This window comes from Arvicanthis niloticus, chromosome 22 (genome assembly GCF_011762505.2).
Source record: "Arvicanthis niloticus isolate mArvNil1 chromosome 22, mArvNil1.pat.X, whole genome shotgun sequence".
Classification (NCBI taxonomy): domain Eukaryota; kingdom Metazoa; phylum Chordata; class Mammalia; order Rodentia; family Muridae; genus Arvicanthis; species Arvicanthis niloticus.
In genome coordinates this window covers 22,332,165-22,476,343 of record NC_133429.1, presented here as the reverse complement: position 1 = coordinate 22,476,343, position 144,179 = coordinate 22,332,165, and the positions used below count along the sequence as shown (strand labels likewise).

Below are 144,179 nucleotides of genomic sequence, written 5' to 3'. Positions count from 1 at the left end.
CACCCAGTGCAATCTGCTGCTGGGTTCTAATAAATGAATGTAAAAAAAAAAAAAATAAGATACAAGAGTGAGTCATTCCTGTGTTATTTAATACCAGCCAACCCTTTCTCAGGAATAGTCAAAATACAAATAAAAGTTCTTCAAAAGTAACCCTACGGCAAGAGCTGAGCCATTCCAGTGTGTGGGGTAAGCATTAGTGCTTTCGTAAATGTTTCGACTTGCTAAACAGTATGTATTTCCAAGTTAGAACCTTGCAGGGCCTGTTAGGCAATCTTCGAGAAAAAGTGAACACCCTAGAAAATATGAGATCTGCAAAATTCTTTCTGCCACAAAGAGCTTCATGAACATGCCTCAGCATCCATAGTGGATAATGATTTTTGTCAAGGTCTCCACAGGGTTAGAGAGGTGAATGTACTTGAACCCAGGCAAATGTTACTACTCTTAGGTAGGAAGTTTGTTCAAGATGCAAGGTGCACAAAATATTTACACAGGAGGAGCAGGAACCTGGCACACTGATGGGCCCCAGGGAGCTTGCAGGATTAAACTTGATCTTAAATGGTTAAGTAGGGCAGCAAGGTTGAGGACAATGAACGGGTCTTTGGAAGAGTAGAATAGTTTACTACAAGCCTATATTGGCTGGTGGGAAATGAAGGCATTGGGGGTCTCATGGCAGTGTGATATTTTAAACATGCTGGAATGCTTTCTAAAGGAAGCCATCAAAAACTAGGCAAAGGAGCAATTTCCTTTGCATATTAAAGGAACATTACCAGATACATCACCTGCTGCTCGAATAGCCTTCCCACCCCCTCTCCTTGGCAGGCAGGTTCTGTAGTGGCTGCGTTATCAAGGGTCTTCCCCCTTTGATTTAGCCAGTGGTGTCAACTCTAGGAGATGAAAAACATTTTTCTTGGTGCCTTCTTAGGGTCACTTTGGGATGCTGCAGCCCACATAAGAATTTCAAAGCTTCTCTCTGGCTTTGTGCTTTGGTCACTTGTCTTGCTCCTTTTTCTGGTGGGGCACAGGGTGGTCATAGCTTAAGCTTTTCCCACATTCTGGCTCGTGTCTGTATGAAGTCCTTTATAAATCCTTCCTCCTTTGTTAAGCCTTCCTCAAGTTATACTGGAGTGGGCAGTCTATCAGGCCTGGTCCAGAGAAGCACTGGGCGTCACGCTACTTCCGTCATGGAAGCAGCACCTTTGGGATCCCACACTCCAGGGGAAAGGACACAGAAGAATGGTTGGATACCTGGTCTAAATTAGGCTGCTCAGATACTCATTTTTGAGATTCTGCCTTCAAGAACTTTCCATGCCATTGTGGAAAAGAGGGCAGAAGGAATGTAAGACCTGGTAGACAGGTTGGCATGTTGCAGAATGTGTCTTCCAGAACATGTGCATATGGCATGCCTGGATTCACAGCAGCAGGGATCACCTGCTCAGGGTTAACCCGTTAATGTCCAGTAGTAGGAAGAGGAATGACTCATAAAGTTTTGCCTTCCCTGAGCATCTGAAAGCAATTAATGGTTGCCAATGGAGGGAGAAACATTTTCTTCATCTGTGTCTCTCCTGCTCCTATGAACAACTCTAGTGAAACTCATTGGGACACACACATGCATACATGCACACCCGTATGCACACACATGCACACACCCCTCTCACACACATGCACACCACTCCTACACACATGCACACCCCTACAACACATGCACACACATGCACACACATGCACAACTCACACACACACATGCACATGTATGCACAAACGCACACACTCATATACACACATAGCATACACACAAGCACACATGAGTGCATATGCACAGGCACACAGAAGAAAGTGGAAAGGAGACGGACTAGTTGGGAAGAATGCGAGGGAGGTGAATATGTTCAAAATACATTATGTCCATGTACGAAACGGTATCACGAAACTCATTACTTTATATAATTAATACATGATAATACAAATATTTAAAAAGAAAGTCGCAATGGCCTGGTGTGGTGGCTCATACTTATAATCCCTGCACTCAGGAGGATGAAGGAGGAGGATTATCAAGAGTCCCAGGTCAAACTGATGAGACTCTGTCTCAAACAATAAAACAACAGAAACCAAGGAAGGAGAAAAAGAAAGAAATCCTCTACATGGTTCAGAGAGGGAAACTCAGGAACTGGATTCATGTTTCCCCTCTAAGTGGGCTGGAGCAGTAAAGGAAGTTAATCTTGAGAAATACCCTCTTGAAGTTGTCTAAACGTAGGATGTTTTTCATCCTTTGATCCAGCTCCCCCTGACCATCCAACAAATTCTTAGATTCAGTGGCCAGTCAGTTACTGTTTTCTCACAATGAATAATATATATTGTGATGGTTTGTATACGCTTGCACAGGGAGTGGCACTATTAGAAGGTGTGGACCTGTTGCAGTAGGTTTGGCCTTGCTGGAGTAGGTGTGTCACTGTGGGTGTGAGCTTTAAGACCCTTATCCTAACTGCCTAGAAGCCAGTATTCTGCTAGCAGCCTTCAGATGAAGATGTGGAACTCTCAGCTCCTCCTGCACCATGCCTGCCTGGATGCTGCCATGTTCCTTGATAATGGACTGAACCTCTGACCCTGTGAGTCAGCCTCTGTGAAATGTTGTCCTTATAAGAGTTTAACTTGTTCATGGTATCTGTTCACAGCAGTTGAACCCTAACTGAGATGTGTATCTACACCCCCACAGAGTTTTTCTGTTCTTCTAACCATGTTTGAGTCATTCTGTTACTTGTAGCTGGAGTTTTAGTGAGTACGAGACCTCATTCACACAAACCTCAGTGACCACCCTTGAAGTACTCGCTGTGGTCCAGACTTTCTGTGATTTACCCTGCCCAATCCTCTTAAGCTATTCTAAGACATTTTCCTATGACTCATATCGTTTTTGGCATAAACTCCCTTCCAATAAATCTTTTCAAGTGCTTCTCATTTTTTTTCTGGGTGCCCTCAAATGGGTGTTCATAGTCTCTGATAAACTAGTGTCAGGCTCAACCTGTTCTTTTTAGATTGCTGATGACTTTACCTGTAAATGGCACTGCAAAGCGCGCGCGCGCGCACACACACACACACACACACACACACACACACACACACACACACAAAGATACAAATCTGCATTCCAATAGCTACTGCCTGGAAACACTTCAAAGTGTTTTGGTTCTTGGGGGTGCTCAAACACCCCTGATGTTCACAAAGAGATAGGGAGTGTGTTTTAGTTCTTGTCCTGTTCCACAGAGCTATTTAGGAATTATCCAGGTGGCTAACGTTTATACAATGCCTCCCGGTGAGATTGATGACTTAATAGCCAGAGTGTCTCAACTGTGCTCCATGGTACGTTAATGCGCCACTAATGTTACAGGGGCACCTTGGCTCCTGGGACAATCTGGTAGATATTGGATGCGTGGAATCCTGTCATCTGTTTACAAACCATCTTATTTTTGTTAGTTCTAGTGTGGCCTATGCATGCCATCATTTTTTATAAAAACAATATCATGGGAGGGACTTCAGTGATCTAGCCATACACACAATTCTCCGTCTAGTGCCAAAAGAACACAAATCACAGTCGACACTGTGTAACATTGCTCACACAATTGTCCTTTTGCTGGTTCCTATTCTTTTTTCTTTCGTGAAAAACAAAACCTGAATGCAAATGAATGGAGTGTGTGTGTGTGTGTGTGTGTGTGTGTGTGTGTGTGTAATAAAAAATATGTTTTCTGGGTGTTGTTTGTTAGCTTCCCCAAGTACCCTCATATACACATACCCTGCGACCCTGCTAAAAGGAAACCCTTTTAAAATGCACAGACATAGATTAAATGCTCAGAAAGTTTATGATGGATGAATGGTGGACACCGTCTCCTTGTGTCTGGCTTATTCAAAATTCTAATTTCAGTTGTCTTCAAGCATTAGGAAACGAGTGTAAGAGTATAGTGTGACTCAAAAGATTAAGATTTTGTATTGATAAATTTTGATGTAAATCTTTGGTGTTGGACATTTTAAAATTAATATTTCACTTATTTGGATCCTAAATGTTGCCACCCTTCCTGGTCGCCTCTCCCAGGGCACTGGACTTCTGAGAAGAGTATAAATGGCATTCTCTTTATTACCAGTTTGTAAAGAATAGGGAATTCTGCATAGCTGTGTGCACCTCACAGATGTACCAAGCAAAAAGTAACTTTTTGGCTCACACAAACAAGACAAAAGCAAGCAAGAAAGCAAACAAACAAACAAACATACCATCTCAGCCTGTTTGATATTATTATTTTATCCTGAAAAGGGTTTCTTATTTTTCTCATGAAACAAAATCACAAGAATTCTTCACTCTGTACAATCTTTATTTTATTGAATTGGTAAAGCTGATGGAGAACTTATTTGAAGAAAAAAAATGAAGTTGTAGTTATTTATTATTTATTCATTATTGAGACAGGGTCTCACTGTGTAGTCCTCGGTGGAATATTCACGAGGGAGCTTGACCTTGACAATTACTCACTAACACTCCCTTCTTGGGTGATTCTATGGCCTGCCAAGTTGGTAATTAAAATTCACTGTCCCATAACTCTCTCCAGAAGGAGTATAAGTCTGCTTACAGGAGATCATTCAGGACGAGGTGGGGGCAAGATGCAACAGGATGGAAGGATAAAGTTGGAAGGTGGTTTGTACAGCGCATGAATCTCAGGTCACTTGCTTAGCAGTGAGCTGCAGGCCAAGGAAGGGAATTCATGCAGGTCTCTAAATGATGCCTCTATATAGTTGACACTGTGCAAAAGATAGGTAAACTTCCCACCATCCGATAAGTAGCAGCTCCTGGTACTCAGTCATAAAGATAGTTTGTGAAGGGTGAGGAATTTCATGAGTTATGGAGGTTATGTGCTATGCTACAACGTAGACATGCTTAACATGCCAGAGTTGTCTTTGAACTAGTCTTCCCTCAGGCTATACACATAAGACAGTAAAACTAGACCCTGATTGCCATATAATAGATGCTTAATATTTCTCCAATTCAAGCCTATCTGGTACAAGCCAACATTAGTGTGAAGCTACAGCTCGAATAGAATTGAATTCTCTTCTACTATGTCCTTGTGGAAATGCACAAAAAAGTGCCTGTCATCTACCCAGATTTTCTGAGTGCTTGGCTGTTACAGTGAAGATGGAAAGGAACAAGGTGTAACTCACCTGAGAATTCTGGGGATCTTATCTCTGAACCACCCCAACAGAAGCAGAGAACAGTTTCTTACCATCGATACTATCTAGTAATCCCGAGCACTGACTAGCCTCACTTAGGAGGTTCACACTCAGAGCCTGGGGTTATTTCAAAGGTATTTTCATTTGAGCATGGTGGCTGATGCTGGCCATCAAGTAGCCATCAGCAGGATTTAAGGCTGAAATACTTTGGCAGTTTTTCTTGTGTACATCACACTGTCTAAACACAGCATCCTGTTCTGAGAGCAAGGGCTTCAAGGGTTGACACTGGACGAGACGGTGTATGTGCGTGTTTATGGTGTGTGTGTACGTGTGCATGGTGTGTGAGAGGAATGTGGGGTATGAATGTGTGTGTGTGGTGTGTGTATGTATATGATGTGGTGTGTGTGTATGGTGTGCAGTGTGTGTGCATGTGTGTATGATGTGAATGTGTGTGTGATGTGTATGTGTGTGGTATGGTATGTGTGTATAGTGTGTGTGTGTGTGGTGTTGGTGTTGTGGGGGTGTGAATATGTGTGTGTGTGTGAGTGTGGTGTGGTGTATGTTTATGGTATGTGGTGTGTGTGGTGTGTGTGTGTGTGTGTGTGTGTGAAGTGTGGTATGTGTATGCGTGTATGTGTGTGTACTGAGTGTGTGGTGTGTGTACTGTGTGTGTGGTATGTGTGCATGTATATATGTGTGTGTGTAAGAAGGGGGGGGGAGGAGAGATGGCCCAAGTAGAGCCCAAATAACTCTTTTACTTTTAAGTACAACTGCATTTATTCTGGTGTAGTTTTTCAGTGCCTGTTTCTACATCTTACCCATCTTTCCTCCACCTCACCTTCTCCATGTGGCACTGGTTCCTATACTCCAGGCTCCACCAGTGACTTCCTGCTCTTTTCTATTCCATGCATCTCTTAGATCATCTCACCTGGGATGCATAGCATTACGGCGGCATTGCTGGTCATGGGAACTGTGATCTGCTGGTTACATTACAACGGTGCTGTCATGTTTCTCCTCAGTACAATCGCTGTATTTTCCCCTCTCCATGCTTTGTGTCCTGGAAACAAGTTGCTAAGTCTAAGCAAGATTGAAAGGGGAAGGGAGGGAGGGCTTTTCTCCTTCCTGCAGGAGGTACATCTGCATAACTTGTTTGAAATTCTCCTACATGGCAGATTTGTCTTTTCTCCCATTTATTTATATCACTATGGATTCATGTATATTTATCTTATCATTGAAGTGATAATCCAACACTGTGTGATTTATTTTATAGTTCAAAAATTCCCAGTTTTGAGCACTAAAGGTTCCTTTCGTTTGGAACTAAACTGTGCTCCTTTTACATAATCTCATATTTCAATTTTTTCATCATTTCCTTATATTCTGACACTTCAGGATGCTCTAACTTCTCTTGATTTTTCCCTATACTGCCTCCAAAGTCAGTCATTTTTACAAGGCCTTTTAAAAGTTTTATTTTTACTACATCATCATCATCATCTGTTGTGTTTGTGTGTGTCTCACATGCGTGCACGTGTGCAGATCTCAGCATGCATCCAGAGGTCAGAGGGCAACCGTTGGAAATCAGTTCTCTCCTTCCACCATGTGTTCTGGGGATTCAACTCACATTGTAAATATTGTTCAGTTCTTTCACCCACTGAGCCATCTCAAGCCCCTCACCTCTCTTTTCTTCTTTAAATTGAGCAATGGCACTATAACACCTAGCTCTAGATGGTACAAAAACTGTCCTGGTTAAGAGTTACAGAGGTCCACCAAGGTCAAAGGGGAAGCCATTCTGGGTCTTAATGGCATAGTGTAAAGATGGTATATTAGCTGCTTCTTCTTCCCCTTCTCCCCCTTCTTCTCCTTCCTCTTCTTCCTCCTCTTTGTCCTCCTCCTCCTCCTCCTCCTCCTCCTCCTCCTCCTCCTCCTCCTCCTCCTCCTCCTCCTCTTCCTCCTCCTCCTCTTCTTCTTCTTCTTCTTCTTCTTCTTCTTCTTCTTCTTCTTCTTCTTCTTCTTCTTCTTCTTCTTTTCCCTTTTTTTGTTTTTTTATACCATAAGGTCTTTCTATGCCTGCCTCAATTATGAATAAAGACACAGATAACAGATAGTTATATTTATTATGAAAGCTAAGGCCTTTGCTTACTATTATAAGCTCTTACAATCTAATTAACCCATTTATCTTATCCTACTCTAAGTCATGCCATGTGGCTTGTTAGGTATCTCTCCTTCAGTCCCAGTGGCCTGCTTCTTCCTCTGCATCTGGCTAGAAATTTCTCTCATACCTCACTCTTTCCCCCAAGTTCTTAACTCTGCCAGAAGTCCCTCGTATTCTCTCCTCCTATGCTATAGGCCCTCAGCTTTTTATTACATCCATCAGGAGGTGAGAGAGGGAATATTTACAAAATATGGCGTAGTCATATGAGTAGCAATACCAAAGTGCCATCTTCATACGATGGCAATCTTTACCCAGTGCCCAAAAGGATCACACCTATAGTAGCTTCAATGAAGTGTCCTGACAAAGGCAACTTACGGGAGAAAAGGTTTGGCCTATAGTTCTAGTGAGGTAAATCTACCATGTTGTGGAAGGTGTGGTGGCAGCAGGCAGAGTGAGCACAGTGGCAGGTTTAGGAGGCTGGCTGGTTACATTGCCTCCACACCCCAGACGCAGAGCATGGGGAGGAAGTGAGGTTAGGATAAAAAGCCTTAAGGCCCAGAAAGCCTACTTCCTCCAGGATGGTTCCACCTCTTCAAGGATCCAACCTTCTCAAAACAGTACCAACAGATGGGGACCAAGTATTCTAATACATGAGCCTATGGGCCTGTTTCAACTTCAAGCCATGATAGAAGACATTCTTTAAAAGATATTATTATTATTATCAATATTTGGGAAATAAAACTACTATTGGCACCAAGATAAGAATAAGACTCAGGTGGTGAGGATCATCTGTGTGACTGTTGGTGTAAAGTGTGTTCTAGGCATAGTAACAATTAGTGCACAACATGTATGTGATACCACGTGCAATGTTCTCAGGGACTAGCAAAGGGGCCAGTGTAGCCAATGGAAGGAATGGCACAGAGAGATGGGGAAGGAGAGGTAAAGGATGCAGGTAGCTTATACAAGGCCTAGAAGACACTGAGGATTTAAATGACAGGATACAGCCCGGGCTGCTCTGCAGGGCTCTTCTTTGTGCCCTAGAGCCCGCTCTGCCACCACCAATGCCTCCACACTGTATCCACTGTGCATGGCTACCAGCCTTGCCTGTAAGGTTCCCGTTGCTGTCTCTGGAGCAAGGCAGGCTGCTGCATTTGAGTGGCAGGGTCAAAGGGAGCCGTGTGTCTTAGCCAGTGGCACGGAGGGTGCCCCTGCCTGCCACCAACAAAGGCAATAAGCTCAGAGTCTGATGTATCCGCTCTGTAGCAACCTCTCAGAGCCATGTCCGCATTGATGCAAAGCTGTATGACTCGGGTCATGGCTACCCAGGAGAGTTATAAGGGCTTTCTAGTCGAGATGTGCTTCCTGGTGATTCCAAAAAGGTATGAGATTACCATCTTTTGGCCTCTAATACGAAGGCTGAACAAGGACATGCATGAGGCCTCTGGCCATAACCTCTACCTTAAGCTCCTCAGTGAACTCAGAGCTACAGATTTGATAAGACTAGCTGGCCTGTGAGCCCCAAGGATCTGGTCTCAGTGTTTGGATTACAGGCATGCAGCACCAGGCCTGGGATCTTTTAGGTGGATGCTAGGGAAGCCAAACTAAGATCTTTTTGCTTATGTAGCAAGTGCACTAGCTATTGAGCCATCTTCTCCATCCTCTCCACTTAACTGCTGCTGTCAAGAGAATCTATGTTAAATCAAATGCTCGGTCCTCAGATTACTGAATTCATTGACACTATGTCTCAAAAACTAAGGTGGAAAGTGTAGGGGTGATAGGTAGAAAATGGCACCCACTCCGGCTTGTTCCCGGGCAGCCACCATGTTTTCACTGCTCCGAGGCTCTGACCAGGGCTCCGGGTAGCTAGATTCACAGGTCCTAGCACCATGCAGCACCAGTGTGGGGGATGGCTCTGCCAATCTACCACACTGCATCTGAAAAGCTTGGCTGAACCTCAGACAATATCTGCCATCCTTGGAGTATCCAGTAGAAATGAGACTCTTAGAGCTTAATGATTCTCTAAAGAATTTATATATTTAGAAATGCTCAATCAACAAGATTCCCACACAATTAGAGTTGTTACCAATATCTAACCTTTTGATAGAAGTTGCTACCCAGGACAGCTTTCGACCCATCTGTGGTTCTCCATAGCTGATAGCCTCCTTCTTCTCCTCCCCTTCCTCTCTTTCTCCCCTCCCCTTCCTCTCTTTCTCTCCCAGCTCCACCTCCTCTTCTACTGCCTAATCACCGAGCTCCACTGCGAATACAAAGTAGCAGAATAAGTATCCTGCTACAGAAAAGTGATTGAAGAAGACTCTCACTGTTGACCTCTGTCCTCCTTAGATGTGCACACACAGCTGCATGTGTACCCATCCCTGACATGTACACACACACACACACACACACACACACACACACACACGCACATACACACAAAACTAAAAGATAGACGAAAAGCATGCAGTTAAGTGGAATCAAAACAGCAAAAGGCCCAGTAGGGGAGAATGCTGAGGGTACACCAAAAAAAGATGGCGGGGACCATGGAAAGTTTGTGACTCTATAGGATTGAGTGTCCTGTGCATGGATTAATTGTATGGACAAGAATCACCCTGTGAGCTTTAGGAACACACCTGTTCAATTACTAGTCCCAGTACCCTGGAGCTGGGAAATGGCCTAGAAAAAAGTCAAGATACATTTGCAGTGAAGAGAAAGATAAATATACTTCTTCTACCAATACTATTCACAATAATTAGACAAGGTTGTAACCAAAATACTTTGCAAATGCAAGAATAAGACTTATTGATTTGGGCTGTGGATATAGCTTGGTGATGGAGTGTGTGTCTGGCATGCACTGGAAGAAGAAGAGGAAGAAGAGGAAGAAGAAGAGGAGGAAGAGGAAGAAAAGGAGGAAGAGAAGGAGGAGGAAGAGGAAGAGGAGGAAGAGGAGGAGGTAGAGGAGGAGGAAGAGGATGAGGATGAGGATGAAGATGAGGATGAGGATGAGGAGAAGGAGCGGGGAAAGTTGGAACCTAAAACCCTTAGTGGTCAGGTATAAAAACTTTGAATCGGCCTAGGTGAAATGGCTCAGTGGGTAAAGGGGCAGGCTGCCAAGTCTGATGACCTGGGTTTGATCCTAAGACCTTTGTGGTGACACAACAGAACTGACTCCCCCAACTTGTCTTCTGACCTATATATGTACACTGTAGAAGGCATGTACTCTGCCCCCCATCCCCAAACACAAATAAAACAAAACTAGTCTTTATTACAAATTATGCATTTTCTACAAATCTATTCTCCAGCAGGGTAATTAAAATCGGAAGCTTTGGAGTCAGACTGGAATTTAAATCCTGTGTCTTTAACCCTGTGGCGCTTATTAGCTATTTGACCCTATGGAAATTAACTAGTCTCCATTCTGTGAGACAGAAATGCAGGTTTCAGGGGGTCAGAACAGTGTCAGGTCTAAACCTGCCTCTTCTTATGGCTTCTGTCTTCTGTATTAAAAGCTCCCTTTAGAATGGAATTCTGCAGCTGTGTAGAAAAACTGAAAAATAAGATTTATACTTTTATCAAATTTCAATTAACCTAAAAAACAAACAATCAAACAATTTGATACTTGGATTTGTTACCAGTAACCAGATTTCAACATATTTAGAACAAGGTTTGTTTTGTATCTATTGTTTCAACTGTTAATTTTATGAGATCTAAATAACCAAATACATATTTCCAATGAAAATTTCATATCTGAATCGAGATATGATTGAAGTGTAAAGTAAACACCATATTTTGAACACTTAGTTTGTAAATAAATGTACTTAAAATATCTCACTGACAAAATTTCTTGAGGTTTCTTTTCTGGGCATGCGGGTGAGACAGTACCTTGTAGCTCAGGTTGGTCCTCAACACACTGTATAGTTGAAGATAACCTTCGATTCCTGATCCTCCTATACCCACTTCCTGAGAGCTGAAATTACAGGTGTGCCATTGTATCCAAGCTTGGATTGCATATGAAATAGTTTCAATATTCTGGGTTAAGATAGTCCCTTGAATTCAAATCAGTCCCTTGTTTTTAGATTCAGAAATGAGACTACTCACGGGGTTGAAGACCTATAGTCTCATAGCCAATCCTGGCTATTTACTTTGAGAGAAAAGATCAGAGAGGATGGTTTTCAGCTGACATTCATTCTAAAGCCAAGAAAAAAAAGCCAGGTTCAAAACTAAGTGTTTTAGTTAGGAGAGATGACAGAGGTTCTGGTTAGTCAACAAAATGATGGACTGGGTATTAGGACTATCTTGTACCTCACTGGTACAATTAGGAATAACTATGCTCTAATTGTATTTTCAAGAGAAAAGTTTTATTTTAACAGGAAGGGTGAAGCTAGGTGATGAGAGAGAGAAAGGGGGGGGGGCATGGAGGCAGATGTTCACGTGTCTCCACCAGTCAAAGATAGTTGATATATCTAGGTTGGGTATTGGGTTACACTTCTGATTGAGCATTACCAGAACTTATAAAGCCTTTGATTAACATTTAAAAAAAAATTGTATAAAAGCAAAAAGGAGAAGGGGGCATGGGACGGGGTTTTCTAGGGAGGGGAAATGGGGAAAGGAGATGGCATCTGAAATGTAAATAAAATATAAAATAAAAGAAAAAGAAATGAGACTACTCGAACACTTAAGTTGTGTGTTTGGCTTGTATCATGAGTAGCTTGGGCACAATCATCTCTGGCCTGGCTCTCATACTAGCTGCCTTCCTGCCTACATTCAGGGGTCCCTGGCTGGAAAGAGGAAGAGATAGTGGGAAGGGGCAAACTGTCTTCCTCCCCAGCAGGAAGCTGTGGCGAAGACAGCACTCGCAGTGAGTTCTTCATCTCACGAGTGGTTTGTCTTCTGCAGAGGGTTGTTTCTACTACACTCCAGGCAGGCTGTGCTTTTTGGAAAGGTTCAACACAGGCTCATGTCAGCAGCCCAGACACAGCGTTCAAAGACAGCTTTCCCAAAGAGATGCTGGGTCTTCAAGAGTTAGGGGTCACGGCAAAGGGTCTACTGAACCCAGCCTCTTCAGCGGCACGCCGAGGGGCTGATTAAAACACCACCAGCTCCTTGCATGTGGACGGCATCGCTTCCAGCTCCACTCAGCAGTTCAAAAGGATGTCAAAGGTGTCACAAAGAATAGTTAAGAAGACATCTGTAAATGTGACACAAACCAAGAAGTTAGCAAAAAACGAAGACGCAGAAACACAGTTGCCTTCCCAACCTCACACACTGCATTATCGTAACTGTGTTCTGTGACTCCGGTTTAAAAGAAAAAAAAAATTAAAAAGAAGTCAGTTAAATATTTACATGCAGAATCAGCCCTGGCAGCAAATTCAAAGATGACTATTAAGCCGGAAGCAGTTGCTTCTGTATCGGGGACTTTGAGACTCTGGGCCTCAATTAACCTTTCTAAATAGGAACTGACAGCCTTGGATGGAAAATATGGGCAGACTAAAATGTTTTTGAAGAATGTTTGACTACAAAGTAAACAGCCCGAATAAAAAAAAAATATTAAATCGGATGCTGCCTCCACATTCCATAAAGCTGAACACACAGCAAAACGTAGTTGAAAGAGATCGCAGACCAAGTTGTGTGCTTAGCCAAGCTACGTGGAATTAGTTGTGTTAGAATAAGACAGAAAATTCTTTTTCTAGTTATTTTAGGTCCTGACATGATGTTGCTTAGCTGACATTAAAGGCATAACTTCAGAGATACTTATCTGCAAGCCTTCTTGTCATTTCTGGAGTCAAAGCAATGCCTGAGAAGATATTTACAACATGTAAGTAGTCTCTTTGAAGGAGATTGCTCTCTTGGTGGTCAAACTTCTTTTCTTTTCTTTCTTTTTTTTTGTGAAAAATGGTACAGTACATATTCTTCAGAATCAGTATTTCATTAGGATGGAAGCAGAAGGAAAGCGACCTTAGGGAAATTTGTAGCAACCTTCAGACTTGTAAGAAGGAAACTCGGACTGCTAAGAAGCAACACATACAAATGCTAAATGCCAGAAGCTCACACTTAGGAGCTGCCTGCATGTCATTGTTAGGTTCCAAGGGTTTTATCATCCAGCCCGGTATTCTCATCTGAATGCAGGGTTGTGTCTGTAGAGCCCGGTGCTGTGTCTCTGAGAATCTAGTTCATCGACAAGGCCTTCCGTGTCTTGGTTATAGTTTAAGCATGTGTTGTTCAGTAAGTTCTAAGAAGTGGTGAGTAAGCCCAGCACTGTCGTCCACCATGAGGAGAATGTCCCCACTTCCTGATCCTTTGCCATCAGCCATTTCCTGTCTGGACTCCCAACTCTTGAGCCTTGTTTCTCTCTGTGTCTCTCTCTCTGTCTCTCTCTCTGTCTGTCTCTCTCTGTATCTCTGTCTCTGTCTATCTCTCTGTCTGTCTGTCTCTCTCTCTCTGTCTTTCTGTCTCTATTTCTCTGTCTCTCTCTGTCTGTCTCTGCCTCTCTGTCTTTCTTTCTCTGTCTCTTTGTCTTTCTCTGTCTCTCTCTCTGTTGCTGTCTGTCTCTCTCTCAGTCTCTATGTCTCTGTCTGTCTGTCTGTCTCTGTCTTTCTGTCTCTGTCTCTCTCTCTGGTCAGGGTATTTCTCTGCTGAGTTCTCTCTAACCCCAACTCTTCCTGCTCATTGGACTTCATCCTGCTAATGTTCTCTCTCTGGCTTGGGACACTCATGGCACAACAGGAGTTGTGCCTGGTCCCCCTTCTGCCTAGTAGAGTTCCTGCAAAGGATGGAGGCACTGTGCACATTTCCTAAACAGAGTTAAAGGTCCCACGTTGAGGGGTCAGTGTAAGAAGGCTTGTTGCTCTCGTGCTGCGGATTCAGGGGGGCTTTTGCATGCCTGCTCAGTTGTGTCTCCCAATTTGCACATTACGACTGTTAAACTTTAAGCCCCTTGCTTCGGCCTGCTTCTGCCACCTGCTTCCTCTCCTCTCTGAGGGAGAAATGTTTCCCTGCTTATGTTCCTCTCCTTAGAAGAACCCCACAGAAGAGTGATGTGGACCACAGGTGGGTGATGTCGTCGCTTCCTTTGACAGCCCTCCAAGGACTGAAGCAGCCTTTTCAGACTGACTGCTGAAGTTTGTACCACACAACAGTTGTTCATTCTTTCTCACGGATCGTTTGCTCTCTTTCCCTCAGATGGCCCGATGAAGAACGTTGATGAGCCACACCTTTAAGCCTTCACAGAAATGGATTTTTTTTTTCTTGTCCTTCTTTACAGTTTGGGCTACAGTGGACCATTCCTAACTCTGTCACACTTGCTATAATTTACAGGGTCTAAAGCCTCAAATGTGTACAGTGCCAAAGATTTGGCTAGATGCGAGGGGTCCTACTTGCACAGAGCAAACAGTGGCTTCTAAACGTAGACACTAGAATTTAACCTGGAAAGAGCAGGTAAGAGGTTTCCCTTCGTTATGTACATCTCCACTTTAATAAAGAGCATGAATCAGAAAAAAACAAAACAAAACAAAACTGGAAGCTCCTTACTTTCTAAGGAGCATTTGGGAATAAATAGAATATAAAAATCTCCCAAACTGTGTATGGTCTTTTTTTTTTTTTAATTTTTTTTTTTAGTTTTGACTTATTAATTATTTGTGTAGTCAAATCCTTAAAAGCTTTAACTTGTTATTGTTTTTAATATACTCTATATTTCCTAAATTTATTGTATTTACTCTTTCCCCCTTATTTTTCCTTTGTTGTACTTCTTTTTTAAAAAAAAATTTAACTTTATTCTTTACTTACTCACTTTACATCCCACTCACTGCCCACCTCCAGGTCACTCCCTCCCACAATGCTTCCACCAAACCTCTCCCTCCCTCCCTCCCATCCCATATCCTTGGACCCTGGCACTTCTAGTCTCTGTGAGGCTAGGTGTTTCCTCTCCCACTGAGGCCAGACAAGGCATCCCAGCTAGAAGAACATATCCCATGTACAGGCATCAACTTTTGGGATAGACCCCGTTCCAGTTGTTCAGGGCCCACATGAAGACCAAGCTGCACATCTGCTACGTATGTGCGGAGAGAGGTTTAGGTCATGTTTCCAGTCTTATGATAAAATAAATGTCCCCACAGGGAACATGTGAAAAGCTGTCTCCTTAATGCAACTATTCGCATTTTTTAAGTTACATCTTCGAATATATTCAAATAGTCTCATGATAAATCTCAAAAGAGCTTTGAGTTTTAATTATTTAATAATAATATTTAATATAGGTAGTTATATTTTATAATATGATATATATTGAATATATTATTTATGTTATAATATATAATGATGTCACATATTATTATACCGAACCACTTCATGCCCCAGAGCTTTGTACTTTATACATGAGAACACTAGTTCCTGTCTTTGCTAGAGATCCAAGTGTGAGCTGCTCCTGTTACCAGCTTCCCAAACTCTCTGGGCTGAAGATACGTCATGGTATGTGAGTAATTCAGTCACTGTTATTTGTATCCATCAAGCTTTTAGAGAAGAAAAGTTGAAATTACAGGCGGAGGTGGATCTGTTATTTATAGGTCTCTCAATCCACAGAAAGTCATTAGCCACCATGTTTTTTTCTGATGTACTAACTGTCATTTATACTTGACAATTACCTCACACCTACAACTACCCCCGTACCTGCAACCACCCCACCTACAATCACCTCACACTAAAACCACCCCATACCTACAACCACCCCACCCCTATGACGACCTCCACACCTTCAACAACCCCACACTTACAACCACTGCCATGTGCATGCTGCAGGGCTGTGTGCCTTCACTAGGCAAGTGTATCTTCAGCTACTCACTGCTGAGACAAGGGAAACCAGGGACCCAAGGGCACACCTTTCAAATGAGCTCTTCATATTGGTCAGAAACATTGGAACAAAGTTAAAGCTTAATCGTAAGCTAGAGATTTCCTGGAAGCTGTAGAAAACATACTTTTGGAATGCCACAAATTACATAGTATATTCCAGTGGGAAAAGCATTAGAGTAGGGTTTCTCAACCTGTGGGCCACAACCCTTTGGGGGGGGGGAGTTATCAAAAGACTCTTTCATAAGGGCCACCTAAGACCATTGGAAAAGCCAGATATTTCCATTATGATTCATAACAGTAGCACACTTATGAAGTGGTAATGAAAATACAGTTGTGGGTCACCACAAAATAAAGAACTGTATTAACAAGTCGCACGCAGCATTAGGAAGGTTGAGAACCACTGCATTAGAGAGTTAGTTTGTTCTACAGAGAAATTAGCCCATACCAATTCTGTAAGTTAAAAATGAAGACAAACATTTTCAAGATTTTTGTTTTAGGTGAAGTCTCACTATTGAGCCCAGGCTAGCCTTGAATTTGTAATCCTCCTATCTCAGCCTCCTGGTACTAGGATTAAGTGTGTACCACTATGCCAAGCTTAAAAAGGAAAACCCTTTTAAAGGGCAATAAACATAAATAGAAACACTACTGTTCCTTCAGTACAGTACACATACGTAGCAGATGTGCAGCTTGGTCTTCATGTGGGTCCTGAATTCAATAATTACCTTTCACTTTGTTTCTAACTAGAGCCTGGGGCAAAAAGGTACACTCATTCCAAGACTAACTCTCTTACCCATAGGAGGAAAACATAGCTAACTGACCCAGTGTTCCTAATGTTCTGTCCCTATGTTCCTGATAGTTGAGGTTATAGCCTCTACATGAGTGCTGTACAGCCTTTTTTCCTCCTCCTACTACACACACACACACACAGAGGCTGCAGATACAGACCACACATATACACACACACAGAGGCTGCAAAGACACACACAAACATACACACACATACACAGAGGCTGCAGATAAACTCCCACCACCACATAGGTTGAAGACATACACACACACACACACACACACACACACACACACACACACACACACCTCCCCCTCCTGCCCCCACTCACTCACTGGGCAGCCAGAGCAAGACAATGAAGAAACCTGGGAATATAACCTAACTTTTTTTTTATCATTCAAACAAGAATGATTTGGTGGGCAGGATGGGTATCTTAGGAAACACACCGAGATGGTAGGCTTATGGACCAGAAACACTTTGGTAAACTGGGACAGATGGTACTCCACTGTGAGGAACAGGTCTTGGTACGGGATCCCAGAATGTGGGATGAGAACATGAGGCAATCGATCAGGACTGGGGGGACATGTAAAGCTGCCGTTATGAAAGGTTGGCTTGACGAGCTGGTTGATGGATTCTCGTATTAGCGCAGTGATGCTGACCTCACAGGCTGTGATGGATGTTCCAACAGCAGTTGCTTCTCAGTACAACAGAGTAGCCTGGTAAGACTCACTCACTGTGAGATCCAGAGCACAGCGTGGTAGGAACCTGTAGTGCACTCTGGGAACAAGGAAGAAACAGACCCTCAGTGCAGGATGCTGTGGGATGTTTCAGCCGTTAACTGAACGGACACGGGAGCCAAACTTTTTAGATTAAAGTGACTTAGAAATTGCTCTTCAAAGCAGAAAATCCAATTAAATTTTTTTTGGAAAGGAAAAAAGTTTTTTTTTTTTTTTAACTTGTTTCAACTAAGTATATAGTCTTTATATTTTGATCATACTTAAGTGTTTACTAACAACCATGAACTTTTAAAATGTATCTATCAAGGGATGAATGCCATTTGCTTTTAGTTATAGGAAGCAGTGTATAAGTCATTTTTAGAAGTTTAGATTGTCTCAAACTGCATCTTTCTTTCAAAATTTAAATGTGTGTGTTCACATGTTCAAACGTGTGTATGTGTGTGTGTGTGTGTGTATGCCCAAATGTATCCGAAAGGACGGAGGTATCACATTTCCTTAGAGCTGGAGTTAGGTGGTTATGGGCTGCCTGATTTAAGTCCCCTGAAGAGTGGCACATGCTCCTAACTGCTGTGCCATCTCTCCAGTCCTGACTACAGCTTAAATAAGAACTTGAATTTTAAAAGCAGTTTTGTTTTCATGTAACGAAGTAGATGTAAAGTTATTTGTATTTGAGAGATTTGCGTATCTCCACACAATAGCGCTATCAGGTTAGCATATATGTGCCGTTTACTGCAAACAGCTATGTTTTATAACCTATAACCTGTACACATTTAAAAGAGCACTAGAGATACTTTCTTTTTTTTTTTTTTTTTTTTTTTTTTTTTTTTTTTTTAAAAGCATCTTAAGTGAGAAAATGCATTTCTGGCACTAAGCATCCATCTTGGGGCTGGGGTGAGTTTACCATTTCCCTTCCTTTCTGCATCTGGGGACTACCATTCTCAGTGTTTCCGAGTTCTCAAACTTTTGCTGCATATTTGAATCAGGTGGGAATTTTTAAAAAGTTGCCAACACCCTGGCGTCACCATTGACTGTTGGAGGTGGAACAGCAACAGTATTTTAAAACTTGGGGGATAGAGGCATTATCTCGTCATATACCTGGGTCATAAAACCTGGGAAGCAGACCCAACAAATCAGGTCATCTAGTGCTATCCAGTTACAGAAGAAATGGTAAAACCTGACTAGGTTGCTGGCACACTCACTGGATCTCCACTTCCCAGACAGATGTGCAACACATATGCTACACCATCTTCAAGGAATGTTTCTGTTGTTGACTACACGCCAAGGTAGGAATGGAAGGAAGCAAGCACTGATTTCTTCTTGGTAGTTTATGACCCTGTCACGATCTGCAAATTCTTTGCAGCTCCCAACTTTTTCATTTAAACTAAATCAAGGGAGGCAGGAACAGCTCTTTGCAGGGTTTGATTGCTGTGCAACTTGCACTGCCATTGTGCTCTCTTCTTACAATCATTAAAGAGCTTGCAAGTCCCCGATTTCAAGTGAGCATCAAAGGGCAGGACCTGGACCGGGGGGCTCAGAGTGTTGGTTGTTAGAACAAGGCAGAGTTGAGGCCAGAGCCAGGTCTGTGGACTTCTGGGTAATCGCTCTTCTCACATGTGGTTGGTTGCCTTTTCCTACCTCTCACAGGCAGAGCCTCGGGAGCTCTCTTCCAGATGATTCTCCACCAATAGATGCTTCTATCATGGGTGATGCTGGGGACCCAAACCCATGGTGTTACCAAAGTGCTCTACTGCTGGGACACTTCCCAGTCCCCTAAGAGAGGGTCTTGTTATGTGTATGGGATGAGTTAAGAGTTCATGTTTCTCCTGCCTCTGACCCTCCATGAGTGCTACCACACCCTCACTTGAGATCATTTGTCTCTGGTCATTGTACTGTGTCAAAGACGTGTACTACAAAGAAGTACAAAGTAAAAAAGGGCCTTGGCAAGCATGGAGCTTGGGGGTGCTGGGAGAACACATGAACAACACATTGCCCCCAGCAGAGAAAAGGGAACAGGAACAAGCATAGAGCCTGGAGGTAAGGGCTATTCAAAGCTTCCTGGTGCCCATCTATTTAACTATTTCTCAAAAGAGGGACTGCTGGGAATCTCATGATAATGAAGAATTTTTGGTATGGCATGGATTTAGTAGGGTAGGGGCAACAAAGTCGAGAAACTACCTTATATGGCCGTGAGATATGAGGAATTTAGGGCAATAATAACTGAAAATGAGGATATTAATGAAAAAAAGACTTGAAACTAAAAGGTGAAAGAAAAAGCAGCCGAGAGAAAGCATTTCAATAAATCATTATCTACTCTTGGAGTCAATAGCTACTGACATGTAACAGAATATTTAACAGGTGGTCTTTAATCAGTGGTTGGGTTAAACAGCTTGGTAGATAGTTTTTTTTTTTTTTTTTTTTTTAATCAGGCATAGGCTTGTTTGCAGATTTTGCTTGCTTACTGCCACCCCCCCCCCACCAGCCCCCTAGAAAGCAGAAGTTTCAGCAATGTCGCAAACCATAATACGGTTTAATATAGACAGATATAAAATGTTGCTTTGGACTAAAGCCGGACATAGTGAGAATGAGCAGCAGATGTCTGTTGAAACGTGACGACCAGGGGCCCGACAGCAAAATGCTCGACAGAATAAAGCAGAATGGATCGGGGTCAGGCATACTTGGGCTTGGATTCTGGCTTTACAGGACTTGGAATACAATCAATGAGGAATGGACCTGAGAATAAGAAAAGGTTGGCTTGAGTGTCAGTCAGGAAACAAGGAGATGAGAGCACTTCTACTTCTGTCAAGACTATGAGTGTGCTGCAAAAGTCAGGAAGAGGTATGAAGTTGAAGCGAGTTCAGGTTCATCAAGGCAGCAAAGGCTCCCAGGCCTCCCGGTCAATGACAGACCAGGATGAGGGAGCCAACTCTAATACATGGTAAAGATGAAGCCAACAAAGGTTAGTAGACAAAGATGAGAGATGTCGGTCATGCCATAGATAAATAAGACCAGAGGTGCAAAGGGTTTTTCAAGAAGCCAAATAGAGGGCGGATTGGATTGGAGGTCGTTAGATCTGAGAGCTGAGAATGACCATCTTTTGTTTGCGTGATGAAAACCAGCAAATAGAACGGTTACTGTTATCCACAGGGAAACATCCACACAGGATGAAGCAAACGGGAAAGAAGTGAGATGCTTAAAAATGGTACGAGCCTGGTGCCGACTGGATGGGCAGGGCAAGTGTAAATGAACACAAGTCAGAAAAATGGGCATATGCCGATCTTTACAAGGGGGCAATAAAGAGACAGGGAAGACTAAACGGGAATAGAGCAGATCTGTTATTCTCCAACTGGCTCATTAGCTTAGTTCTCAGCAGGGTTGAAGTTCGGTGGTTGCCTACTACCTATCCCAGCGTTTGTTTGTTTTGAGACAGGATTTCACTGTGTAGCCCTAGCTGGCCTAGAACTCACAGAGATCTGCTTGTTTCGGCCTCTCAAGTGCTGGGATTAAAGGTCCACACCACCATTACCTGGCTTTATCCAAGCTTTTAGAAGACTCTCCCACTGGCCTACGCCATCCCAGCTACAATGAACACTCCTTTTTGGTCCTCTAACTTGACAAACATCAACCTACTAGAGCCCGTTTTAGAAGGTACTTCCTGATAGCATAGCAGGTGGTTCCCCGTGTCCAGTTACTCACCTGTGAGGGTGTCTGTGACCACACTATATAATATAGATTCACCTGCCCAACCCCCTGCCCTGCACCTCCCAATCTGATCCTGTCTGATTCTGCTTAGGGTTAGAAAGGCAGGAATTCCTCCTCAGAAGTACCAAGTATTTGTTGAATGAATGCCAGAGGAGCAGGAGATTTGAGCAACAAAACCCATCAAAGCCGGTCAGCAGCTCATTTAGCAGGAAGGAAGACAGGGACTAATTCCTAGGCAATGATCTAAGATGACAATGGCAGGATCTGACTCCTTAGAACTGGAGTGACTGTACTGTCTGATGGCCCTTGCCCCTTCTGCACTTCAGAAGCGGAGAAGTACTACTTCCCTCAATTCTACAGCAGACAAACAAAACATGAAAGACCCTTTGACTCGCAGTGGATTCACCTCAGAGGAGGCTTATGATGAAAAGGATCCTAACTTGAATTTTGAATGCCACATACTCCAGGTCTTGGTGGCTACTTTTTTTTTCTTCTTCCCATCTTTACCCTCCAGCTATTCATTAAGACATGCCCCAGACTAAAGACTGGTGATTTCCAAAGCCATCTTATTGAAAAAGACTTTTAGTATAGTTTATCTCAATGAAGATACTGTAATGACCATAGAAGTCAGCCAGGAGCGTTTTATTTTTACAAACCAAAGGGATGGGGTGCTCACAGACTGCAGGGCTGCAGATGGTACTAAGACTGTGGCCATCACATCAGAAAGGGGTGTGATTTAATCAAACTTGACTCACTGAAATCTAACGTGCAGTGTCTGTCACGTGGGCTAAATACTAAAGCATTAAGATTTTTCATCCAGGAGTATACTGTTGAGAAACAAAATGACTCACTAAAATAAATTCTGGAGGATTACGGAGCAGACAGGATTTCAAGTACAGCTATGAAAATTTCAAAGGGTACATCGGACAGAGCAAGAGTGCGCCGAGTGCATGTAGTACATTCTGTAGTTCCCGATTTTTCTTCTTTACGGAGACAAGAGTACTCATGGCATTACTGTGATGAATTTTCATCCCAATTGATGACTAAAAGTGCTGGCCTCTTCATGTTATCTACGAAACTTCAAAAGCACCCATCTCAGAAATTCTAATGTGATGACCACCTGTCCTATCTTCCTCTGACCTGAGGAAAGCCTGGGCTACTTACATCTTAGGCAGCGATTCCTTGCCTCTGTCTTTGAGCTGTTGTTTAGAAGGTTATCTCAGAAGCATCAATTATCAGAAAAGAGTGGCAGCACCAGGCTTATGCATTGGAGTTTTTTGATACTTGTTTGACCCAGGTCCTAGCAGTTGGGGGCTCTTCAATGCTGCCTCGAGCGTGAAGCCGTCTTCTACCATAGGTCCCAAAGCAAGAGATGTAAGCTTTCTAAGCCTCAGTTTTTTTCCGCAAGAAAAATGGAAGTTCACAGGGTTATTATTTACATAATCCATATAAAATGCTTGGCATACTGAATTAGTAATTGCAATTACTAGTTTACGGGCCAAAACCCCATTGCTAACATGGAAAAAGAAACCCTATATGACCTTTAAACTTTGATTTAAATTTAAGAGCTTCGTCCTGAGTTGAACCCAAATCCAGATGTGCACAGTGCTTTTCACAGGGCAGTGTTGCTTAAGGAAACTGTGCCAGGCACCGTATAAACACACACATTAACTTTAAACTCCTTAAGCTTCTATTCTGGAGCCACGAATGGACTGCTCAATAATGACAATTCGAACTCAGAGAAAACACAGTAAACCAGCCTGCTTGTGCTATAGTACTACATGCGACTATAAGCTTTTAACTTTTTAAATTTTCTTTTTATTTTTTTAAGAGCAAATGTGAAAAGTGGAAAAGAAATCATCCTCATGGCAAAAGTATGTAAGAATAAGGGTTTACAGGGAAAAGCTACCAATCTGTTGGTAAATAAATTATTTGGTTGAAAGTAATTTTCTTATTGACACCAAGAGAGCAGTATAGCAACGCAGATACTCGCACATGTATCAGAATAATTGAAAAGGAGGGTGCTGTGCTCTTACGGCATGGTTCTAGAGCAGCCTAGGCTAGAGACTGAATGGGCACCAGAAACTAAGGCCTCTAAAGGTAAGCGGGGAAATGCCAAGAAACAAAGGCTAAAGAAACTGCCTGTTCTTATTTAGTTCAGCTTTATAAATAGGACATTTCAATTCTGACAGTTAATATACATAAGTTCCCAACTTGACAAGATGAAAAAAAAAAAAAACCCACCCTTCCTGTTGTATGATTTAACCATTTAATAATTTATGCTATCAAAATACAGTATCCAGAATTACCTTGCTGGTTCAGCATCTTTCTGTGAATTTATGGTAATCGTTTACTCTGAAAACCACCTAAGTGTAAGTTTCATTGCTATTATCTTTCCATCACAGAGTTAAGATAATTGCTACTAAAAAGTCTGGATTATTTAATAAGGTGCTCTTAATCATGTGGAAAACAAGTTCTAAACCAAAAAAAAAAAAAAAAACCACTGCACTCCCTGAACTGCAGAAGTGACTCTGTGATTGAGGGCTGACGCTGTGGGCAGGAGTTGGGGTACCACACCCACTTCCCTTTTAGAGGGGAAACCAGGTAAGGACGTGAGAACACTGAGTCGCTATCTGCCATAACGTTCCAAGTATATTATAGAAATCTGCATTGTGTAGATTAAAAAAAAAAAAATCTCGAGTAGAAAAAAAGGAATGGCAAAATAGGATGTTTGAATCATTCCAGGTTTCAAAAAGTTCAGTCCCCATTCAGAAACAGATAAACAGTATATTTATTAAATGAGTTAAGACAAATAAACTTTACAAATAGACAAATAATAAAAGGCTCAGTGGGTAAAAGAGATGAAGAGCATTATTAAAGGAACTCAACACTATCACGGTAGTATCTCAGTTGGCTTACACGTGGAAATGAAAGGTTTCAAAGAGCAATTTCACAGAAATGAAGCCAGGTTTTGTTTTTTTTTTTTTTCTCTTATAAACAAATTTCCATTTCTTGGTTCAAAACTGATAATCTGTTATGAAAATTACCATTATCACATATTTTAAGATGACAAGAAGTAACTCATCCTCAGAGTGCAACAAGTATTTACAACCACGGAAAGGCAATGATGAGGAGAAAAGGGATTTTAAAAAATATACAAAGATTAAAAACATTTGGGATGCAAAATTAAACAAGTGTTTTTTTTTCCCCTTTCTGATTTCGGTAAGAGGATAGAAGAGAAAATGTGAATTACAGATGTTGATTTAGCTATACACAGTATATAATGGGATCCAAAAATCTTTAATAGCTTGCTTGTAATTTTTTCTACTTACATAATGCTCTGGAAATTTCTGGTAGAAATTACAGTGTCTCAAAGAGAGAAACGCACACCGAGCGTGTCTTGCTATTACTTCACGGATGTCCTAAGACCCGTTTATGGATTTAGAGGTGGGGTAGAAAGACATTGCCTTGAGTTGAAAAGAAAAAAAAAAAAAAAAGAAAAAAAAAAGAAGACTGGAAAAGCTGGACACAAACCCTCCAAAGCACATGCACGTCTAAATCTCTTGGTAATTACATTCATATTTAAGCATAACCAAAATAAAAAAAGAAAGCTGAGAACATTTCCCTTTTCTCTATTCCCTATGCCTCACAGGCTTCTTCAGTGGATAGGGTCAATTTTTAGAGTTGAAAGGGTTCTTCAAGGAGTCTAGTTCCCACCCTCCTTCAGGGTGAGTAATTTCCCCAAGATCATGCAGCACATGAATGGCAAACTCAAGACGAGGAGCCCACCCTGGGTTCCTGGTCTAAATATGCTCCTCGGCATATCATGCTACCTCTTTTTACAGTTATGAATAACTACAAATACCCGATGAGTTGAAACTGTACAGTGATCGATGTGACAGAGCCGATGTGTTTCTAAGACTTCCAGAGTGTTCCTGCAGGCAACTGATGGAGAGAGAAAGATTGCTCCCACCCACCCACCCCCCCCCCCCCAAAAAAAAAAAAATCAAGCACCATCAACTAGATGTTTCTTTGCTAGGACAGCATTCTTGGATGTAGTAGTCCTCGTAAACTTTAGGTCAGCCTGAGGATTGTTTATCTGGCGAGATCCACACCCTGAAACAATACCACTTTCTAAAAGGTCAAGACAAGAGGCAAACAAAGGAAGAAGGTAGGCAGAAAAGAAGCAGAGAGCTCGGAAATGCAACTGTCCCACAGATGGGCATTTCAGCGTATACTTGGTTATTACACAGGTCACATTTAGAAGCTTCCTCATATTTTCATATGCCATCCCTTTGATCTAATCTGTTACTGGGCCACCTAATAAAAACAAATAATATATCAGAGACAACGGTGCTCATTACTTTGTAGAAAATGGGAGACTACTTTAGATCAAACTAGGTTTTACGAAGGCTACGTTAGGTGGCAAAACTATGCTGTTTCAGCCAGACTCTGGGGTGACCACAAAAGAATTCAAACAGCCCTTCCTGGGGCTGTCACCAGCTTGAAATTTATTCTAGTTGTGGTTAGAGGAGACAGGCCGATGTGGCACACATACAGAACCAAGGAGCTGAGCTGTCTGAAGAACCATTGCCGTGTGTTTATTTAATAAAAGGGCGTTATTTATGTTTACAAACAAGTTTCAAAAACAAAAGGAAAACATGTATGCTCCTACCTATTAACCTTTCTCAAAATGCCAACAGCCCTCCTACGCTGTGTGACGGTCTCTATGGAGTTATTAGAAAAATCAATACAGTCACTCACGGTTCACCAAGACATTGCTGAACTAACGGGGGAAAAAGAAAAGGAAAAAAAAAAAAAAAGACTAAAAGGTTCTCTTGTAGTTTGATAGTTTAATTTGATTGGCCTGAAATCACAAAGGCGTTTCAAGCATCTTTCATTGTGTATTTGATGTCCTGCAATAAACAATCTACTAAATTCTGAACAAAAGGTTATTAGCAAGTTTTCAAAAAATTTAAAAATTAAACAGTTCTTTCAAAACCATTAAGTAGTAAATGTATTTAAGAAACTAATTAGGACAGATGCCATAACTTCATTAGAACACCACTGCTCATGGGTTTTTTTTTTTTTTTTTTTTGTCTTGTTTTCTTTTTTTCTTTTTTGTTTTTTAAACAAAGCATTAGTGTTATCTATTTGGCTATTAGTATTAGCAATTTATCTACATATTTAACAAGATAAATTGTAGGCAAAAATTTAGTACAGTTTCAATAGAAACAGCCCCCTCCCCTTTTTTTTCCTGAAAATACAGCAGTATTTGAAGGACTCATTTTTCTTTGCATTAGTTATAAGGAAGCTTCCCATCTATGAAGAACAAAAAAAGTATCTACAAACCTTGTAAACAGATCTGTATCATTTATAAACATAAATAATCCAAATTATTAACAGCCAACAGCAGAAATTAAAGTATTCACTCAATGATCCAGGGCTCTCTGTCTCACCCAGCGTCACTCCTCCCTCCCTCCCATCAAGTACTGAGATAAACCACCACAGCTCCGCGAGTACACGGTCAGGACAACGTTAGGTACCACTGACGACCCACAGGCCACTCGTGCCGAGTCACCGCTGTTTGTCTGTCAGTTCGTTTCTCCCACACCCCAAAAAAGCACCCTCAGTCTGGCAGAAAGCTTTGCTTTTTTTTTTTTTTTTAAAAAAATAAATCTACATTCGTACAAGTGTGTCTTCTGTTGAAGTCCAAAGACAAGAATACTATCTTGTCCGTCACAATATGTGAAAAGACTCAGTTTCGATTTGTTTCTTTACAATGCAGCTAGTGTGTTAACATTCAGCTTACAATCAGAGTGATGTTTCCAAACTATGTAGTGGGCTTCCTGGGGATGAAGAGGTAGCAGACTTGTTCATTTCTATTGTAAGGTGAATTCCGCTGTCAACAGCATTGTTATTTTTGTTAGGAGAGGGCGGAGGGCTGGAGTTGCGTTTTGTAGGAGCGTCATCTTCAGCGTCAGTGTCATCAATAAGGGGGATGTGCGGCTCTGAATCTTCTATCCTAAACTCAGGGTGTGTCATAAAGTTGTGGATTGAACTTCTCGATTCTGGTTTCTCTAACCCTTCGTATAAAGAACTACGAAATGCATTCACCACTCGGATCTGTGAACAGCACAAAACACAGAAAGATGTCAGGACACCAGGAAGTCAGACACAGTAATGGCTCACTTATGAGTTTGAATCCACAAACAGCTAGGTATGAGTGAATCGTATTTGCATGTAATGCAGTGGAACTTGCAATACACTGTAAAAAAATGAATATTTTAGTAGGACACTACAGAACAACGAAACCACATACTCTAATTGAGAGGTAGACATTCAAAGAAAACTAACAAAATTTCATTGTTACTGGCTAAGAATTTAATAGCCATTTGGTAGGATTCTTTTTTCCCTAAGAAGACAAAAACAAAAACAAAAAAACAAAATGAGAACTTAGCCATACACAAGCTTACTTGAATTATCTTTAAATCAAAAAGCACGTATTTTTCAAAACAACTCAAGCTAAACAATGTCAAGCACAAAGGGTACTATTTATCATGCTAGGAATTAGGGTGTCACCAACTATGAACAAGCCAAGCAAATATAAGCTGAGTGCCACAATGAAGTCACATCTGCCCCACTCCTTCCTTAATTAAAAATAAAGACAATCCCAAATACGTATCTATAAAATGCTACTATAAACAGCTATAAATATTTTGAGTATATGCCATTTTTCTATAAAAGTATTAGTGTTGTTGTTTTGTTTTTTGTATAAAAGATTATAACTTAATCACAATAGTTCTCTGGACAGAACAGATTCCAAACACATACCCTCTCCGACTCTTTGGAAAAAAAAAAAAATCCAAGAAAAAGACACCAAGTTGCAAAGTTTTCTCTTTAGTAACTATCTAGACTTACGCAGCCTAAGAATTTAACTTTCTTCTTGAGTGTATGCTGTATACAGTAAACTAAACTAAAGGACATGCATAAAAATGTCACTGTAGTGCCAACAGTCAGGCTCAATAAACCGCTGTCATTCAAAAAAGTTTATAAGAGGATAAAATCAATTCAGTTGAGCACTTACATTAGCTAAAATATAAATATTTTTTATAACATAGAAATGTTCACCTTTGTTTCAATAATTTTAAGAATGAAGGCACCATTTACTCATAAAGTTGAGACCTGATACCAACATTCTGGAAGAAAAAAGTAATCACTAAAACTAACAGTGGAATGATGGTTAAGACATTTATTCAAATAAACAATTGAATGTATATTTTAAAGATGTATGGTTAGGTCATGTGTCCCTTCAAATTATCATCTTTCTTCATGTTTGTCTTTCGGGACTTACCACTCCATCTGTCCGATTTGTTAGTCTAAATCACTGGTTCCCAACCTGATCATTACAAGCTCTTTTGGGGGGGTGTGGGGAGGGGATCCCATATCAGATATCATGCACATCGCACATTCACATTGTAGTTAGTTCCTAACGGTTGCAAGACTACAGTTATAAGGAATCAACACAAGTAATTTTATGATGAGGGTCACCAGGGCTGCAGGTTAGGGAGGCTGAGAACCACCGCTCTAAATTAACTTGGCCCTTTAGACCACAAATACAGCTGAGTGAGAAAGGGAGCTGACTAGAGGGTCAGGAGGTGTAGCCACATGGGAGTTCTCCATTGTAAACCAGATGTAGTGAGTCTCTAGGGATGTGGTGTAGTGTCAGCATACACAATCAACCCCAAGACCACTCAGACTCTAATGTGCATCTGACCTGACTGAGGAAAGGCAAGACTCTGATCTGGGAGAGCTCCTACACAGTCTGCATTTCTGCGTGCACTCACACACACAACCAAATGCAGCCTGCACTTATTTTTGACTTTTATGTCATTTTATAATTCTACTTTAACATGCATTTCTATTTTAATTCGACGGACCAACAGCAGTGAATACTCTGTCAAATTTGTTTGTAACATCAGAATATTATCTACGATGCACTCTCAAGCTGAACTGATTGTACAAAAGGGAATAGCCCAGGAAACCAACTGATATAAAGGGAGTAAAGATAAGGAAAGCTTATTCAGTGGCACACGGGATCAAGGCAGACAGAGTTCAAGTTAGGAAGGCAAGCAACTGACTAGCTATGCGATAGCTGCACTTCATGCTGCTAACTTACTTTCTCAACGGACAATGGAAAAGGTGCCACGCCAAATTCACTCTCTAGCATTATAAACGTAATTTTCTGGTTCTGTTACCTCAGTTTCAAATCACATGCTTCTGGGAACCATGCAGTATGTCATACGCTGGGAGGCATATACTCAAAAATCTATAGTCGTTTCATAAACGCTAAGCTGTAGTTTGCTTTATTCCCCGTATGAACTCTAAGAGTCAGCACAGAGACAAGCTCCCAGATTTCGTGTGTAATCTTTGGTGGCAACTGACCCACCTTTCCTCAACCCTCTAAGAACTGAAACAACAACAATGGCAACACTTGAGGTCTCAGTCCACTTTACAAAAAAGAAAGCTTTATGAAAAGCCTGAACAATGAGTTTAAACAGTAAGGAGAGAATGAGAAACGTTAGGTGTGTGGAGTAGGAAATGTTAATTTCATGCACTTAGGAACACACACTCACACCCCACAGTAGTAGAAGCAGTAGAAGAGGAAAACACTACATGTGTAGGGGTAGAAATATTTGTTACATCGTGATGCTGGCTGGCGATGGAGGGTTGTCGCCTTAGAGCCCCCTGAATGGAACTTCCACTCTGGAAAGCATTCACTACATCCATCTGCAAGGAATCAGAGATCGTGACAGCTTGCTCAGCAAGAGAGAGAGAACAAGAGAAAGGATGTTCCATCAACCGACATTTAAAATGTAAAGGAAAAGGCACTTTTACAGAGCAGATAAATAGGCAAGATGTAGCATTTTGAGATGAGAGGGGGAAATAAAAGCTAGGGGGAAAAAGCTGAGGGCATATGAGAGACATTATTTCATAACCAGTTAACTTCGCTCAGTTCGGCCATCAGTAGTATTTTTCAAAAGAATACATTTTGTGGGCCGGCCGGGAAGGCTGGAAAGGCAGTTAAAAGCACAGGCAGACCTCTCCCCAGGTGACCATCTTACCCCCATCAGCTCTCCTACCTCTCTACCAGACCCATACCTGTGTTTGGATTCTGTTCAGGCCTCTAAACCACAAGATCTGGCCACGCCGCAACTCCCTTTCGGCATGGTCAATCTCTTCAACATCCTCTGCTAATTCCTCCTCGGGTATCTCCTCCTTCTGTGTTCCATGACCAGCTTCTTTTAGAAACTTTAAGCGGCTGGTTGGAATGGTTGAAATAAGCTATAACACAGGGGAGAGAACTTAAGGTATTAAAAACGGCAGGAGTGTTCGTTTATTTTTACCAGAGAAGCAATGAGACCCTGGTGGTCATATTTTCCCAGAACAAAAATTATTCAGTTATACAAAAGACACATGTTTGCAAGGACAAAATATTTTCTGAATACGAATTAACTTGATCGTATTTCTCATATTTTAGACATTCGTGACAGTGAATTGCACAACCATGTGTATGTATATAAAATTTCCACTTGAACTCTTATTAATTATATTTGCTTCAAATAAAAAGTGGTCTTACTGGATGCAAAACAAGCTTGTAATCCATCAGTGCTATAAAAATTCAACAAATGAAGACATCAGAATTCAGAAGATCATTAAACTTACAATGAAACATTTTAGTTAATTATTTTTGGAAAACTTAAGCTATTTAAAATTGGATCAACAGTGACTGATAACAGTGATACCTAGTGAGGGATGCCCCCACAGACACAAAAGAGTATCAGAAACATCAACACTAGCAGCTGAGTGTTAGCAGGCAGTACATATGGAGCAGAGTTTACCAAGATGTATCCAGACACAGAACAGCCTGGAGCCCTTCTCCTGCCGCCTGAGTTCACAGAGGTAAAACAGGCTCAGATTTGTGAAGTGACTTGCTCATGAAATGACTAAGATGCCAGGCTTCCTGGGCACCAAAGGCAAGACTTTTTTTTTTTTTTTTTAAAGCATCACACAATTAAAATCAACAGACAAAATTAACAGAAGCCCACTGCTACACAGTACTCAGTTTCCTCTTCTTGACATTAGGCAGATTTTTGGATTGTAGGCTTTCGCTCTGCCTATTAGAGAACACTGCAAAATAATTAGAACAAAAAAAAAAAAAAAAAAAAAAGTGAACCAAAGTGGACCAATCACGGATCACAGAGAAAGAGACTTTTAAGATAATAAAACGACATGGAGAACCCAGAAACACTACTAAGAAAAAGATAGGGAAGACTGAGCTAAATCTAAGCCGAGTTTGGTTTGCTCTGAAGAATGGCAGAGCTCACAGTCACACACTACCCTTCACTCACGGACGTGTCAGTACTGATTCTCCAGTAGTGCTTTGATGCCAGTAACGACAGCCTGAAGGTGAACACTGTGATTGGCTTACCACCCATCTTTAAAAGAAGGGCATGCGACTGCAAGTAAGATGACTCTCAGGAACGTCACAGAGAGCTTACTTTTCTGTCTTTGTCATTGACAGACGCACTGTTAAAATTATTCCAATGCCTGAAAACCCCTTTCTGTGGCTGTGTTTTCCAGATACCATGACTTTAAAGAACTGTTTGCTAGGTAAGACTCAAAACTTCTCCTAGGCTTTTAAAAATATTAATTTGCTTACATTGTAAAATAACAGAAGTACATTTATTTTGAAAATATAAAAGTAGGTGATAAACACACAGGCGTTGACATTCCAGCCAGTCATTTATGTGCCCTGTGTAACTGCAGCAACCTGTTTTAGAATCTTAATGATGGGCAAAAGACCAGAGTACCACAACTGAGAGCCATCTTGGATAAGCTGCCTAGGAAAGGAAAACAAATCCCATGTCACTCAGAGTCCCCTTTTGTGACTCAAGTGGTAACCAGAATAGTAACAGGAACGGATGCATGTGTTCTTTTCTTTTCTTTTTTTTTTTTAAAAAACAAAACAAAACAAAACAAAAAAACCCACAAAAACAGTGAGGTTTTTACCTGGCCCCAGAGTAAGGTCCCCATTCCCAGGAATATTGACCACAGCCATTGTTCTATTGAAAGTTCTGAGCAGCTGAAAGGCTTCCCACCAAACTGCACAATTATTATCTGGAGGAACAATCAAGAGTAAATTTATTTAAATGACAACTAAAATAATGGAAAATCTCAGCCCCAAATTTTAAATATATATATATAAAAGTAAAAATCTCATGACCAAAGGAATACCTTTATGTTCTATGTATCCCATATAGCTACATTCCTTGCTATGCCTTGAATCCTTTCATGTCTTTCATGAAAGACAGGACGTACTCTGGGAAGCACCATGGTATAGAGATGTGGACAGAGAGAACACCACCTTGCTTTCTACAAGCATTCACTCTTACATTACATTTAGATGTTACGCCAACTATGCACCCTCTGCAACAAAAGAAATGCAACCTGGCAATGCTCTAAGAAATGTGGGCTAACTCTGCTAGTCCTTTCAATAGTGAGCCTGAAGTCCAATGATATCTGTACATAAAATTCACACCGTGACTCCTTCTTGACTTTTAGTGTCCTACAGTAGAGTGTACCTAGGAATAATAGGTATTAAGCAACAAAATATTCACCTTTATCTGAGTCTGACAATTCTTTCTGATATAAGTAGCTGTGAAATATTGAAATAAAAAAAAAAAGCAATTTGGTATGTGACAGTAGTTACCATTTTTTTTATACTTTACTTTAAAAGGCATTATAAATCTCACTTTGTATTTATTTGTTAATTTCTTTCTTTCTTTCTTTCTTTTTTTTTTTTTTTTTTTTGCTTTTATGTCAAGAATATTTCTGTATTTTTTTCAGACTGAGCTGTCACTGGTTTGCTAGGTTTGTCACACTTTCATCATAGGTGATGTGGTATTCATGTCTGGATTTTCATAAAGGCATGAAATTGAAATCATTCTTTTGTCTATCAAAAAATTAGGGAATAAGGAAATGTTCAGTGCTTCTAGATTTTTTTTAAAGTAATAAACTTTTTTGTTTTGGTAGAATTAAGGTGTAAAAGAAACTGAGACACTGGGGGAAAACCACTAATTGTGTGACCGGCTGATTTGGTCTCATTAAAAAGAATTCTTTATAGTTAAAAGAAATAAAGCTGATTGCTTAGGCAGCTGTAGAACTAACTTCTGAGAAAACTAGAAACAAGTTACAACAGTTTTTCAGAATATACCTTAGAGCAACATGAAACTAGGTGGGCATCACAGGTCAACATACAGAAGCTTCCCTCCCAGCTGGAGTAATGTGTGAACAACAACCTGTTTACTATGTCTCATAATAATCAAATCTAAACTATCTTCCCATTTACTCACCTGCACCACAAAGGTGCCTAAGACAATTGTGCAGAAGATGGCGTTATTGAAGATTCCTTCAAACACATTTCTTTCCCCATGTATTTTCCGGGCATTTATTTCATTGAAGAGCTGCATCAGTACAAAGGTATTGAACACAATGGTGTAGTGTTCTGACGGGGGAGCATGCAGAGGGGCATTCCTTCCGCTGTCAATGTCGAAAAACTTCTCTCCTGAAATGAGATGCCACCATTTTGTAGTTATCACTGAAATCACCCAACATATAACTTAACACAGTGCATAAGAACAAAGTCTAGACAATCTGTGAAGTGCAATGACCACACAGAAGGAGCTGCAATGGACCCTGGGATTATCTGGTGCAGCCCCTAACACTATGGAGACATGTCAGGACCACAGACTACAGTGAATCCCAAATAAAAGCCAAGTCTCTTCACTTCCCCCACGTCCATACAAGTAAGTGAAACTTAAAGATACACAGTGGAGTCAGGGACAGGCCTTATGCTTCTGAAATTCTGTCACACTAAAGCACACTGAGTGACATCCACGTGCCTCAGACACAGTTTAACTGAAAGGTGACTACAGTGAGCTCTTACCAGCAAACAAGAGTGTAAAGACCACTACGAGCTGATAGAAGGCATGGCCCAAGATATTCTTCATCATTGTGCGTGAGATGAGAGGCTTATTTCTACCATAAGGCTTCCGAAGCAGGAGGGACTCAGTGGGTGGTTCCGTAGCCAGAGCCAGGGAAGCCAGCGTGTCCATGATGAGGTTTACCCACAGCATCTGCACCGCCTTAAGTGGCGAGTCCTAGAAAAGACAGGCTTCCTAATAGACATTCACAACTCTTCAGGGAGGGCAGCAACTTTCGGAAAGCCTTTAGGATCACAAAGACTCAAGGAACAGAACAGATTACGTTTTATGTTAATTAGCCTATAATATAAAGCTTCATCTTATTTAAACACTTTAGGACTTTAAAAAGGTAGAGCATATAATTTTTGCTTTAAAATAAATATTAACAGTCACCTACTTGAGTAATACAAGCGCCCGTGAAAGCAACAATCACTGCTACTACATTAACAGTAAGCTGGAACTGAAGGAATTTTGAGATGCTGTCATAGACATTTCGTCCCCACATAACTGCTTTAACAATGCTTGTAAAGTTGTCATCTGTGAGAATAATATCAGACGCTTCTTTAGCCACATCAGTTCCAGCAATGCCCTGTTAAAAAAGTCTGTGAATTAGACTATGTGTTTAAAACATCACTTTACATATGCAAATGTGCACCATTACACTTAATAAAAAGAATTACATCTATGCTAAAAGAAGATTAATGCTGTCATTTTAAGATGCCACTGAGAAGGACATTCAGGCTTAGTTGACACCATATATAAAGAGTGAAGCATGCAAAGCAAAACACAAATACTGCTGCACATAAAGGGGGGGGTCTCTTCCAAGGTCATGCAAAAAGTATATTAAAGATACTAATGGAGAAGGACTGGCCATGAAGTTGGCAGGGGGCATGTTGGAGGGATGAGATGACGAGCTGGGGATGATCACCACACACGTATGGACTCTCAAGGTTAAAACAGGACTGAAACATGAGAAAAGCTCAGGCGTGATAAATGTGCGGGAAGGGAATGTTTGTATGAAGACCGTAAGGACTGGAAGTGGATGCTGACTGCAAACAACTCAGGAGTCCAAAGGAATCTGACGCTTAAGCCATCAGTAGGGAAGCAGAGACAGCTCTTCCCTCATTATAGATTTCCTAACTGGCTCAGGCCCTGCAGTTTCAGGGAACACGGGGAAACAAATGAGGCACTCTTGAAGACCTGAAGACCTGAGGGGGCAATGGGAGGCCTCAGGCTAGTGAGACTGTGAACAGCAGGATGGTCGGTTAAGAGACTGTGGGCTGATCAAAACAAGTTAACTGTAGCTACGCACATCATCAATAATGTTCATATACTGATGCTAAACAAGGAACACAAATCATATAATTCTGTAGAGTTTAAACCGGGCAGAAGCAGCAAGCTCCAGCAGTCACTGGTAGTATGCATTTCCTGTCCTGCATAGAACAGTGTATAATTGCGCTCCGTTGTATATTTATGGCTTAGATGCTTCTCTGTTAGGTGTCCTAAGGTTAGTAAAATTAAAACACGAGGCAATCAGAGCCTCAGAGCTCCTTCTCAAACTTATGCAGTCAGGCTATGTCACTTCCACTCCAAGGCCAGAGCTTGAAGAAGTAGAAAAGGACATGTTTGAGATGAATTTGGTAAGAGCACTGACTGTCTCTGCGTCACTGCAAAGAGACTTTGGGAATGAGTATGTGCCAAGGACGTTAAAATTAGGAAGAAAACTAACTATATAAGAAAAAACATAAATTACAGGAAATGAAAAAAAAAAGTTGTCCAGAAAAGGACAAATAACTGTAGGAGACCAGGTGACTCAGGGTGAAATGGTGCTGATGACCACAACACAGACGGAATGCTCGTCTAACCAAAATGGCGACATGACCCCACTGGAAGAATGGGAGCACAAGGAGCCTGCGCAGGCGTAAGCGTGCACATGGAGCAGATGTGCACATGGAGCCGATGCAGCTCCCTGCCTGTGCTCCTATTATCTGTGTTAAGTGTCAAGTCCTCATCTTCCTTGAGGAAAAGCCAGGTGTCAATGCTTTGCATTTGACAAAGCACAGGGATCATTATGAATTACATAGATGGGAAAAACCAACAGCGAACATGGTCAAGCTTTCTTCTGGGAGTCAAAAAATAAGGCAGGGGATTAAAACACTGGCTCATGGTAGGAAGATCTGCTAAGCCACTTTAGAAATGCTGCATGCACTGTATGGATCGGAGCTGAGAAGCCGAGATGGAGCTCTAACTCCCAACACTCAATTACAAGCCCTGGTGTTCTCTTTCAGCCTCTCGGGAATTGTCTTAGTTTCATGTTCTCAATTCTAATCACTTTTATAGGTTATGAATGCAAACCTTAATAGCTCTGTTCAAATCCTTATACATTTCAGAGATAGTTATAAAAGGTGAGTTGGTATGGGAACTTTGAGTTCCTTACTGGGACTACTTGCGCACGTGTCTCTGAACTGATCTGTGCTTTCTCAGAAATCAAGTTTTAGCAAAAACTGGTTTTGAGTCCCAGCCAACCAGACTTCTTCACATTACTTTTAAAATGAACTTCATTTTTTGTATCTAATTTAATTTTAAATCATGCAAACCCTAAAGACAAAACCCACTACCAACACAGCTTATGTACTGTATTTATTTTTGTCTGGATTGGTGAGTTTTGCTAACATGTACTTAAAACCCTCAGTATCTGTCTTATGTCCAAGTTTTGAGGAAAAGAACAATGTGTTCCATGGTATTAGCTTTGCCATCCTGGCTAAGTGTCAGGTGTCAGGGTCATAGAAGTAGCAAGAATCTGCTATGTGATGAGGAACAACAATTACTTTTTGCAGAGTCCCTAAAGAGGATGACATCGCTTGCTTAAAGCACAAGGCCCACATCAGGAACTCTTCACAAGTTTCAACATTACATGTCAATACAGCTGTCTAGAGGTAGAGTAGGGTGGGGTGGGGTAGGGTAGGGTAGGGTAGAATAAGGTGAGTTCTTGGAATCTTTATTTATTTGCTTGAGGGCAATTTCCTCTCTTAATTAAATCCTATCACCAAGAGGCATCTTCTATATCTCTAATTTAGCAATGAAATATTGGAAGGCAATCATGTAAGTACAGCCTGGCACACAGAAACATCCTCACACTCAAAGCCCTTAGTGTCATAAGGGCACACACACTGTGTTTAGGAACTCAGCGTCTCTCATAGTGTAGAATAAGAAGACAAATTTAGCACCTCTAAAACACGTTAATAATTCCACGATGACCATGAAGAGTCACATTAAGTGGAACACATAACTATTCAGAACAGACTTTTGCAGTCTACTGTGAAACTCTCCAGTCCAATGCAAAAATAAAAAGAATGGGCTATATATTAAACACAAATATTCAAATTTTCAAGGGTTTTTTTTTTTTTGGTTATGTTTTGGTTTTGGTAATTAGAATTATGGACTATTATTTTCTAAAAATAAGACCAAGAGTAAAAAAAAAAAACCCACTACATTTTAGTTGAGGATTCTGTAAAAAGCAGGCACCTCCCCCACTTAAAGCAAATCTCTTGTATGTGGAATCTAGATAGAAAAATTATGTAAGGCATCCGAGTAGAAGGGCAAACTGTGGAGGGTGGAGGCCTAGCAGAGGGGGAGGGGGTGAGAGAGGGTAGTGACTGTGTGGATATTAGCGGAGCAGGTCACATGCACATGTGAGGCTGCTATAATGAAATACAGTATCTTGTACACAAAGATATTGCTACATAAAATGATGACATTCAAGTATTCTTTAAAAGCCCTTAGGTCACCAGGTGTCTGTAAGATGCAGGTGAGCTGACTAATATTTAAATATTTCCCAGAGTACAAAGCAAATGTGCATTGCTACAGCTGTTCAAAGAAATCATCTTCTGGCCAGACTTGACAGTATCTAATAAAGGTAGCATATAAGACAATTAGATCTATAAACTCACTTAGGCTTATCCATTATCTCTTAAAACTAATTTTGAGGAACATTATTTCAAATCGATAGCAATTTTGGCAACAAACACACAAACAAGCAGACAACCCAGATAGTAAGCTACGGGTAACATTAGCGTGGGCTCCTACCATCGCGAAGCCGACGTCTGCTTTCTTCAGTGCGGGCCCGTCATTTGTACCATCACCCGTTACAGCTACAACCTGGCGTTGCTCTGAGACTGTGCTGTCAATTATACCTTAAACAGAAGGAAATAGTAGTGCTATCAGAATCCTTCAGAATGGATGAAGTGATTCCATGCAATATCCTCATTAGCCTGGTTTATAGACTCAAAGTTAAAAATATATATTTAAACAAATATAAAAATATAAACTGTTTTGCTATGGAGCAGAAATCAATTCCAGCAACTAAGGTTGCTTGGGAGTAATATCTTATGGTAATCACTGGAGATAAACGCAATTTGCCCAATATATCAGAAAGAAATATTTCTACATTTTACTAGAAAAGTGCTATTTGTGACTCAAATTTACTATTCAGAATTTGTTCTAACTTTAGGAAGCAGAACACGTTTCTGGGTTAAGAAATTGTGAGATGGTTGTACGACGTACTCACCTTTAACCAGTGTATGTTTGTCAGTGGGAGATGATCTTGCAAGTACTCGAAGCTTTGGCCAAATCTTGTCTATCCTCTCTTGTTCAATCTATAAATTTTTATCAAGGTTAAAATGTGCCAAAACGAGTCTCAATTCCAAATTAGCCAGCTTCCATATTCACCAGTGGTTCCTTACTCATGGTCCAAAGAATAACAGACACTCCTTGGAACTTGTCATATTTACAAGTTCTTGGGCGTGGCTTCAGGTCAAACAGTGAATATTCTTTAGTGGGATGCAGCAGTCTATGTTTTAACGCACTGTCTTGGTGGCTCTGATTTATATATAAGTTTGAAAATAAACTACTATGTATACTATAAGGTTAAACTGTGTACCACCCCTGCCCCTGACATATTTCTTATGAAAATGAACTTCCTTTGCATGAGAATTCTAATAGTCTCCTAAAATGTCCCTCCTCTCAGTTCTTCCAGCCCACCTTACTAGTCTCATAGTACTTACAGTATATACTCATAGTACTTATAGTATATACTCATAGTACTTATAGTATATACTCAGAGTACTTATAGTATATACTCAGAGTACTTACAGTATATACTCAGAGTACTTATAGTATATACTCAGAGTACTTATAGTATATACTCAGAGTACTTATAGTATATACTCAGAGTACTTATAGTATATACTCAGAGTACTTATAGTATATACTCAGAGTACTTATAGTATATACTCAGAGTACTTATAGTATATACTCAGAGTACTTATAGTATATACTCAGAGTACTTATAGTATATACTCAGAGTACTTATAGTATATACTCAGAGTACTTATAGTATATACTCAGAGTACTTATAGTATATACTCAGAGTATTTATAGTATATACTCAGAGTACTTATAGACACAGTATAGACCAACAGTAGCTCCTTTCAGAAAACATTCTTGCAAGACACAAGCCTTTCCAGAACCATCATTCTTGACCCCCAGGATGCAGGACTGTGTTGCTTCTGAAGAGCATTATTGAGGCATGGTCCCTAACAACAAACGTATATTCAACATGTATTGGTTGAAGAAATTACTAATATACTAGGATACATTATACTAGATATAATATACTAATATATCAATTTAAAACTTAAGGGAAAAGAAAATCTTACCTCTCCCTTTTCATTTCGTATTCTTCGGTTAAAATCTTTACCTTCTAAGCAAAGGAAATCTTCCCCTGGGTGTAAAATACCACATTTGGTAGCAATGGCCCGAGCCGTGTTGATATTATCACCAGTGACCATGCGCACAGTAATCCCAGCCCTCTGACATTTCTTTATTGCCTCTGGTACCTGGTTTACACAGGAAAAAAGAAAATCCTTAGGATGGAAACTCTTTTTTTTTTTTTCCCCCAAAGGAAAATATCTCACTGAACAAACATGACTTCCTAGACCACAACTGACACATGTATCTCAAGATGTCCAAAACTCCTTCAATCACCACCAAGAATGCCTTCTTTTTTATTACTGCTGGTCATCTTTAGCTGCCTCCTTCCATTGTACACTAACTTCTCAATTTACGGTCTCTTTTCCTCTGGCAACCATCAGGCACTTCTGAAGAAGTGTTTTCCTACCATTCTGGTACTGCCCAGAGGGAAGCTGGCTGTAGTTATATATGGTCCACTTTTACTTTGCTTTCTCCTAATCCAGTGGTTCTCAGCTTGTGGGTTGTGACCCCCTGGGGGGGGGGTTTCACACATCAGACAACCTACACATCAGATATTTACATTACAATTCATAACAGTAGCATTGTTAGTTATGAAGTAGCAATGACATAATTTTATGGTTATGAGTCACCACACCACGAGGGGACTGTACTTAAGGGTCACAGCATTAGGAAGGTTTGAGCCATCCTCATCCATCTTTAAAACACACTCACCCTTCCTTCTCACAAGGAGAATTGTATTCAAGGCTCTGTCTACAAAGTGGGCATCACAGTTCGGTATACTATGCTTTCTAGACCTCAGGATTTATCACAGCCTAGGAGTCAACTCTAATTCCTTATTCATTTCTCTCCCATGCTTCTGTAAGGGCCAACAGGTCTTAACATATTTTATCTCAAACTTCTCCTGAGTCAGCTCTATTCCCAGAGCTTATTGCAACAGCCTTTAACTGCTCTGTCTCTAAGCCATTTATTCTTTAGAACATCTGATACACTTTCTGATAAAATTCTTTTACGTAATGACTCCTCAGCTGTTACACACAAAGCACGGAGCTCTTAGTACTACTGAGTAACAGATGGCCTCAGAATAGTTTTCTAGATTTACTAAACTTTACTCCATATACACTGACATGGTGTGCTTCTGCTACTGTAGTTTGCTCAGAAAATCTTTCTTGCTCCTCTAAGGGGGAAAAAATCTATACAGATCCTACTGGAGCAGAAGCTGCAAATTCAAATGGCTTCAGGGTCACGCAGAGCGCAACACTGAGGGAAACATGCTGGTAATGACACACCCAAGAGAAACGCTTAATGAAAGTGTTACTCAACTCTTGTCTGGCTTGGTTTTCATGGTGGAATGAGGAGAGCCCAATGTCAACACAATTATGATTTCAAGAGAAAGGGAAAGCTCTTATGTGTGAAATCTCTTAATGTGAAACACTTCCACATACATGCACGCAGAGGAGGGAGTGCTGAATTAGTCCTCCAAGCTGTGTGTCTGTGACTTCTATTAAAGTCCAGCTTAAATGTAACTTCTCTGGAGCTCCCTTGAACTGAGTACCTAGCTAGACACTTGGCTTTCATTTATTTATTATTAAATACCTCTATTATTTGATACCCCATCATATTCCAGATACTTGTTTATTCATGTCTTCTGCAAGTCAATCCTTTCTCAAGGCAGGACCTTTACTTTGAGTCACCAATGCAATCTCTTTCATTTATTTACATATTTAAATACCCTGTAAGTAACTAGAGCTTAGTATTTATTGTGTTATTAAATTAGAGATTTCTGGGGAAGTAATTAGCACAGGGATGTTATTCCAGGGAGGCACAAACAGCAGGGACCTGATAGTCAGGATACATAAATAACTACAAACAACTTCAGTTTTATATCTAAACGTAAATGTTTACATTGTTATTTTCCCCATGCTGGTCTTATCTGCATCACTGTCTTCCACACTCACTGTAGCTAATATTTACTAAGTGCCAGGTACCATTTGAATGAATTCGGTAATGAATTCATTACTGTCTGGATTATCTATTTTTAAATCAGAACTTAAGGTGGATTCTGGTTCCCACAACTTCAGAGTGTAAGGGGTAGAGGGCATGACAAGATGTAGGCCAGTCAATATTTAATTATAATGAGATAGAAAGATTATCTGCATAATTATCAGTAAGTCAGAGAAGGACCATTAGACTTAGAATGGTATGATACAGGAATAATATCTTAATTAAGCTGATTAATAATGATAAACTAATATTGATTTTCTGCCCACCAAACAGAAAACGTTTCTAACTTGCAACTCATACACAGCCTCCATTTTTAAAAGTAAGGTACTTAAGCAAGGTGATGCGTCTTGTTTGGGGTCCCAGGCAGCTTCATGAAAACTAGGTTTGTTCTGATTCCTGATTCAGAACTGCATAGGCCAGACATCAGAGGAGCTGGCTCACATTCTCCCATCCCATCTCTCCTGTATCCATCTTATCTTGTGAAGAAAGGTCAATTAATATATTATAAACAGTGGTTCTCAACCTGTAGGTCACAACCCCTTTGGGGGATGTAGAAATAACCCTTTCACAGGGGTTGCCTAAGACCATCAGAAAACAGATATTTACATTATAATTCATAACAGTAGCAAAATTAGTTATATAGTAGGAATGAAAATAATTTTATGATTGTGGGTCAGCACAACATGAGGAACTGTATTAAAGTGTCACAGTATTAGAGAGGTTGACAACCACTGGTTTAAAAAAACAACAAACAAACAAACCACCCTCTTTATCAACTAAAGTACCAAGAATATAATGGAGTTAAAAAGTTTCAACAATAGATAAAGTTATAGATGTCCTGACTAAGTAAGTATTCTATTAGATAAAGTTTAAGCTGCAAGTCAATGCACAGAACTTTGCCTGGTTTCCCTATGACCAAAGGTTGGCAAAGATCTGGATGAGCCCTGTAAAATGGCAAAAACCAAGCTAAAGTTATCTTGATCTCTCAAATTGCAATTCTGTTTCACTCTTCTGACAAGATAATAACCTCTACCTCCCGCCCCCATCAAATTATGCAAGGTAGTGACGGGCTCCTCTTCTGTACGGCTTCTAATTGGCTCTCCGTCTCCACCTGTCTCTCTGGCTATACACTTTCCCTAGGTCTCTTTTTGTCTCATGAGTAATTTTTCCAGCTTCGACTACTTTGTGGCTTCTAGTTCCAGATGCTCACGTGACACACCCAGGATGTCTCATCTACCTCACACGATCAAACAGCAGCACACTCAAACCCAACACCCCTATTAGTCTACCCCTGAAGCCATCCTTCACGTCATCTTCTCTGTCATGACTGTAGTTCACGTATCGCTGGAGATGGGTGTTACAAGTTTCACTGGTTTTCTGACTTCTCTATCTCTTTCTAGTTTAAAAAAATATTTTAGCACATAAATAATGTTATAATACCTAACTCTTAGAAGAAAACTTCAGAGGGCTCACAGTCTAGTTAGAGCACGGTAAGCTTATCTCCTGATTCTTTATACTTGGCACCATGCTGGCTTCCTTCTCGTCTTTAAAATAGCTCAGTACTATCTTCTCACCTGCAGTCCTCTGTACATTTTGCTGTTTGCCTGTATAATGGCTATTCTTGGTTGTTAACTCGACTACATATGGAATTAACTAAAACCTGCGTGGCTGGGTACACCTATGAGGGATGTTTTTCCTAACTGTATCATTCAAAGTGGGAAGACCCAGTTTTAATCCTGCCGAGAAGACCCACCTTTAATGTGGGTCACATCTTCTGCTTGGCAGCCTATCTAAAGGACATAGAAAAAGGAAGCTTGCTTTGCCTGCTTGCTCTCCCCATCCCACTGGCAAGTCTGTTCCTTCACTGGCATTAGAGCCTACTTCTCCAAGATCCTGGCATATGCTGAAGACCAGCCGAGAGCGCCAGCCTCGTCGACTGAACAACTAATGGATTTCTGGACTGGCTGATAGACAGCCATTGTTGGACTAGACAAAGCACAGCCTGTAAGCCAGTCTAAAACTTCCTTTCTATAGAGATATAGATTCATTCTGTAAGTTCTGGTCCTTTAGAGAACCATGACTAATATAGCCTGGAATGTTCTTCTAGCTATTTATATGCCTGGCTCATAGTGTGCCACCATATTTCATTTCAGCTCAAATTCTTAATATGGTCTTCCTCAACAACCTTATTTTATGACCCCGTGCATATCCTTTACAACTCTTATGTTCTTTCAAGAACCATTTAACGTCACCTTTCCCTCCTCATAGCTGTCCCCTTGCCCATTTAAAATGTAAGGGTTATGAGCGCAGGACTAGTAGTATTCCTTCCAAATGTCTTTCCCACTAGTTACTGTCCTGGCATCTATCCTTGTACCTGTTTGCTTGTTTCCTTCCCACTGGCTGTCTATCTAGGCATCTATCCTTGTACAAGTTGGGTGTTTTCTTCCAGAATACAAGTTCTCTGACTTTTTAACACACTGAAATCAGTATTTCCTATTCTCAGATGGCTGCCCAGCATCACAGGTTGAATACATTACATGACACAATCATTAAACACAAGTAGTTCTTGTGTTGTTCCCTCTTTGCACAGATGTATATAGTTCCCGCGCCCCCTTCCTTAGCTCCTATCCCTTGAGTGTTAAGACTCAGACAAGTAATCAATGTGTAAGAGGTCCTATTTGAGCCCTACAGAGGGGAAATATAGCTTAGTGGTCTTTCTAACCTTTGTTTTACAGAACTGGGGTTTGGGCACACTATGTCTATTGCCTACGGTTCCACCACACATCTCGATTTTTCCCTCTTTCAAATCAGAGCAGTTAATATTGCAGTCACTGGGTAAGCACTAACTAAAGTTACATATGAAACGCTCTTAACATATATCTAGCTAGAGAAAACTTGAAAAAGGATACTATTGCTTTAGATAAGGTTGATACCCCATGGTCTCTACACAACTGGCAATGGACTAACGTCAAGTACTGTGTCCACTGTCACTCAAGACACTGACTTCTTTGAAGTCAAGGACCAGATATCTAAACTCTTCCTGTCTCTGGTACCTAGAACAGTACCTGGGATATAACTTCAAAACCAAAAAGTCAGCAAGTAAACACAAATTTAAATCAATTTAAAAGGATAAAGTCTAGCGCTTTCTGCTACCGGTTATAATGTTTAAACTTAAGTTAAAAATTCAGTTTTCTGGGGCTGGAGAGATGGCTCAGAGGTCGAGAGCGCTGGCTGCTCTTCCAGAGGACCTGGTTCAATTTCCAGCTGTTATCTGGCAGCTCACAACTTCTGTAATTACAAATTCTGTAGAATTTGTCTGTAATTCGAGTTCCAGGGAATCTGACACACTCACAGAGACATACATGCAGGCAGATCACCAATGTACATAAAACTAAATAGATCTTTTAAACAAATTAAGGTTTCTAATTGTACCACTCACACCTCAAGAACAGAACAGATACACATAGCCAGTGGCTTTTGTACTGAGAAAAATGAGACATTTCTGTCTTCATTCAATGCTCTACCGCATGGTCCTGGTCTGGAGAATGGAACCTGATCATCTAAAGGCGCTCATTACTAAGTTAATAACCATCAACTGGAAAGTGTGCAGTTAAGGCTCTGCGCCAGGTTATGGTGTTATAAACTCACAGCAAACCAGAGAAGCCGCCTCACTGACTAGCATAAAGAGTGACGTGTGTTAACGACAGTAGTACTGTCACATTGCTGTTAGTTCATCCATCTTTGGTTCAGAGTACAAAGATCACCACCACCAGGCATTCTAGTGGAAGACTGATTAATGTGGTTAATGGCTAGATTCATAAAGCACAGGACTCTGCAGAATCAGATGGGACGTTTCACCACCTCAGGCCTCACGGGATCTTCAATCCCCACAACCGCGATGCAGGTAAGGCCGGTGACAACATCGTTCTCGTTATCCCACTCCGGCTCTGGCTCTCCCGCGGGGAAGTCTCTGAACGCTAGGCATATGGTTCTCAGGCCTTCTGATGCCATGGGCTCAATCACAGTTTTCACAATGTCGTCGCGGTCTCTGGGTCGGAAGACCTTTGCCTCGCCGTTAGCACTCAGGATTTTGAAACACCTAAAGGGAAACATTGAACGCAAACATCAATAATTAACAAAAGTAAGAGTTAATGCTATTTCTGCCAAGTGCAAGAGCAGGACAGAAATCACGGAATCTGGTATCTGGAAACCAAGGAATCTTATATGTTGCCCTCTATAGACTTCTTCACTCTCTTTTTACACAACACTCTTCCTGTATATGGCTCTTATTTCCAATTCTTAAGCAGTTACCTCAGTCATCTCTAAATTTTCTCTTTCGGAAACACTATCCTTAAAACACTGTCACAAAGATTCCTGAGCGGTCACATAAAATATTTTCTCCTTTTAAATGAACAGGATAAAGTCGATCAACCCCTTACCTTACCTGTGAGGTCATTTCATCACATATACTGTTTTAGCCATAAAAGAAAAAAAGAATCTTTTCGTTAAAATAACAAAACAGGTGTTCTATGAGAAACATTACGTCAAAATAGTTTAGTTTTTAGTGACGATAACCCAAAGCTTCCTTCCCTGCAGTAAGTAGTGAGGTCATACTGTTCTATCCACCTCTCTCGGTGAGGTACTTCTGCGTGCTTCCATGGGGGTGTCTGCTACACCCACACCTTCTGTTCTGAACGTTTTCAGTGCTGAAGTACTCTACCAGATGCTTTAACCTTATCGCACAACTCTGAATGTCACCCGCATGGCATGTACTTGACATCAACGCTACCCCAAGTGCTTTTGGTAACTAAAAGTTTGACCTGAACACTTGCTTCTTTACCCACAAGGTACCATCATCTCCTGAGCCCACATCCTTTCCCCTCAAGTGTAGGTGATATGCTCATTCCTTTGGATTCCATGCTACTTTCCTCCGTGGCTCTCATCTCCCAGCTAGGGCTACTGTAACATCAACAACCACTTCCTCATCAGTCCCTAACACCCGACACTCCTCTTACCCCACCCACCTTACTTCCTCAGTCAAGAATTACTTTCAGTCACACCTTTTGTGCTTCTGTCTTTTATTTATTTATTTTTATTTTTTATTTTTTAGGTTTTTTTCTCTGTGTAGTCCTGGCTGTCCTGGAACTCACTCTGTAGACCAGGCTGGCCTCGAACTCAGAAATCTGCCTGCCTCTGCCTCCCAAGTGCTGGGATTAAAGGCATGCGCCACCACTGCCTGGCTGCTACTGTCTTTTAAACACGGTTTAAAAAATAAGGTTTCATTATGTTGTGTGGCCTGGTGTCTCACTTGTAATCCCCACGACGTTCAAATGCTGGGATCATATGAAAGTACCACCATACTTAGCTTTCTGTCACATAGCTTCGATGAAAAACTGCTTTAATGGCATTACCTGGTTTATTCACTCTTACCTGTTCAGTTTCAAAGCAGAATGTAAATATTACAGTGAATTACTGTAAACCTACCTCCAATCAGACTCTATAAAAATAAGTACACACACTCGCCATCCCCTTTTCTAAAGGAGAAAAATAGAAAGTAAGGAGGAATAAAATTCTGCCTCAGATCTCAAAGCTACTTAGTTGCAAGGTAAAAGTCAATGCCTGATTGACTTTGATTTTTTTTTTTTTTAAATCTCTTCTTTGCCATTTATCTGCTACCAAAAAAGCCACAGGTAGAACAGGTTTTTAACCTGTCCCATCTGACATCACATAACTGAGTATGATGAAAGCTTTTGAAAACACGAAAGCGTAGCTCATTTAAATTACCACACTAAATACGAGGGGGTTATTTTCCCTAGAGCAAACTGCTGAGACATAAGAAGCTAGGGTGCACTGCACGAGGCAGAACACAGTAGGCCTATCTGGATACCAGAAAAGATGCTACAAAGCTCTGTGATGCCATCCAAATGCATGATGCTCCTAGCAACCACACAGGGGTGTCCTGTATGCGATAGTCTCACTCATCTGAACCCTTCATGCTTACTTTTTCAGAATTATCTCAGAGGCACCCTTGCTGAAGATCCGGAAACTTCCATCTGAATTTTTCAGGACTGTGCTCATGGATTTCCTAACAGAATTGAAGGTATAGACTTTGTACAATGCTTCTTCTGGTATTTCATTTCTAACATCTTGATAATCCCGCTTTAAATCCAAGAGAAATCCCAACAAGGCACATTCTGTTTTATTACCCACATGACGAGGTAATCCACCCTCTTTCTCTGGTGGCTGTAAAAACAATAAATAAATAAACATTAAAAGCTACATTTATATTGCTTCCCTATTAAAAAATTTGACTTAAAATGTAACACAGAACGTAACATTCTGAAACAAAATGATGTATAAAAGGTCTTGTAATATGAAAATTTCTAAGAAAGGCACAGGTAAGATAGAAAAAGTTTTGGGGAATGGTGATGTGGTTTTTGCCTAAGCCCAGCTAGTTGCTAGTCAAGTGAACTTCTGTCAGGCTTTCCAACTGTTATGGTGGTAGCTTCCGCAGCTATAAACGAGTATATTTAAAGACTTCTAATTAAATGACATAAGATGCATGTATCTTACAGGTGATTCCTCCTCATACACAGTAGGAATTAATTTTAATTCCATTTTCTCTTCCCACTTTTATTGTGTATTTTTATATTAAGTAATTCACAATAAGGTCCTTATTTATAGAAAGTAAAAGCTCAGACTTTAGATAGTAAATGGCAAGGCCAGGCCTAGGACCAGATCGCCTAGCTCTCAAATCCGCCCACTCACCCATGTTTTCATTAGCCGACTTGCAATATAATTTTTGCCCACAGGTTTAATAAGTCACTAGACAATAAAAAGTCAAACATACATGTTATGATTTCTGCTTAAATAAAAATTTAAAGTTTGCAAAGTTGAAAATAACTTAATAAAGTTCTCACAAAAATCTATGATTACTTTATGAGCGTTTAAAATGCCTAAAGACAACTTTATGGGTAGGAAAAAAACAAAACAAAAAAACCCCAAGCAGGACAACATATATAAAGTACGCACTGACAGCAGTTCTCAGGGCCTCTAGAAATGGACACTGATGGTCTCCTGTGAGACAGCTGGGTCTTTTAAAACATAGACATAGCAACAATGACTTAGTACAGTGAGTAGTGGGCTGGGCATGTGGAGTGGGGGTAGAATACTGACCTAACAGGTACAGGGCCCTTTGCTGTATACCCACCACTGAAAACAAGAAAAAATTAACTAAGAACATAGCCAGGCATTCTGACTGTAAGGCTTCGAAGTTTCTGAATACCAAAATTAAAGATAAAAACAAACAAACAAACAAAACCTCCTACAAGTGTGGGCTGGAAGACGGCTTAGGGGTTATGGCACTTGTACATGTCTACAAGCCTGAGTCTGACGCCTGGAACACAAGTGAACTCAGAAGCAAAGACTCACTTCCATAAAGTGATCCTCTGACCTCCACAGGTGCTCCATGGCATTCATGCCCCCACACAAACACAAAGAATAAACAAGTGAACAGATCTTATAGTAAGCATACTATAAACACTAGCATTTCCATGCAGGCAAATTAAAGGAACCTTACCAATATTTTTGATGTATAAGCACAATTCACAGAAATTCCGGTTACCAGATGGGACAGGATATTTGGTGGGATGGCTTCTGGTTCTGGAACCTTTTTATAATGCTTTTCATTTATGTAAGCCTGAACAACCGTCATCCTGTTCATTGTCAGGGTTCCGGTTTTATCTGAACAGATAGCTGTAGCATTCCCCATGGTCTCACAAGCATCCAGATGTCTCACTAAGTTATTGTCCTTCATCATTTTCTACAGTGGCAAAAAATAAAATGAAACCACAACCCAAGACAGTTAAACTACCCAGAAAGACAATCACAATATGGCAATGATAAGATCAATTAACATCAATTAATATAAACACAGCTTAAAAAGTACCAGCTTAATATCAGAAAGATTTTAGAATATGTGACCTACCCAAATAGGCCAAAGAAAATCCTACTAGCAATGGCTTCAAGCAATGTTACTGATATATTACATAATCTAACAGAGATCTCAGCATCTATAATTAGGTACCACGTGCCTCTGATGTGCTTAGTGACATGACTTTCAAGGCAATCTTACTATAGGTATAGTGATAATTATGGTAATGTAAGATAAAGGACTAAGTTTCACGAAGCAGCAAATAAGATCCCTTATTGTTTTCCAACAAAAACAGAGCTTTAGTCAGACAATATGAAAACTCGTGAGTATGAAGCTGTTTGGGTGGCAGTTGGTTCCCTCCAGTTTTCCAGGCTGAGTTAACATTCAAAGACTTGACCTGGTCGTTTTCACTAATCCAAATGCTGGGAGTTTTCACTCTTAGGATCAAATCGTACATCACTGCTTCCTTTATAACTAAAGAGGAGGGTGGCTGCAAAGATGCCAACAGTTTTTACAACAGTGACAAAAGGCATTTAAATTATATACATGGTGGAAATTACACCAATTCATTTCCAAAGTCCCCCTACCCATAACCAATTCACAGGAGAATATAAAAATCCAGTTTTTGAATAAACATGGAAGAGGAATGTGTACTTCCCAAATTTACGTATGATCAGAATATGAGAACAGGAAAGGATGAAATCTGCAGATAAGGAAACACGTTCAATTTTACAAAAACGCCGGCAGGAGGTACGAGGACCGCACCATAGTGAAAGGAACAATGCCGATTACATTAGGGCCACACAGACACTGAATGCCAGCTTAAAGGCCTCAAAGCACAAGGATCTCACTTCTCTATTCAAGGAACACAAATCTTCCTGATCAACTGAAAGACTAACATCATTAAAGATGACACAAAATGAACTAATGACAATTTTGATAAAATGAGCGATTGGTCTGTCTAAAAAAAATCTATAATTATTTCTAATCATTTTAAAGCATTAAAAACATACAAAGAGAGGGTTAAACTGTGTTCTCTAACACCTTAATATATTAAAAATTTTAAATTATAAAATCTGTGTTCAACGTTTGAAAGAGGGTGGCTGAGTGGTTAAAACTGCTTGCCTCCAAGCCTGATGACCTGACGTGGATTTCTGGGTCCCACAGAGAGGAAGGGAAGAATCCACTTCTGCAAGTTGTCCTCCGACTTACACATGCACACCGTGTGACACACAAACATGCAGACACAATAAATTAAAAAAAAAAAAACAAAAAACCCTTCCCCCCCCCAAAAGAAACCCTCAAACAGTAAGCCAAACACATTCTTATGACTGGCCATTTGTAAAACATTTGGAACCCTGAAGGGAAAACATCAGCACAGAAGCTATGATTGTTAAATTCTCACCGTCAGGAATGTTATTGAAGGAGAAATGCTACCTAACTCCACAAGTTACAAGAGCAGCACTCTTCTGTTAAGAGTAACCTGCAAGGCCATTATGAGAGGCGGTTCTTAGACCAGAGGTCACAAGACCAGTAGGGAAGGCTGGACTGGAGGGAGAGTGGGTGGGCCAGATGGGCACAGTGAGCAAGGGCCAGAATGAGCAGGACTTTGTGAGCCACAGGAAGGCAGTCAAAAGATTTTACACATGCAAATAATATCTGAATTGTTTCTGGAAATATAAATCTGTCCACAAATGGGAAGATTTTCCTTGTAGGAAGAGCAAAGCAAAAGCGAGAGGGCTCAGCCACTGGGCCCAAGAAAAGCCTCCTTGCTCTTGTGCCAAATACTGATCTGCACACACCCTGACCTCAACTTTATGAATGGATGGGAGAGGGTGTGAGGATACCTCGCAAGGCTGCTGCTCCTCATCAAGTGAACCACTCTGTGCACAGACATCCTGGAATCACTGCCTGCATCTTTAAGGAAACGGAAACCTTCCACCTTCCAGGCCAAAAAAAGGATGTGTGTGTGTTTTTAAACCAGCCGAGGCTTTAAACAACACAGCTACTTAACTATCCCTCACTAACCTTGACTGAATAAGCCAGTGAGATGGTGACCGCCAGCGGAAGACCTTCCGGCACGGCGACCACTAGAACTGTAACTCCAATAATGAAGAACTTCACGAAATACTGGATGTAGATCGGTGTGCACTCTGCAAGCCATGGTCTTTTCTGAACCCAGAAGGTATCGATCACAAAATATAACACTAGGATGATAACTGTGATGGCGGACATCAGCAAACCTATAAAGGTAGGAAACGGAACAATTGTTTAAGTATGGCAGCCACTACCCACTGCAACTCTGTAACAGCACTGTAAGGCTACTCTTATAACCAGCAAAGTTATTTCTCTCTCAATTTTCCTGAGCAGCTGTTATCCCCAGGGCGTACTGACTCATCATACCTGACACCCTTCAGACTTAAACCCTGACCCCAGAGACCTGTGAGATGACCTTTTGTGATTCTTTTATAACTGCGCTTTGTCTAAGGTGGGGGCAAATTTAAGAAGCAAATACAAGTGATTACCCACAGGTCAGTGTAAGCTGCTGCTCGCTCTCATGTTCAACATATGTTCTGAAAGATGCTGGGAAGACGGGTCAACTTAAGAGTCTTGAAATGAAATTAACTCCATGTTTTAAAATATACACATAAGATTACACTACCTGAATCATTTCCTAAATTCTTTTTGGTCTATCTTCACTGATTCATTAATTAGGAAAAAGCAATGTTAACTACGTATTACAAAACATTGAGCCTCTATGAGATGTGTTAGCCTCTTACAAATGAGTATTAGACAGGAAGCAAGTCTAAATATCTGAGTCCAATACCCTACCCAGTAGCTACCCAATGCTATCGCCATGCAAGTTCACCCCTTCCAACAGTACGGGTCAATTGATACGCACACATATCTGCTATTAGGGAATACACCTATTGAGTATAAGCACAGGCCGCTTCACCGTGTATTCCTAGCTGTTCAATGATGCCATCTGCGTGACTCTCATAATGCATGTGCTCTCTATACAGCGTCTGTCAAAAGGTGGCAATGCTGGCACACTGCTTTACCATAGGCTCTCCTCTACCGCTCCTCTGAAAAGCAGTGCTGGTTCCACAGGTACTGCCTAGTGAAGGCAGCATTTTAGTAAATCAGCTTCACAATTATAAGTGTTTTCAGATGAACAAAATTATTTTGTTCAGAAAATACATTTTTTCACAGATAGCCAATAAAAGGCTGAGCAGAGTACGTGCTAAGAAACTTTTAGTGTTCCATAATCTGTGCTAAACAATCTCCCTGAGAGCCCTTTAACATTTCAAACCCTAGAAACTTAGAGATAACTGCATGGATTTGTACATTAGGCAAATTTGGACACTAATTTTAACCTGACCACTGATTACCTCACTGTCAGGAGGGGTAAGGGCAGGTCTGCTACAATCAGATTATGAGTCTACAGTAATTCAAAAGGCCCTGTACAAAGTTAAAGATATTCTTCTAATATCCTTTATGTCTGCAAGATGACAATTTCCAGCCCCCGCTGTGATAAAAGACACTTTCAAAGCAGATGCCAGTATTTTAAAACAAACACCCCTTTCTCTGTCATTTCTCCCATGTTGTACCTGCTTTGCCAATCTGAACAGCCAGTTTCGTAAGTTTTCCTTGTAACACGGACTTTTCCTTTTTTGGCAGATTTGCTTTCTTTTTGTCTTTCTCATCACCATCTCCTCCTTCTTCACTCTTCAGAGGCTGCATCTCCATGGCCGCGCCATCTTGGGCTTTTGCTAAGTTCAGAGAAAACACAATTTTGTTGTATTGTAAAGGCATAATAAACTTTTTGAAACTCTTTTTTGTTTTTTACACAAAATCAGTTTCTTCAAGTATAAGTGTGTGTGTGTGTGTGTGTGTGTGTGTGTGTGTGTGTATTGGGGGTGACTACCCAGAGGGAATAAGACAACAATGTGATTAGCCTGTGGCACTGTTCCAGATGTTAAGGATGTCACATTCAGTGACAGGAATATAGCACACATGGTCCTTAAACTAAGAACTAAGAATACTAAATTTCTTTCTTTTCATGTGATTTTAGGTACGAGGTTATATAAAGACTACAGATCCCTTCATGTAATTTATGATCCAATGTAGAATATTATATACGATTACACATAGAAAAGCATGCATATGCTCATAGACTTTTAAATGTAATTTACACTATACAGAATTTCAGGCTTTCTTCTACCAATTATTTCATTTCAGGTATGTAAAGCCCTTTGAAACCCTTATGTGGAAAGCTAGCTAAGCACGGAATACAAATCATAATTAACAGCCTCTTAAGACTGTAGCGACAGCATGACCACAGCACTGGCCAGAGAGGTTAATCCAAGTTAACACGGTTTATGTTCCCTGTCACGTGCACCCTAATTTTGGATAAATATAGTACACAGCAGATCTATTTTTGGAGGTAAAGAAAACAAGCTAACTGTACTTTTTATCTTCCCGAATTTACCTTTGTTGCGATTCTCAATGGCTCCATCTTGTTTCTTATCTGTAGGAACAAAACAGGAATTAAAGCTTTCCAAAAGAAATGAATACGGCCCCGCTAAATTATGCAGAGGTGGTTCACATTTCTATAAGAGAATTGTTACACAATGGTGTATAGGTATACAAACAGAAAACAGCAGCTTGCTGACCCCGTCAATCACTTCCTAGGTCGTACCATGGGGAGAATACTCCAAAACAGTTTAGGGTATGCATAGTGTATTTCTGCATAAGGCTTTATTCTTTGATAAGTTATAATAAGCCCGAATATGGTGTAAGAGATCGTCAAGCTAAATACAGACATAACCCTGAGAAAGCAGAAAAAGAGAGGATGGAGGGAGGGAGGAGATTCTATAAAAAGAAAACAGGCATACAGGAGCGCTCTGGTGGGAGCGGGAACGAGGAGTGTAGAAGGCGAGGAGGCAAGCGGGTAGAGCAGGGGCATTAGTGAGCGAGCGGGATGGTAAGCACAGAAAGATGACATGTCTGAAACAATAATCAAGGAGGGGCAGGCTCTGCTGTTCGGAACAAGAGAACCAGCCTATTTTCTTCCAGCTTCTCTATCGAGAAGAGCATCTTCAAGCAGGGAAATGTGGAACAAACACGGGCAGGAAAGAACAGAAGCTTGGGAAAGATGAGGCGATAGTAAAAGAATACCTGGCTCCTTTCAGGGAGCTCAGGTTTGGAAACCAGAAAAGCACATTCCAGGCTGGCAAGCAAATGCACAGGACATGGAGACAGGTTAGCCTGCGTCTGATTAGATGCCAAAGCAGGCAAGATAAGAGAAGGGTTGGAGGCAGGAAAGAGGAAGAAGTAAAAAATAAAAAAATAAAAAATAAATCTCAACAACAGTTTTGATTTAGCCCTAGGTAACAGGTAAGACCTTCGGAACAGTATGCATTAGAACAGTTATTGCCGGTCAGTAAGAGCAGTCACCAGTATACTTCCTGTGTTCACAGGAGTCACTGATGTAAGACTCCTGTATGTTAGGACAAAGAGCAACGGCTTTGATCAGACACTTGCTACCTGATCAAGTTACACAACCTCCACAAGGTTCGCTTTCCTGAGAGTAAGAATGAAGGCAGATGAAGATGGAGTGAGCCAAGCATTCGGCAACCACACCACCATGTTTCAAGAAGCCTATGGCGGCTCATCTAGGGCTGCCCGGGATACTGAATGGAGGAATCTAGAATACTGTGTGAGCCACCTCGGACTTCAGCTACAGTTTTCTATCTGCCCACCCCAGTGTGGAAATGGTGCCAGAGACTGAGTATGCCAGTAAGCTCTCTACCACAGAGCTACACAAAGAGAATCTCAAATGTGTTTCGTTTGAAATAAGAACTTCATATGGAAAGATAGTGTACAAAGAACAAACAATCCACTCAACCTATTTTGTTTTGTTTTTGTTTTAGACAGAGTTTCTGTGTAGCCCTGGCTGTCCTGTAACTCAGAGAGATCCTGCTTGCCTCTGCCTCCCTAGTGCTTGGATTAAAGGTGTGGTCATCAGCTCTGCTGCAAGCCTGGTGTCACGCCTGTATACCAGTACTCTGAGGCAGGACAATTGCCTTAAACTCAAGCCAGCCTGGGCTACCCACTGAATTCAAGACTAGGAAGGCACAAACACTGCCTTAAAAACAAGTGAGCATGAACCTCCACTGTGGGGAGGACTCACTGCTCTATGCCCACCATCATAAACCACAACAACAAACTCCCCTCCAAAAAACCAACAATGATATACTTATGATAGACTTATGGTAAGCCCAAGTTTCAGCCAGGCATTTATTTTAGAAGATCTTAAAATACTCTTGTGAGAAAACAAAATATAGGCTTACACACCCTGAAGCAAATTAAACAAGTCCAAATGGTTCCAGGACAGCAAACTGCAGTCATGGCAAAGAAGAAAGAGTCCCGACAGGTGCCTCTGAGTGAGATGGATGTGCAGAAGATACCAGCATACAGGGTACAGGAGGGCCTTCTACAGCGGCATACCCTGAATTACATTCTGAGGTGTTTCTCTGTGTAGGTCAGTTTGCTCTAAGATCTTTGTGGATAATCTCTATGCTACCAAAGTCTGCTGAAAGATCACTTGGAACAGTCAAATGACAGATGTGGACATGTAACAATGGGGTCTACATGCAGAGATAAGTATGCATGTCAAAGAATAACCGCAGCCCATGTGCACACACTTCAGCATGTGTGCACACAGTGGAGCACATGAAAGGACAAAGTGTGAAGACTGAAAACCCGGTGAGAGTACAATGCAGCTCTGGCTGAAACGGGAAACTAGCAGAGAAGGAGAAAAAACACAACCAGGAAGCCAGAGCTCAATTCATGGTGCTGATCAAATGACCAGGATAAGATAGGATAAAGCCCAGGCTGAAGTACTAAGTTTATGCTGTCTCTTCCTGTGGTGGAGGGGACCGACGTACTAATGAAACCTCACAAGGACTATTATTTTGTTACTTGAAAGTGAATTAGGTAATTAACATCTTACAGACATTTGCATATCACAGTCCCAGGAAAGAAACCTATTTCTGTACTAGTTTTCAAGATTCCCAGTTGCTGTTCTTCCAAACAGCGATTCTTACAGCAAACTGCCACACCTACTTTTCTTTTCTTTCTTCTTCTCATCTTTCTTTTCTTCTTCTTCACCTCCAGCTCCAAGTAAGGTGAAGATAATTCCAGTTTGAGAATTCACACCTACAGCAGTAACTACCATTCTTCCAGAACCTTCCATTACATGAGTACCTATAACAAGAGAGAATTTTGTAAAAAGTTTAATAGGTTTCCTTCCAACTACCCAATTTCAAATTTCTGTAATACTTTTTAAAAATAAACTCAACATTTAATAAAGCAGACCAACATTGAGTCTTAAGGCTTAAGCAATCTGCAGTTTGTCATATATGAGCTGAAAACTTTTATGACCAAGTAACAATAAACAGGAAAATGATAATGTATCAACTCCTTGTGTAAAATACAGATCAGAGTACCCATACTTCATAAAATGTACTATAAATAACAATTCCCAAAAAAGTCTATAAATGAAAAATTTTCACACTGCTTGGAATGTGTGGGTATTCAGTGAAGTCACTATTAGGTATTAAGCATGTAGGGCATGAAAGATAGTATTTAATAAATGTATTGTTCATACAGAAATGCGCTTATAACCAGAAGGTCACGACACAAGTGTATTCCCACAGTTAACCTCACAACTTCTAACCAGGCTTCCAACTCAGTCTGCCAAGATTACTGCCAAGCTCCCTAATTAGTTTTTCTGCCTTCCTAGTTTTAATATTCCTATCATGTGATTTAACATCCCTCTTGGGGGGGGGGCACTAATTTCTGACTGGACACACTGCCTAGTGAATCAAGTTGGTCTTGAGACCAATCAACTTTCTCGATTTTCTTGTCCACAACTGTAACAAAATTCCGATGCAGACAGCTAGCGAATACAGACCCTAGCAAACACAGACCGGAGCACTGAGCTCAGACCGCGTCCTTTACAAACAATCTTACAAGTTGGCAAGTATTATTATTATTTTCTAGAAATGTGGCTAAAGTTATACGACTGTTACAAACAAGGGAAGGATTTAATCCAGCTCTGTCAGGATAGTGATTAATCACGTACGAACAACGACCAATTTGCTTACTGTTCTCCAGTTTCTGCATGACTATCTCTGCAGCTCTTTCCACAGCGCTACTGTGGACACTTCAAGCAGTTGTGTGGCCTATGTTTTCTCTTTTTGATTCCAAATTAGTTGGTCTTTACAGCTACCATTTGTTTGTATTTTGTCTCTCAGTTCACAGACTTCTGCAGGCCAGGGTCTACAGCATTCACCACCTTCTTCTATGCCAAGGGTAATTTGCTAAACAAGACTCATGTACTTACTCCAGTCACTAGGACTCTCATTGGCTACAAATTACTGGGTAACTTCTCTAATGTACACTTTTGAAGTTTTTGATTTTTCTGGCATAGTAAAAAAAAAAAAAAAAACCCTCTACATCCTTAGTGTTTTACTAATTACTGCATCCTTTGTCAGTGAAAATACAAGGTAAACACATGAAATTCAGGAAAATAATATTTATTAAGTAGGTATAAAAGACAATTTCGGGGTTGGGGATTTAACTCAGTGGTAGAGCGCTTGCCTAGCAAGAGCAAGGCCCTGGGTTCTGTCCTCAGCTCTGGAAAAAAAAAAAAAAAAAAAAAAAAAAAAAAAGACAATTTCTCTGAACGGTTCTGGCTCTCTTCGGATTTCAGTTTTTAGGGTCTGTTTTCCCTTAGTCCAAGTCTGCTCAACTGTAGCAGTCACTGTGCTCAGGAAAAGTAAACAGTTTTGTTCAGGTCCCTATCCCACCACTAACCAAACACGGTTTTAAAAATCTAAATTTAAGAAGCCAAGAACAGCAGTGAGAGATGGCATCATGAGAGTGAATTTAAAAATAAATGCATGTTATGGTTTTTAGTTCATTTTTGGAACAGGGAAATAAATGCAGAGAAACTTTCCCACCCGTACTGTGATAAGAGACTATGCAAAGTTTACTTCCATCTTTCTTTGAACAGGGAAAATTTACGGAGTTCTCTTGGTATCTTGGCATGTTAGGTAGGATAGGGAGTGTATGTAAAGCTTGCCAATCATTTTTGTCAGAGGACTAAAGCTTAGTTAAAGGGACCGTCCTGAAACAGCTAAGTGCTGTGTAAACAAACTACAGGTACATAAGTCTACAAAGCGTATTTATCAAATGGCATCACAAGATTATCTCTATTTACCCAATATGATGGCCAATGAGTCTATGGTGGTAAGATTATGACTGAGTTACTTTCTCTCCACTTTGGAAGGACTATGGGTCTTAACTGGTTAACAACGATTTTAGCTTCTTAGAAACATGGCAAAGAAATAGCAAGATAATTACTTACAGGCGTTATCCTTATACATCCAAGATATACATCCTCAGTATAAATTGTTAGTACATCAGCAGAAACACTCAAAAGGATGAACACTCTAAAAAGCCTAGGGTATTGACAAACAGTATACAAATCTCGATTTTTTAAAAAAAATTTGTATGTTATAATTGACAATTACCGTTTTCATAAATGAATACATAGTTACTCTTGGTTACTGATTAGTTTTTTTGGGTTTTTTTTTGTAGTATGTCTTTTTATCATTGTTACAAATTTTAAAAAGATAATGGTTCTAGTCTACAGGTATAATTGATAACTTAATTTCTGTAATTATTACAAGTTTGACTTTGGTTCAGTAAAGTCATGCTCACTCTATTCAAATACATAGCTCATCAAGGCCTGAAAAGAATATAGCTGCTAAGCTGTTAAACAGCCATTAAATATTAAGCCAGCAGGAATCTCCGACTTATAAAACATTAGCATTCCATGAACATCTGATAATGATAACGGAAGGCAAATAGGCTAACATTTGGCTTCCTGGGCACCAATATAAAATTTAATCTAATAATATAATTCTGACAAATAATTTCATAAATGTTTTAAAGACTACCATAAAATTAAGAGTAGAGAGTCCCAGAAATTCAAACGTAAAGAATGAGCGTGCTTCTGGAGACAGCCTGCAGCATGCCTGCTTCTTTTATTTAGTGTTTCAGAAAGCAGCTTGCCTTTTTTGTACTGTCCTTTCAACTTCATTCCCAAGTAACCTTAGTTGACATAATTACTCTTGGTCTGACCAGGAGTGTCCTAAGCTGACATCTATCTAAACTATCTCTCTAACGCACTGTTGCCTGTGCAAACCCTCCCTGTAACATGTACATTCAGATTTATTCCCAACTAGGAGATATGAATGTTATTCCAGTATTCCTGCTGTCAGTCACTCATATAACCTGACGTCACAGTTCATGTCTCCAACTAATTCTCTACCAGTTCAGCGACGTAGTTGATTGTGCAAACTTACAGTTGTATTTAAAACAAAACTAACCCATTCTTTGCAAATCATCATAGAGTTCATTTCTTTGTCTTAAATCTATAATCACTCTTTAATGTTTTACTTTAACAGGGCATAAAAATGTTAAATGTTAAATAAAAAAGTTTGAAAGATACCCTTAGGCTTATATTTTGACATTAACAGCATCTTTCAAATTCCTTCACGTTTTGGATCCTGTCCTCATTTATAAAATACAGTTCTGTTTTCCAAGATCTGCAATATACCTGTCCTTTTCTAAAAGTCTCTATGGCCTCTAAGGGTAATACCCTCTTGGCTTTCAGTAATAGGCTCCAAGTTTATAAATGCGTACCTGACAGAAGTAAGGGATCTTTATCTAGAGACTTCTTAACATGATCAGATTCACCAGTCAATGAACTTTCATCAATTTTAAGGTCATTGCCTTGAATCAGTATGCCATCAGCTGGAAGAAGATCACCTGAAAGAGAAGGCAGTGATATGCTAAACCATCCACAGGTTCGGTCCAGCTCTGAGACTTGCAGGAGGACGCAGGGCTTTGCCTGGCTTACCGTACTTCACTTGGGCAATGTCTCCAACAGTGATGTCGGCTACCGGTATCTGGATGACCTGCCCACCCCTGATGACGGTGAACTTTTGTTCCTGCTCGATTCGACTCTGCAAGCCTCGGAACTGTTTCTCCTTACTCCAGTCATTGAAAGCTGTCACTAACACCACACACACCACCGACAAGAGAATCGCAGCTCCTTCAATCCACCCCGTCTCTCCTTCACCTTCTTCTTCCCCGACAGAAACTTCTCCACAAACTATTCGGAAAGAAACAAAATGGCAATTTTAAAAACCGAGTGGATATTTTCAGTTTCTCACTTGCTCAACTTGACTCAGCACTTTGACCCTTCTACTAAGGTAGAGAACCACGCTCGCTCTGGCAACTTCAAGTTCCCCACCCTTAAGATTTACAAACTCAGGATATGCAAAGCAGTCCAGATTGCCAGTTCCACGAGTGAGCATGTGGAGAAAACCAAACTTCAGCCTGAAAAGAAGTTACCCACATACTCTATAGTATCTAGTGCTTCGTTCCAGGCAGATCCAGTGAAGTTAGTACCTCGACTTACACAGATTTTCAGCTTTCAAGTGCCTGTCAGCTATAACCATAATACAGTTTATAAAGTATGCAACAGAGTGAAGTCTAAAATGCACACACCATAATTATAAACATCTTTGTGGCTGAAATTGCCAACGATCATCTGAACCTTGAACAAATCCTAAATTTTGTTGGTGGAGTGTGTGTTATTCTGCTAACAGTGGCTGCTGCTCCATCAGGGTGGTGGTTGCTGAAGGGAGAGGCGGACAGCAGCAGCTTCCATAGAGAAGCCATAAAAAAATGAATAAATAAAAGGCAGGGTCTCAGTATCTAGCTCTGGCTGGCCTAAAGCTCACTATGTAGACCAGGCTGGGCCCAATTCACAGAGATCCACCTGCTTCTGTCTCCGCCTTCCTGGTGCTGTGATTAAAGGTTGTATTATTTAGGATATATACATCCTCACAAATTCATGTCTCTTCTGTTATTGTTACATGTAACATATATACATATATGTATATGTGTATATATATGTTACATGTATATGTATATGCATGTAACAATATCAGAAGAGACCATGAAGTTGAGAGAGAACAGGTGTATGGAAGGGTCTGGAGGGAGGAAATGGAATGAAGAAAGTACGTAATTATTTATAAACACCTTAAATAAATAATTAAAAACAATAAGTTAAATAAAAGCCGAAATGAGGCTTGCCCCATCAGATAAGTTCTTTTTGTAAGTTTTCTGAAGCAATAAAGGCTGCCTGGGACCATTTTATCAACAGGAGAAGAGTCACCTTTGAGGCTGAATTCAATCCTCTCATTCTTTATCACTAGATACATACACTATTCTAAACCTATAAGCCAATTCCACCTTAAGACACTGCTTTTTCTGCTTATCCATAAGCAGTATCTGAGTCACATGTTCAGGCTGGTAGCCCTAAGTCAGTCACATTCTGCCCAGTTACTTCCTCTAAGGTCAAGGACCACACAGTCATCCATGCAGGTAGAACCTGCGGCCTCCAGACACCAGCTAATGGGGATGCATTTCTCCAAGAAGCCTGACAGATTCTTCATGTCACCTACTGGTGAATTCTTTCCTTTGGTTTTCAGTTCACTTTCCTCTGTCAAATCACCTACGGTATCCACAGCCTTAGGAAATGTATTTCTTGATGAAAGATACCCAAAAGACATCACTTCCTGAGTCCATAGGCTGTAGCATAGATCATATGTAAGCAGATGTGAGAACATTCATTTCACCACCCATCTCCATTGGAGCACTTGGGCAAGCAGGTACACTGTTACTAATAGTGTGTGTGTGTGTGTAATTTTTATATAAAATAGAAACATAATAGTATTTATAAATGTGATTTATTTATTTATAATATATAGTCTAAAACTAAATAACTTTATTGCTGAACTGTCCGTGATCGTCTGAGTCTTCAGCAGCTCCTGCTTTGTGTGGTGGAGTGTTGCTGATGGCGGACGTTCATGTGTATACAACAGTAGGCACAGTAAACCCCAACAGTGGACTCTGTAAAGCACTGGAAGAGATATGCTGTGATCCAAGCTTTGCTCTTACATTTACAGAACACAGGGAGGGAAAACTTAGCTCCCTGAGGAGTGCGCTGACTCCCACTGACCACACTGAAACCTTCTCTAGCTGCCGGTCTGCAATGGTAGTTTTCTCCTAACAAGATGTTTCACCCACACTACAGATGGTTTTGTGCGGCCGCTCTCAGCAACGACATCAGCTCTGTCTTTTGGACCGTGTGCCTCAGATTCTGGACCAGCTCCTGAACCCTAGGATGTGATAAATTGAGATGGACCTTTTATTTAAGCCTCACAGCCAGGCAGTGGTGGTACACGCCTTTAATCCCAGCACTTGGGAGGCAGAGGCAGGTGGATTTCTGAGTTTGAGGCCAGCCTGTTTTACAGACTCAGTTCCAGGACAGCCTGGGCTATACAGGGATATCCTGTCTCAAAAAAACAAAAACAAAAACAAAAACAAAAACAAAAACAAAAACAAAAACAAAAACAAAACAAAAAAATCCACAAAGCCTCACGACCTCACCTCAGTGAGTTTTAAAGCTTTCTTCTGCAGTTTCCCGCCTTCTTTCAGTCCTCATAGAACTAAGAATTTGGGCCTTGCTCTGGCTTACACTTCGGCTGACAGGAATGTTGTGGGTGGCTTGATCTTCTACCCAGACCACTAAAACTTTCTCTGTATCAGCACTAGAGCAGTTCTACTTGGCTTTTTCATCTGTGTCCACTACAGCAACATTTCGCAGTTTGCCCTTAAGAAGCTTTCTTTTGCACTTACAATGTGGCTGCTTAGTATTAAGAGGCTGCCTGCTACGATTACAGACGGCAGACTAGATATAAGTGAAAAGTTAAGGATGAAATACACTCCATTATTCATAACCGGTTCTGTTACAGTGTGGTCACAATTTAGCTTCTGTAGCATGCACATTTAAGCTAAGTGCTACTTGTCTGCTCAACCATATCAACACCTACTGGGTGGCAGACACTGCGTTAGGACACCAAGGTAGTTAGGAATGAAATATGGAATTTCAGGTAAGATATCAACAATTAGGTATTTGTAAATTTATGAAGAAAATCAAACATAGTTGTAGATTATAAAATAAAATGAGGTTGACTGAGCCAAGGAAGCTGCTCTGAGGTCCCCACAGCATGTCACATGGTCACGGGGGCCACCAGCATAGAGACCAAAGGGAAGAGAATTCTAGGGAGAAACTGAAATCAGTAGTGATATTCCAAGGCAGAAAAAAGCAGTCTGAAAAGAACAGGGTGTGATTCCTCCGGGCTCTAAATCCATAGAAAGGTCACGGAGCTAGTCTTTGTCCTTTGGAGCTGGATTCTATCAAGTCTAAAATCGATCCAGTGGCCCATCCTGAGCCGCTAAAAAATGGAAAAAGGACACAAACTAGGGGAGTCTTAGTTTTTGCTTTTCTTGTTACTGTGTTGCTATAGAGCCCTTCCTGCTTGGTGTCCCCAAGTGTCGGGGTTACAGGTGTGGCCCCATTGCTGTCACTGTCAGCATCCTTTCCTGAAGCTTTGCTTTGGGCATTTACAAATTCACCAGAAGAATATGTTCTTTGGAATACTACATAACATTACGTCTTCTGAGCTGAACTGAAATGTCCGAAGCTACATGGTGTTATAAAGCTGAGAACAATACTGAAAATAAAACTGAATAAATGAGTAATTCTAGAAATGACTAAGCATACATATTCCAGACACGTGCAGAAAGCAAAGAATCTGGAGTGTGAGGTTACTGGGCAATGGCCAGTCATGGAGGGGAACATGTGAGAAGCTCAGGAAGAGGAGTGAGAGTCGGATCTACCTGGATGAAGCTAGTAAGCACAGAAAGTATTTTCCAAGCTATTAGAACTCAGCTCCCAGTGGGCACAAAGCATTTTTGTAAGATGACGTGGAAGCAGGAGGATTTATTTAGTGTTGTGTTGAGGTTGCCCTGATTCAGTTACTGGAACTTACATTTTTAATTATTTTCATGCTGAAGAAATGATCATGCTATTGTAGACAACAACTAATTGAATGAGTTTATGATTGACACATGTAAGACAGCTGCCACACACCAGTAATAAGTGACGAACTCAAGTATGGATTCAAGAACACGTCAAAGTGAAAATGCCATGCTGAACACTTTCAGTAACCCAGGAACAAGCTAAGATATTATCCAAATGAAGCACCTCAGTTACTTTCATTTATTTATTAAAAGCATAAAAGCAGGAGATAGGATCATTTCAACAACGCCTTTGAGACTCAATATGGACTTGGTAAGTATGTTTTTACAATATAACACCACCAAGTAAAACCACGATAGTAAATAAATAAGCCAAAATTAAGTCAATGAAGACTTACAGTTACTTCTATACAAAACAATAAAAATTTAATCTTTCTTATTGTTTTGTTCTTCAAATTTCTACTTTTGAAATTGTACATGATAAAGATACAGCTGCAAATACATATAATTAAATTTACCATTTAGAGGTATGTGTTCAAATTTTTCCTGAAAGGGTAACCACAAAAAATTACGGACAATATACTAGAGGTTAAGGGGTAAGGAATTGTGAAACAATCATGTAATTATCAGTTTTACATCTATCTCTAAACTACTGAGTATTTCAGAGGAAACATGAAACAATGACATATTTCACTTCATATATGGTTCCACTCCACATTAGCCACGATCACAGTGATCTTTGACAAAGAGGAAGTAGCACAGTATCCCTAGAGGTAGGGACCCTTGCCAGCTGGTGACCACTGAAAACTTTTCGAAGCTTTAGGGACAAAGAGTAAATCCAAGATCAAAGGTACAAAAAGTTTAATGCTTTCAATCCCACTGTAAACACATCTTACCAAAAGTGACCTCCTGGAAGCAGATTCAAATGACAGACATGCAGCCTACATTCTACCCGCATCTACCTCAAGGCAATGATTTCATTTTAAAAACTCTTTACTTAATCATCTTTAAAAACGTATTCTGTCAAAGATCACATAACGCGGGCTGTGACACACTGGACACAGACACAGACATGAGACTTCAAGCTCTCTTGAAGTCAGAAATAAAAGACATACTAAAATGAGAAGAGCCATCTGAGCATGGGTGTGAGTCTGAAATCCTAGCACTGAGAGAGTAAAGCAGAAGTAGGGCCAGTCTGAGCTACACGGCAACAGTGTTTAAAAACAAAAAGTCCCACCATTCTCATTATTTCATTCAAAATTATTTACGTGGAGATAGGGGAGTTACTGACTTCCCATGATATGTACCAACTGCAATAGGCTTATACTCTAAATTTCAATAACAAAATATTTGGATTTACCAAGAGTTAAAAAAAAAAAAAAACCAAGGTCATATTTAAGGTGACGAAATATTTTTGTGTGTGTATGCATATATATGTGCAAGTGTGTGAGTGTCTGTGCGCATGCCAGGTCAACATTGGGTGTCCTCAATCACTCATCACCGTCTCTTTTTAGACAGTATCTTTCATTGATCTTGAAGCGCACTGATTCTGCTAGGCTTGCTGACCTATGAGCTCCAGGCACCAGCCTGTCTTGTCTTGCATTCTTAAAAAAAAAAGAAGCAAACCATATAATGTTCAACCATGGGACAAAACCCTAGGCTTCATCAATAAGTTCTAGCGGATTCTGAGTATTAAAAGGCTTCAGGGTAACTATAGATTATCATCTCAGATGTAGTCAATGAGCAGAATTTCTATCAAATTTGAGGGGATTTCTAGTCAGTATATCCTATAAATGAAGTAGCTGAGATGCCAGGAAGGCTGGCCCTAGACTTTGCACACAATAAACTTCACACCACTGGAATTATGCCCAAATACTGACAAGTATATTGCCAAAATACTTTGTTATCTGCACCAGTGAGTCTGATCTAGGGACAATTTTAAATCCCTTTGAGACACGTTCCAAAATCTGGATGCATTTTTTTTTTTTTTTTTGGTGCCTCAATTAGAGGAACTGTCCAGTGAACAATGAGGACTGGTTTTGATCAAACTTTAATAGTACCATTGCTCGGAAGCTCTGCTCTGTACTATATAACATAAACACATATATTCTCTGACTGACTTGCTTAAAAATCAGTAAGATGTTCACTCAAGTCCTAGGCGCACCTTTGTAAAATTTCTGTATCATTACATGAACAGCTACTAAAGATACCAATATTTTTTAAATTAAACTCTTCATAGTGTAGAACGCCTAAGAATGAAACTTCCATGAACAAAAAAACTTGGAAGGGTCAGTCTTTTGACACAACACACTACAGACTGATTTGAATATAGTATCCAAATATCCAGGCTAGATTTGCTAGTATAGACTATAGGAATCGTAATACTCACTATAACAAAGCCTTTTAGAAGGCAAATAAGACACTGAAAGGATAAGTGAAAAGCACAGATTGTTGAGAGCACACCAAAACTGTCTGTGGATAGAATTGAAACTGATCTGCCCTCTCTATGCTACACTTCCTCTTGGGTCACAATGTTCCCCACAGACTGAATCGCCCTCCCCCAAATCCAAAACATTCAAATATCTGGAACTTTTGAGCACAGACACGATGCCACATTGGAAGATTCTAGCCGGGAAACTGTGAAGAAAATTCTTTAAAATACTGTATAAAATTACCTTCAGAGAATGTATATCTGAGCCATGAATACATGTGGCACTTGGGCAGGCCCTTTCCCCAGGAATCTCATTATATATGCATTTTGCAAACACTCCTGAGTCCAAAGACATGAAATCCAACACCTAGGTCTCAAGCATTGACGGATATCAAACCTGTGTGTGGGCATTTCTATATAGAGTAAAACAAAATGTAAAAACTTGAGAAAGCCCTGCTAGCAAGCTGTATCATACATGTGTAGTGACCAGATGTGTAACTATGTCCACCCAGTATCCATGCATGGAAGAACAATTAAACTGTGCCTCCCTCAGTGATACAGGCAACACTGAAACTTATGAGTTACCGTGAAAATCATTTGGGATGATATCCTTGAAGTGATTATGTCAGAGCCTATCACACGACAGTCAATAAATGATCTCTGGCATTCCTCTTCTTCTTACTACATATTAAGCAAACATGCTGAGCTAGCACCACACAGGACCCTCCCCGTCTGTATTTACTTACGTGCATTATCCCCTTCCGGAGGTTGATAAAAAGAAAGGCCCAATGATACTATGGCTGCAATTTCTAGTATAATTAAAGTGACATCTTGTAATGCTTCCCATACTAACTGAAGAAAGGTTTTTGGCTTCTTAGGAGGTATAAAGTTCTTTCCAAACACTGCTTCTCTTCTTTCTAAGTCTGCAGGATTCCCACTTAAACCTGATAAAAAAAGAAAAAAAAAGAAAACAAGTTCTGGTAAAGTCTGAGGACTTGTAAGTGAGAGTATCCACTTTACGCAAAGCACATTAATTTGTTCCACTTCAGATTGTAAGTCACAGGATTGTATGGGAATGTTTATCTTTGTTCTTTTTAGTCTAAACACACAGAGTTTAAGTCAGTGAGAAACATACAGAGGTTTACTTGAAACACACGTTTAAAGTAGCTAACTTAAGAGTGGGTCACACAGGGAGTTAGGGGGAAGGCCCTGGTTGGGTCACATGGGTAGGCGAGGGGAAGGCCCTGAGTTTGATGCCCAACACTGCAAGAAACCCTTTTTTCAATGGCTTTAAAGTTTTCCCCATTACTTTATTTATTTTGCTTCCTTTGACCATACTTTTTATAGACACCAAGACATCAGAACCTCTTATGCCAATTTGATAGTTTTTTATGTTAAAACTAATTGCTTCCCTGGTTTTAGGAATGCTTCCCTTTAAAATGGGGGAAATTTTGGTAAAAAGATACAGGGCAGATTTGCTAATCTGCAAATGAGCAACATGCTTTGTTTTTTTTTGTTTGTTTGTTTGTTTTTTTTTTAATCCTTATTTATGGAAGAATGAAGCGTCGATTTTAACACAACCTCTACAAGCATCTCTACCAAAATGTTGGTCTTAAGTAGACCGGTGAGATGTTTGTGCCATGAAGCAGAAGATTCACAATGGCCTCTCAAGTCAGGGACCTACAGCTACCACTGCTGGGGGGGCTGGGGTGGGGAGCTGGACTGCAGGATGGCACATTCAAAGACAGGAGGGGGAGGCTGAGAGAGCTGACAAATGCTGCCTTTCCTTCACTCTATCAAGCACATCCCCCACCCCCCACCCCGGGCCCTCTTTGTTCCATCATCCAGACAAACAGAGATGCATAAAGACTCTTCTAATGAAAAGTGCATGCACACGGTGGTGGTGAAGGTGTCAGGGTACCAGAAGATTCCCCCCATCACTTGTCAAATCAGACCCTAGCTTATTAACTTTTTTATTTTAAATCTGGTAAGATCCCATTTATGAGAGGCAAGAGAGAAATCAGGAAAGGACCACATTACTCGAAGAGAAGGCTCTTGTTTCCAGTGTTTCAGCAGTTCAACTCAATGCTGAGGCAGGAAGAGAGCCAGAGATATCTGACTACATTGCTAGAACAAGAAACATACAGATCCGAAGTCATCATTGTTGAATGTACCAAGAGACGATTCCAGAGAATTTTCTCACTGGTAAGTGTAACATGGTCACACTTCAAGGCTTCAAAAAGCCTTGAAGACAAGTCAACCATAACTTTCTGGCGCTCTAAACTGAGACAGAGTCACCAGAACAAAGACAAGAGAAGACTACAGTAATAAAAAGGACACTGGAATCCGGGAAGTCTGGGTAATTTGTTTAGTCCTGCTAAGGTAATCTCACATTAAAGAGGAAGAAGGCTGAGTGCTTGTCTGCTCTATGTTGGTCTCCACTTTCTAAGAAATGGGTATACATTTTTTAAAAAAAGGCTTCCTTAATAGAGATTACCACTGATCACACAACTAACATCTGATCAGCTTAAATATTACCATGATAATCCCAAAATTATGTCACAATTTTATCATTAGCTATGATGTTTTATGTTAATACTGAAAAGAAAAGCCACATAGTTAAAGAGAGCACTAAGAGAATCCAGTGGCTTTAAAGAGTTCTGTGATTTTCTTAACCATCACGTACAGCTAAGCACATGCTCACGCCACACAAGACTGAAACTGCTGGTGAATTAGAAGACCTAAGATGCAGGTCCCATACTGAAATCTTGTCTCTACACGCTGGGGGCCAGTTCTGCACCCAGCAAGTGTAAATTATGTCTGAGACAAATAGATTCGTTAAGAAATGTAAAGATACCTAGAATTCCAGAAAAATGATTTTTCAGAGGCCCCCAGAATTCTGAGTAGACTACTTCAGTCTTTCTAACAAACTACCATCTGAATGAGTCTGAACAATGAGGAGTCAGACATGAGAAAGACCAGAGGGAGGCACTTCCAATAGCAAAAGACGCAAAAGCCAGAGATCAACACAAGGTTACAAGATTTAGGAACCAGGAAGCAAAGCAGTGTGGCTGGGGTCCAGTGATACAGGAGCAAAGAAAGAATGGGTCAAAAAAAAAAAAAAAAAGGCAAGATTGTGGGGGGTAGGAAAGACTCATTATTCACTTTAACTGTGATGGAAACTACCTGACGGTTTTAAAGTAGGGAAGTGATAACTAATGTGTAATTTAGAAAGGTCATTTACACGGCTGTGTTGGAGTGCTCCAGGGCAAAGACCAGTCAAGAGGCTGTTGTGCAGACAGACAGGAGTGCTTGGCTCTTGAGTTTTAGATGGAGAAGAGTAACTGGATCTGCCAGGTACCCTGGAAGGAGATCAGACAAACTCAAGGAATGATTGGATGCAGGATGAAAGGGAGAGAGAAGAATGATATCTAGACTTAACTTTTAACTGTCCTTTTGAGGGTACAAGGACTTGAGTGGGCGTGGCTTACTGGAATGTTGGAAGCAGGTGGGTTTAACAGAAAAAAAAAATCACAGCTAATGTGTGCACGTGAGTGGGTGGATGGCGGTTATTTACCAAGATAGGGCAGGCTTTGGGAACCTCGGGGTTGGTGGAAGGAGAAGGAGGACTTAATAGTTCTGTTTTGTAGACCTGAGCAAATAAGGGGCAATGTCTAGTAAGATGACTGCGAGTCATATTTAGAATGAATATGCAAAGTCTGAGCCGGAGTAAAGTTAGCAACGTAAGGATTCTGAAGGTACCAGCTAGATGAGAGCTTCCATAGAGAGCAGGCAGGAAGGATAGCATGAAGGATGCAGTATGACAGAACCCAGGACAGAAGGAGGCATGCTCACACAGTGCTACAGACACTTCCCATAAGAAAGACGTTTAAAAGATGATACTGCAGACTACGGGAGATGCTGGGGTAGTGTGAGAGGGCTGAGTAAGATACAGGCAGAAAGCAGCCCATTTTCTTTCACTAAACCGAAGATGATGACTTTGATGAGACCCTTCCAGCATGTGTGGAAGAGTCTGGTTAGAAAAAACTGAGGAGACAATGGAAAGGAGTGAGTGGAATCCATCTCCCCCCACCCCCCAGAAGTGTAATACAGTGGGGAGAAATAAATTAGTCAAGGTGAGTTAAGGGTATTGTTTGTTTTCTCAAAGATGGGTGGCAGATATTAAAGCAGGTTACCTCCCAAGGAAATGACGATAACAGAGACAGGATGATATAGGACTCATGGATATTATTAGAGGAAGACCTGTGAAGAAGCAAGGGGGATGGAAGCCATGTGAGGCTGTCAGTCTGACGGACATCAGGAAGACGCTGCCACTGCCAAGCAGAGTACAGAGTGGGAGGAAACTACCTGGTCCTGGGTTTTAAATTAGAGAAGTAGCAAATTATTACAGATAACGTATCAAGAAACATAATGAAATTTCTGCGGAGTCCTGCGAGCTTGGCTGACTACAGCAGACGGGCAACTAGTCAAGGTCAAGAACAGTAAGCTTCATAAAGAGAAAATACAACCATAAGCCAAAGAAAGCTCCAAATGTATATACTTTCTATGTCTGCACCCACCAAGGTGGGGAGGAAAAAATAGGCTGAAACTGATCCTATGAACAGGTAAGACAGAGTAACAGCACTATCTTATACTTGAGAGGAGAATAACAACCAATTATATCTCTTAAGAAATATACTATCTCAATTGTTGTTTCGAACTAAGGAGAGGAGGAGGAGGTTTGCCGGAGTGTTTGATGCAGGCAAATTTAGCTGAGAATCAGGATAATCCATTCCACATACAACTAGAAACTGTGTGACTATGGATGTACATATGTGTACATTCGTGTGGTGGTGGGGTGGGTGTAGCAGTTAAGGTGACTTTCCTATGTAGGACAGAAGGACACAGACTGAAGAGTATATGGAAATGTGTTCATGCACATCCTTCTTCATTGTTTCTGTTTTGAAGAAGGAGGTGATCCTCACCGGCCCTCAAATTTTTGATCCATCCATCTAAAGTCAGACTTAAACACTCACTCCCATATGCTACCATGTGCCAGGCATAGTGGAAAGGTACTGAACATACGAGAGATGGGTCAGGCAGGATGCCTTTCCCTGGTTCTTGACCTTAAAGGACTCAGAGTTTGGTAGGGATGACTAATAAGCAACCACTCAGACACACCCAGTGTATTACATATTAGATGGCAGTGAAGGGGATACTAACAGAATATACACAAAGAAACGGACTCCAAACTCACAGGGCTGTGGTGGGCGAAGGAATTCCAATATGCTCATTTTAGTATCTCAATCTTGATACTCTTCTTATACAGTGCTGCAAGTGGAGGTAAAGTGTGCTAGACACTAAAAAGACTAGAAACGAGAGCTGACATGACATATGATTTTTAAGAAAAATGAGAGATTTGCTGCTTCAAACATTAGAAACCTGAGATAGGGAAGGGGATCAACTTAGAATCAGATCACAAGGAGAGTTCTAGGTCTACTGGAGAAGTCAAAGCTTCATTTCAAAAGCAATGCCAAACAATAGGTGGCTTTAAGACGAGAAACATCACAGGCAGTGTGTGGAAGAGACACCCATTATTACCCCAGCTGAATTTTTGAAAGACAAGACAGCGGATTTTATCCATAGGGTACAATGAAAGAGGCACTGTTGGCTTAAAAAAAAAAAAAAAAGGAGTTAGAATTTCTAAGGCTTAAGGACCACATGAGAATGGGTTTAAAACAACTCACATATAGATGGAAGCCATTCGAGTTTCTAACTTGGTAGCAACACAGGTAACAGTTTCAGCAGAAGGGTTTGGAGAGGCTCAGGAAGGGACTTCTAAGAAAAGAATGAGGAATTGGGGCTTCACCCTCAAGGCTAAGGGGAATCCTGGGTAGGAACTGTTAATATGGCAACTATGAGCACCCAGGTGTTGGCTTGTGAAGTCAACATCAATAGGCTTTTGGACAGCATTGCCCAGTGACAGCCCAGGAAAATACAGGAGAGGAAATGTCTAGTAGCAAGAAAGAGCACTCCAGGAGTATATTGGGAAGACGGAAGGGAAGCATTTTGAAAGGGAATTCAATCTACTGTTACCTAAAAATGAAACTTAAAAGCACAAGAGAAAGCCAATGACATGCTACTTTGGGTTCAAGGATGACTTTTAAAATTTATACATGCCACAGAACAGGAGAACTAGTTAAAATGACTTTAAAAAAAATCTATAAGCAGTGGAACAAGTGACCATAGCAGGCATCAAAATAACATTTAATTCTCTACTACAGTGGCAATATATTTCTTGGGCAAGGTCAAGCAGGAGCGCCACAGAATTCAGAAGCATGAAACCGTACATGTTAACACACCATAGCCATGCGAACACTGGTTGAACATCTGTGCTAATCTGCAAAACCGAGCACAAACCATGGGGCATGAGAGCATTTTGTACTAGCCCCTAAGTGAATAATGATTTACCCCTAGGGAAAGGTCGATTTTCTCAAAGAGTTAAACTATATCACCCACGTGGAGACAAGGTCAAAGTACACCAGTACCAAAGACTTCTAGGGAGCACAAATATAAGCTGTCACTTAAAACATGGAAACTAGGCAACCAACGACAATAGCTACTGAGCCTCTCCAGCTTCCTTCCCATCATGCACCTCGACTGTTTCTACTGCCATCTTTCTCTCTCTCTGTTGGTTTTACTTGACCCCCTCTTTCACTTCATTTTGATAATCACCACTTACAGAGCTCAGCTTTACCTGACTTCTTCCCTCTGCAGGGCACGAGGCCATGCCTGGTAACTCAGCATCTGCCTTTACTTTGTATGAACTCACTTTTATACTTTGGTGCAGTATTACTGCATAACAGACAGGATACTGGAGCTAGAGGCAGGCATGCATTCCGGAAACCTAAAGCAGAGTCTTCTCTACCACCCAATACAAAGCACAAGAAAGATGACAGGGGTAAAGTAGAAAAGACACCCGAAGCCATTGTGAAAGTTAGTGGACCGAGAAATGGGATTTAGAGTAGGAATAATAGAGTCAATATAGGAAACTAAAACACGAAAGAAACAGAGTTTAAAATAATTTTAGGTGTTAGGATGTCATAAACAGATTATTTTGGCATAAAACTACCCTCTAGAGCTCTGAGGAATGTGAGATACATGCTTGTTCTAAAAGATACAGCTAAAAAATATGACATTCCAAATCTTACCTTCATTTTACCCTGAACTTTTAATTTCAATCCCTCTCAGGAATTATGATAATTATTAATCAAAAAGATGGTAAAATCTCACCTGGCCCAAACATGTTCTACTGGTCAACACATTTGTAGTATTCCTGAGAACAGGCTCAAATCATACCTTTTTAGAGAGCATGTTGGTAAGCTGGTGGGAAGAATTGGGGAAGCAGGAAACCCAGATGCCTGGATGGAAGGGCTACGTCTAAAGGCCACAGAGCTGAGGAGAACTCCACAGGCTGGCTACCGAAAGCCTCCCACAGGGCCCTTCCCTGAGTTCCCGACATGTACTCTTGCTAATAATTACTGCTTCCTTCCAGCCCCAAGCCAATGGGCCAACTAATCATGATAAAAATTCTTTAAACCCTTTCTTCCTTCCAGCGTTGATTATCTCAGGTATTTTGTCACTGACAGAAAGTTGACACACAAAACCATTTATCCACCATGTAACTTCAAAAATAAGTCTGTTTTTCCACTGAGGGAAAAAAATTAAGAAACAAGATCAAAGTAGCTCTTTTTCAGTATCTCAATCCTTCCGTAAAGTATATGGACTGAACTTTTATAAAAAGCAGTCCCCTGTGCCAGTTAAAAGCATCTACTAAGAGATATCACGGCTAAAGTGTCACTCTGGGCAAGCTGTTTAACATTTTTTTTTTCCCCTATAAAATAGGATAAAGGAGTTTTAAGGATAAAGGGGGCTTACATTTGTAAGAAAGCACTAATAACCAACCATAATGAAAGAGTTATGTAATATAAATGTTAATGTTTTTGTTGTTGCTATTCCTAAGAAAAATCTTGGGCTGCTCCTTCAGACGTTACACAATCTAAGACAGGCACCTCCAGCACAACTTCTGTTCTCCACTCACTTTTCTCTTAAGCATAATACACTAACACTGTGTATTTAATTTAGACATTACATATTTAACATGATGAACTGTCTCTCTCTTCTGAGAAAAAAGTACAGGTCTTTGCTTTATTCATGGACATATGCTCAGGGCCTACAAACTACCTGTCACATACCAGACACTTTCTAATACTATACTTGAGCAATTTTAAGGCACATACATTGCAGTAAAATTTCTGAGTGCCAGATGTAACTTAATTTTATGCTCAGAATTTCCTCCAACAATTGCCAATACCCTTCCACCTTAGGGAGATACAGGGAATCTAAGGAACATACAAAGCACCAAGTCAGATCAAAAGCCGTGTCAGGGAGTGACTCATAAACAAATGCACTGAAGGGACAGGGGACATCTTTAGTTTCAGCAGTCAAACCCACGCACTGTGAAGAACCATTTCAGTTCTCACACTCCCCGAATACAGATTACTCTAACAAAAAGGCATGTATACTGTCTAGACACACCCCTGGCCAAACAAACCCCAGCTGCTTATTTTTGATCCTGATTCACTGATGCTCTGTCTGGTTGATCAGTTAAGATTCTGGAGTGAAACATTCCTAATATGTGAAAGCTATGAAGAATCCTTTGGAAATATTTCTAGGAAGTTTGCTGCCATTTTGGTTATATTTCAGTAACTATAAACACAAATATGCTTACAATGGACTGTTTTGTAATCTTTTAAAAGAGTATTTCAAAATGAAAAAAATATTTATAAACTGTAAAGACCAATTTAAACAGTGCATAATTTCACTTAATGCCCCAAAGCACACACAATAAAGATAAAATGCTAACTGCTAAATCAGTTCTCCAGAGACCACTCATGGCTTCTACCATGTTGTCAAGAGTAAATAATCTCTTCTTCCCAGAATTTTTAGAAGCAAAATTTCCAATTAATTTATCAACTAATTCAAAATCAATGTAACATACTACTAAAAATAATAAAGCAAACTATACTATAAATTACAAGATGACAAGATGTAGGAAAGGTATATTCAGCAATTAGGAAACAAAGACTCTATTAACTCATAGCAACAAAATACAAAAATATGGCTGGGTGAAGGGCAGTCATATATCTGAAACAGAAGTTCAATATATACCCCTGTAGTACTTAACATCCAACCTATGGATTATGTATATTATGTAAGTGCTCTGCTATAGGGCTACATCCCTAGCCACTCAATATTCCTTTTTTGAATAAATATACAAGGAGGGTTCTTTAATGTTAATATTTCCTATTATTTTGGTGATCATGAAACATTTGCTAGTTGAGTTTTAGATGAAATGTAGTATAAATGAGTAAAGAAAACTAATAAACCTAATAATGAAAACAGCACATTAATGTATACATCTAGCATGTCAGAAAGTTAATGTATACATCTAGCATGTCAGGAAGTAGGGTAATCTCAAGCATGTTTGCAGAATGAACAAGCCTAAGGCTTTATCATATTACTAAGGTATAACAGAAAGTCCAGGATGTTAGTAGTTCTGACTTGAAAAGATACAAATAAACCCTGAGATATCCCGCAGTGAAATGATGTCATGTTAGGACGTGGGTGAGCATGGACTCTGAGTTCCTCAACACTGTGGTCATCGGAGAACTCAAAGGGCCTACTTGTCATAGTCAGCAGTGAGCACATTCACAAACAACTACACAAGAACTTTCAAAGAACTTTGTTGGTCTGATTTAAAAATTCCTCAGTAATTCTGGAAATCATCTTTTGCTGTTACATCAAGTACTGCTACCAGCAGTAATGCTATGAAAATGTTCAGAAAACAGCTTAATAATAAGGAAACTTTTGTAGCCTTAGTTTTACGAACAGTAAAACTAACTTTGTCAGACCATTTTAAAGGACACAGCACAGAAAAGTCTATGCTATAAAACAAGGGATTCCATGAAACTAAAGCCCTTTCAAACATAGGGAAATCTGACAGAATCTGACCACATAAATATTTACTAAGTGAGAGACTCAGTGACATCTAATCCAAAAATTTGCGTTCAGACCTTGGTCGTCTGATTATTAAAAGTTTAGATTAAGTCCCATGAGCAAACAATCAACTTTGACAGCTACTGGAAGTGAGAACTATTTTAAGACACGGGCAAAATGAAGGCTAGCGAGCAGTTTATTTCCACTGAATCCCCTGGGGGGTACCACTCTCAGTTCTAGCTTCTACACCTCCAGTGAAGGGCAATCTTGTTATTGTAAACTGGAACACTAATGCAGACAAAAGGACCAAACAATTCAGCTTACCATTCTGAAAAGTGCTAAGTTAACCGTCACAAGCTGATAAGCCATTACTAAAATCATGGCATGATCATCCAATAACCAAGGCAATATAAACACGTCTCCATCTGAGCTGGATAAACACGATTCTCTGCTCCAGAGACTAATCAACAATAAGACTTACCTTCATTGGGAGATGTTTTCAACTTGGTGCAAATTCCATAGACATCTCCATAGCTTTCCTGTATTTTTCGTAATGCATCTGTGGACCTGAGCTCCATAAGAGCTCGCAGCTCTGTGAGCGTAATTCCAAAGTCTCCATCATGATTAGCTTCTTTCAAAGAGTTTTTCACACCACTATATGCAACTGAGTTGTTTGCCATGTCGCCCATTACAAGGGTAATTTATTAGGAGGAAAATGTTTCCCAAAAGAATGTAATTTTCACTTGATATATTTCCAAGATGAAAATCTTTTAAATATGAAAATCTTCCTTAAACCAAACACTCATTGTATGACTCTGAAAAGCAGTATCAGCAGCAACAATTCCCAGAGAAGTATCTTGACCACTGGCCCATGACTTGTTTCTTCCTCTCAATCTTGAGATGTATACATCTGTAGGAAGAAAAGATTTAGGTGTTAATAGTTCATTCTCAAGAGTATTTATTGCACATAAGTATACTTTTTAAATGCTACCAGGTAGCTAAATGAAGTATACTAGTTACAAATATTTATGAATTATGGATTTGGATCATAGTATAACTTCTTTAAAAAAGGGGGGTTTATCTAGTCACTAGAACTCAGTATCAAATCAAAATGAACATCATTATTGATCTCTCTCTCTCTCTCTCTCTCTCTCTCTCTCTGTGTGTGATATTACTGTTATTAAGTTATAAAGTGCTTAGTTCCAACTGGTTAGTTCCAACTTTGCTAGTTGCCTTAAACCCATCCTCTTGTTTAACTATTAAAATTAAATAATATTATTTCTTACTCTATCTTGAATACGAAGGCCTAGATAAATCGAATTTTCAGCTAACTTGATGGATGGAAATAGCTAGTCTCAAAGCCAGAGCCCCTTCTTATACATTGGCCTCACCTAGCTTGCTAAACCTTCTCATATCAAAATGCCTGTGAAGGGATTTAAGCCTCAGAAACCCAGTAAGCATTTCCCTGCATTACCCCCTGACTCCGTCATCACTCTGTCGTCCTCTGAAGTTCTAAAGCTATCTTCCGTTCAGTTCCTGTCATGCTACCACCTCCGGACTTCTATCTACCTAGAGTTGCTTCCTATGCCTTCATCTTTTCTGTTTATTTTCTCACCGATTTATCAATTAGTCTACATGATTCTTAGAACCAAGAATTATGGCAGACCATGACAGATAATAAAAGAACCCTATACTTGCTCAATTACTGCCATTTTACCTATCTCCTAGGCCAAGTGGGTTCACCTACTCACACCAATTATTATAGCAAACAACTTAAAAAAACAACAACAACCAAGAGTGTAGTTGTTTGATAATCTTCAGTTCCCATACTCAAAATCTGTTGCCTAGGACATCACGTGAGCCCTGATATAGATTACTTACTGTAAGAGAAAGTTAAGGTTCCTGTCTGTGTTGTGACAAGGGCATGTGTGTCCATTTAAAACTACTAGCCTGTTACCCCCATCAATTGCCACGAATATGATGATCTGTCTAAGGTATTTGCTACAGACAGGCAACAGTCAGGTTTCTTCACCTGTCTGCTTTTTTTTTGTATGGCTGTAAGTTCTGTATATTCTAGACTGAGATTTAGCGAGGAGACTTACAAGTTACAAAGAAAGTCCCCTGTTGTTTAAGTGCCTGGAATAAAAGAAAAATGGCATTCTGGGCTCAACAGAAGAATGTCATTCCAGTCACACAAAACCATCTTCCATTTAGCTTTAGTCAGTAACAACATCATTATTCTTTTTCGAGTTACACACACACACACACACACACACACACACACACACACACACACAGAGTACTTTTAGTCACTTCCCACCACCCTCGTGTTCCCCTCTGATTCCTCTCTCTCCTAGTCCCACAGTGACTATTTCCTCTATCAGAATCTGATGCCCTCTCCACCCCAGGAGCCATCAGCAGCCTGACAAGTGAAGAGCATAGCCTTGACATCTCCGCCCTATCCATGGTGAAAAGGTTGCAGGAACTCATCTGGTGCAGCTGTCCACACCTATTGTTTTCATGGTTGCAATGACAACATCAATATGTAGACGTAGTGATTCATGACACTCGTCCTCATCTCTGGCTTTTAAATTCCATCTACTCTTTTGTAATTGTGTGTGTGTGTGTGTGTGTGTGTGTGTGTGAGAGAGAGAGAGAGAGAGAGAGAGAGAGAGAGAGAGAGAGAGAGATATGATATACATGCTCCATTTAAAGCTGAATGTGTATGAGTCACTCATTTCCAACGCTCTGCCCATGTGAGGTATGCCTCTGTATTAACTGTCTCTGCAAAGAAAGAACATCTCTGTCCTAGGCTGTGAGCTCCACTAGTCTATGGAAGGCAGTTTGCTAACTTGTTTATTTAGGGGAGCGATGGTAGCACTTACATTTTTTATTTGTAGGTACCAATATTTGTCATTTCCCTGAACAGATTTCAATAAGATAAAAGAATGTTATTCACTGGATGCTCTTAAGTACCTTAAGAAAAGGGATAATAAGTGACCTACGAGTAGAAGTGACAAACCATGCTCCTACCACTAATAATATGGCCTCCACAACATTTTCCCATTTACTTGGTCACAATGGACATTTCTGTTGGTCAAAAAGCAGTCAAGTAACTCCAAACACATGATCTATACAATCAAATCAATACTAAACTGAAACCGTTGTGGATTTTGGTTGTCACCTCAACAGCCTTTCCCCAGTTCTTACTAAATCTGAACTGACTTCCACAGGAAACCATTGTCCCCATGCTCTTCCTACTCCACAAGTGTGAATGAGACCCAAACAGACTGTCAATGAGATTTCTGCTCTGCCTCTGGGTTACCTATCAGCTTGTCTCGTCTTACTGAGTTTAAATCTGTGAGAGACACATGATCCCCGAGTGGTCAGTACACAATCCAACAGGGAAGGCCAGTCAGGATGGACGATGGATAGGTGTGTGCATGCGCAGATGAGTATGTGCCTCCCTAGTCCTCCCGAGGCATCCTTTAAGGCCCTGGCTTAAACAGTGAATAAAGTTTGTCCTGTCCTTGACTTTTTCCAACCGTTTATCAAGAAATTGATTTTAGAAGTTGAGTTTTCTATTATCGGATGAGTCGAGTACATGATTATATTCAGTTCCATTACACTAAGGAAACAGCTTGAGAAAAGGCTGTTCAGGAGAAGCACTGGAATGCAGAGCAGCCTCTCTCTGAAGCAGACCACCTAGATCACCAGCGACCTACTAATTACACAGGAGCCGCTGTCTCCTTCTAGATGATCTATTAGCTCCTGCTGCTATTTCCTTCTTTACTCCTTCATTCAAGCTCAGCCAGTGACTGACAAAAATGCCAAGGGCAACAAAAAAAAAATGTTTTATTTGTTAGGCTTAAAGTTATAGTCATGTAAGAGACAGACTAATTTTGGATTCAAATAAAATACAAAATAGAAACCAGCTCATCTATTTTGATGCTCTTTTGGTTCTTCAAAGAAATTTCACCTTCCATTTTAGAGGTTTAAGAAAAAAAATGTTAAGTGGAAGCTGAGACCTCAGAAAGGTGGTGTCTTAAAGAAGACATACAACTCTATTTAGGGTACTTAGCCTATAAAATTTATCCCAGAATAAATGACACTTCTAACTAAACCACTGTTTGTAGTCTGAGGTTTTATGGAAATAGACAGCTGTAGCCCGACATAGGGCAAGAATAGCTATAATCTTCACATGGGGAAATTAGGTGGATTCTTCCCATACATAAGCTTCCCTAGAAATGGCAGAGACACAGGAGAACACAAAGGATGATTGTGAAGTCCACCTGCTAAGTAAGCTCAGAGATAGTGCTGTTAATAACACAATCTCAATTCCTTGTTTGACAAGGCAGAGACCGCAGGGGAAGTTGTATGAAAGTTACCTAGATTCCATAAAGGTCAATAAAGGTAACTCCAGACTTTAAGAATCATTTATACAAACTAAAAGAAATATAGGGGAAGAGCAAGGTAACTTATGAAATGAAATATGGAGTCACTTAAAGTATTCAACGAAATGAGTTTAATACATACACCAACATGAGATTCCTATAATGGCCAAAAGCATGTGCTGTTATTACTGAGAACATAGCAACAAGTCTGCCTTCTGAATGAACTTTCCAACTCTTTGACGATTCTAACTGAATGCTGGTGGGTTGAAGACATGAGAAGTATGCTTATTCAATGTATAAAAATTTAAAGCTGGGTAATCGGAAACTGTTAGATAACGGATCAAGATCAATCAAACAAATGGGAATGAGGCTAAATTTATTTGGCACACATGTATGATTATCTTATATTTAATTCCAAAACATAACTTTACAAATATGTATAAAAATGTGTCAGCATATATGTAAGATAAAGGCCAAATTTATCAAAGCTAAATATGTGTTAACTTGATTATTACTTGGCATTATCAAGCTAACAGTAAGGTGTCAACCTTAATCATAAAAATCACCAATTTTCTGGAATAAGATTATATTTTGTAAAATGAATTTAAACATAATATTAACAATAAACACAAACCCTCACTTTGTTAAGTAATAGTTATGAAGGAGATATAGAATTTAAGGAATATGGGAGATAAATTCCAATTTCCCATTTTACAGATACTGAAGCCAAACACTTTTGATCACCAATTATTAAACGCGGAATCACTAAAACACAGCAAATGAGTAACCCTGAAATCAGGGTACACTTCCTAACAATGTGCTGGTGTTAAGGTCTACCTGCCATCCGGCAAAATTACTGTCACGACAATGTAAACTTAGCTATTAGATAGACCAAAGAACTCAAAAATAGTTTGGGATTACAGATTTCTCACAAAAGAACAAGTAAAGAGAACTCCATCTTCTTAACAACCCCCCCACCCCCAGGCATGTGTGGAATATGCATACACATGTGTGTACCAGCATAAAATCAATTCATTTTCCTTTGTACCCTGACAGGCAGTTAAGAGACGGATCACTAACCTCTGTAACTGTTTCTCTTTGTGACCAGCATCTTATCCATAGCTGCTTTGTAACTTAGAGAACCAACCTGCCCCAGCTAGTCTTCCTCAATCACATTCAAGTTAGTGTGGACAACCAGAACCTCAGCCCCTGAGAGCAGTGGGACTCAATCTTCCTAATGCTGAAAGACTTTAATACAGTTCCTCAGGTTGTGATGATCCCCAGCCACAAAATTATTTTCCTTGCTATTTTATGACTGTAATTTTGCTACTATTATGCATCAAAATATAAAGATCTGGGTTTTCCAATGGTCTTAGGCGACTCCTGTGAAAGGGTCATTCAATGCCCAAACGGTCTTAACTTACATGTTCAGAACTGCTGCCTTAAAGGTCCCTTGATGGGATGAGTAGATAATTACTACATGTTAGACCAGACCAACTGCCTACTCCACTGAAAAGTTATGAAAAGGAAAGAAATGCTCTATGCTGTCTTGTGTCTCAGCAAGAAAAGTATAATTCTTCACACTACGCCCACAGCTACTTCTGCAGGAGTGCAAAACACCTTGCACTAGATTCCTGTCCTAAATCCCTGATATCTTTCAACAACTGAAATATTTCTTCGTAAGAAGTGATAGTCCCTTCCTGCCAATTATTAGGTATAATTCGAACAGTGGAAAGAGCATGTGGCCTAATATTATAGTTTCAGAGAGCACATAATCACTAATGGTGAGAACTTCCTTTACAAATTACAGTGCATCCAAATTATTTCACTAAATCAATTAGAAATTGGGTTAGGAATTAGGAAGCCAAGGGAAAAATCAAATTTAATATGACTCAGAACTTCTGCTTTATACTTTTCAAAGAACTTAAAGAAAACCTACTCATTTAAAAGAACAAAGTCTTCATAGCTTAGTTAGAAGTTAATTCTTACTAAATGCATGTTGTCTGCACCGCCCACCCCCACTCTCAATCTCTCTCTAAGCAGGTTCTCATTTATACAGAACTGTTACAACAGGAAACAAGCACTGTTCACAAGGCCTGATTAACCAATCTCCGAAGATTCATGCCTACCTCTCTCACTCCCTCAGTAATTTACTTATCTCCTAGAAGGCTATTCCAGACAGAGACTGGGTACTGTAAAAGTAGCTGCAGCTGTGTGGAGCAGCAAGCCCAGCATGAAGGCTTCAGCAAATGTGTGGGGATGGGTGGGGGCGGGGGTGGGGCGGATTCTTAGAGCAGAAGAGGACCTAACCTGCTCTCTTGTCACAGCTGTCTTCTTGAATCTGTAATGATTTGAGTCACCTCTCTGTGTCTTTCCCAGTGAACTGTGACCTCAGGATATGATCTGTCCAATTGATTTTTAACCCTCATCTGTGTCTAGGATACAGTGAGGGTTCAATGTTTATTGAGTAGAAATGCTTTTAGTTTGTGCCTTGAGCTGTAATCTATTTGAAAAGGCAGCTCTGCATAAAGTAATGGTAATTCGATAACAGAACGACCAAAAAAAAAAACAAAAAACAAAAAAAAAAAAAAACAAAAAAACCTTACAGCAACATGTTTAAAATATATGCTAATTTCTAGCATTGAAGGAGTTTTCAAGCCATCTTGGTATTAAAGATGGATCATGTTTATTTCTCTTTGAACCCTTTTAGACAGTAGAAAATAAAAAGTACTTCAGGCTGTGCTTGGTGGCACATGTCTTTAATCCCAGCAATGGGGAAGAGGAAGTAGGATCTCTGTGAGTTCAAGACCAGCCTGGTCTACACAATGAGTGGCAAGCCAAGGCTTTATAGTGAGACCCTGCTTCACAAACAAACATATATGCATGTATGTATATAAATACATACATTTCAGAGAGTGTCAAATGAACTGCACACTACTGACAATCATTCTGAACAATGGTCCTAGATCGCTGAGAGCAGGCCAAGCAATAATTATAAGCTTTAGTATTATCATAAAACTTGAAGGACATGGCATGCTTATTTGAGGAATAAACTGTTAAAGTTAACCATGCCAAAGCAGAAACATATCAAATCAGTGCAGGAATTAACTTAGCAAGGGCTCCTAAGAAACAATGACATAAAACACCCGTCTAGTAAAGACCATTTAATCAAATGTGGGCTCAAGCCCACCAGTAGCTTCAATCCTTTGAAATGCGCTATTCCGATCAACTTTCTTCCTGCTCCCTGATCAACGTGCTCCATTCCAGTGTCTCCTATGCAGGAGACACCACTTTCTAGGTGACAGGTGGTTCTCACGTTCCTGAACCTGAAGAGCACACACAGTCCTTGCCCTGGCAACCTTTGCTACTCTTCGGCACTTGCCTACTCTTGAAGTTCCTGCAGTTCTAATCCCTCCACTGCTGGACTCTTGTTCCCACCACATGGTTGTCTCTGGCTGCACGGTTTCACTTTCCACAGCTTGCTTTGCTTCTTTGACGTCAAGGAAGTCAGTGGGGCAGGGTTGGGTGATGGTAACTGTTCTCATCTGGTTTTAGTCACAGATTGGCTATTAGATAAATAAAAAATTATTTGCAAGTGCAAGTGTAAATTTCCTCTTATTTCAGAATTTCACAATTAAATTAAAACTCTCATAGCAGCCTGGCTCAGAGAAAGTATGAAAAAGCTGCTTTATCATCCCCGCAACACAACTCTTACTCCCATTAACTTTTCATTTATAAAAGTGTATGCCAGCCTCAAACAAAGCAGGGGCATAGACTGGCCATTCGACCACATCTCTGAGCTTTTGATAACTGCCATTTCCAGTACATGTTCACAACACAGCATTTAGTGTATACAATAAAATTTTCACTGTCAATGAACTGAAGCACAGATATCTTAACAATAACTACAGACCTGTTTGCTTTACGATCAGTTAAGTTGGTAGAATCTTATCCAGTGGACTGATGACACCCACATCTATGAGGAGATTGGTCTAATCATACAAGGATGTACCTACAGAATCAACAAACCACAACCTATCAATCTAACAAACACGATAAATTTTAACATTAATGTTTGTAGGTAGGGCTCTTAAAATGTGCATTGCCGAGCTCTGCCTCAGATATGGCTTCAGTTGATGCAGCGCACAGTAGGAAAACTTGTATTTTTAAATTCTGGGATGCTGGGGATGTTGATCCTGCTGCCACTCTGGTAAGCCACTATTTCATGAGACTGTGACCTGAACTTTGACTCATGAATTAACTGTTGGATGTCCATCTTGATCCAAAAGTTTCCGGACAAAATAGGTAAATTATTTATGATTCTGCATTGTACTATTCTTAATTTGCATGAATAACTCAAAACAGATTATTTTCTAAAATTTTGTGAGCTGGTACTTTGTACTTTTTGTGAGCTGGTACTTTGTACTTTTTGGTTTTAATACCAAGTACATTGATATTTTTAAATTTAAGTCTCATATTTCATAAATATTGTGGATAATTTTTCTACTTTCAAACTAAAAAAGTTTAAGCACTTTAAGGCATTGGCTTTAACAAATTTAACAAAATGCTCTAATTTAGATAGCTACCATCTATTTGTAATATATATTCATATTTTGTTGATCTACTTGGGCATCTTTCATTTTTACAGTAAGATTCTTGGTTGCAAAGGTTTCTGGTTGGGGAGGCTTTTGAAAAGCTCCAAAATAAAGTTAATTTTATATAATCCTGTGCAATTTACCAAATATAAGAACATACTATATCTCCGGTTAAATATGAGAACCAAATGTTCTATCATTTTCTAGTCTCTCTGGTGTTGAAATTTTCAGCTACAGTCAAGGAAGAGATTTCTAATTTAAAACAGTGTTTTTCCCTTCTGTTCAGGAGCTAAGAAGCAGCATGAACACTTGAATGTCACACCAGCTGCTCCACCGGCCTACTCAGTGCTTAAGAGCTTCTAGCCTGTCAGTTCACAAGAACCTACCCTTACATGCTTAAGGAAACAGGATGCTCATTATATCACTGAACGCTCTCACGAAAATAAAGCTGGCAGTACTGAGGGAGGCTAAGTCTTCTGGAAGTTGGCATGAGCTTTCTGTTTTATTAATCGAAAATTCTCTATTTCAAAGATTTGGCCCAGCACTTCAAAACTGAGCACAAGGCTAAGAGGACAAGACACTTCCCCATGTCTTCATTTCTGTTGGATTTATGGAGTTTGACTGTCGATGGTCTTTTGCAATTTCTAGTTATAGGTACTAAAGAGGAGCTTGAAAAATCAATACTTCCTTTCATGCTAGTTCAAGTAATTTGGCTGAAAAATAAGCGATATTTTAAGTAGATATTAGGTAGCACTTGATTTATGGTTAACTCAAGAAAGTGCAAAGAGTCTGGGCATCAGGAATGTGTTGAACTGTGGCGTAATCCATCACATCACCAACGGTCCTCTAACCTCTTCACGTATTCCCAATCTTTTTCCTTTAACTCCCCCGCCCCCACCAATTCCCGACCTTGCTTTGTTTGTGTTCTGACTGTAATCGAAGACCAGTGCCACCCATTAAGGTCATCACCTAGAATTGCTCTATTTTCAGATTTCCTCTCTGGCATAACTTTTCTCACTAGTTTACCAAATCTTGTCACATGTTCTGACTTCTAAGGCCGCCAGACTCCTTAGCAAAACTAGCTTCCCTCAAACGCTAACTTCCTAGGGTCTTTATGTATGACTTTCTCTGATCTTCCTACTATGCCCATCTGGTTAATTAGTAACCCCTTGAAGACACAAACCATCTGGTTAAGGAATACTAAAAAGGACATCTTTAACTAATTGAGGAGGTAGGTGGTGAGAGAGAAAGAGAGAAAGAGAGAGAGAGAGAGAGAGAGAGAGAGAGAGAGAGAGAGAGAGAGAAGAAGAAGAAGAAGAGGAGGAGGAGGAAGAGGAGGAGGAGGAAGAGGAGGAGGAGGAAGAGGAGGAAGAGGAGGAAGAAGAAGAAAAGGTCTCAGCATGCATCTCTAGGTGTTCTACAAGTTGGTATATACACTGGCTGGGCTTGAACTTGATGGAATCCTCCTGTTTCTGTCTCTGGCTTGCTTGCACCAACCATGCCTACTGAAAAACAAAGTAAAACACTTCTTAAGGCTAGACATAGTGACACACACCTTTAATCCTAGAGCTCAGGTAGCAGGGGAGACAGAGGGTTGTCAATTGTTCTGGTCTACGTAGCAAGTTCTGGTCCACATAACAGGTTCTAGGCCAACAAGGGCTGTGTAAAACCTTGTCTCAAACCAAACCAATGAAAACCAAAACACAAAACCAAAAACTAAAATAACACCCCCTCCCCCCCACCAAGGAATCATGTCTTAGTTCATTAATGGTGTGCATGAGTCACCATAATATACACTGACTGACATATCTTCCCAGAATATTCCTATCCTGATTTCATGACTTTCTTACATTATTCGCACTCCTGGAGTAAGCCTGTTTTCTTAACTGGCATGCAGGACAGCATCTCAATGCCTTTTTGGTTAGGTTTCTTACTTGGCTTTGCCAACAGTCACATACATTCTACCCCATAAAAGACCACCTCTTTCTCCTCCCTTAAGAAGCATCCCTCTCCTGGACTTTCTTAACCCACGAGCTATCCAGTTCCATCTCCTTCTACCACATCTACTAGAAACATCTGTCCTCAATGCAACTTGAGGGCTGTTCACAGTCGGCAAAGGAAAAAGACAAGTGTACAAGCAAGTACAAACAAACATGACCCAAGTTCTCACAAAGGAAATGGTGAACAAACAACAAAGTATTGATGAGTCTGTGGCTTCAAGAACGACTTCTGGCTTCATTGTCTAGAATACAGCTCACCTGGACCAGCAGTGCTGGGTAGTGGTAAGAGGAAAACAGCCATGACACCCTCTGATGCCATCAGAAGGGTGACAACAAGGAGGTAGCACAAGAAACAGCTGGTCTTGTGCTAAAAAGCATCACAGAAACTAATCTTCTCTCCTAATGTACATCCTAGACTTCCATTACAGAATGCTAAAATAACAGCAGCACTCACATACAATAGAAGGTAAGGTTGGGGAGACAGCTCAGCAGTTAAGAGCTACAGTCTCTGTTCCAGAGGTTCAGGGTTCAGATCCCAGGACCCACACAGGCCACTTGAAACTGCCTGTAACTTTAGTTTCAGGGGATTTTAGAGCCTGTGGTCTTCAAGCTCGTGAACACTCCTCTCCCCTATCCCCTACACACAGAGGCACACACATTTAGGTTAACATAAAGAAAATAACTGAAACTGAAGGTTAATATAGAACCAATGAGAAAACACATAATCCTCGAATTTGCCAACTCGGTGATTCTTTCTGCTGCTAGTATCGACAAGGGAAATCGCTGTGTAGGACTAAAGATATTTGTGCCATCCTTTGAGAAGACCGGAAACAAGTTTAAGTTCCCTTCTCAGCATTAGAGAAACTTCAGCATTAGAGAAAGTGAAGTGAATGGACAAGGAAGATGAAGATTGGACAGTGGTGGAAACTGGGAAGCCTCTAGATCATGAGCATTAAGTCCTCTGGAGATCTTCAACAGACCCACAAGCTAGCAAACAAAGGGCCCCAACTGCCATATGGGTGCATGCTCCCTCGGGAAAGCTGACCTATTCCTTTCCCATTAATTGGCTTCTCTTTCAAGGGATGCTGGCATTGCCCGCCTCCTCTGAACTGAAAGCATGGAAACGATCCATTTATGTGCTCCTATGGTCTTCCAGGGCCTCTGTAACACATGCAGAACGCACTGCAACTTCTTGTGCAGACTGCGTCCTTGCTTATTTAAACCCCAAGAAGGTCTGAAGGCAGGACAGTCATTCATTTCTGCATCTCTTAGTGACCACTCCAGCAACAGTCCTTTGTCCACAGAAACTGTTCAGCACAGGGTAATTAACTAAACTGGAGCACACGTGGCCACCCCAATAAAGACAGCATCGTCCTTTAGGAAGGAAGTCTCATTCAGGTGCCAGCAAGATGCTCTACAGAAGCCAGGACTCCTTCACCACTCACAAGGCCAGGTGGCCCGCCACTTAATCAGAACAAGAATGATGGGCAGTCCACAGCTTCACAGAGTCCATGTCACATTTTCTTGAACTAGCAGAGTGACAGTGACAAATACTGTTTCACCTTCCTAATTTTTCCCAACGTGAGCAAACTGTTAACAGTAACTCTCTGGATTTAGCTTGCTGTTAGAGCCAGCACTGATACAGAATAATGAGCACTCAGTGAACTCAAGCTATTGTGAAGATTTTGACTAGCAACAAAATATTTTATCAAGTTTCCTATTAGACATTTAATATTAACCCTGTATTGTGGAGGGTGCATATTATACATTTATTAAACAGACAAATGTGTTAATTTTTGGTAGTTGAAGGTATGTGAAGTCCTTTCATACTCCAAATAAAATTTAAAAATTACAGAAAACTGAAGAATTCTTTAACAGCTAATTTCCAAGCTAGGTTGATTCATATGTGAAAGAATATTGTAATGGTCCCTTAAAGGGGGAAGGAAAAAAGTTTTCTTCCTGTGGTTAAAATCAGATATTTAAATTATTAAATATTTAAGATTCTTGAAAAAAAAAACATGAAAGCAAACTAAGATGAAAACCTGGAAAACTCTTTGCTGCATAATATTTAGGGAGGAAACACGGACATATATGTACCCAACAATTATAACCAAATAATGCAGTGAGACAAGAACTGGGAAATATTAGGAAGAGATGAGTAGCTAGCTTCCAGGTTCTATTTTAAATAATAAATGAAAAGTAAATATATTTAACAATAAACAGTAAGCAATTCCCTAATGTTTCAAATGTCATTCGTACAACACAAAGTCAAAATGCTGTTTTTATTAACTGCTTGTTACTCTGATTGTAATCTACCAACAGGTTACTAAAATGCCAAGTGCAATGACATCAATGTCCTAGTCTTATGTCCTTTGGTCACTTTAATAATGAAAGTACTGAGTAACATCTTCAGTACACTTATGAATAAACCAAGGAAAGGAAAGGAAAACTGTACAATACAGTGAGACATACGGCCTTAGAAGAACCTTCTTAGAATCTGAACACAGAAACCCAAGTATAAATGTCCAGGCCATTTTAGGGAAGAAAAGAAAAAGTTTCAGACTTCAACTGACTTGATGGCAACACCTAGGAGGAATTAAAAAGTAAAATCTTTGTATTAGCTCAGGCCAAATGACAGCACCATTTCTGTAGATGAAAACCAGTAAAACAGCAGCAGTTTCAGGTTAAATCCAGTACATGAAGCTGAACAGAAAGAACGCTTTACGCAAATGTCCTCAAAAGAATAAAATAGAGCCCATGTCCCAAGATCTATGATTAGTAGTTAGACTGAATAAATTAATTTAACTCAATGAGAGATGCAGTACGTAGGAGAAACAGGATGGTCAATCATAGCAAAGCAAGCAGAGACAAGTTAGGCTTAAGAAGGAAGACCCAGCCTTAGTCATCAGCATAAAGTGATCTGCGCACACACGGTGAGGTTTAGAAGTCTTTGTGCCACAGGTGGAAGGAAGTGAATCACTAACAGTAGTTACCAGAATCAAAGCGTACACCTGAGCAGACCCTGTGCTAAGTCATTTGTGGAACGTACATTGTATGGCTCATGCCGACCCCCATGAACAAGGTACAATATTAAACATTCCAACTTCTTAGTAACTTTTTCCTCTTTTGCCTGTGTAACCTGTCTATAGTGAAAAGAACAGGCAGGATTGGAGAGTTTCTCATAATAACCTTTAAAAAAAAAAACCCTAAAGTAGGATTGAGAGATGGCACAGTGTATTTATGCTGTGTACACTTTGGTGTGGAGGCCAGGTGTCAGCACCGGGTGTCTTCTCTGTCACTTTCCACCCATTTTTGAGATAGAGTTGCTCACTGAACTAAGAGCTCATTGTATTAGCTGGACTGACTGGCCAGCACGCATCTGAGATCCTCCCAGCCCTGTTCTTTAATGATGGGCAGTTTGAAAAGGAGGGTTGACTACAAACGGTGCCTCTGCTCTTATCTTTCACATGTGCACAGTAAAAAACATGTGTACAGGCACACTCATATACCACACAAAGAAAGTTCCGTAAATCAGTTAACTGGCACTCTTATTTTTATATCCATCTCACCAATGTTGTCAGGATGAGTCTGAGTGAAACATCTAGAACGCAGTTACACTGAGCTTCAGGGACTCTGTGTCAGCCTCAATACGAAGTAAATCTACTACAGGAGATGATAATTCCCATCTTATGAAATCCTCTCAGAGACAGCTAGTCCTCTCCTTCCCAAGATGAGACACGTTCACACCATCATCTGCTATCTCTTCCTGCTTCAAATCTGAGTGTAAGAATGAGCATCAAAGGAACAAGATTTTCAACTAGGGTATCTTTGCTCTTAATCCTTAGCAGGTCACATCTGCTGGCCTCAGTTTTCTTACGTGTGTGCAAATAAGATAAATCACCTTCCCCTCCTTATCCACACTTCTCATGTACCACCCCTTTCCAATTCCATGCACAGTTCCTTCTCTGTCTGACTGGCTTTCCTATCCACTTTCTGTCTTTCCCAAGCACTACTTCTATACCCACTTCAGTAGAGTCCACGTTCAGTACTTAACCCCTTGTAGGGATTAAAGTCCCTTTAGGACTTTAGACTCCTACCCTACTCTATATGGCACCGTGGAATATAGTCGTGTATATCTCTGCACACGCAAGGCATTAGAGGCTAGTGTACAACTGAAGGCCTACACACAAGAGCGTGTGTTCAGTTCTAAGTTCAGTGCTAAGTTCAGGCTGCACTTGCACACTGGTATTTTCCTTCCCAAGTTCTGTCTGCTGCTTTCACTTGCTTGACACTAAAATTTCAAACTCTAAGCCTAAAATTTATTCCAGTAACCGATTCTGGTTGTCCTAAAGAGGGACTAACTCATGGAACTCTAACAGAGATAGCGTCTACCAACCAGCCCAGTAAAGCATGTCTCTTTAGTCTTTGAACAGAGGAGACTCTAAGAGGACAATGGTACATGTTGCATTTCCTGATTTCCTGCTGTATCTACCCAATATTTAGCCAACCCTTCTATAACAGTGGCTCTCAACCTGTTGGTCACATCCCTTTGGTGGCAGGGGGAACATTAGATATTTACATTACTATCTATAACAGTAGCAAAATTACAGTTAAAGTAGCAATGAAATAATTTTATGATTGGTGTTCACGACAACATGAAGAAATGTATTAAAAGGTCGCAGTATTAGGAAGGTTGAAAACCACTAACTCTCTAACTCGCCACAGTACTTTTGGGGCATAGTATCTCACTGAACCCAGAACTCTTCACCTGGCTGGAGACTGCCCGGACAGCAAGCCCCAGCGATCCTCCTGACTAACCCCCAGTGTTGAGACTACAGATGTGTACCACCCTACCCAGCCTTCTATGTACAGTCTCAGAATCTAAACTTGCTGGGCCTTTTCCCTGGCCCATCAAATTCTCTTTATTTTAATCACATTCACCCTCTGTCTATTCCTTCTAAAATTACTAAAATTTCATAGTATGAAAGAGTTATATGTCCTGTCCATTAAATACAAATGTGGCTATCAACATTTCAGGGCTGCTGTAAGGATTAGAACTGAATGTGACATCATTTCTCTGTGATGCAGTTAGCAATCCTTGCTATGGGAAATGTAATTTAGAAAGCATAAGGATTTCAACCTCCTTGAAACAGATAGCACTGATGTTGTAAATATTAGCTAAGACTAGGGGCTTTTAATAGGTAAATAAATAATGTGGATAAAATGCAGTAAGAAAATACATTGAAGACAACAACTTACAGGTAGTTTTTCATTTATCAAATATTTAATGCTGAATTTTCCCAATACTTTATTACGATACAGCATCTTTCAACTAGTGTATATATTTCAAGACTGTCATGCCCATTTAGTTTTAATCCATAAACACATTAACATGAGAAGAACATAAATATTTAAATATTACCTCTTTAGTCCCAGGTATTGTGGGCAGAGAGGAAGACAACCCACCCACCCCCCACCCCCCCCAAAAAAAGAAGTTATACAGAACATCTGCCTCCTACTACAGGCACGGTAAGTATGTAATGGTTTGTAGTGTTTGCTCTGAGATAGGTTTCACTAAGCATGGCAGGCTGGCTTGGAACCCATGATCCTCCTGTCTCAGCCCAACCCAGCTGCATATCCTGATGCTGGTTGATTTCCTTTCTTCCTCCTTCATTTTCATCTTGGTAATTTACAGTTGCATAAAACTGAAGGAAAGTAAGGGGGTGGTGGTAATGATGGTAATTCCAGCTTTCTGATTACAGTCTGTGGGGGACTGGCAAGAAAATGCAAGGAATTTGAATATAGGGATAGGTAAACTGTGAGCACAAGGCAGAATTAGAAGATAATTCTTAAGAACTGTTCCTGCCATAGCAAAGATACTTCATATTAATATTCCTTTGGCTTACCGAGGTAAGGAAAACCTCTCAGTTTATTATATAACTAATGATTATGATAAGGACACTAACAATAGCTGATATTCATGTGGTATTTAATTTGGGCCTTATTCGGTTGGTACCACAGGATGAACATATAGTGCAAAGATCTGAAATGTAAAGTCTGAACATTTTGAGGGTCATGTTGGATTCTGCAACATTTATAATTTTCAAGTTAGGGATGTTCTGTCTACTGAACATCCACACAAATACTGCAAAATATAAAAAACACCAAAAACTGAAACAGTTGTGGCCCTAGGCATTCCAGATAAAGGAGACTCAATCAGCACCAAGGACCATTTTCTGGAAAGAGCAGCTAGGTAGGCTAATTAATTCCCAGGGTCACATAGGTAGTAAGGGCAGAGCTGAGATTCACACCTGGTTCCTGTGAAATATCCCTCCACATGTCTATGCTCTTTGCATGTATTTAAAAGGATACCTGACCTCTCTGAGATGATCATCTATTTGGAAAGACAGCAATTCACTAAAATAAAAATAGCCTCCCATTAATGTGAAATATTGCCCTGCATTACTGGAAATGCTATTAGAGAAAGCACACTTACTTGAATCAGATATCTGAGCACTTAAAAAAAATGGTTAAATGCTATAATAACCCCAAATCTGCAATGCCTTTACAGGTATTACAGAAACCCTAGCTACACAGAGGGAGGGCTAATATTTATTTTAAAAGCAGATACTAAAATTCATAGCATTGTAATCTTGAAGCATCTCCACTTTAAAAACCAGGGACTTTTGTGATCATCAATATTTATACTGAACCTCATTAGGTAAAAGGCGTTATATTACATTATAGAAACAAGAAGAGGCAGAGGGTAAAAGTCCTATTAAGTTTACAATCCAAGAACAGAATCCTTCATTAAAAATGGATTAGGAAGCATCAGTTTGTTCTAGCAATAAGTCTATGTTCACGCTTTTCATAAAACATGTATGTAACAGTATGCAGGGACTCATTATATAAATAGTAATTTATGTCGTCACTCAGTGTCAAAACACCTATGCAATGCTAACTCGCCTATTCTGAAGGCAGCACTACTGCTTAGTCTTATAAATTATGATTCTGAACTCTAAGAACATTTCTGCTATTGCTTTATTAACAGTCAACCCCTGAAGACTATAGTATGGCACAAGACTGACGTACACATGCCAAATGGACCAACAGAACCACAGTGCTGGAGAAAATACACAAATATAGATTTTGCAACCTCTCTAGTGTATGGCTATTACATAACTCAGAGCTGAAGCAATGATGCTCTTGTAACTACATTCTGGAGAAGTGGCCTCTCTACCTGAAGCCTATCACAACATTTCACCTGCTTCTAACACTACGATAAATAGGTTAGAAAAGATCCCTTTCTGCTGCCCTTGTCGCCACGGTAATTTCAGTATGGAGAAGAATACTGCTTTATGACAAGGCAGGGTGAAATTTTAGGTGTATTTCTCAAAAATTAAAGAACAAAAAGTTTTAGTAACAATGTTGAAGAATATGCTGGCTCACTTGCATGCAGGCGGTTAAGGCCCAAGAAGGACCTACATCCATATACAGACTGGGAAAAATAATGAGTTCAAGGCCTGTCCGGCTGAGGTGAAACCCTGTTTTTTTTTTTTTTTTGTTTGTTTGTTTGTTTGTTTGTTTTGGTGTTTTTGCTCTTATTAATATAGAATAATTAATATAGAAATCTAAGCAGAAGAATGTCTTTTAATAATCTCAGAGACGAATGTTGTTACATATAAAATATATCCCCTCACAAGGAAGAGGCGAATTGCTATCTAAACCGTAAAAGCCGGGAGCTTAGATTTCATTTTACATTTTACACATAAGAATCATTAGGTGGTGGGGGTTGGGGGAGAAAAGAGCAGTGACAGAGAACTTTCCAGTCTGTCCCCAACATACCAAGTATGCACTTAAAGACGATGGTTTCTAGTGTAGCCTCAACAATTTATTGCTGTAGTTAATCTTGAATGTACAGAACCACATAAGGTATTTATTACAAAGGAAATCCAGGCAAGCTTTCACAGCTGATGGCTGCAGGGCTCCTGGTGATGCATACTCCTGTGGTGATAGTCCTGTGGTGTCAGCTATAGCTGCATATGCTTGCAGCACTCCCTACAGACCACAGCCTCCTGGATAAAGTCTAAAATATAAACATTGTATTTTAAACTTTAAACAAGAGTGATCTGACCACGGGTAACTATGTACCTATTATTGGCATTACAGGATAAAGTCACAGCAAAGCTTGTGTAATTCAGTCTTCCCTGCCTGAGACTATCTGTTACTTAACCAAAGGTATAAAGTTGCAACTAGAAACAACTCATTCATTTGACAGCTGTTGCCATGTTCACACAAAACAAAACTTCCAGATTCCTACATTTATACAACATAATTACCCTTCTAAATTGCCATGTTTGAAACAATCCTAATTCCCAATTCCCAGATTTAAAAAGCAAACTTTAAAACTGTTATTATTACAAAACCAAAGAAAAGCACCACCCTGACCCCCACCACACAGAGGCAAACAATTCTTTTTTTTTTTTTTTTTTTAAACAATTCTCTCCATAGAATGAAATTCTGAAGAACTAGTATCCATGTGGAGGATGAAGAAGAGGGAGAGGGAGAGGAGGAAGAGGACAAGGAAGAGGAATCCCCCAAATCATAGTGGAATTCTGAAAGGTATTTCAGATTTTTAAAATATTAACAGCCTTACATATCCAGTAGTTCCAAGAAAGTATATGAGGGCAAAGAGAAGCTTCCTTAATCACTGCCAAATGATATTGAATATAGACTCGGTAGGACATTAAACACCTTGTATTTTACACGGGTCTTGGGCCTAGCTTCTGAGACACTCTTGTGCAGAGCCCAGCTGTTTTGAGTGATTTATCCACAGGAGTTTAATTTCAATTGTGTATGGGGAAGTGGGAGGAGGCAGTGATTATACCTTCCCCAAATCTTTCCAGCATATTAATGAATATTTTAAGGAATAGTCTCCAACTGAGATTAATTTGTCTAGCAAATATTCTCCTTTTAATTCTTCAATGGCAATCACTGATCCACTAAACTTTAAATATAAGTACACAGACCAAGCTTACAATAGAACTTAGGTTTTATTCATTTTAAACCTGAAAAATGCCACAGAACTAATATACCCTCCTTGACACTCTCTTCAAAAGAATACGGTAGTGAAGTAAAGTTATTTACTCCTTTAAATGCATGGACCAACTCCTTCAACTCTTCTGTGATTCCTATCTCCTGGTTCCAAACCGTAAATGAGTGTTCATTTCTTCTCTACAGTATCAAACCCTCAGGTGTGGCTATTCAGAATTTCACCAGTGGTAATATCTATACCTACATCTATCCTCTTTAATATAAAAAACAAGTAAGAATGTTGCAAGGCGAGAGCTTATGTGCCAGATGGCGGATTAGATGTTCAAAGACTGCAGCAAAAAAAGGAACAGAATGAAAAATTTAAAATATTAATCTCTGTATTCAGACTCCTTAGAAGGGTGAAGTATATAAGTATGAAAGGAGACATCTCAATAAAATAAAGGGCTTGTAGATCACTACCAAGTCAAATCTAAGACTGACTGTATAATAATCTACATTAAGATCTACATTAAGTATGGAAGGCAGCAAAAATATCAAACTGTTGCAGGAAGGGGTGGGGGCAGAAACATGACTAAGGAAAAGCACTGTGCTTGAAGACAGCTGATACCAGGAAAACCTGGCCAATTGTGGAGGTTGAGTACAATACTTGAAAGCAAAAAAGAAAAAAAAAAAAAAAGAAAGAAAAGAAAAGAAAGAAAGACGAAACAAAACAGAACAACAACAAAAAACAAAACCAACCAAGCAAACCCCTCCCTTTCTGCATGGGTCAATGCTTAAGGCAACTAGGGGGAGGGGAAATCATTCCTACAGAAACTAAAACTGAGAGGATCTTGGGGTGAATGTGTGTGTGGTGTGCATTGGGAGTTGAGGGACAGGGATGGGGGGACCACACAATAAATTATCCTGCTAAAAAACAACACTTGAATTTCCTGTCATTCAAACTGAAGTATACACATTTGTATTTCTCTAAGTCATAGAACTGAACAACAATTATTCTTATGGTAACTAAATACAACCCTCCTGGTTATATAAAGTGCTATAAATACATGACCATGTGTTCCCCAGAAGAGTAAAATCTTTCTTAAGGAAGCCTTGCCCCTCAAGTCTACAGATCAATGATAAAGCACATTAAGAGAGATCACCAGATGCACTTCCAAACTGAGACCAACTACCTATCAACTTCCATGGAAATACGTGGAGGACTCTGAGGGAAATTCTTTACTATTCAAATTTTATTCATAGGAAATGAAATAACCAAAGCTAAAAAATACAGAGGGGCAAAAGCATAGAACAGTGCTCAACACAGTGGTCATGCCCCTGGCTTAAAGAAGCCTTCAAATTCTATTAATCTGCCTGTCTCCCGCCTATAATCTCAAAGAACACAAATACTTACTTATGAAGGGTATAAGAAGTATACTGGTATGCCAGGGGATCTCAATGAGAAGGTGAGGCTTTTTTAACTTCAGAAAAGGAAGCCACCTCAAGAAGACCCAGGTGTAATGCACTCTTGGCAGAAAAACTTAACAAGGTCCCAAAGGTAAGAATAAGGTTACAATGTCCAGCACTACAGAAGGGTCGACCTGCTAATGCATACAGCACAAACCACCTGCCACTTAGTCCGTGAGTTAGAAAGGCCCAGACATTAAGAAGCTCACAGAATACAACGAGGAATTTGACTGCTGATCTACTATGTGCACTTCAATTTGGGGTGCATGGTTATGATGGCTTCTGTGAAATAAGGGACGGTGGAAGTGTTCCGTAGAACTGGAAGTTTAACTTTAAAAAAGATTGATTATTTATTCTTATATGTGTATGAATGAGCAGGTGAGCATGACTGGTATGAGCAGGTATATATGAAAGTAGAGACCAGAGCAGGGTGCCTGCTCCCTTAAAGCTGGGGTTACAGATATTTTACAGGACACCTGGCCTGTGCGGATTTTGTGATCAGTCCTGTGGTCACCATGATTCAGCAGTAAGCACTCTTAGCAGGTGATCTAAGACAACAGAAAGAGTTACCAACACTGCATTAGACTGCATTACTAACCTTAATCCGCTGCCTTCCTACTCCCAGTGCAAGCCAGTCGGTGTAAAAACTTTCAAATGTGGACACCAGGGAATCATGAAAAAGAGAATGACTAGTGACCAAAAATAGAGGTGACTAACATAATGGGGGGTGGGGGGGGACACAAAGCACATTCAAACCATAGTGATGGCACCATGGAAATCAATCCCTTCATGAAATGCAGAAGGATTAAATTATACTGAAGAATGGCCGTTTGGCCTCCGCTTCATTTTCTTCTAGTGGGTATAGAAAGAACTCGTGGGTGGACGATCTTGTGTGAATCTGTTAACTGAGCCTTATTTGTTCCCGTCTCTTTATGGTTATTCATGGTGTTGACTCTCCTAATCTGTTAGATGCTGTGACCCCAGGAAGAGCTACGCTGCCCTTACCACCCCTGGTCAGCACACTGAAAGAAAATGTGGTTGAGCTTTTAGACTCATGCCTTTTGGCTATGGGAAAAAGGAGGCTACTGTGTGACCGGTCTGTCTGTCGTCTGTCTGGCTAATACAAATAAGAAGCAATAGAACCTGTACCCTGTCAGAAAAGTTCCACTTCTGCCACACAAAAGTAAAAATCACTATGGCATAGAGTCTTAAATTTCAAATAAAAAACTCTGGAAGGATATTCACAACACAGTCTCTAAAAAATTGTCACGTCTGCGTCGTAAGAACAACAGACGCTCAGCGCTGTGTCGGTCACTACGCAAGACGTCCATTTAAACCTAGCGTCTGTAAGCTAAGCTGTTGTCTAGGAATCCTAGACAGTTCCTTGGCTGCATAAGCAACTAACACCTGCATTTACAGTTGTTTTTTGGCTTGTTTTTAGTGATTTATAGCCAGAGTTGGTCTAAGGCTATTAGAAACATGAAAAACATTATTTTAAATCACCAGAAGTAAGTGTAACAAACATCAAGCCCGACTAAATAAGCAAAACTTTCATAGAGAGCAAATGGTGGAAGTTGGTCCAAATCACACAATGTATTTGTCTTTTTCTTTTTTTTTAAAGAAAGGAAAAAGAAGGAGAAAAAAAGGAGGACAAGGAAGAGGGAACATTTCACAAAAAAATTTAACAAATGACCTTTTAAAGAGGAGTCTGCTTATTCTTGGCCTATGGTAGTTTGGCAAACTAGCTCTGTATCAACTAATTATAAGAATGTCTACATCTGCATGCATGTGTATGCATATGCAATGCAAAGACTTAGATGCAGAGCTTTCTATGAGGAGAGTGTCTGAAAACGTTAATTATGAAAGGTTCTTTTACAGCTTCTGAGCCAGGAGGATAATTGCAGAACCCTAAATCCCAATCTCTCCTTCTCAAAGCTTAAAACCACAGGAAGTCCAAACAAAGCCACACATGACTTCCAATATTATAAGGAGAATACTATTGACTTTGAATGACTGTGCATAATAAACACCACAAACCAACAGGGCCCCCACCCTCCATGAGTCTGTGGGCACTAATCACACCCCACCCAAGTCTGTGGCACGGGAAAGGAGGCTCAAGAGACCAAATGACACAGACAAACTCGATGAAGTCACTCACAGAGGAAAAAAAAAAAAAACCAAGTGCCAAAATGATGAACATTCAAATATGGATGGTCATGGTAACACCCAATTACACAGGAGGTTGCAAGGCAACAGCGAGGCAAATGACACACTCACATAAACAGTGCTTCTGAAGAAGCAGCAGACACGACCAGGAAGGAAATTAAGGATGCTGTAAAAACCGAAGAAACAAACCAAGGCCACAGATCCCCCCATACGTCTCTTTTCTGGCACTATTATCTATTGTATTTAAATTTCACTATTTTAATAAGGCAATCCTGAACCCAGTCCACTAACTCTGTATGCACTGAGAGGAGCAAGAGCTCAGAAGCACACATTAAACTGGAGCAGGAGAGTGAGACTGGAAGCAGCAAAGGCAGGGGAACAAAAGCTGAGCAAAATTCTGAATATTCGAGCGAGTAAGATTATTAATAAAATTAGAACTTATTTTCCAGACAATGTAAGCGACTGAGCTTCAATCAAATCTCTTTGAATGTCTCAAATGGGGACTAAACCTAACGTGGTAAGATGAACCAAGAAAGTCTCCCGAACATCCCATTGTCTTTTATTTCTGGCCATACCCCTCTCTCACAACTCTCAAGAGTAACACCCCCACCCCACCCCTGCAATCGAAAAGCAATCCTCCAAGTACAGCCCCCAGAGTAACAGCATCAGCATCACCTTGGAGCTTGATAGACATGTATGCATGAGACAAAATCAGGAACTCGGAAGGCCTTGCCAAGCCTTCCAGGAGAGTGTGGATTTCCTTCATTTCTCAGTTATAGACAGAACTATTTCTCCTCTAAAACTCCTACGCAGAAGCCTTATGTTCCAATATGACTTTTCTGGTGATTACATCTTCAAGGAAGTAATGAAGTTTTAGGTGAGGTAAAAGACTGGGGCCTTAATCCAACAGAGCCTCCACTGTGAGGAAAACCCCAGGCTGTGGCGTTTTCTTACAGCAGCACCAGGAGACTAACACACTCCTTTCACTTCAAAACAAAACAAAAACGGTTTTTGTTTCTATAGTCTGTCTCTTGCTGTATGGACTGAAGACACCAGCAACCATTGTTCAGAATTAGATCTGAAATTCTCTTTAGCGTCTGTTCATCAAATCAATTTTCAGTGTTCAGATGGTAAAGGATTTTTCTGTTCCTTGATCCCCTTAACAAGACAAACCCACATAACTCAGCAAAGCATGTGGCCTCCCAGATATCTACAATCTATCCTTTTGACTCATTCCTCTTAAAGACTGTACATCAGTTCTCAAATACCTGTACATACAACAAACATACAATACAGCAAATTGTTCATGACTATACTTGTCTTCTACATTATGTATGTTATTTCCTTGTTCATGTAATAAAAAGGAACAAACTATCGTTGATCCTTGCAAATCATTTCCTACAAGGAAGTTATAGCAAAATAACACTATGAGTACACCCTTTATTAAAAATACTGATAAAACTATGAATGCTAGCGTACGAGTCAAATATATAAACCACAAACCAAATATAAACTAATAGGCTTAACAGTATTCTTGGCAGAGGCTTTTGTGTGTCCACTATGCTCCATCAACACATGGCAAAATTTTGTACATTCTCAATATGAAACTGTATGACTTGGGGAGGGCTTCATAGTTATATGTTGTATGCATTATGCATGTAAACATACACTTAAATTTAAAAGAGACCAGTGAGTGCTTCTATAGTGCCCATGTATACATATAGTAAAAGAAAAAAACTATATAATTTAGAAAAAGTATAGTCCTACCTCTATCAAAATAGTAAATTTTATTTTAAAAATTTAAATGTTAATGAAATATGATCATCTCCCTCTTCCCCTTTCTCATTCCAATCCCTCTCATTTCCTCTGTTACTCCCTTTAAAATACATTGTCTATTTCTTTGATTGTTTTACACACACACACATACACACACACACACACACACACACACACACACACACACACACAGAGCGAGAGAGAGCGAGAGAGAGAGAGCGAGAGAGGGGGGGGGGAGATCTAGAATACAACTCTTCCACTCTCAGCAGTCCTGAGTTGTCTGTAGTTCTGTCTAAGGGGAAGTTCCTTGAGACATCCCCCTTCCATGGCTGGCTGTTTATTGGTGTGGTTACTGTTTGGGTCTTGTGTTGGTGGCCATACTGTTGCAGTCCTGTGGATGAAACTTCCCTACTATTTCTAGGAGACACAGTATCACACCAGACTTTTGGGTCCTCTGACTCTTACAATCTTTCTGTCTCCTCCTTTGCAATGTTCCTTGAGTTTTAGGTGCAAGAGTTATGTTGTAGCTATATCTCCTGGGTCTGCACAATCCATGAAGAGTTGCTCTCTGTATTTGATTAGCTGTGGTTTCTGTGATGGCCTCCTTCTACTGCAAAGAAGCTTCTCTTCTAAAGCTGCTTTGGTGAGGGCTGAGAGCTATACTTACCAGGCAAAGAACGATGACGAACTCTACCTAAATTAATTTAATACTCTTTTAGGGGATATTTCTATTTTCCACAAATACAAATGATTTAAAACAAATGATTAGGATCTTTTAATTTATTATGCAGTAAGGTTAAAGAAATGAACATACCAATCACCCAGTCCTTTTCTAATTCAAATACCAATAAAACTATTTCCCCATAAAGACAGTCAAACACAAAATGCTCTTTTAAACTGATATGAAACTTTAATTAAGACTTAGGCTGAATATTTAATTAGAAAATCTGTCTCAACATAAAGAATTAGTCAAGTGTATAAATAAGTTGTTTTAAATTTTATTACATTTACTTTCCAAGTACTTCCATGGGGGAGCATTTGAGCTACAGAGTGTAAGTGGAGGTCAGAAGACAACTTGTCACGGTTGGTTCTCTCCTTTTGCTATGTGGGGATGGGACTCAGGTAATCAGGCTTGGCAGCAGGCACATCTATCCACCCTGCTACCTTCCCAGCACAAGTGTTTTAAAATTATTTAAGACCTCACTCCAAGTAATCTTATAAAAGTGGTAATTTGGCTTAGTCATCATCTTCTTCTTTATCCTTTTTCTATTTGGGATGTGGGTGGTGTAATGTGGTGTGATGTACTTAAGTGTACAGGTGTGCCCAGATGCACATGTGTGTGAGTGCACGCGAAGGCCTGGAGCTGATGTTTGAAATCATTCTCCATCTTCTGTGCTCCTTAATGTGTTAAGGCTGAATTTCTCAATTAAAACCAGAGCTCATGTTTTAGCTGATATCTACAGGTCAGCTTGCTGTGGGTACCCTCCTCCCCACCCCCCATCTCTGCCTTTGGAGGCTGTAATTACAGGTGGCTACCCTGTCCACTTGGCATTTATAAAAGTTTCTGGGCACCCTAACTCCAATTTTCATACTGGTACAACAAGCACTTAACCACTGAGCCATCTCTGTAGCACCTCATTTGGTTTTTGTTTTTTTTTTTTTCTTTTTTGGTTTGGTTTGGTTTGTTTTGGTTTTTGGTTTTCCGAGACAGGGTTTCTCTGTGTAGCCCTTGGCTATCCTGGAACTCACTCTGTAGACCAGGCTGGCCTCGAACTCAGAAATCTGCCTGCCTCTGCCTCCCAAGTGCTGAGATTAAAGGCGTGAGCCACCACTGCCCGGCTCCTCATTCGTTTTCTTAATAAATACCAACCAACTGGTAAAGAATTGATATTCATAAACCAAAATAGTTCAGTTAGAGCGAGTATTAGAATGAAAAACTGATATTGAGAATCATAAAACTGTGGTACCCAAATAAGAACTCTGCCATTTTTTTTTTGTTCCATATACTTTATTTGCTAAGAGAGAGAAACATTAATATTTTTGAAGGTAATAAGGTTCACCGTGGGAGTCAAACAAATGTTACTTACAGGGCAATTCTAATAACCAGGTCTTACAAGTTACAGTAGCATTGGCCATTTTCAATGTTAATGCAAACCAAGCATACGTCCCCTCTTTGGTAGTCACTGCTGAGAATTCACTAGACTGCCAAAATAAGGAAAGCAGATTCATGCAATAATTCTTATCTTTCCTATTGATTTATTCTATGCTTACTGAAGCGGATACAAAAAAAAAAAAAAAAAAAAAAAAACCCTCAAGAACATGTTAAGAACACTGCCACAAGTAAAAAGAAAATCAGGACTAGCCTGTTAACCACGTCCTCCTCTCGCTTTCTTACGATTTAGAAACTCCCTACCAAGGCTGCTGGCAGGAACCTAACTTAAGGAGAAGATGAGGCATTCAGTTAAGGTTGGGGGGGTTTGTGTTCACTCATGGTCTCAGGCAATGCTCTAACCTGATAACAATTTCTTTTGTACCACCAATGAGGTCTCACTGATACTATTAATGACTCCCGAGGGTGACTACACGAATGACAAGTAAAGGAGCAGACCAAGAATAGAAGGTGCATTAGCATTTTTCGGTGACAAAATATCTGAAGGCTGACATGAACATCTGTGCAGCTATTATAAACTACAGAATAGGGGACTAAGCTCTAAGGATCAAGATTCAGAGGAGAGCTATAGCTTTGAAGGACACACTTTAAATCCTTCAGTGGCATCTTGTCCACGTTGCTACTACCATCTATTTGTGATAGGTGGAGACACAATGCAGTTACACATATACATGCCAAAGCTGCCATAGCCCAGTATCCAACACACAACCTGAAGCTCTAGCTGTGGCAGCATAAAGCTACCACTCAGACAGTATCCTGAATGAATACTGCTAGTGCGAATGTTTAGGAATGGGACCTGAGTTTTCACTCATTTATATCAACCCGGGAAAGTGAGTACCACTTGGTCTCATCTACAAAACAGAAGTTTGGACCAGGTTCTCAGACCTTTTCTAGCTCTCTCCTGCCCCTAGACTGCTTTAAAGTTAAGACATCTCCAAGGGCAGAAGCATCTCTGCTCCACTTAGTAGACACAGGTCCACTCACACTTGCTGCATACAGTTTCCTCCACCTGAAAATGTCTATGAGGATGCCCTCCTCATGAGTCAACATGTACATCCATTACTGAGTTATTTATGTTAATGGCTCAGAACCGTGGTTCACTGCATTGAACCAGCCTTGCTGGTTCTAATTAACAAAAAAACAGGCGAACTTTAAAATTGGTTTTGAATACTGGTATTCTTTTTTTGTTGTTGTCGTTTCCAAGATAGGGTTTCTCTGTGTAGTCCTGGCTGTCTGGGAACTCACTTTGTGGACTAGGCTGGCCTCGAACTCAGAGATCTGCCTGCTTCTGCCTCCTGAGCGTTGGGACTGAAGGTGAGCACTAGCACCACCCGGCTACATCCTAGTACATTCTTTAAGACCTACACAGAGTTTGTATTTCAGGCTCCTATTTACTGATGCAGAGCAGAGATTCACTCTGTTACCGCCTGTCTCGCCAGGCTCTAAAACAGCTATTAAATAGAATTTAAACTTCAGATAATCAATGAATAACATTTTGCCTACATATGTCCCAGGCAATATCTGGAACACATAAAAAAATATTCGTTGGCAAACTGGTCCTATTTTCTATGATTATGAAGCCCAGTTCCCAAGGAAACAATTTTAAAAGTAAATTAAACATCCAATGTAATTTAGTTTTTCTTTGATTCTGAAGGGAAATTGGGTCTTCCAGGAGCTGAGAATCACCTCGGTCTAGTCTCACAAGCCAGCATACTTACGAACACTGGGAATGAATTGTAAGATAATAGACTGTCCATCTGGCCTGTGTTCCTGGCCCTACCTAATAACCATTATGCTTCTGAGAGACTTCAGATGCTCAGCTAGCAGTTAGGGGTGGGGGACTCGAACCCATATTCTGCCCAGGCTCAGCATGGCTTCTTACCCTTCCTCTATCCACTCACTTGCTGTATTAGTATTTACACTTGTTGATTATTGTTGTTCACACACCAAGTCAATCTCGGGAACAGTTCTTATCCTCGAATCCATGTCTTACCTTTCCTGTGTGCACAGTGCATCACACAAGACACAGCGGTCTGCTTCTGTTAATCTGCTCTTTATTTATTTATCTCGACACAAGATCTCACGTGTCCCAGGCTGACCTGAAACTACTGACCTCACAAATGATGGGACCACAGACGTGTATCACCGTGACCTGCTAATGACTGTTTCCTAATATCAAATGGCTGTGGATCACTATACACCGAAGCTTTGATGTGCTTCTGAATCCTACTGATTCCTGTGACAAACCTAGGGTGCTGTTGTTTTAATAAAATCATGTTGACTGTTTTACTTTTCTCTAGTTTAAATATGGAAATGTATAGAAGACCCGATTACTTACTTTTTTGGAAACTTGGATTCTTCATAGTAACACTTCACTGGGCATTGGATAAAGTTTCTAGACTTTTTTTAAATAATAGATGCCATTATTATTATGTATGTGGTTATAAAGATATTACAGAAAATTTAAATATACCATAATATATACAGATTGGTAATGCCTGCTTTGTACCAAGAGAGAATTATCTTCAGCCTTCTGGATAGGCTCCCATTGCCTAAATCATCTATAACTTCAACTCTTGGTTTTTTTGTTTTTGGTTTTTTAAAGAAAATGTTTCAAAGATAGCAAATCTTCATTTTGTTTTAAAAAGATATCCTGGAAGTAACTTTGTAAATAAGTCTCATTAATAAGGTTGGTAGCTCATCATTTTGTAAGGATAGTGCAAAGTTGTGATTCACCCCTTTCTTGGGATACTGGCAAAATGTATCACAGAAATTGTCAGAGGCAAGTCCCTACACAAATCAGTGTTTTATGATATGAAATTTCCTAAAGTCATTCAGCTCATCAAACTCCTAAGCCCAAATTTAACAGAATTGTTTCTAAACTTTAAGCATATTTTAGCATCTTCTATTTACCACTTGTTGGTTTTGACAAAGATGTCCTTTCCTATGTTTTCCCCTTTCCCTAGGATCATCAGAAACCCCATAGTTCATGAATAATCACTATTTTCTCCTTCATGCCCATCTGTATTTCTCACAGTATGAATTCTTCCTTTAAGACCAGGTAATACCACCAAATGTGATAGCACACACCCAAAAGCCCCAGCACTTGGGAGGTGGAGGCAGGAGGTCTGAAGAGCAAGTCCAGCTGCATGAGATCCTATCTCAAACAGATAATAACAGATTAGGACAGTATCAAATATCTACTGCTTGCTTGATACTTTAAATGAGAGACACACTCTAAAGAGAACTAGATCAAAAACGGGTCCTTTATAAACCAGCATTTTGTCAATAAAATTAATTAAATGCATAATATCTTGAACAGATTTGCAGAAATAGCTGGATGAACAGGCAAGCATTTCAAGATTAATCCAAGAACACTTTAATTCTGAGAAAAGAAAAATCCAACAAACCAACAAACATATCGAGTGCATGACGTGACAGAGGCACAGTTATGAGCAATGGAAAAGCAGCTGCCCAGGACTAGAGAACTGGCCACAGGTCAGCCCTTCAGGCCTCTGGGCACTTGGGCAGCTAAACTCACTCTGTCTCTGTCTATACAAGAAGGAATTGAAGGAATGATTGCCTTACCAGGAATGCTGCCAAACAGATGAAGGCACACCAGCTGTTGATGCAATGTGCTCCTCACAATCACCTAACTGCTTAAGAAAATCAGACTCTTTAGCCTCAGGACTACAAAAACTAAAGCCGATGAGCTCAACCCATTCTCCTAAACTCAAGGCAAAGGGTGACATCCATGAGATATGTGGCATGCCATGGTTTGAATGAAAATGGCTCCTATGTGACCTTGTTGGAGTAGGCGTGGCTTCGTTGGAGGACGTGTGTTACTAGAGGTGGGCTCTGAGGTCTCACTCAGATACTCAAGCCAGGCCCAATGCCTTATATACTTTTCCTGCTGCCTGCCAATCCAGATGTAGAGTTCTCAGCTACGATGTCTGCCTGCAGACCAGCATGTTTTTCACCCTGACAATAATGGACCGAACCTCTGAACTGCAAGCCAGCTCTAATTAAATGTTGTCCTTTACAAGAATTGCCTTGGTCATGGTGTCTGTTCACAGCAGTAAAACCCTAACTAAGACATGGCGTAAGTAGAAATGTAAAGATAGAAACTAATTTTCATAAAAATCTTTTTCCATATAACATATCACAAATTACCTTGGACAGTTTTAAAAAAAGATAAGTACAATAAGCCTGCAGGTGAAACTTTAACAGTGATTACTATTCATCTTCAGACCTGCAGTACCCCAGGAAGTCTAGGGGTTACAGTGTCATCAACTAACTCCTAAAGAGCTCCGACTTTATCCAAAAGCAACAGACCTGTCAACACGTGACTCTAAGAGAACAAATGACATTTTATAAATGCTCTGGCCTGAAGAGACGACTGATTGGTAAAGAGTGTGTTGGGGAAGCATGAGGGTCTGAGTTTGGAGCCTCGGCACACACTCAGCACACTTAAAACTCCAGGTGTGGCGGCTAAAATCCCAGCACTGAGAACAGGCAGAGCCCCAGGGCTTGCTGGCCAGGCGGAGGGTCAAAAATAATAATAAATGCAGAGTCATACAGAAAGGCACCTTGCCTCCATAATCACACACACACACACACACACACACACACACACAGGGACAGGGACAGGGACAGGGACAGGGACAGGGACAGGGACAGGGACACAGAGAGAGACCACCATTCCCCGGGCTTGCTCGAATAGTCCAATAATCGTTCTTTCAGTTCTCAGCACTATTAGCTTCCCAAGTAAGAAATTCCATCCTTTTGTCATTGTTGAGACCATGGGAATTTGAATCCGTCATTTCTGCTTAAAGCATCTTTCAAAAGTCTGTAATTAAGAAACAACACTGAAACCAAAAATCTAGTTTACACAGATTGCCTGTCACACGTCAGGCAGGCAATTATAGGGAACGGGATTTGCCTTATTCTCAGAGAAGGATTTTCAAATTAAGGAAGGGCAGTGTGTCTCCTTTTTATACATTAGCACACTGGATCGTTATTACATTAACAACAGAAATAAAAATAAGAAAACCACAATTTTAGAATATGGAGTTTGGGGATGAGGAGAAGGGTACAACTGGTCAGTAAACCGCGTTTGGTGCTCAGGCCTGACAACCTGTAGCAACCCCAGGACCCTCTGACCTTCTTGTATGCATGCATGTATGCAGAGGAACTCTCTCATACACGTAAATAAATTAAAAATTAAGTAAATAATGAAACACAAACTACAAACAACTCTGCCAAACTGCAAAGTTATATGCCCACTGTAGAGGTTGTAGAGGAAGTTAAGAAGACTACAGAGCACAGGTTATAAAAAGTAACATGCTGCTGAGATGTCATTCTCAATCCAAGACCAGCGTGACTCACGGGACTTGAAACTGAAAAAGGCTTGAACTTGGATTTTTCTATATTAAAAAAAAAGATGATATTCCAGTAATAATTACAATTTCTGTGAGAAGAGAACTGTCTCGAGACAGTCAGGACACGATAATCTGGGTGCCTACCTCTCACTTGCCTACAACTAGTACTAAACTCATCCTTTACGTCCTGACAGTTCAGAGACAAGGAAACTAACCATAGAAAATGACTGCTACACAGGCATGGGAAAGATAGAAAAACAAGGTGTACAGGGTGGCTGGAGTAGTGGCTCAGCCAAGCCTGGTCTTTAAAAGTAGGCCTTGAACAGGAGTACTCTGTAACATGAGGGATTTCGTGGCGAGGAGAGTGCCGTACAAGGGCAGGAACACTGAACAGCTGCGGTGGAACTCTGGGATCAGCAAGGTCTTCCAGTATCACTGGCTAATGCCTGCCAGTAGAGCTGGGACCACACAGTAGGGTCCAACTGGATGACCACTAATTAGCAAGAAGCACCTACTCTTTGAAAAGTGTAGGTTTCGTGAAGAAGGACTAAATGGGTCCTAAGTGATGTTAATTCCATGTGAAGGTTTTCCAGATACGGAGAACAGCAAAGAGCCAATGTTTTCCAACCAACTGTCCACTACTGTTAAATCTGATCAATTCAAAAATGTCATCTTATGCCATCAAGATGTCAGGTTTCGATTCTGAAAACCACAATCCTTGTGCTCGCCTCCAAGTGACTTTGCTTCTCACATCTGTTCTGTCATTGGCAATATATTAGAAGACTAGTAATAAAAACTATACAGGGATGAATGTAAAGTATGGGTAAACACATCAAGTAAACACCGAAACTGAAGAGAGTTTGACACAGGGACTTTTGGCTTCTTAAAATGCTTCTCTGCCAATTTCCTGGTTCTGTACTGTTTTACATGGTTCAGGAAGTTGGATGAACAATAGCCCCAGGCTAGCCTAGAAGATACCCAACAGCCCTTAACCTTTCCTCTAGCCCCATGAAGTTCTTATTCTCTCTCATTCCAGGAAGCCACTAGTCCACTAAAGAACACCTCATGATGATTGAGAAAGGGATTCTCTGTGTAGTAGTGGTGGCTACAACTTGCTATGCAGACCAGGCTGGCCTCAAACTCATAAAGAGTTTGGATGCCCAGCCAATCCTGGTATGTACTGAGTTTAACATACAAAACACATTTTTGTACATCTTTTTAAACTATATTTTTCTCTTAAAGCGACCTCACTTACAACAGAATAAAACAAAACAAATAAAAAAAAAAAATCACCCTGCTTGTTCTGACCTCCCAAGTACACACTTGCAAAACAATCTACTCTGTAGCTTTCATCTAAATTCAAAAGCTCACAATTCCAGTATTATCTCTGGTTTTCAATGATGGCCTCCTGCTTCTTGTACATATTTGCAGTTTTCAGTTAAATAAACATCTCTTAAGAACCATAAAACCAGTCTAAATTTCTTTAACTCTGGGGTATACACTTTCTGACCTCATCAACAGTTTTCCCTCACTTCAGGACAAATACCTTCACCAGACAGCATCTCTCTTGGGAACTACGCAATTTGAATCTATGGCTCCATGATTTAATGTGTATCAGGAAAGGAGGTAGGGGCAAGTTCAAGATGATATAACCGAATGGACAGCCTAACTCACCAGCCCTTGGCTCTATGTAAAAATACAAGCAATGCTCAGTGCCACTTAGGAAAAAATATATCTGAGTACACTGTACTCTCTTCAGACACACCAGAAGAGGGCATCGGATCCCATTACAGATGGTTGTAAGCCACCATGTGGTTGCTGGAAATTGAACTCAGGACCTCTGGAAGAGCAGCCAGTGCTCTTAACGACTGAGCCATCTTTCCAGCCCCTCAGCAGTAACTTTTAAGTGGCTCAACAGTGGCAGCAAAAGTCCCAGGTCTGAAAGCATATTCCAGGGTCTCTCCTTTGTAGGGAAAAAAAACAGTGAGAAATGCCATAGCCCTTTATTGTAGAGAACAGTCAAGGAAGGGGTCAGGTGCACACTCAGATACTGGTACTTGGAAGCAGGCAGCATCTGATAAACACCCTCACAGAAAAGGAAGCAGAGGAGTGGCCAGTGTGCACTCTCTTCCCATTGAGACTTCTCAGCAAAACAACAGGTGTGCACAAGCACGAACACACACGAACACACACATACACACACACACACACACACACACACACACACTCCCTCACTCCACCCACATCTGTCCCCGTCTTTCTTTTGCTTTTTTTCTTAAAATGGAGTGTCATGTAAGCCAGTATGGTTTTAAACTCCTGATATTTCTGTCTCTCCATTAAAACATAAAATACAGACATTTAACTTAAAAAAATGCTGTCTTCCACTCAAAATCTGAAGTTTGAAAAAATTTTCAGAAAACATCAGAGGAAAATCTACTAAACTACTTTGGCAAGTCTCCATAATTTTATTTTACCTACAAGGTAGTTTTGTATTATTAGTTGCACATAGATTTGTCCATAAAAGTTTAGATGTTAGAACATTTGTAGTTTTCTGTTCTAAAGAACAAAAGCAAACCACATCATTCTGTTTTGGAGCATTTTATTAAAATGGTGGCATTCCGAATTCAGTTACTTGGGTATCTCTAAGCCTTCTCTTCCTACTCTCTGCTACATTTTTCTATTTACACAGGTAGTAAATTCTCCTTACAGGAAGAATAAAATGTATAAAGCATGAAACAGCTGTAACAAAGTACTTCTCATCTGTGTCATTCAGCCAGCACATCAGTCTTCCTGAAGTTAAAAAAGCAAACAGGAGGTGCTGATAAATTCTCATTCCAAGCATACTATCGCTTCTAAGAATGTAACAAGTATTTTATTTTTGTTTTATGTTTACAAGTGCCTGCATGTATATCTGTGCAGCGTGTGTATGTCTGGTATCTGAAAAGCCCAGAAAAGAAATCTGATTCCCTGGAATTGGGAGTTACTGGCATTTGTGAGCCACTATGTAGCTCCTTGGGATGAAACCCAGGTCCCTCTGGAAGAGAAGCCAGCGCTCTTAACAGTGGAGCAGAGCCATCTCTCCAGGCTTAAGCAAGTATTTTACATGAATCAGAAGGCAATGGATACAAACTCAACACTAGAGACAAGATGCTCACTTAACACCATGAAGAACCTCACAGGTATAAATAGGCACCATGCCAAGGGCAAGTGTTGGAAAAATTAGCATCCTCTACTCTCAGGCTGAACAGCTCCTGAAAGTGTCAAACAGGAATACAATTTTAAAAGGTGCTATGGGAGTTTGAGAAAGTAGTGGAAAGACATGTAAATAGACAGGAAACACTATATACAGAACAAGAAAAGACCATTCTAAAAACATGACTCTAGGAAGCTGGAAGAAATTGTAATGGGTCACACAAGCAACCATATTACTTTAAATTTAATAATTATAAAGTACACGGTCGTAAGTAGAGATGATAAGGATGTACAATGAGAGGTTATCTAACAAAGAGGGAAACCAAAACATTCCGTACATGGGGCTAGTCAAAGGACAGATCATACTAATTTATATCACATTAAGGAGAAAATCTAGAAAGTCATATTAAGCTTCTTAAAACCATACAGTCACACTTTATATTACTTCAAGGATGTTAAAGCATATACAATTCAAACATCAAAATAATTACATGTTAAAGCTAATTATGAGATATAGTGATTTTCTTATAAAAAATTTGATCTTATATTTATAGATGATTCTGTTTGCATGCAGTCCTCGGACCACGTGTATTGTTGGTGACTGTGGGGGGGCAGAAGAAGGGGTCAAATCCCCTAGAAGTAGAGATGCAGCAAGTTTGGAACGCCCATGTGGGCACCAGGAATCAAACCAGGCTCTCCTGAAGGGCAGTCAGTGCTCTAACCACTGAGCCATCTCTCCAGCCTGATTTTCTCTGACGTTTACATCATTCTGTATCTTCCAAGCATTCTATCATTAGTGCTCTTATACTTTTAGGTAAGAAAGGTTAATAAGTCACTGTATTTGTGGATAATTGTGTGTGGTGTACGTGCATTTTCCTATGTGTAGAGGTATACACAAACCTGTGTGCACACACGAGCATGTGGAGACAGAGGACGACATCAAGGTGTCGTCCTCATGCTCTCCATGTGTGGGCAGGCTCTCTCACAGTTCACTGACTCAGCTACTCTAGCTAGCCACCTTGTTCTCAAGGTCGGGACCGGAAGTGAGCCTCCATGCCCACCTGGCATTTAGTGGATACTCCAGATCTTAACTCCTGTCCTCACACGTATGTGCCGAACACTTTACTCACCATTCATCTCCCCAGCCCCAAGAATAATCTTGGAGAAAAGCTATAAACCCTTTTCATCATTTTCCGTATAGAGTATCTCACCCACAAACTCCACAGAAGCCACTGTCTTAGATCAGAATGTTACAGGTAGACCGGGGGTGGTGGGTAGGGTGATAGCTCAGTGGTTAAGAGCCCTGACTGCTCTTCCAGAGGTCCTGAGTTCAATTCCCAGCAACCACATGGTGTCTCACCACCATATGCAATGGGGTCTAATGCCCTCTTCTGTAGTGTCTGAAGAGAGCAATGCTGTACTCATATACATAAAATAAATAAATAAATCTTTTTTAAAAAGCTGGTATACAATGGTTCGTTTTATTCAATTACTTTCCTTTACTTGGTCAAAGTAACTAGAATACTCAGGTGTCATGAAAAACAGCTCTAAAACACTGCTCCAGTGTTGCAGATGGCAATCCACTGTTCCTCGTGATAAAGGACTTAAGAACTTGAAACCTGATGGGCTTACAGGAGAAATCAAGGATGGAGAAAAAAAAAAAAAAAAAAAAAAAACTTGTAAGTTGTTAACAGAATAGCTCTGCAGAAGACATGTTCAGTTAAATCTGCTTTACTCCTTCATGCTTCTATTTTGCCCAAACTATTCATGATGCTATCATGAAGCAAGCTATTTTGCCCAAAGTAGCATGATGTCTGTATCTAAGTTACCAGAAATTGCAAACAGATTCAGGACCAGGTAACATGTCTGGGGTATCTACACATTTAAATGTACTCATCTGTAGTTCTGACAAAACTCTATATGTGTAAGTTCCTTTAGAGCAAAGACCCACAATGCTTTTCCTTTGAAATATCAATAATCCCCTTAGTCATCCTCTACCGTTCCCTACTTCGAGGGACCTACAAATTATACTTTCTAATCTATTAGTTTGGAACTTACTGTGTTTTCCAATCTGCCCTCCACTTTTCCTGTCCCTCTAACTGTATGTATTAAAGGCTGGTTACTGACCTGGAATGCTACCATGAGGCAGTGGACATCATATTGGAAGGAAGTAGGTCACTGAGGGGTGCCCTTGAAGGCGATACTGGAGGCTGCCCTGAGGTTATCAAGTCCCCTATCTACCACACGCTTCTGCCACAGTGTGCCTTACCACAGGCCCAGAACAGTGAACCAAGGCAATCGCAGACCCAAATCTGAAATCATGGGCCCAAATCAGCTTTCCCTCCTTCAAGTTGACTTATCTGGGGTGTATTATCACAACGATAGCAAGGTGATTAACACAGGACCCAGGCTCATCTTTACAAATACTTCTGACCGTGTGGGCCTCCCTACTTTGCCAGTTTGGGGTTTCATATATTCCAGTCACCAACTCTTTCCTCCAACTCCCAGCACAAAGGCCAACGGCTCCTAATGCTCTTTGATCTAAGCAATAAAGGGATTATATAACTCAGAAATAACAACCTACGCTTTACGTGAACCAAAACGTCCACAATTCCGAATTAACAAACTGTTACAGCTATACAGTGACATCCTCATCAGCAACAAAAACAACTCTTAGTAGACAAGACACCGATGAATTTCAAAATACTTAGAGCAAATAAAAGCCAGACTACAAAGGGGCATCTATTGTACGGTTTTAAGTACATATACTTGTGGAAATGTCAAGTTAATCGTGATTACCCGAGGAAAGCAGCAGCGGGCTGTTGGGAAGGGTGGTGGTATAGAGACAAAAAGACATTTTATGGGAGATGACTACGCTTAAGAACTGACTGTGGTTTAATGGAGATAGCCATAAATCAGAACCTAGGAGTGTCACTTTAAACATGTTTATTGTACATATGATACCTTAATAAAGTAATATGTAAAAAAAAAATCTTATATAAAAAAGTAAGACAAAAAGGGAAAAATCAAAGTCATATACATCAATGTGTGGCTTTCTAACCACAGATTTCACTGTAGAAGATCTCACAGACCACCCCCCCCCCCCAAACACAAATCAGGATTTCACGTCCTTCTCTTGGCCAGCACACTAACAGCTCAGTGAGAGATGGCTAGAATCTGCATGCACTCACTAGGACTGTGGTGTCTTGGTTTGCAGCTGTGGGTCTCAGTGTATTTAGCTCCCCCAGACGACAGAAGACAGGCTTCTGTAATCTGGACAGATAAGGAACATGGTCTCAGAGCTACACCTAGAGCCTTTGAGGACTTCCGAAATGATAACTGAGCAGCTCTGAGGCTTTCCCATGACTGGTGAGAATTTAGCTTTTTGACTGCATGAGGGACCAGCTCTCATTCAGTTGTCAGTGTACTGGGCTCAAGGGGGTAAAAAAATCTTGATGAATCTGATTTGTGTGTGTTCAAAAAAAAAAAAAAAAAAAAAAAAAAAAAAGTCTTTGTCCACTCTTCTACAGTGAAATTCATAGTTAGAAAGCCACACACTGATGTCCATAACTTTGATTAACTTGTTGGTATTTTTTTTTTAATCATGATGTAAAAGTTTTCTTACTGCTTTATTACGAGATAATATATGCAGTAAAAATCATGTTTAAAGTGACAATCTTGGGCTCTGTTGTGTGGTTATTGCAGTTCTTTCTGACACTTTGGTATTAATTTCTTTTTTCTGAAATTATACGGAACTTGCTATTTACAATTTTAGTGTACACTTGACAGGGAGCAGAGCTAATGTTAGTTACTCGAAACTTCTTCTGATAAAAAACTTTAAGACAACTTAGGTTTTCAATGAATATATTTATCTTCAGGAACCAAATAGCATTTGGCTCAATTGAAAAGTCAAAAAAAAAAAAAAAAAAGTTAGAAGATAAGAGTCAACAAAACTTAAAAATGAAAGGTTGGAAAAATGGGGTTATGCTAAGTTTAATAAAGGTTTCTGAAAGCTAACCTTAAGAGAAAATATTAAAAATTAAAAACACTTGCCTCTATACACAGTTTGGGGAAGTGACAAAGACACTTAAGGGTTTCCTTCACTCACCGTCATTATAGTTTTCAGTGGCAAAGACAGTGCAGAACGTAAACATGGAGTCCATGAAGTATCACTGACAGAACACTGGAAATGCTTCAGCAAGAGGACCAAAGAGACAGACAAGTCAGGAGGGAGGGCCCAGTGTTCTGTGCATACAAAAAGACTGCCATTCAAATTCCAAGGCAGCACAACCCAAAGGTTGCTGTCCATCTGTCTATCTGCTGCTTGCAGAGAGGACTAGCTGCTCCCCTGTTTCTAACACCTGACCTGGGGTTGATGCTGGGAGAGCTCCTTTTCCTCCTCATGCCCAGCATCTTGGCTGCTTCACCAGCTGGCTACCCTCCTTTCCTGTCCTCTCTGTATACACTGGCAGGCACCCTTTCCCTCAGAACTTCCCTCTCATGATTTTAGTTGTTTTGCGTATACACAGTACCCGACGTTCATGAGTCACTTTTTTAAAAGAACAACAACATCAACAAAGTAATTACAACATGACTCAGTTGACTTTGAATTGAGAAGGGATAGAATTCTATAGATGTATATTGTATATCTCTAGGCACTGGCAGGCTGCATAATGTATATGCACCTGTATGTATTCTGGTACAGGAAGACCGAGATTTACTGCTTTAATCCATTTTACTTTTGCTAATCCTCGTTTTCAAGTTCCTTTTATTTTCCACTAACAAAACCACGCCTGTGCATCTCACTGACCAACAGTTGCATTACAATTACAATGGTAAAGTTGAGGCGGGACCAAGGTTCCAGTATTTTCTATAGTACCTTACAAAATTCTACTTAAATATCCTGGTCAGGAAACACATCAGTGGTCTAGTCTTACTTAGCTGTAGACCCTGTGCGCTACAATACTGACCAGCCAAACAAGCTATGCCTGCTGGTCCAATAGTGGCAGAACTCTTTGGGGATAACCAACTGTTCTGTGATTGAACTGGAGGGAGGCCTGCCCCATAGGAAGGCATACCTGGTACTATACAACTCTTCAAAAGCCTGGCTGAGGAGTCAAAGACCCATGAAGGGAATATACTACCATTGGATCCCTAAATGTTTATCGTTGTATCTGTGAAGCAGTGTGGCACTCAGGCTGCTGCAGAGACACTCCTTGTTGCAGAGGGTGATGTTTAATGCAGAGTTCTATCTAGTGAAATGCTGAGAATGAGTAACTGTTGAGTGTTAAACTCTTAAAGTGTCTGCGACAGACAGACACACACACACACACACACACACCAGGGAACATTTCAGAAACTAACAATTTGAGCTGGAGCATGGGAAGGAATTCCATAAAACACTGCAATCATGAAAACGGGGCACAAGATTTGGCCCTTCAAAAGAGGTATCCGGGAGGTACCATGTCTTCCTGAGAAGCTATGTTCGTGGTTGCTAAAGGTTTTCTGTAGCCATGGACAGACTAATTAGGAAGAGAATCAGAAGGAAAGGAAGCAGGTAAAGGAGAATTAAAAGGGAGTGGCATAAATATAATCATGATACATTGGATCCTCATAAAATAATGTCCAAAAAGGTTTTCAATTAAAAAAAAGCACTTAAAATATGAGCCCTTAAAAACGGTTCAAAAATTGTATGTATAAAATTTGAAGTGGCTAAACAAACAACAGCACAGTGTGCTAATTACTGGAAAATGGGTTCATTCCTAGAAGTTTTTTTTTTTCCAAGTATTTTGAGAGTGATGATTTTACAATGGCAAATTTATATAGTTACTTGATGCTTGAAATTAATATGTTGTGTATGGAATGAGCATTCAGTAGACATGAGAGATGTGGTCTTTCTTGATCGGAAGGCAGGTAGAGGAATAACCACAGTACCACACTTTTAAACTTTCACAGACTGCATCCGTATACTTTCTCCTGATGCCTGCAGTGACTGAGCACTGGGCCATAGACTAAGAGTTCACTCTCAAAAACCCTTCCCCAAACAGTAGGACCTGTGATCCATTCCAGCTCCACAAGCACTCCTATCAACACACAGGAACTGCAAGAAAACAGCAATTAAATTATAACCCATAATACTTACTTCAAATTATGACCTTGTACACCATACAATATACCAATGGATTATATAGACCCAGGAAGCACATGTCAATATTAATTCAAAGTCTAAAATGGCATATGCCCAAAATGAAATTAGTTTCTTTGATAGTTGAGTTTCATATATATTTTCATTAAAAATATAAAGTTATAAACTGCGATTATTTTTAGAATCAGAATAAAGTCTAATAAGGATGAATATACCGCACTGTTTACAAATGGAAAATATTTCCCATATAGAAACTAAATTCTACTATCCTATTACTATTCAATGAGAACCCTCTGAAGCCACAGGTGCAGGGTTAAAAAGTCAGACGAAAGAAGCTTTAGAAATTCTCTTCCTTTCCAAGCTTCTCTGTTATTGATACCTTAACAAAAGATATACAATGTCTAACCCTTAAACCAATATGCAGAAAGTACTGATGGAGCATCTGTGGTCTACAGGTCATCATCTCGGCTGTTCCTTGATACACACATTTCTCCATGTTGTCTCTTTTACACAAAGGGGATACAGAACGTAAGAAGTGTGTGACTTGGGGCTGGAGAGACTACTGGCACTGGCTCTGTAGTCAAGAGCACTTGCTGCTCTCCCAAAGGACCCAAGCTCTGGTCACAGTACCTGTATCAGGTGGCTCACAACTGCCTGTAACTACACTTCAAAGAGCCCCAACTGCTCCCCTGGTTTCCACGGCACCTGCACACACATGGAACACACAAACTTATGCAAGCACACACAAATACATCTAAGTAAAAAATAAATAAATCTTACAAACAAAAACAAGAAGCTGTATAGGCAAGAATGGAAACATAAAGGAATTCAGACAGGCAAAATAATGAAAAATGACGAGAGCTTTGAATAATAGGCATGCTTAGACCAGGAGACCCAGTGTTTTCTTGGGTTAGAGGATATATGTATGAAGTCACAACAAAGGAACCAAGGCAACAGCCAGACTATACTGTCTCCAGTGGGCGGTCAACGGTGCTATGTGTATAGCATGGCTCTCAGTTCCAGAAAGCACCATTCGTTTGAAGTTGTATGTGTGAATAACACCTCTTCTAAAAGTACAAATTAGTGACCCTGGTGGGGAGCAGATGAGACAGATGCTCCACTAAGGTGGTCTGTGAAATAAAGGCAAAACAATGAACACATCTGGATAAGCTCTATCCATATTCTCACATTACAGACATGAAGAAATCCCAAATGCAAAAACTGCATCAACAGTACATGTAAGATTTCAGTTCTGCCCCCTTCCTCACATCAAACCCTTAATGTCCCTAAGAGCCAGTGTTTTCCCACACACTTTAGAAAACACTGGATTCCGCACTGGATCCAAGTGCTCCAGAACCTTGTTGTATATAATTTTTTTTTTTTTTAAAAAAAGAGGAGCCACCAAATGTTTTAGTGAAGAAATGACATCAGGTGAGGTTGAAGGAAACAATCATCATCAACAACAAACCTGATAAATCTCAGCACAAATATGAAAGGTAAATCAAAGGACAGGAATTGAGCATTTTGAGAACAAGATTAGTTTAAAAGTCCTCACAAGAGAACATTCTGGGTTAATAAAAGGGACAGATCGACACTGGTAACAATACAACTGCTGTAAAAGCTTCTTTTGGGGTAAACAGTCAAATCCTTTCTAGGATCTACTTTTCAGAAAACATCCACTTCATTCTTCAATTTTTCAGGCCTGTCCAGTAGTCGTACCAGTTTTCAGTGAAGAGAGTAATCTCAGATTTCACAGTGTAAGCAAGCAGAGCAAGCAGTGGTCCATTCAAAAGTATGCTCCTTGTCTCTAGAGGCCCAGGTGTCAGTAACATTAATATAAAACCAGAATCCCCAACTGTTAGAAACCACAATGCTAGGGGTTACTATATTTACAATTAGCAGATAATTTTCCTACCAAAGAAGTAATTTAAAACATCATACACTATTTAGTTAACATTGTTTTGGAAAATTAAAAGACAACAGCTTTAAGAGAATATAGGGAAAAGGCTTTCCCACTTTGCCAAAAATAATAAATTAGATTTCTATGATCATTAGTAAATTATACCCCCACAACTCCTAACTGTTCCCCAAGGCTCAGCCAATAAGCCTAAGTCTTCAAGATAAAAACAAGCCCAGTAGTCTTGAAATGGGCTTTGAAACAACTTTCACTCTAATGTATGTACAAACTATTACATTCATATATAAGAAACAAAACAACTGCATTGTAAGACTGATTTTGAACAGGAAACGTATCCAAGGCAGTTGGGTCATATGTGGTGAGCAACAGTTGAGGCTACACTAAGAGCCAGATGAAATGGACCTTACTGCAGATTACCTAGCTACACAAATTATTAACGGGCAAGGGAAGCAGCACTGACTTGTTTTGGTGTGCAGCTGGTAAGTTATCAACATGGCATCATTAATATTCTTGAAAGACCATCAGCACTAACACGCTATTTTTGAAGTAGCTGTTTGCTAAATGAAATTTAAAAGGGTCACTATTTACCTACTAGTTTATGGCCATTTATTAGAAAGACTTTTCCCCTCTCACAAAAAAGAAAACAAAACAACATGAATTACTCTTAGGAAAAGAAGCCTGTGTTCAATTCCTTTGACGACAGTGGGCACTTAGATACAGAACTAAGAAAGAACATGTCTGAGAGGCTACAGTGCTCACCAAAGTAACCACAGACAGGCTTTTGAAGAGAGACGACTCAGCACACACAGAAAAGGAGTATTTTCCACCTACCATCAGGCTTTGCAATTGTCACAAAAACTACCCAACCCAACAAGTCAAATTTTTCTACAACAGTCAAAACCGTTTAGGAACACAAATCTGACTATGTTCAAAATAAATCAATGATTTCCTCCTGAATAATAAAAGGATGTTCACTAATGTTTACAATGTCATCAAACTTATAAAGTCAGTAGCATTCTTTGTTAAAATGGGAGACTGGTAGGCCCCACCCCAAATCTGCTGAATCAGAATTGCAGGGGAAGGGCCAGAGACCTGTGCTTTGAGCAACTGCCCCAGGTAATTGCACTAACAGGAGAGAATTACCACTTTTTTTGTGTGAGGTTTTTAACAAGGTTTTGGATTTTATGAATTAAAATTTCCTCACTGGGGACCTATTTAAATGTTTAAATTCCACTGCTTAACAAATTAATATTCGAGAAAAATTTAGATAACATACCCGTGGCAGAAAAAAACAAGTGCTTAATTACAGGAGTTGAAAGAAGGAACTTTTTTTTGTTGTTGTTTTTGTGCTAGCATATTTTATTTTTAAATAAATTATTGCAAAAAAAAAAAAACTCACTGAAAACACGATTTTAAAATTTATAAATTTAACTATAGTATTTCACAAATGTTCGTGTCTCTCCCTTGCTGTGAAGCAAATCAGGGTAGGTACAAACTGTTGATATCACCCTGAGCATAAGCAATAATTAAACTACAAAGCAAAGCCTAAGCAACTTCTTTTTATTATATTATTAAATCTACACTGATCAGAAGCTGACCTGTCATATGCGTCCATAAAACTTAAAACACATTTAGTGAGACCAGCGATGAGCAGAGCTATGGGGACCTCTGGATAACCTAGGGTCCAGGTCTGGTTGATTTATCTGTCAGCTAGGTGACACTAGTCCTAGATGGATCACCTTGACTACCGGGGGGAGAAAGGTATGTCATGTAACTCACTCTGAGAAACTACTTGTTATGAGGATCAAGCCATACGGTTATGTTAAAAACTGCACCCAATAAGTGTATTTCTAAGTCACTGTTTATAAAGTGCTAACAAGAGTACAACCTGAAAAGCAATAATAGGTATCTGCTATACAACAGAGTATCAGGAGAAAAATTAAAAAAAAAAAATCTATGCCACATACACAACCAGGTCAATTTTTCAGATCCTATTAAATATTGGGTAGTGCTGAGTATCTCCTATGCTACAAATATTAAACCTAAGAATTCAATTTAACACGCAAGAGGAGAAAGCAGGTGGGTCTTTATGAGTTCAGGGCTAGCCTGGTCTACATACTGAAGTGAGTTCCAGCCAAGCCAGGGCTACATACTAAGAATCTAACATTGAAAAACAAAAGACAAAAAGATTCCATTCATTTAGCTAATGCGTCCATTAATACGACTTATTTCTAGCATGGTGCTATTACTAAGAGATCGGCTGTGAGCTGTCAAAGTGCTCAGTTAAGGTTGCCATTCCATTTTCATTGGCAATTTCTATAATAAAAATTTTAATAAAACAGTGTATTTGGTGTGCATGCATAAGTACCATTCTAAAAGCTAGGAAATTGTTACCTCTTTTGGAAAATGTTCCTTGTATATCATTTTCCTTGTAATGTTACCTCAGAGTCTGTAAAGCCCCAAATAAGCTATTAATACCATCTTTCTATAAGACATTTACTAGAACATAATTTTCCATTCCAACTGATGAAGAAAATATTCTTACATGAGATGCAGAAAATTAAGTTTTAAGTCCCTGCTTCCTGATCCTTTGCCTGTTTTCCATATTATTTACAAAATTCTATAGCAGCTCTAACCTTATATGCATAAACTACAAAAAAAATTGTCAAATGTTTTTTGATCTTCAAAATTATAAAAAGTTTTACTAAGTGACAAATCCTTTTAAAACTCATTTCAAAATAAAAAGACTGATTCATTTAAAACGAATTTAAGATGTTTGCCCAAGGAAATCAGTCAACTGAATCCCCAAATAAAGGATTTTATCAAAATACATTTAACAATGTATTAATTATTCTGCATGCATCTACTTAATGGCTTCAAATGTCCTTTAACCTAGGGCCATTTCCATGGCTTTAAGGAGGCCTTGTAGCCGTGAAGGCACAAATAATCTATCATCTCAAACGGATTTTTTGTTTAATTATAGCCTAATACTTATCTAGCGCTCACCATCTGATGCTTTACGGTAGTCAGAAGAACTCAAATGTTGAATTATAATTTAAATGCAGATAGAACAGCAATAATAGCTTGTGGTCTGTAATTAAAACCCGTATTAGGTAACATCCATGTTAATTTACCCATTACTTAAAAGCTACATCTTTTTCTTTTGTGTTTTATGGATGACAATAAGAAATTATCCTCTGCCTAAAGAGATAGTGTACCTTAAAATGTGGATCTGAGAAGGAGGGAGGACAGCGTTGCAGAGAGAGCAGAGAAATCTCATCAGCTTAGCTGTCACTACAGCATCTTTCTGGTGCAAGCCTGAAAAAAATCCCATTTATTTTTAATATGAGATGCATCTGAGAGGAACCGTGTGCAGAAGCCACATTTTCCAACACGGTTTCAATTCAACTTTGAATCTATGGACCCCTGCTCGAAGTGCTCACTTGTGATTAGCTGAAAGCACGTTATGATAAGCCCTCAAGTGAGACCACGGAAGGCAGGCAAATGGAAGACGTTTAAATGAAAAAGAATTACTATGTTGTATTCAGGCCAGAAAAATAATTTTACTAAATTTTCAGTGTTTATTGTAGAACCTGTTCATAGCTCAGCAGTTAAAAAAAAAAAAAAAGAAAAGAAAAATGTCCAAGGACTACCATATGCTGGTAGGCACTGGAATTTGCTAGAATGGCTAAACAATGTTGACAACACTGCCGCATTACCTTCCTCCCCTCGGTCGGTCCAGACCATCAATATCCACTTCTTCTATTATCAACATGAGACAAAATTAGTTCCTCACCTCATCTCAGAATGATATGTAAGGTCTCAAGCTTCAACTAAAAACAAAACACCAGAGTTTCCCATACTGTTGCTGAAATTCCTTTCAAGATCTAGAAATTATAGAATACAGAAAAATGAAGACAAATTCCCCCTCTTCTAAAGGGGCACGCCGGTGAGGGCAACTGTGTCATGAAGGCGTACTCTTAATTTTCACCATTTGATGGAGTTGGGGGGGAACAAAATTTTAGATCAAAGGTGGCGCTCTGTCCTCAGCTCACCCGAATGTGACTCACTTTTGCAGACTATATGGTAGGAAATAACAGTTACTTTTCAAAGATCTTTGCAGTTACACCCAAGCCAAAATCAGGACAGAGATCCACCCTTTACGACAGCAATTTATCTGTCTTAACCAAAGCAAGGTAGAAACTAAAACATCTCCCTGAAAACATGGCTTAAAAGGCCCATTTCATACACCAGCTTTCAAAAGCTCTCAACAAGAAAAAAATATTTTTATTTACTTCAAATCCGAACGGACCAGGAGGAGAAAAAAAGAAGGGAGGGGGCGCTAAATGAAACATACAAGCACAAAAAGCAGATTCTCCCCTTCCAATCCCTCTTTAATTCCCCCAATCCGCCTCTGCCACACACAAGGACAGGGAGTCTCCCTAGGGAAAGCTGATGGCAGGGCAAGTGAAGGCTCTCCATTCACTCGCATGGGCCACTATCCAAAGGGATGCCCTAGGAGCGCTTTATACAAACCAGGCCCTTACAAGTACTTATTATTATAAAATACACCTACGCTGAGCAAGAACCTTATTTTAAAGTAAGACTGTCCTCAGGTGGGGGAGGTGAAACACAACAAAGCCTTCCATGTTGAAAGGCAGGACAGTCCAGGCATGCATATATACCTACACACGTATGAAAAAAAAATCCATATAACTAATTTATCAGGAACAGCAATCGATACCAACAGGAGTCATTAGATTATTAATAAACCCAGAAAAGTAGCATGCAGAGCAGCCAAAGGTGGCTGTCTGCAGCGCTCTAACCCCCAGGAAGGGTAAAAAGCAGCCTACCGAGGAGGTTCGGGTCCTTAGCAAGGTCCTGCAGACCCCTTTACACACGCAGACCAGCCCCAGCTTCCCCTTGGGGTCCTATCACCGCAACAGCAAAGCACTTCCAATGCTAAGAGTCCCGCAGTAAACTGGTGAATGAAATGCGCACACAGACCAACCTGAGTAGAGACCGAGGCGCAGACCCAGGGGTCGCTAACTAGCTAAGCCACAAAATTCTCCTGCAAGATGAAATAGAGAAGAACCCCCCCCCCCCCCGCCGCCGCCTCTGCCCCCACCCCACCCCCAGAATAGGACTACCACCCTCCTTCTTACTGATCCGTTCCGGGGACCCGAGGTCAGAGCAGATTTTTTTTTTTTTCTTTTAAACTAAGTACATAAACATGAATCGGAAGCAACCGTGAACATCCTGGGGGGCCAGACTCAAGCCCTGAAGAGAGAGTGTCCAGGCGGCTCTCCAACTCCCCGGGAGTCACCGTCCTGTCTGACACCCCTCTATCACACCACCCTCTCCGGGGGGCCGACGACGAGACGAGCCTTCACCTTGCACCGGCAGTACCTCCTGGGGGCCCAAGCCAGGGATTAAATGGGTGACCCTCCCGGGGTGCGGGGAGAGGGAGTGCCGGGCACCGCTGCCCTCAAGGTCACCACAAGCCGGGGTGGGGGCGACCAGTGTTCCGATGGGCTGTGGCGGCAGCAGAGGCAGCCCCGCGAAGTCGGAGAGCCCCGGGTGTAGACCAGCAGCCACCGGGACGGCGACTCCAAGCTGGACCCGGCGCCGAGGCGCGCGGCGAGGAAGCCTTCTCACCTTTACGGTCTCCTAGCAGGAGCGAACCCCGGCTGCGCCGCCAACTTCGCGGGGACCCGCCGCGCTCCACCCCGCGCCCAGCTGTCAGGACCCCCGCCGCGCCCTGCGCGCCCCACCCGGCCTCCCCCGCAGGTGGCCGCCCCCGCCGCGGGCAGCCACCGGCCGCCACTCACCTCGCCCGCAGCGGGAACCATTTTTCCGAGGGAAGAATCAAGGAAGGCTAAGCGGGTGGGTCCCGGGGGCGGCGGCGAGGGGTCGCGGGGACGTGCCCGCAGCCGGCTCGCTGGGATCCGGGCGCCACGCGGAGGTGCGCCTGCACCTCGGCAAGGAGGCGGCGGCGGCGGAGCCCAGAGAGTCGGCGTCCACCAGCCGGGGCTCCCTACTCACGCTGCACCGCGAGGAGGCGGCGGCGGCGGAGGAGGAGGCGGCGCCCGGCCGGCCCCCGCCCAGAGCCCGGCGGCCGCCGAGTGGCCGCTCGCGTCCCCGCAGGACCCGCCTCCTCCGCTCCGCAAAGCCGCGCTCAGGGCGCGCCGCGCTCGGCTCAGCAGCTCAACCGGCCCCGCGCCGTCGTCCGCAGCAGCAGCAGCAGCAGCAGCAACAGCAGCAGCCGCAGCAGCGGGCGGGGTGCAACCCGGGGTGGGGTCCGGGGGGACACCGGTTCGCAGACGGCGGAGCTCAAGGGGCTACGGCCAGCTCCGGGCAGGGGCCCGTCTGCACCGGGTGACCCGCAGGACCGCCCGAGCAGGCAAGGGGGAGGAGGGCGCTCACCCGTTCCGGTCCGACGCTCCCTTCTGCTCCACACCTCCACGCCTCCCGCTCCACGCTGGCAGCGCAGCTGCTCCCGCTGCCTCTGCCACCGCTGCCGATGCTCGCGCGGCCGCCGCTGCCGCCTTGGCTGGGCGCGGTCACGTGACGCGGCCCGCGGGGAGCCTGAGGGCGGGCGGGCGCGCGCGCGCGCACGAGCGGAGGTAGCGCGGCTCGGACCGGGACTGGCGCTTCCCGGAGAGGGCGTTTAAGGGGAGGATCCGGCGAGCGCGTCCCCGCCCGGCGAGCGCGCGTCCGGGGCGGGGAGGTGTTGGGGGGGGTGGGGGAGAGTGACCAGAACTTGAAGCGCGCGGTGTAGAAAGGGTGGCCTGGAGTGCGGGGCGGGCGACTCGCGCCTCCGCGCGCCCCTCCCTCGCTTCCTTCCCTGCGCGCCGGGCTCCCGGCTGCCCCCGCCCCCTCCTGCGCTGCGCTTCCCCCTCCCTCCTTTCCCCCATCCTGCGGCGGCTTCCGATTGGCCGTCGGGCTCTGACGTCTGTGTTTCCATGACGTGTCGGGGCCGGGGAGGGCCGCGGGAGGGGGCGGCGGGGGAGGAGGGGGCGGCGACTCTGTCCGTCACCGCCGGTGCTTGGGCGCGCGGCCGGGCGGCTCCTGCAACGTGAGGAAGCTGGAGAGCGACAACTGCCTGCCGCAGCAGTGGGACGCCCTTCACCTGGGGTCCCGCTCGAGTCGTTTCCCCCCACCCCCAACCCCCCCCCCCCCCGGGGCGGAGGCAAAGCCGGGTCACCGGACGGTAGAGCGGCTCGGCGCCCACTCCCTAGCGGACCTGTCCTCCTGTCCGGGACAGTGACGCACTCGCCCGACAGCCAAAGTGCCTTCCCCTTTGGGAAGAGAGCCCACTCGCCCTGTAGGCGCGCTGGCCCGGCCACAGACACCGGGGTTCCCCGCTGCAGCGCCCAAACGGTGTCCTCTAGCCGGTGCAAGCAGGCCTCGCAAGGTCCGCGCTTGAAGTCCTCGTGTTTCTCTTTTGCCTTTGCTGCTTTTTTTTTTTTTTTTTTTTCAAATTTTCCCTACCTGTGGCGAGCTAGTGGATCTTTAATTCATAATACTTACACCCTATCCTCTTCCTTCCCGAGGAGAAGAAAACGAAAAGAAAAAAAAAAAAAAATCATGCAGAGGACCCTGCAGTATTTAGATGGTAAAAGGTAGCCGATTCTGGTCCAACCTCTCAAACGTGTTGCAGTTCAAAAGAAAACTGCTCGTCATTGCATCTACTTTAAAAAAGGATCTTCTTGACTGTGCCCACATGTTTAAAGAGGTGGATCCTGCTCCATCCTTCTGTGATCTCTGCTTGAACTAAAGGTCCCCCTCCCCGAACAATTTAGACCTTAGACCTTACCCGTGTTATTTTCGGTATTGCTTAGCACGAGAAACAACAACAACAAAAAACCCTGTTCTGTAGTGTTTTTTTTTTCAACCCTGAAATGGAAGAATTGGTAGTTTCATAGTCTCAAAAGCACACGGGTAAGGCAAATACTGCATTATGTATGTTCCCTGTCTCGTAGCATTTGTTTTAAAATTATATAAAAGCTTGAAAAGAAAATACTTGAGTTTAAAAGCAAATTTTCCATGATAAAACTGCTGAAAATAATTTTTCCATTTATATCTTCCACCAGGGTAGACATTACCAACCTCTGAGCTGTGCCCTTGACATGTAAAACTGGCATTTCTCTCTCTTTCTGTTTATTACAGAGAATTAGTTGATATGGTAAAGTAAATAGCCCTTCCTGATACTATTTCAAATCTACAATTAGAAAACCAAATTAATTAAATTTCACTTAGGTAATTTCCAGTACTTTCTCGCTCTGAAATATCTTTCGGAATAACTCAGACACATTTATGAACTCTTGGCTCTTTCCCAGCTTTTCCTCCAAGGAAGTCCCCATAGAAAATTGAATTATGCATTCTATTTTAATCAAGAATTTGACATTAAAGTATTAAGTGAATCATTGTATGCTACACCAGCAAAAGCTGATAATAGATTAAATAAGAACCTGTTCACTTTGTGGGTTTGCTGCAATTCTAACTCGTAAAATGCATGTTCTTAAAATATATGTTCATGAAAAAAATCACTGAGCATACTTACTATAGGACATTATTGCAGTAAAATTTTTATTTGCATGCACAGATATACCCACAAGTGAAAACATATACGCCCCAGAACCTTGTTGTATGCACCTTATGTGAGTTGCATATATGATAAAGTTACTCTCAAATAGCCAGCATAATTGTACTGTATATTTGATTTGTGTGTTTTTATTCTTTAGATACAAAATTAAAGCTGAAACCAATATAGAAGCAACTGAGCATTGAGAAGTTGGATTTTTTTTTCCCCTCCTGCAAGGCTTCATCCTGAAACCTCCCCAGATGACATACTTTTCGATGTAAAAAGGCGGAGTTGCTTAATTAGGGTTTCTTGTTTTTCTCTGGTGCAAGAGATGGGACCAGAGCCTCATGGTGACCAATGGGTACCCTGGTCCTGGGCTAGAGCTCACCCTTCAGCATTTTTTTCTTATAAAATACTGAGCTGCTTGAAGTCAGAAATACCCCTGTGTATTAATTATATGAGCGTATCACCTTCATCTTAGACTTCATTTATCCTATGGATTTAATTGATCTGGAGATGTAGTAATATACATTACAAGCAACACAATATGGTTTTCTATTAAATAATAGGGTAGTTTTGTACATGTGCTTTTTAGTTACAAAACTTACTCTTTTGGGTGTTATATTGAAGAGGCAATAACATTTGGCGATTTTAATAGGTGCATTCCTTGGATTCCTTCTAATGGTATAATTGTATTGACATCTCTCTGGTAAATTGATTAGTTCAAGCTGTGTAATTCATGCAGAAAGTCCTCAATGTAACTAAATGTGAAGAGAAACATGAGGCTCTTTTTTTTTCTCTTCAGAATCCCAGCCTAGCATGATTTGACACTTCCATAATCCCAGCACTCAAGAGGCAAAGACCAAGAGAATGGAGAATTCTAGGCCAGTCTGGTAATATATATGGAGACCCTGCCTTTAAAAGAACAGGGTGTGGAGGCGGTTAGAGAGATAGATAGCTCAGTGGACTGGGGTTCAATTTCTAGCACCCACATGGCAGCTCACAACTGACTGTAACTCTAGGATCTGACACCCTCACACAAACACATAAGCAGGCAAAATACCAATGCACATAAAATAAAACTAAGTAGATTATTTTTAAAAGCATCATATGTGTTAAGCATTGGAGCAAACTTAAAGACACCAACAGTAGCATGTTTTTACAACAAGATACATTCCCTAAATGGACTTTTCTATGTGACCATGTCAGTCCTGCTCATAATACAAGAGGACTGAGGAATGGAGAGAGGGAGGGGGTGGAGGGATATCAAATGCATCCTTAAGCATAGTTATATATGTTTTCAAGTTTCCATTATCCTGGGTAAAGACAGACAGATGGACAGTCAGATAAACATTACTTAGCTGAAAATCCACACCAAACCCTTCCCCCAAAAAGTAAGGAATTAATTCCATTTGCTGGATTAAATGGAGCAAATTACAAGTACTACAAGTTAAGCCTGGAACAAGTGTCCTCAAGTCACATAATACAACATTTTTCTATATGGAAAACACAAAGCTGGTGGAGGATATTTGACAGGAGTTGCTGAGCGCCTACATACATTGTACCCTTCTATGGAAAAGGCATTTTCCCCAACCCCAGTACTGTATAATTTAGGCATACAGTATTGACCCCCAAATCTAAAGTCCAACAAATAGATGACACCTTAAATGCTGAGGAAGGTGTCCCATGGAAGATTTAGATCTGTCTGGCACCATAAAAGACACACATAACTTAATAGAAAAGACATGTACGGTAACAACTCCTAGGAGATTACCTGAGAATTAACAATTTCACCACAGTGATTTCCCTTGCCATTATTATTCAAGCATATACTGATGGTCTTCGAGAGTCCCCACTTCTCCTAATTAGACCTCACTGCTTTTCACATTACTAATGATGAATTGTGATACATCATAAGGTTATAAAACTTGGATGAAATAGTTACATACAGTTTCAATACAGTTTTTGTTTCTTGCTTCTCTGCTGTTTTGCTTGTTTTTTTTTAGAAAGGTTCTGATTCCGAGGCTAGCCTGGAATTTATATGTAGCCCAGGCTTACTTTGAATTCCCACTTTTCTTTTCATCTGTCTTCTCAGTGTCGGGTTTGTTCCACCATTCTTCTCATCCAGAGAAACAGTATTTGATATATAGTATATGCTCAAGAAATGTCGTTATTTAGAAATACCCATTCTTTACCTTTTATCACAGAGTAAATGTTACAACAAAAATTCACGTTTGATTTGTTTTGTCAGATCGATAACTATAGAACACAACGACTTGCTTGTGAGAAAGACACTATTTGTGATCATCTTAAAAGCACAACACATTTAACCACAGGTCACTGCTTCATTTCACTGAATACCTTAAATCTACTACATGAGATGTGGTTTTGGCTACGGTTAGCCAAAAATCAGACGAACAGTGGCTTTTGTGAATGCAGATTATGTTACCGTGCTACGGAAGATGCGAAGGAGAAAATACACAGGAAGCACATTTGATCCTCTCCATTCATGCCACAGTCCATGGACACCATTGCTCTCCCAGTGGCTCTCAGCCTTCCTAATGCTGTGACCCTAATACAGCTCCTCACGGTGTGGTGGGGCTTCTGGAAACCCTGCACATTGTAGTCCCGCTTCAGAAGTTTAGAGTAGGCGGAGCTATGTTTGACTCAGTAGTTGAACACAGACATCCAGAATGCAGGTCCATAGCTTTCTGCCCTAGCATCTCTGATACAATCATCATGAAAATCAGCAGAATTTTACCGCATTGATGTCCAATTCCAGTTGTTTTGGTCTGTTAGCTTATTTTTCATGTAATTTTAAAAAATTGGTTTTGGTTTGTTTTTGTCTCATTTGAACGTCTCGGGAAGAGCTATAGTAAAGAATTACCTTGATAAGCAATGCAGTTGTCTGGGCCATAAGTTCCTATTGGATCTCTCCAGAGTAGACAGTCCTTTTAGGTAATTCTTGTGTGGCATGCTCTTCTCTTCCTGTGTGTGTTGAGGCATGTATGTGAGACCTCACATATACCTGAATGTGGAGGCTAGAGGAGAATCTCTGTTGTCTGTCTTCTGTGGGCTATCTATTTTGTTTTATTTTTTTTTTTTTTTTTTGAGACAGGGTCTCTCAATGGCCTAAAGTGTGTCCATTAGGCTAGATTGACTGGCCAACAAGCCCCAGGGATCTACCTGTTGGTTCCTTCCCAGTGCTGGGATTGCAAATACATACCACCATGTTCAGCATTTTCCATGTTCATCTTGTCTACTTCTAATAGTAAATTCTTGCTCTTGAGCATTGTTCTATCAGGATAACAATGCATGCCCATTCCATGACTTCAGTCTCTTGATGACAAGGTAATGCTGTTTTATTTACCGACCTGACCCATGTCCTCTGAAATCACTAAGTTAGGAAAACAAGAAATAGTCTATTTAGGAGACATCAGTATCAAGGTGATAGCTCATCAAGACAGTTACACAAAGATATTTTTATTAAGCACATACTATATGCCAGGCCAAGCAGAATTTGATACCCAGTTAATGTCAGTTCACTAAGATCAAAAGAATGAACAAAGAAATGAAGTATCATCATTTCTCTGATGATGAATTCTAAGCTTAGGCACATAGCCTGGTTTTATTCTTAACCTATGTGGAAATCTCTTTTGGGGTCTTTAATTTTTCTTCTTCCAGATAGAAATATAGCAAGAAAAACAATCAAACAGTTGTCAAAAAGCCAAGTCACTGGAGGCCCTTTTGTTGACTGGTGTGCTTTGTGTGGGCGGAACAGGCAGCAGGAGAAGAGTGTTGATAAGTGTGGAGAGTGAAAGGGAGCAGTAAGAGGACGGTGGGATCTAAAATGTACAGGACAAAAAGGAAGAAGGAAAACTAGAGCTCAGAGGAAAGAAGATACGGGCACACACACATGCTAGTCCTCACATACTGGTTAAAGCCATCAGCCAGCAGAAAGTTAAACTACACCCTGAGATGCATAGACTGGAGGGGCTAAAAGATGATGAAAAAATAAGTCATGTATAGATTTTCCAAGGCCTGGTAAATTTCGAGTGATTTTACAACAATATGAGTTTTCATGACATTTTGTCAGAACTCAGAATTTTTTTTCCCCCCTAATTGGCCTCAGCACATGAGAGTCAAGGATCTGGTGCACAACTTTCCAGCAAGAGTGGACAGAGACCTGATAGAATGTATGAGTCTTTTTTTCTTTCTGACTTCCAACAAAACACTACAGACTGGATTGCTAGAACAACACAAATGTATTTTCTCGATGTTCTAGAGCCTCTGGTGAGTTTCCCATGAGGCTTCTCTACTTCTCTACATGGCGTGCTTTTTTGGTCACGTCATGCCACTATGGGTAAAAGTGAGTGGAGAGAGAATCTCTCTCCTCCTTACAAGAACACCGGCCCTAGGTGAAGCACTCACTGTTACAAACTCACTCCACTTTAATTACTTGTGTAAAGGCCTCTTCTTCAGGCAGGCACAGTGAGCAAGCACTAAGGATTTCAATGCATGAATGTTAAGAGGCCCCAATTCAGTTCATAAGCAGATGGATTATTTTTTTGGTAAGAAGTTTTTAGAGTTCACATATGAAGCCTCTTCAGATCTGCTGGATTAGATTTCCTGCATTATGTAACTCTGCTCCTCAAATGTTTGTGGGTGGTACATATAAACGGTACTGAGACTGTAGGAACCAATACTGATATGGAACTGAGTAGAAAGACACAAGAAACTTGTAAGTCTGGGAATAGAGAACGCAAAGGCAGAGGATCAAGCACACCATAGACAGATGTTAGCCCAGGGAGTGATTAAGCCTGGAAATAAGCCAGATGCATACAATCACAGAAGTTTACTGATAACATGTGGCAGGATATGACCGAAGCAGCAAAGTGGGGGGTGTGTGTTCTGTCTGAATGCTGTGTCCCTGTAAAATTCATATGTTCAAATGGTAATCCCCCAAACTGATCAAGTAGTGAGAATTCTAAAGAAGCTTCACGAGTAGAATTAATTTGCTTATCAGGTAGACCAGAAGACTTATTCTGTGCGCTCTACTAACTCGAGACACATAAGTCACTGTTTATAACAAGAAAATTGGTCCTCACCAGAAGCTAAAGTCCTTTTACCTTAATCTTGGTCTTTCTGGCCTCTGGAACTGCAGAAATAAGCCTCTGTTGTTTATAAAATATTAAATCTCTGGTATCTTGTTAGCATTCTGCATGGGCTACATACAATACCATGTAAAGTTAGAACCCCACCTCTCACAGTGGTGGGCTGGTACTGGTTCCTCCTAGTTCACTTATGCCAGGTAAAAGCATCATCAGGGAGGCCTGACTTCTACCCAGAATTGAAAACAAAGAGGTACCAATGATGCAAGACATTAAAGAAAACCAGCCTAAAAGCCTCACTAGAAAACCAGGTGTCACCAAAGATGGGAGAGTCAGAGCAGCAACTAGAAATGGTAAAAAATGAAAATAATTAGCCAGATGGCTGTTTATATTGACAACAACATGGGTGGAGAGAGAAAAGATGTTTTCTTCAGAGTTCATCAGGACATAACTCCTAGAATTCCATATTTAGGTAAAATGCTGTTGGCTTCCTAAGAGAATCACTCATACTCAGAAACTGGAGGTTTCTGCATCTACTAGTTATATGTCTGCATAGGCAATACTTCACAAAACAAAGAGAAATGGAGAAGGATGCCAGAGTGAACACAGACGTGACAGAAGAGTTGACTAAAGGCCCATGGATGTAACTCTTCATAGACGCCAGTTTCTCCACGGACAGTTTGTGGTGTCCTTATCAGAAGATTGCCAGGAGTTGGGCCTCGAGGAACAAGAGGTTGTTAGAATGCTTATAGCTCATGATAAGAAGCAAGAACCTTGCTGTGCCCTCTCCCAAACCCACATACACCTTTATGAGTGTCTGGATACCCACCACTGAGAAGTCAACCACAGCCAGCCAGAGGGGATTACAAATGGTGCCTCGCCAAGAGACTTGGTGCTTTCTCCTGTGCTCCTTGTCTTCAACACTGGAAGAGCTATGTCTTTGAGAAATGACAGAGAGACAGAGAGAGACCAGAAGTACAGAGACTGAGTCAGCTCTTCCCCAGTACAAACAACTAGTGATGGGGAGGGAAAACCTTTGGTGTCAATGATCTTACACTGTCATTGTTGAAAACACTCAGAAGTAAAAGAGTCTCCTTCAGATGCTGATGGATACGAAGATGCACTAGGCCTTGGATTAACTGTTCCCATTCTCCTCCAAGCAAAATATTTCAGTTGTGCTTCTGGCTATAACTGAGTAGGCACACGTGTTTCAAATGAAAGGACATGAGAAAACTGGAAAAGATATAGCAACTGCAAATCATAGTCCCATGAAAACTGCTTGGATAGCTATCTAAGGTGTACTGACAAGGAATTTCCTCTTTGTTGGTTAGTTTACATAGTGATAGACGACAGTGCAAAGCAAGCTGCTAGGGTAGAAAAGGTAACAGCTGTCTTCCCCAGCTGTGAACAATATGAATTATAACACCAACCAACCAGAGAAAATACACTCACTGGTACCATACTGGCATGGCAGCTTTGGAGGTAACCAGTCACTTTCTGCTTGGATTGAGGCTTACTCAGTATGAAGGAATTCATGCCTAGTACTGGACATTCAGCCAAAACACTGTATTGAAGAGGCCTTAGGAACTCGATGAGAGCTCTATTGTTTAGCTAAATTGACATGACTTTAAACTACCTTCTCAATATTTTTTTTATACCCACAGTTAGATGCTAGTCTCCACCTTACTTGAAGAAGCTTCTCCTTTGGAATGAATGGCATTGAATGCAAAGACTCATAGCTACTTAAGGTGCCTGAGAGTAAAGGACAGTTGATGGCTTAGCCCTCAACAGTGCATTTGAACCACCCACTAGAAGGCTCAGAGAACAGTGCAGAACAGGAGACAGAAAGAAGGTAAAAGGCAGAAGAAGTAGGGAGAAGGCTGTGAAATGCTGTTTTCCTGGTCACAGCACAGCCATTGCAGTTGTGATCTGACAACTATGGTACTGAGCCTGCATAATGCTAGGTCTGTCAATAGTTAATTATTGATTAACGAGGGCCTCCCGAGCCCTGCCCCTTCCTGAACTATTGGCTACTGATGGATTCTGGGAGATGGGCAGTCCCACCAAACAAAAGACATGAATGTGGGAAAGAGGCTTGCAGAGAGGACAGGGAATGCATTGAGAGGGATAAGAAAACATAGGAGGTAAAGTCACCAGAATTCACTACATCCCTGTATGAAATTGTCAATAAAGACGTTTTTTAAAGTTCTTTTTAAAATGAATCATTTCTCCATGGTTGATTTCACTTTATTCACCCAGTTGAATAAGAGCATTTTCTTTTTCATTTTTAAAATTTTCTTTTTTGTTAATGTATCTCTTCACTTTACATCCCAATATCAGCCCCCCTCTCCTCCCAGTACCCCATTATACAGATTCTCCCACCCATTCTCCCTTCTCCATCTCCTCCAAGAGGGGGAGACCCCCTCCTCCCAGATCTAATGGGTACATTTTCAAATCTTTTCCATGAATATAAACTATAAGAACTTAGTGTACCATCAGACATAAGTATAATGTTGGTAAATTTAGAGCAAACCTCAAGCAGTAGCACCTGCTTATAGGGTTACAGGAACATCTCACAGTTCTCTGTTAAATGATATGTAGATTTGGTGATTATTTTTACTTGAATATATTCAGTTCTCTATGGGTTGCTACTGTTCTACTATTATTATATATGGGTATGACTCGATATGAATGTTAATATTTTTAATGTAGTCTTAATGTGGCTAAAGATCATATTTTTCATTTCTTCCATATGCTTACAAATGGTGGGTCTTTCTTTTCTGTTATTTTAATGCTTGCTTTATACATATTTTATCATCCTTTTCTGATTGTGATATTCATTCACACTCTCATTTACAATTCCTTTCATCAATTTAAAAATTAAGGGAGGCTCCCTTGATAGCCTCAAATCCTTTTTACTTCTGAGCCTGAGACATCTTTCTTCTGATTTTTGGAATCTTATCTGTCACTATTATAAATAGAAAAATAATTACAATGCCTCTTCAAATTAACTTCTTTTTTTTATCTGCAATGACTGGGTATGCGTGTGTGTGTGTGTGTAAAATATATTGTGCTGGAGAGTTTTATGTCAACTTGATATAACTAATATTTTTTAAAATTAGTGATTTCTAGAAAAAGGGATCAGCCCACTGTGGATGGTAGCATCCCTGGGCTGGTGGCCCTAGGTTCTAGAACAAAGCAAGCTAAGCAAGCCATGAGGATCAAGTAAGAGCATCCATCCCTCAAAGGCCTCTGCATCAGCTCCTGCCTCTAGGTTCCTGTCTCTAGGTTCCTGCCCTGCTTGAGTACCTGTCCTGACTTCCTTCAATGATGAACAGAAATATGGAAGTGTAAACTGAATAAACTCTTCCTCCCCAACTTGCTTTTGGACACAGTGTTTCATTACCTCAATAGAATAGCAGCATCAGTGGAGTGGAGTCAGCCAGAGCCTAGAAGACAAACTGTGTGTGCTGCAGAGGGCAGAACTGAAGAAGTGACCCAAGGCCTTTGGAGGAGCCCAGAAGATCGTGAATAAATCCTAGATATTAGACATTGAGTTATTTATACTTTTCGAGTTTGGTTTTATTTTAATTTGATTGTGACCATGCCCTGGTTCTTCCCTCTTGAACTAAGAAAGCATTTGGTTGATTTTTGATTTTACAGGACTCCACAATTGACACACTTTGAATTTTATAATACTGGAGTTTAAAGGAGATTGGCTATTTTAAAGAGACTGAACTTTTAATAGGTTTGAATTTGTAAAGACTGTGGGACTGTTAAAGTTATTTATATTTTTAATGTGGGATCTTGGGAAATGAATGAAAAAGAAAAGGTTGTGGGTTAATGGTGATGTGTTTGCTGTCAGGTTATTATGGGGTCAGTCATTCTGGATCATTTCATGTCAACTTGACATAAGCTAAAGTCATCTCAGAGGAGGAAACCTTAATTTAAAAAAAAATGCTTTCATAAGATCAGGCAGGAGGCAAGTCTGTAGGGTATTTCCTTAATTAATGATTGATGGGGAGGGCTCAGCCCGTTGTGGTTAGTCCTGTCCCTAGGCTAGTGGTCCTGGGGTTTAGAAGAAAGCAGGCTGAACAAGGCGTGAAGAGCAAGCCATAAGCAGCATCCCTCCATGGCTTCTGCATCAGCTCCTGCCTACATGTTCCATCCCTGTTTGAATTCCTGTCCTGACTTCCTTTGGTGATAGACTGTGATGTGGAAGTGTAAGCCAAATAGACCCCCCCCCCCAACTTTCTTTTGGTCATGGTGTTTCATCGCAGCAATAGAAACCCTAGTAAGGACATTTACATACATACATATATACATGCATACATACATACATACATCATTTATATATTTTCCATACTGAACGTTTAACATTAGAGATTTAATAATAAAACAAACAAAAGCAGGTGCCTCATGCAAATAATCCCAGCACGTGAGAAATGGAGGCAGGAGAACCAAAGTTCAAGACTATCCTTGGCTATACAGCGAGTTCAAGGGCAGTCTCAGAAAATAGGTGTAGACAGTTACCTGCATGCATTTCTATATGTTTCTAAGTCTAATAATCTAGACCCATGAAGTACAAGGGACAGATTTTTATAGTCACTTCCTGACATAACCAAAGTAGGAAGCTGTCGTAATTACTGCAGAGTAGTTACTGTGCTGGAAAAGAGATGACATAGGATGTAGTGTCTGGACTTATGATCCCACCGCTTCTAGTAGCACTTGAAATTCACAAAACAGTAAGAAAGACAAAGTGAAAGAAATATGTGAATTATGATGGTGTTGTATGTACTGCATAAACTTATGCTAGAAAAATTTAAATGGACTGAAGTATTAAACTTGACTTTGAGGAAGACGAGATTAGATATGAGGTAACCTGGACTAAAACCTCAGTGCCAAAGATTACTACCTTGTTCAACTAGTTCCTTATTGTCTCTGGTTGCTTAGTTTTCCTCTATGTAAAATGACAACTTTCTAGGCCTCTTTGGAGAATCAAGTTATACAATGCAGTTTTTATAGTAGAGATTCAGTGACTAGTCTTTAAGCAGTGCCCTATGTAACCTGTCACATTTTAGAGTAAGTCTTAATATTAATTGTGCAGTGGTTTTCAACCCTCCTAACACTGCAACCCTTTAATGGTTCCTTCGGTTATGGTGACCCCCAACCATAAAATGACTTTCATTGCTACTTCATAATTATAACCTTTGCTACTGTTTTGAATTGTAATGTAAAATTTTTTTGGAGATGGAGGTTTGCCAAGGGGTCGTTACTCACACATTGAGAACCACTGCATCTATTGTATATGAAAGTAATGTAATTAATGGAAAACGACTGAAATTTAGTTAAAATTTATAGAGCTTCAAAGGGAAATTTTAAATTTTATAGATCATGTTCACCATTGCAAGGGAGACCTTGAAAGTTTAAGAAATTTTGAAATAGTGAAGACTAAAATTTGTATGACATAATTAATATTCCTTCAGATGACTTTTGATCAGATAAAATATTCCCTTCTACTTTAGAAGATGATTACAATTCAAGTTAAGGTCAGTGTGGCAGTGAGATAGACATGACAAAAAACCTCAAAAACAAAAGAAAATAAAAAGACATTTTTTCAGTAGTGATTAAACAAGAGAGGACATGGGCTCTCCTGAAAATAAATATAAAGAATTTGTATTGGTTGCTTTTTTATTGCTATGCTAAAATTCCATGACTAAAAGCAACTTATGGAAGACTTGATCTTGGCTTACGGTTCCATGGGGGTAAGAATCCACTACCGTCGGCAGCCACGACAGCAGGAATAGGAGATGTCTGAAGTGTAAACATGAAACAGAGTGTGAACTGGAACTAGGGTGAGATCTGGGTCCAACAATGGACTTCCTCCCCAAGGCTGGGCCGTCTCCCCAAACAGTGCTCAAACAGAGCCTGTGGGGGAACTTTTATTTATTCAAACCACCACACTATTCTTTAAGGACATAAGACAGAATGTGAGATGGCCACTTAATTCTGAACCAGAGCCCAAACACTGAACACCAAGCTAACCCAGCAAGTCCTGCTATCCCAACACAATGGCTGTGAGCTAATTAAATAGCCCAGATTGCTGTACTGAACTTTAGTACTGCATTTACAGAATGGCTTCAGAGGATGCACTATTAAAGTCTGGGTTTTATCAGAAGAAGGTGGCACTTTTTTTAAAACAGCCCTTAAAATTAACATACTGGATAAGCTGCTTATTATAGATACGGCCTATGAGATCCTTCATATAGATTCAAAAGTGAAGCAGTGAATTTCTAAGCCAACTAATGAGATTATTGCACTGAGACTAAAATCTAAAAATAGCACTTTAGATAACTCAGGAACACTTTGAGAAGTAAATTTATACTCTATATGGTCATTTCTAAAATGATAAAAGTCACATTGATAACCACTAATATATTGGAATTTCTCTGTGCTGAAATGTGGAGCAATTCTGTACTTAATTAACTCAGAAATATACCAGTGATAATTGGGATATATGAGGAAAGGATTTTTTTTAAGTCACTGTGAACTATACTTCTCCCATTAATTAATCTTAGTAGTTAAGCCATAAAATTTATATCAAAATAGCCAAACAATAAGAAAAATCTTACTTCATAAATCAGTTCTGACAACTTTCAGGTTGTTTGTTTTATTTAAGCCGTTGTCCATAGTCAGGGAAGACATGGAGCCGTTTACCAACAGGACTTTTTGGAGGCTATAGAAGATAGTTAATATTTCATGTATCCTAATGTAGTGGCTACTCAAGAAGACATGGAGAAAACTGGTGAACTCTCTATAGTTCTACTCATTTCTCTCTAAGTAAAACTTAGCTTACATTTCTTTCCGTGATATAAAGAAGTGAGAGATAACAGCTCAGCATCCTTTAGAGTGAGAAATGATTGAGAAAATGAAGGCTACTGCTGCTGTCAGGAAATGAACTGGACGAAATTTAGATAGTATGCTAAAGAGAGAGAGCATGGTGAATTTAGAGGAAATCGAGACACAGGATCTTTAAGGCTCGCCCAGGCAAAGGTGATGTTGCGTTAGTGGTGTACTGAGCATAGGAAAGGAGACATCATATATTGTCTTCAAGTATCAGGTATATTAACTGGAAAGGGTAGTTGATCTCCCCATAGGTAGTTATTTGCTTGATAGAAGCAATGTTTCTTGTTTATTCAACAGTAACTCACTAGCTACATTTTGGGCACCATAATATATGGTGGGCATGACAGGCATAAGGATCCCAGTCTGGGGTAGGAAGAACAAAGAAAAGCAATTCTAGTTTAGTGTGGTAAGAGAGGAGATGATGCCCATTTTGAAGCTTGACTTTTGAAAGATCAGCTTGGGCATGAGGGGTAAAAGGAGAGAGGTTTCATGTCGAAGGAGCAACATATGCAACAACAACAACAACAAAAACAACTAAGGAAGTTGAGGAAATTCTAGCTTTTCCACAAATTAAAGGCTTTTCATAATGGCTAGAGCATAGGATGTACTAAAAGCTGATTATAGGGACAAAGCTGAAGAGATAGGCAGGCTGGTAGCTGTGTCCTAATGTGATGGGAAGAACCTTAAACTTTCAAGGCAGTTGTGATTCTTAGCACCTACAGTCCTATCCCACGGGAGGCTGGGGCATGAGGAATACATGGACTTTGAGGCCAGCTTGGGTTACTTCATCAGTTCTAAGACAAACTGAGTTACAGAGTGAGGCACTGCCTCCAAACAAATGAAGGCACAGTCCTCATCAATACTAACAACAAAACAGGAAAAGCGGTAGTAGAGAGACAGACGTGAGGAGAAACATGTAAAGCTTTGTATTCTATAAGATTCCGCTCTTCACTGATGGTTGTACTGTCAAGGGTCGTTTCTCTTGTTGGTTATTGATACCAGTGGAAACATCTGAATCAAATAAAGTATTTTAGAATGTTAAAGATTAAATATATGTGTGTGTATGTATGTATGTAATTGTATATATATACATATATATGCATACATATGCATATATGTATATATATATACAAATTCTTGCTGATAATCCTAAGTAATGCATGGCGAAGCAAAAAAGGGGAAAAGGAGATAGGATAGTAAGAGTGTTTAAAATGATATATTTAAATATATCATTTATATGCAATCAAAGGAATACAAACACATAAAAGAGGCTAACAACTTAGAGGTTAAGATAAATGGATAGAAAATAGAGAACTCCCCTTTAGGACAAATTCTTGAGCAATATAACACACACACACACACACACAGAACATTTTATACATATAGAACTTTCTTTCCATTATATATATGGACATGGTTCCTATAAACGTTGTAACTGACTTAACTCTAACGAGATGGGTAAAAATATATTTTTTTGGATTTGATATAAATATCTACTGAAGCTAACATTGTCACATTCAGTCAATTGCCATTAGTGACAATTGGAAAGTATTGATCTAGAAAGGATCTCAATGGCAAAAAACAAAAACAAAAACAAAACACACACACACACACACAAACAAACAAACAAACAAACAAAACAACAACAAACCAAAAAACA

At 40.5% G+C, this 144,179-nt stretch overlaps 1 protein-coding gene across 6 annotated transcripts; it reads right to left on the bottom strand.

The window, feature by feature from the left end:
• Positions 1-27,035: 27,035 nt before the first annotated feature.
• Atp2b1 (ATPase plasma membrane Ca2+ transporting 1) lies at positions 27,036-128,480 on the bottom strand. Of its 6 annotated transcripts, none has more exons than XM_076920070.1 (22): positions 128,342-128,480; positions 78,160-78,588; positions 68,366-68,563; positions 61,152-61,406; positions 60,935-61,060; positions 57,284-57,424; positions 54,645-54,683; positions 53,764-53,925; positions 52,181-52,395; positions 49,799-50,041; positions 48,221-48,462; positions 46,081-46,318; positions 40,164-40,343; positions 39,014-39,101; positions 38,533-38,639; positions 34,844-35,035; positions 34,410-34,623; positions 33,817-34,028; positions 32,474-32,581; positions 30,563-30,745; positions 30,039-30,190; positions 27,036-27,526 (listed from the first exon to the last, which is right to left on the bottom strand). In XM_076920070.1, exons 2-22 carry the CDS (start codon positions 78,365-78,367, stop codon positions 27,514-27,516), a joined length of 3,516 nt encoding a protein of 1,171 aa, XP_076776185.1. In that variant the 5' UTR covers positions 78,368-78,588; positions 128,342-128,480; the 3' UTR covers positions 27,036-27,513. The 6 variants fall into 6 exon arrangements, with proteins under 6 accessions (XP_076776185.1, XP_076776180.1, XP_076776184.1 ...); XM_076920065.1 differs by having other exon boundaries at positions 30,104-30,190; XM_076920069.1 differs by lacking the exon at positions 128,342-128,480 and adding an exon at positions 127,747-127,885 and having other exon boundaries at positions 30,037-30,190.
• Between the last annotated feature and the right edge of the window lie 15,699 nt (positions 128,481-144,179).

Bases quoted from the DNA above. Each gene is read 5' to 3' on its own strand.
- Atp2b1 (XM_076920065.1), bottom strand. From the start codon at position 78,367: ATGGGCGACATGGCAAACAACTCAGTTGCATATAGTGGTGTGAAAAAC. The intron at 38,640-39,013 runs GTGAGTACGTCG...CTTCTGTTTAAG, and splicing joins CAAACATACACTGGTTAAAG to GTATAATTGACAGCACAGTC. The intron at 30,191-30,562 runs GTATGGGTCTGG...GATTCCTTGCAG, and splicing joins TGAACAGAATCCAAACACAG to ATGGATGTAGTGAATGCTTT.